We start from the raw sequence: 144,179 nt of genomic DNA, 5'->3' as shown, positions 1-144,179 counted from the left end.
CCAGAAATTATGTCATTAACAAATACTTATGCTATCAACATCTTGTCTCCATCAATCTTCAAATAAATGTTGTTGTCCTCATTGGTATGATGGAATCCAATCTTGATAAAATGTGCATGTAATCTCTCATACCATGCTCTTGGTGCCTTCTTAAGACCATATAGAGCTTTGTGCAATTTACACACCATGTCTTTATCATTAATCAAGGAAAATACATCTGGTTGTTCAATGTATACTTCTTCTTCTAGAATCTCATTCAGAAAGGCCGACTTGACATCCATTTGGTAGACTTTGAATCCCTTATATGCAAAAAATGCTAGTAGCATCCTTACACCTTCTAATCTAGCAACAGGTGAAAATGCTTCACCATAATCCTCACCTTCCTCTTGAGCATACCCTTTGCAGACTAACCTTGCCTTATTTCTTACAATCCTTCCTTCTTCATACAATTTATTCCTAAAGACCCATTTTGTTCCAATTACATTATTATCCTTCGGTCTAGGAACAAGTGACCATGTGTGATTCTTCTCAATTTGATCTAATTCTTCATTCATTGTCTTAACCCAATCATCATCCTTTAGTGTTTCCTTAACTATCTTGGGTTCAATTGCAGATATCAAACATGAGTTCTCTCAGATCTTTCTCCTAGTTTTCACACCTCCATTCTTATCACCAATTATCTATTCTTATGAATGATGCAATCTGACATATCTAAGTATTGCTTGTGTCGGTTCTTCATCTTCTTCATCAGGTTCTTCATCTTCTTCCTCACTATCATCTCTCATCGGTTCAACACCTAGCTCTGCATTTGTCGGTTCTTCATTATTCTTTGCTTTCAGTTCAATGATCACAAACTTTTCCTTGTTATCATCCTTTTCAGGTTCAAATCTGCTTGTACCTTCAAACTTATCAAATAAATCATCAACTTTTACATTAGCACTTTTAACAATTTTCTTAGTTCTCTTATTGTAACATTTATATGCTTTACTCTTAGAAGAGTAGCCAACAAAATTCCCTCATCAGATTTTGCATCAAACTTCTCAGTGTAGTTATATATCTTGATAAAACATTGACTTCCAAAGATTTTAAAATAACTAACACGGGGATTTTTTTCCATACCATAGCTCATAGGGTGTCTTATTGTTACCTATTTTTACCAATACCCAATTTAAAGTGTATACAATAGTACTGACCACTTCTCTCCAAAACATTTTGGATACATGACCCTATAATAACATGGTTCCTGCAGCTTCAACTATTGTTACGTTCATCCTTTCTGCTATGCCATTATGTTGTGGTGTCCTCAAAGCAGACATTTGTCTCTTTATACCCTTCTCATCACAATACTTAACAAATTCATCAAATGTGAATTCACCTCCTCGGTTTGATCTTAAACATTTCAAGTTCTTACCTGTTTCCTTCTGAACCAAAGCTTTAAATGATTTAAATTTATTAAATGCTTATGATTTCTCTCTCAAAAATGTTACCCACATCGTTTTAGAATAGTCATCGGTGAAGATCATGAAATACCTATCACCATTATAACTCTTTGTTATCATAGACCCATAGAGATCAGTATGTAACAAATCTAAAACATTTCATAAATACCATTCTTGCTCTTCAAATAAATAGAGGTCATCTTACCGATTTGACAATCTTTGCATATCACACTATCCAGTTTGACAAGTTGGGGTAATCCTCTTACAAAACTTGACTTGCTTATCTTAATCAAATTATCAAAGTTAACATGACAACATCTTCTATGCCATAACCAATTCTCTTCCATTCTTGCAACCAGACAATTATTAACATTATTATTCAAATGGAATAAGTTACCTCTAGTTTGCTTCCCGGTAGCAATAAGTTCACCATTCACTCCAAGAATTATGCAGACTCCACTCTTAAACTCAGGAAAATAACATTTATCATTGAGATGACCAACACTTAAAATATTATGCTCAAGACCATCAACCCATAATACATCATCAACATTACTCTTTCCAATTAGATAAATTGAACCTTTACCTTTCACTATGCAAGGAGAGTTGTTTCCAAATCTAACAACACCTCCAACAAATTCATTAAGGGTTGTGAACTTACTTTTGTCTCCATTCATGTGGTGTGAGAAGACACTATCTACAATCCATTCATCACTATTCTCCATATGAGATACTAATGCCTTTTTATCACACAGTTCCTCCTTCACAACTACAAACACAATTTCTTCATTGTCATCTTCTTCTTCCAACTCCTCATCGGTCACACCTTCATCTACTGCAACATAACAATGTTTCTTGCCCTTTCCTTTGAATCTTCTAAACTTTTCTTTCTTATCGGTGTTAGGGCAGTTAGCAGCAATATGACCAATTTTATTACAAGAGAAACGCTTTAAAGGTAGCTTTCCTTTATACATACTAGTGCCTCTTGGAAATATATTTTCTAACAATGCTTCAAGTTACATCACTTGATCTTCATTGTCTTCGTTTCCCTGGTTACTTCCATGACTTGTCCTGCACTCATTATTTTGACATATATCTTTTCCTTTTCTAGTAGATGAACCGGTAACAGAAGCTTTAAAGGTAGATTCAATAGATTTTGTCACACTATTGTCATAACTATTTAACTCAAAAGTTGTAAGCTTACCAATCAATGAATCAACAGTTACCTTATCCTTTGAAATAGATCTAAGTTCTTGGATTGTCGATACTCTTATACCATACTGAGGTTGAAGAGTTCTGAGCATTTTACTTACTACTGTATCATCTTCTTCTTTTCCTCTAGCACTCTTAATGTCGCCAACAACTTCTTTGATTCTCTGACCATACTATCCAATAGTCTCTCCTTCAAGAATTAGCATGTCATCAAAATTTCCTCTCAAGCTTTCTTCTTTGGCTCTTTGAACATGCTCATCTCCTCCATAGATTGTCTCTAACTTTTCCCAAACCTCACCTGCAATTTCCAATCCTTGAACATCAATATATTCTAAATCAGATAAAGTAATTACAATAGCTTCTAGGCCTTTCATGTTATCTTGTTGTTTTCTGAGTTCATCTGGTGTCAAGGGAGTGGTGGTAGGAGAAACATATGTTGTTTAAACTTGCTTCCAATATTGTGCACCAAGACCTTTGATGTAGATCTTCATACGGTCTTTCCAGATCTTGTAGTTATCCTTGTTGAACTTGGGACCCTCTTTCTTCATCATCTTGAATTCCTTAGAATCTTTTCCTCAAGCGGTTAGGCTTTCTACACACAAAGGACTAGATCTCTTATACCAATTGTTAATCCTATGAGGATCCAATTAATACTAAGAGGGGGGTGAATCAGTATTAACACCAATTCAAACTTTAAGTCAAAATCAAACTTATTTCAGATCTGAAATCATTTAACAAATATATCAACTTCTGTAATCAGATCTAATAACCTCTTTAGCAGATTTTCTTAACACATTAATCAAATTATTTACCAATACTTTCACCTCCAAAATAATCATATAACCTTGATCAAATACCAACTCATTATCCTTATCAATAAGATCAAATACTTTCTCAAACAACTTCTTATCAGTACCGGTAACCTCTGATAAACTTCTGATAAAATATCATAACCTGTTTCTCATAAATAATGCATGAAATGAAATATAAACAAGAACATCACATGCAAAACATTCCACACATGAACACCATAAGTTTTTGATGTGGAAACCCAAATAGGGAAAAAACCACGGTGGGAGTTGGCACCCACAAATATTTGTACTCTTTCGAAGTACACCATGTTAGGAGCTTACAATACGCCCAGTTAAGACCAGACCCTGTTAGGAGTCACCCGGTTAGAGGATTTGCCCAGCAACTCGATTAGGAGCTTGATGATCTATTAGGATCAACCTCATGAGAGTATTTAACACTCTTTTGAGAGTTGCCCTGTTAGGGGACTTAAATGTTTAAGGCATGTTACAACCTACCTGATCAAGGAATTTAATCTGCTGCAACTGCTAGGGAACAACAATCAGAAAATAATAGGTTTTCTTGCACTTCATTGCTTGCTTGATCAGATCCAGTTATGCACAACACTCTGCAACTCTTAGGCAGATTTCACACTTCACTTGTATGGCTTAACACATTCTCAAAATTACCAACACAATAAACATCAACTGTGGCAACCTAAATAGCCATCTCAACTAGGTCGACCACAAAACCTATTTACATCATGAATTTACAATTAGATCACAAAAGATCATCATAGATCGCTATCTAGATCATTAAAACAAATTACAATGCAATATCAACCATTGGTTGATCATAACCCATCATGGAAATCCGATTTGTATCCTCAAAACACTCTACTAAGCATTTTGTTGATTCCCAAGAAAATCTTCCTTGAACTACACTAAAACAGCTATTAAATCTTTCACGCAGGTTGTATCATGTTACCAACTTTATGTAGACTTGTCGTCTATCACCATTTTAACATAAATCATTATCGGTTTGATGATTTCTTCACCGGTCCTTAAACCCTACTAAAACCTCATTTGCCAGTAATGACAACACAAATAACTGATCATGTCATACATTCATAGAATCTCAATCTCTTCATCACAAATAGACTTCTATCCTTTATCGGTGCAGTCATCCAACTTTAGCTGCATCACCTGATCTGCATCAGTTATGTCAAATGCCAACAATCACCCATTTGGCATTTATGGCAACACTAATCAAATATACAATCACAATATCATCATCATTTGCAACTTGCTTGTCGATATCAAATCTTTGTCGATTCTCCTTTTGTCATCTTCCCCTTAGCCAATGCTTCACTCAAATATATGATCTTCAACTTGTCACATGTTTGCCATATATGATTTCTATTATTTTATTCTCCCCCTTTAACAATAATGCCAAAGATGTAAATGCATCACTTGTCTTTCATCATCTCTGCTACATAAACCAGAAAAATTATAATAGAGCATTAAATCAGAACATTACATCAGATTTTATCCCCAAAGGAGTAGCATGTACCCTCATCAATCCTTAGTGAAAAATAAACATGAAATCCACAGGATTGATGGATCTCCGTCATTTTAGTTCTTCCAGTGTAGCGGTCTAACCCCTAGTTAACCTCTAAGAAACTCAAAGGTAGCCTTCGGTAAGGGCTTAGTAAAGATATCATCCATCAACCCATGCATATTTCTAGTATCGTTAGTTGTGTTGTTCTAGTATTGTTTGCACATATGTTTTATGGCATCCTAGGTGGTCTTCAAACCAATCTACGAATCACCTATTAGTTAGAAACTAATAATAGAATGTATATAGGGAGGCATGTTCATTCAAATATTACATAAAGAGTAACATAATATTGTTTAATTAATTAAACAATTAGAAACTTGGAGAAATGTGTTACCAAATTAAATTTTACATGTTTCCATGTACTACTTTGATTAGCCAAATATACTTAGTAGGAAATTTGCTCAATTTTACTACTTGCACAATTATTATATAGTTTTGTATCTAGGTAGGTATCAAGGCAATGCATATGCACGCCAATGATGTTCTTATAACTCTTAAGCTCTTGAAAATTTTAAAATTCCCTCTCAATCATAGATTTTATTGAAATTTGGGTTTTTAATATATTTGGCATTCTTTTAACCTCAATTTTATCAAGGTATCAATGAGTTCAAAGTAATGATGGAAAAAATTGTTTTTACATTGGATTTTTTCATATTATTTTTTCGCTAGGTAATGTGCAACCAAGTTATGGAGATTATATTAATTTAAACAAAATTACATCAAGGATATGGAGCCATATTCTCAAAAGTTCCCCAAGAACCAGAAAGGCATAAGATGAATCAACCCAATTCCACCAACCATTACCCATAGAGATATTCTAGCAAACCTACAAACCCAGAAGACTCAAAGACAAATCAAAGGGATAGAACTAGCCATAAAGGAAGGACCTTAAAATTCTTATATTGGACACAAACCATCAAAAAAACTATAAACCAAACCAAAAGAGACCAAGTGTGTTGTCGAACTAAAATCCTCCACCAAATGACACGTAGGTAGAACAAGACGATGAAAAAAAGCTACAAAGCCCAAGCCACTACTCTCCATCATAGAATTCATCCGAGCTCACCACCCAAGTGTACCTCTACATCCATTGTTTGTTCCCTTCCACCTCAATGCCTACCAGTCTATGAAGAAAGTCCTTGCCCATAGACACCTAATTGAACTTGCAAGACTAAGGTGAACAACCTAAGGATAAGATACAAGGGACTTGCATTACTGAGATGCACAATCTCAAGGAAAGATACAAAGACTGTACAAGCTTCCAAAAGGACTCATTATCTTCTAGGAGATACAAGGAAATCATAAATTGAAATGAACAAGATCTCCTTATCATAAAATTGTCCTTGAACCATTATGTCAAGTGAGAAATATCATGGCAAACATCTCTAACTTCATTCACTATCTCAAAACACTATCATACTCAAGATATGATCATTAAATCTCATCACAAACTAAAATTCACACTTTTCCTTCTTCACGCATGCTTGCATGTTATTCACACCCAATTCACAAGAATACACAACTCAATTCAAAGTTTTGCACTTCCATTTATACAAGGTTATACATTGAAACACTCAACTAGATCAGCCATAAACTACATAAACATTAATTACATGAAGTTGACCACCTAGACTAAAATCACATAATGAGGTCTACTCTAGGAGATAAACAAGACCCAAAAACATCACAAAACATTTTCCTAAGTCAATTCCAACAAATAACATATACTAGTGCATCCTCCATAGTTGGAATTGAATGTAATGTGTAGAAAAGCAATGAAGCGCACAAAATAGTTGGCCCAAAATCATCACCCAATGAAAATAACTCAATGAAGATCTACACACACCATGGTAAGACCCATATCAGAAATATAACTCAACCTCAAATGTATATCTAGACTAAAATAGTATGATCCAAATAAGATAAATCAATTGAGTCAGCCAGAGACCAACACAACTGACAACACTGAACACAGAACAACATATCTTCACTTATCAATCAAACCAACACTATAAATTTGAACTATAATAGTACATGAACCATATGAACATATCCTCCAAGCCATAACAATTGAACCAATGCAATGAAGAAACTCAGAGAATTCTCTGGACTAGTCCCAACAGACAACCTCACTATCAACAAACCGCCACAACCAACTTCATCATTTGAGAAATTAAGGACCTAAAAGTATGATAGTACAACATCCATAGAACGTAGACACTATATCTATAACTAAAAGCCATCAACATAAATAACTAGAGAGATACATAGAATTCTTCCATAAGAACATTAAATACTCTTTCTTTCATATTATAACTTCCACTAGTATAGCCTTCTAGAAACACCTCATACTCACTTAACATCACCATAGGAAATCCTAACAATATTTGAACACTCATTTCCAAACCATATACTACATCCACACTTCAACTTCCTCTTCAATTATGTTACCTCAACACACAATCAATGAAAATACACCCAAAGTTTCCAACAAAGTCCTTACAAACTCATTAAAAATGACATGTTCCAACCCAAGGGTAGGGTAGTCCTTAAACAAAATTTATGTTCTCATACCAAAGCTCAAAGTTAGTGCCATCCATCTACCACCTCTAGGTTGTCTTCTTATGAGCCAATAGACCTAACCTCAATGCCATCCACTACCATTTTGGCCAAAGAGTCAACATCCACATTGTATTATTAGTAAGTGTGTGATAGTAAAGGCTTTGAGAAATCGAGAAGGGATACAACTTTGTCCAATATGCCACATAGTTTTCAGTTTGGACTACCCTTGGTTGTGACCATGTTTACCACTAAATTTGAGTCTCCATCCACCTCCATCTTTGAAATGGAAATATCCTTGCAAAACATTAAATAATGTTGCCATATTGTTGGTGTTTTTCTAGAGGAAAAGCCAAATGCCCCACGTACGAGCTATCCCAAAGTCTAACTATACAACAAGCCAACAATGGCCCCAAGTTACCCCTAGATGCACCATCAAAATTAAGATTAAACCAATGCCATTGTGGTGGTTTCCAAACAACTTGAGCTCTCAATGCCTCTTCACCCTTCCCACCAATCCCTACAAATGGTAGAACCTTAAACCCAACCATGCAAGCCTCATTTTCCTATCCTTGTTTGTGAATGAAGTGTGTTTCTTTATATGAAAACTAGGTGGCTACTAATAATCTCCACTAATTTTACGTCTAGTTTTTTTAAGAAAGAGGGAAGTTTCATTTCCTTTTCTTGGAAAATACTAATATTTCTTTCTTTCCATGGCTCCCAAACTACAGCAAAGGAGTTGCGACCCGTAAACAACCAAAGAGGGTCTACTTGTGAAGATAAGGCTATCCCTTGAATAGACTAAGAATGCAGTTGGGTAACGTCGTTACCCATCCCAACTTGGCAAAACTCCACTACCAACATTCTTGCTAGAAGGGGACTAATATTTCTTTCTTTCCATGGCTCCCAAACTATAGTGAAGGAGTTGCAACCCATAAACAACCAAAGAGGGTCAACTTGTGAAGATAAGGCTATCCCTTGAATGGACTAAGAATGCAGTTGGGTAACATCGTTACCCATCCCAATTTGGCAAAAATCCACTACCAACATTCTCGCTAGAAGGGGTAGCCTAAGAGTAAGTGATCCAACAATTCTTCATCCTTCCAACAAAGGACACATCTCAAGGGGACCTCATAGCCCAATCACCTGAATGTATTTGCAGTTATGATCTTCCCCTAAAGAGAATACCAAGAGAACATGTTGTCTTTAACCATACAATATTTACTCTAGCATAAATGAGTTGGAATCGTAGATCTTACCATCACCCCTAAGCTAGCTGCAACCTTACATCCTTCTTTGGTATTATATTGTTCATTGTTGGACCTGGCCTAGATTAGCCTATCTCTACCTACTAGAACACTAGAGATCTTTGGGAAAGAATGGACTTAATCCTATTTACTTCTTCAAATAGAAGACAATCAAACTCGATACCCTTCCAAAACCAACCAAGTGAGTAATCATTGTTGACAATTACCACATAATTTTTATGAATAATCCTCACCTTTTTTTCAACAATGCTTTGATTTCCTCGGCCAAAGAGATGCTAACAATACTTGGATATCCTCCCCATGAGTCCTCTCAGAATAATTTTGAGCCACCATTTAAAATATCCTAGGAAAGATGATATGATATCACCATTTTACATTTTAGTAGAAAGTTTCACAACCTAGATCTTGAAGGAGGGTTAGATATTTTGAAGATGATTGTTGGATTCACTCCCTCCAAATATTTTATTTGGATTGCTCTTGCCCATTTTTTTCAGTTCTTTATATCTCTTCTAAACTCAAATTGCATCTAGTGCTTTTTTTTTCCATAGTTGATTACGCAATCCTACCCCTCTATGATCCCTTCCCTTACAAATTGTCTCCTAGGAGATCAGAGAAATATTCTTCATGTTTGTTAGGCCTTTCTTAAAAAATTACTCATCTTTTGGATCATCTACTAATTGAACCCAACAAACAATGATAAGAAGGATAGTAAATAAATTTGAGATGGAAGAGAACGCAAATTTGAGCATTATGATTCTCGCAGCCCAAGAAAGCCACCTTCCTTTCCATGAAGTCATCCTCTTCTCCAATTTATCTCCGAAGGGATCCCACAATTTGGTTGACCTCAAACCCTTATCTAGGGGAAGGGCAAGGTATATACATGGTAGGTGACCTATCTTCAACCCTAGGGTTCTAGCAATTTTTGCCATCTTATCAAGAGGGATAAAGAAGAAGAAAATCCTAGACTTATCTAGACTAACATCTTGGATAGAAGCCTTTGAATAGGACTCCAAGATCCTTTTCATATTTAAAGATTCTCTCTTCTTTATGGTCCCAAAAAATATAGTATCATCAGTGAATTGGTAATGTGTGACAACCGGTATTGCACTGGTTATCTCAATCTCTGCTAACAAACCATGAACTTGATATAATTTGAAGGTTATACCCAATGCCTCGACCATAATGATGAATATAAATGGTAATAGAGGATTTCCCTACCACAAGTCCCTTAAAGATTCAAACAACCCTTCTGGATACACATTAACCAGGAATAAGAACCTTGGGCTCAAGACACAACTAAAGTGTTGCAGATGTGATTGTTGTGGATAAGATGATGTTGTTAAGTATTTTTCATGTTTGACTTTGATGTCAATATATTGGTTGGCATTGATATTTATATTATTCCTTATTCAGAATGTGTATTCCCAAAATCTTTGGTGCTCCGGAAGAGGTGTTGGTAGTCTGGATATTTTAGGTTATTGGATATGGTGTTGATCATTGGTATTAGTGTGTATCTTGGTCCTATTCTTATTCTTGTTGCTTTGGGAAATAGTTTTTGGGTCCGGATTAAGTCCGGAATTCGAGGATGTACAATGATTTGTGATGTAGCATGTGTATCATAATTTTTTAGATTTGGAATTCGTAATGAGTGTAGCATGTTGATTGATATGGTGTGGTCTACTACTCATTCCTTTCCACCACTAAAATGTTTAGTATTCACCTATTTTAGGTCTCTATCTTGGACGACTTGGAAGACCATGCTTACCAGAAGACAACGTATATATGAGGATGATCAAATTGTGTTAGATATAGAAAATGTGTGACATTATTTTGAAGATATGCGAGATTGGAAAGGAAATATCTGACTATTGGTGATATGTATGAGTGTGTTGGTATCGAGGGACTGAAAACATTCTAACTTGCAGATTGTGTTGCAATTTGTGTTTCAATGGTGGATTCTTTATTTCTTTCTCTCTTTCTTTAGTAGTGAGCCATTTTTTGGGCAGTGAGACCACCTACAATGAGAATTCTAGCAATGAGCCACTCTTTGTAAAAATCACCTTAACCGACATTTTATTAAGAACTAACATTCTCTGTGGTTTTTCCTTTCTTGAGTTTTCCACATCATATATGTTGTTCATTGTGTGATCTACTGCATGTTTATGTTTTTCATGCTATATCTGTGTTAACTAATTCTATTAGTTAGGATCTAGAGGTGAAAAGAATAAAATTAATCGTTCTAGGCAATCAACTAATTCACCCCCCCCCCCTCTCAGTTGCTTGGATATTCAATAATTGGTACAAAAAATTTGGTTCCTTGGAGAAGAGCTTAACCGCTTTAGGTAGATCTTGATCCGATGGCACATAAATTGACTATTCCTATCTTTGAGGGATCTGACTATAGTTTTTGGAAAGTGAATGTGAGAGGCTATCTAATATCCTTAGGATACAATACATAGAAAGCAATGGAAACCAATTATGTTCAACCGACAAATGGTTTTACCACTCCATATGAGATTCAAGCTTATGAAGAGAATGAAAAGTCAAGGTATGCTATCTTTAGTGCTCTATATAAGACTGAATTGACAGTTATTTCATTGAATACTACAAATGAGGTTTGGAAAAAGTTGAGAGACATCTATGAAGGAATTAATAGAGTGAAATTATCAAAGAAGCTAACAGCAAAGTGCAGATATGAAATTTTAAAAATGGAAGAAGGAAAGGACATAACTAGCTATTTTTAGAAGGTTGATAGTGCGGTAAATGAGATCATAGAGCTTGGAACTTTGTTAGATGAAGATATAACTGAGAAGATCTTGATGTCCTTACTGGTAAGCTATAGAGACAAGATATCGGCTATTGAAGAAACATATGATCCAAAGAAGTTCACTAGAGAGCAGTTGTATATAACTTTATTAGCGTTTGAGATAAAGAAGTTTGGAAAAGACAAGCCTAAGACTGGATCTGCATTTAAAGCATCTGAGGATGATCCTAAAGATGTAAATTCAGATGAGATGAAAATGAACTTCATAAGGAAAGTGAAGAAAGGCATTGACAAGTATAAAGGTATGTTACCTCTTAACTATTTTAGATGTGGAAAGATTGATCATATTGCACCTACAAGGTGTCCGAAAAATAATTCAAGAGAAAAGTTTAGAGAAAATAAAGGATAATTCAATAAGAGGGACTATTATATCAAAGATGATGTTGGCATGTCAGATGATGAATCAAATTATGAAGATGGTGATTTCTTATTTTTTGGTAGAAAGGGATGTTCCTAAAATTGATATCCCTAGGAGTATTGCTACTACTTTACATGCTAGAATAGATATAAATGATTGGTTGATTGATAGTGGATGTTCAAATCATATGACTAGTGACAAGAGTAAGTTTATGAAACTTGATAAGTATGATGGTGGCACAGTTATGTTTAGAGATGATCAGACAACACAAATTGTGGGAATTGGTTCTATTTATTTTGATGGAAAGGATAATACTAACAATTTTTACTATGTGAAGGGCTTGCATCATAATCTTCTAAGTCTTGGATAAATGCACAAAAATGCTTACAATGTTGTCTTTTAGGATGATGGTTGTGAGATCTAGAAAGGATCTGAAATTATTATTGCAGCGAGAAAAAGGACTGGCAGGAACATGTATCTACTAGAAGGAGCTACAAAGCATTTCTTTCTATCTCATATCAGTGATAGATGGCTTTGGCTCTAGAGAATTTGTCATATCAATTTTGACAACCTAGTGAAGATTAGTTCATCAAGTGCAATAAGATATTTACAGAAGTTTACCAAACTGGAGAACATGTGCAAAGAATGTCAAGTTGGAAAACAAACAAGAGAAACCTATAGAGGAAAGGACCATTCATCCACTGGATTGTTGGATTTAGTGCATACAGACCTATGTGGTCTGACCAGAACAAGGAGCATACAAGGTGAGAGGTATTTCATGTTATTGATTGATGATTACTCTAGAATGTCATGGGTTGCATTTTTGAGAGAAAGGTCAAAAGCTTTAGAGAAATTCAAAATATTAAAGGCTAAGGTTGAAAATGAATTTCATAGAAAAGTTAAGTGTTTGAAGTTTGACAGAGGAATAAAATTCATTTTTCATCAGTTTAACAATTTCTGTAAGAAACATGGTATTAAAGGACAGTTATCTGCCCTAAGAACACCTCAGCAAAATAGTGTAGTAGAAAAGATGAACTAGACAATTCAAGAAGCAGCTAGAACAATGATCATGTTGGCCATTTGGTGGAATTGATTATGTGTTGCATTGATTTTTTGTCATTGATGTCAACACTATCTATTTGGATGCTTTACCAACACCCTTCTGGTCCTGGTAGGATAAGTGGTTTTTGGTTAACTTGGATCCGGCATGATCCGGTAGCCTCCAGTATAATCTAGTGATGGAATTGGCTTTTTCATGATACTTATACTCATATTTGGTCAGTTGGTTTTGGTCAGGAGATTGGATTCTATCCTCCTTGCTTAGAAGATTGGTTTATGGTTCCAGCAAGGGTTTCACCGGAAGAGATTTTGGTGGAGATCTTTGATGAATTGCATAAGTGGTGTTGGTGCAGCTTCTGATGGAGTTTCAGGATGTTGTTGGTCATCATGTTCGATACTTGGCATTTGGAAATCATTGCTGAAGCATGTGGACTTGGTCCCGGTTGATCTAGGTTATGGACCGGCTTTAATGTAACGTGTGGATAGGACCTATTGATGTATTTCTGGGATGTCTTATGAGTCGATATTACTTGTTTGGTATAAGGCCGACATGGTTTTGTAATTATGTAATTGGTTTATTGTTTGGTGGCTGACCTGATTGTTTGTGGTTGAGGGTTTGTATAAATAGATGTAAGATCTCATTGTAGATCATCATGGTTAATGTAAGAGGTCATGGTCAAGGAATGTAATGTGCGAATAATGTAATATCATTGAGGCAGAGTAGTTGGTCGATCATTGGATATTGAATTGGGTTTATGTAAGAGGATTTATTCCTTCGATATTGAGCTTAACCGGAATTGTACTTTGGCATAGGAGATGCTATCTTTTGCAGTTCAACACTTCTTCAGATTGTTGTCTAGATTTATATATAGTCAGTGAGGATCCTTTTGTTATGAGCAGTGTGCTCTAGGTTGTTGGCCTTCCTACAAGTAGAAGCCCCTTCATTATAATTCACATACTTAATGCAAAAATATTATCTGACTGTGGGTAGGCTTCCCACCATGGTTTTTTCCTTTACCGGGTTTTCCACATACAAATTTTGGTGTTGTGTGGATGGCTTTTATTTTGTGATTATTGTTTATGCTTAATTGGATTAACTATTATTCTGGAATTATTGTTGTGGGTTCCAGTATTAAAGTTTTAATTATTGAATGTTCTTGTAATCTGTGACAACTGATTCACCCCCCCCCCTCTCAGTTCTCTTCTGGTTATCTAAACTGTGTAAAAATTGGTATCAGAGCTTCGACCCTCTCAGCAGAAATTTTAACCGCTTGAGGAAGATCCTATGGTGACTAAAAGTTAAAGTTCATCCAGTTCTTCTAGAGCTATCTTTCGAAGGGATATTCCAAGGTTTGATGGAACAAATTACATAGTATGGAAGATTCAGATGGACACTCATCTGAGATGTCTTGGCAAGGAGATTTCAGAGATCACACATAATGTTGTCACCCTTTAATATGGGATATGGCAATCCTCCTCTGACAAACCTAGACAAGGAGCTTGAGAATGATTGTAGAGAAAGAGAAGCCCTCTTGTGTGCACTTTATGATCAGAAAATAATTTGATTAACAGACAAATCATCTAGAAAGGCTATATAGGATAAGTTGGAGACTCTTAATGAAGGTGACCGTACAGTGAAGATTGCTAAACTTGATGGTTACCGGGTGAGATATGAAAACCTGAAGATGGAAGAAGATGAAAGGATTACTGCATTCATGGAAAGGGTAAATGAGATTGTTATGGGAATTCAATATTGTGATGGAACTCTAAGAGAAGATGAAATTGTTTCTACAGTCCTGAGAGCCCTACCACTGGCTTACAAAATGAAGGCTATTACTATTAATGAGTTGAGAGAAATGGATAATACATTTGTCAACAAAGATACTTTGGTTGGGAAACTATCTGATTTTGAGCTTGAGGAATTTGGACCTTCTGGAGTTGTGAAGACTGAACCTATTTTTAATGCATCCACATCTGCAACCGGTAAGCAAGACTGGAAATCTTTATATGCAAAGGATTTAGAAGATATGAAGAGCGAAGATGATGAGTTTGAGAAACTTGAAGCACTATTTGCTAGAAGAGTACCTAAAGGACTGGTAGGAAGTAAGTATGAAGGAAAAGCACCTTTTAAAAGTTTTGCATGTAATAAGATGGGTCATTTTGCATCTAGATGTCCTGAAAGGAATTTAAGATTTGAAGAAAGAGTTAAAATATCATTTAAGCCTAACACTGGATATCAGAACAAGTACAAAGACAAGAAAAACATAGATAAATCATGCTACATAGCGGATGAGGAAGGCATTATTGATTCAGATGATAAACTGGCCTAAAGACTCTGCTAGTGGATCCAGCAATGGGGAGGAATGGGTGTTCCTGGCTATCAAGCAAGATGATCCAGCACTGGAAGAGAATGTACTTGAGGAAAAGGGACTTGCTGCTAAAATTGATGACAAGGATGAATGGGTAATTGATAGTGGTTGTTCACATCACATGACTAGAGATAAAGGGAATTTTTTGTCTTTGCAAGAATTTGATGGTGGACTAGTTAGATTTGGAGATGATAAGGCATGTATGATTAAAGGAAAAGGAACTATATCATTGGATGGTAAGAACAATACTGACAATGTTTATTATGTTGAAGGTTTGAAGCATAATATTTTTTGTGTAGGACAATTGGTAGATAAGGGATTTCAATTACAATTCAAGGATGGAAAATGCAAAATCATTAACAGATCTGGCTTGGAGATTGCAATCGGTACATAGACAAAAGGTAACATATTTCATTTGAACTCCGATGAGAAGACATTTGGCTATGGCATAAAAGGTTGTGTCATGTTAATTTTGATTGCATTGTGAAGATCAGTTCAACTAAGGCAGTTAGGGATATACCTAAGATTATAAAGCCCTATAATCCGGTATGTAAAGAATGTCAAATGGGTAAACATGTCATAACCTCTTTTAGGAGTATACAATATAAATCAAATGATATTCTTGATCTTATCCATATGGATTATTGTGGCCCTACTAGAGTTAAAAGTTTTCATGGTGATAGATATTTCATGCTAATCATTGATGATTATTCTAGAATGATGTGGGTTACTTTTTTGAGAGAGAAATTTCAAGTATTTGAAAAGTTTAAAATCTTTAAGGCTAAAGTGGAAACTGAGATAGAATTGAAGATTAAATTTTTAAGATTGGATCATGGTGGAGAATTCACATCCGGTGAGTTTAGTAACTTTTGTGACAAGCATGGTATAAGAAGACAATTTTTTGCTCCCCGAACACCTCAGTAGAATGGAGTTGTGGAAAGGAAAAATAGAACTATCTTGGATGTTGCTAGAACAATTATGATGGAAGCTAATATACCTCATATCTACTAGAGAGAAGTAGTGAGTACAACGGTTTATACATTCAACAGAGTACATATCAAAGGAGAAACCGGTAAGAGACCTTATGAATTATGGTTTCGCAATACACCTACAGTTAAGTATTTCAAAAAAATTGGTAGTAAATGTTATATCAGGAGAGATGATACTATTGGTAAATTTGATCCTAGATGTGATGAAGGAATATATCTTGGTTATTCTAATGAAAGAAAAGCATATAGATGTTATAACAAGAGATTACAGAGAATTGTGGAGAGTGCTAAAGTCAAAGTAGATGAGTTGAACAGAAGTCAAATTAGAGTTTATGAGAAGGAACCAGTAGTGAAAATGATTATATCTGAACTGATAGCACCTTTACCAGAACAGAGAGTTGAACTAGTTACTCCGACAACATCAGAGAATTATACAGTAACTGAAGAACAAGGAAGAGGAACAGAGAGTCAGAAGACTCTTAGGTATGTGAGACTGAATCATTCTGAAGATCAAATCATTGGGGATAAGAGCAATGGAGTGATGCAAGAAGGAGACTAACAACTAATGAGGCACATTTAATTTCACAAGTTGAACCAGTATCAGTAATTGAGGCATGTAAAGATGAACATTGGTTAAAAGCTATGGAAGAAGAATTAGACTAGATTGAGAAAAATAACACATGGACTTTGGTTCCCTGGCCTAAAAATATAAATGTTATTGGAACTAAATGGGTTTTTAGGAATAAATTGAATGAGAATGGTCAAGTTATAAGGAATAAGGCTACATTGGTTTGTAAATGATATTCTCAGAAGGAAGGAATTGATTATGGAGATACTTTTGCACCTGTAGCTAGGATTAAAGTTGCAATATTATTTCTTGCCTATGTTGCTTATAAAAACTACAAGGTTTATCAGATGGATGTTAAATGTACATTTTAAATGGGGATCTTGATGAGGAAGTGTATATTGAGAAACCTGATGGTTTTTCACTATCAAATGATACAGATATGGTTTGTAGGTTATGGAAAGCTTTATATGGATTAAAACAAGCACCCAGAGCTTGGTTTGCAAGGTTGGATAAATATCTTTTGAAGCTTGGTTTTACTAAGGGAAGTGCTGACAGTAATTTATATTATAAAATCACTGATGATGATATACTGATTGTTGAATTATTTATTGATGACATTATTTTTGGAGGTGGAGATAAGTTATACATAGAATTTTTTAATAATATGGAGAAAGAATTTGAGATGTCTATGATTGGTGAGATTAAATTTTTCTTAGGTTTGCAAATTACTCAAACTGACAAAGGTATTTTTATCTGTCAAATTAAATATGCTAAGGAATTGTTGAAAAAATTTGGTATGGGAGATTCTAAACCAGTAAGTATTCCTATGGTTACAAGTGAGAAATTGACAAGAAAAGATGTTTATGCACCGGTAAATCCTACAAGATACAAATCTATGATTGGAGGTTTGCTTTGTTTAACTCAGACTAGGCCTGGTATTATGAATGTTGTTTGTATTGTTTCAAGATTTCAGAGTGATCCTAGAGAAAATCATGGCATGGTGGTGAAAAGGATTTTTAGATACTTGCAAGGTACATCAAAATATGGCTTATGGTACCCCAAGAATGATAACTTTACTTTATGTGCATATACAGATGTTGATTGGGATGGAGATGTTGATGACGGGAAAAGTACTTCTGATGGAGCTTTCTTTCTTGGAAAGAAGTTTGTTTCATGGATCAGCAAGAAACAGTCATGTACTTCTCTATCTACTGTTGAAGCTGAGTATGTTGTTGCCGCTACTAACTGTACACAAGTTTTATGGATGAAGCAAATGTTGAAGGATATAAAGGTGGATTGTGATGCACTAGTAGTTATTCACTGTGATAAATCGGTTGCTATTGATATATCAAAGAATCTGGTATTTCATTCTAAGACAAAGCACATATCTATCAAGTATAACTTTTTGAAGGAGAAGGTGGAAGCAAATCAAGTTAGACTAGTTTATGTGAATACTAAAGAACAGATTGCAGATATTTTCACTAAACCTTTATCCAAGGAAGCATTTGAGTACCTGAGAGACAAATTGGGAGTTTTTGCCCCTTTGGTAGAGACTTGATTGATGCAATTTGGAATCAGTCTGGCATGCATTATCTGAGATACTATTCATTTTGGCACTGATGTGGGATGCTACTACTCAGGGGGAGTAGTCAGCTTTGAGATTCATAGGCTTATGTTTGTGCTTTGATATTTCTATCAAATTTCTTGCATTGATGTCAAAGGGGGAGTGATATTTATGTGAAAAAGTAAATGTCAAAGGGGGAGAGATATTGATATTCAGAGCTATATGCGGGTGATTGTTGGATGTCTTCCACGAGGAGAGACTTGTTTGGCATTTTTTTGGTACTTAGATGTTTTTCACATCTAGTGTTTCCATTAATGCCAAAGGGGGAGATTGTTGGCCATTTGGTGGAATTGATTATGTGTTCTATTGGTGTTTTGTCATTGATGTCAACACTAGTTGTTTGGATGCTTTACCGACACCCTTCTGGTCCCGGTAGGATGAGTGGTTTTTGGTTAACTTGGATCCGACATGATCCAGTAGGCTTTGGTATAATTTGGTGATGGAATTGGCTTCTTCATAATACTTATACTCATATTTGGTCAGTTGGTTTTGGTCAGGAGATTGGATGCTATCCTGCTTGCTTAGAAGATTGGTTTCTAGTTTTGGCAAGGGTTTCACCGAAAGAGCTTTTGGTGGAGATATTTGATGAATTGCATAAGTGGTGTTGGTGCAACTTCTGATGGAGTTTCAAGATGTTGTTGGTGATCATGTTCGAGACTTGGCATTTGGAGATCATTGCTGAAGCGTGTGGACCTATAGTTGGTCTCGGATGATCTAGGTTATGGACCGAATTTAATGTAACGTGTGGATAGGACCTACTGATGTATTTTTGGGATGTATTATGTGTTGATATTACTTGTTTGGTCTAAAGCTGACATGGTTTTGTAATTATGTAATCGGTTTATTGTCTGGTGGCCGGCCTGATTGTTTATGGTTGAGGGTTTGTATAAATAGATGTAAGATCTCATTGTAGATCATCATGGTTAATGTAAGAGGTCATAGTCAAGGAATGTAATGTGTGACTAATGTAATATCATTTAGGTAGAAGAGTTGATCGATCATTGGAGATCGAATTGGGTTTATGTAAGAGGATTTAGCCCTCTAGTATTGAGCTTAACTAGAACTGTACACTGGTATAGGAGATGTTATCTTTTGCAGTTCAACACTTCTTTAGATTGTTGTCTGGATTTCTATATAGTCAGTGAGGCTCCTTTTTTATGAGCAGTGTGCTCTAGGTTGTTGGCCTTCCTGCAAGTGCAGGCCCCTTCATTGTAATTCACATACTTACTGCAGAAGTATTGTCTAACTGTGGGTAGGCTTCCCACCGTGGTTTTTCCCTTTACCGAGTTTTCCACGTACAAATCTTGGTGTTGTGTGAATAGATTTTATTCTATGATTATTGTTTATGCTTAATTGGATTAACTACTATTCTGGTATTATTGTTGTGGGTTTCGGTATTAAATTTTTAATTGTTGAATATTCCTATAATCTATGACAACTGATTCACCCCCCCCCCCTCTCAGTTGTCTTCTGGTTATCTGAACTTTCTAACAAATCAAAGGAGTAGAAATCCCAGAAATGTATTGGAGAGAAGCAATTCGTACTATAGTCTATTCTCTTAACAAAATTCTATACCGAAAAAGACATGGAAGACATCATATGAGACATGGCATGGTATAACTCCAACAATGAAATATTTCAAGATATTTAGAAGCAAGTGCTACATCCAGAGAGATGAGGATAATCTTGGAAATTTTGACAGTAGAGATGATGAAGGCATATTTCTAGGATATTATACAAGAAGCAAGGTATATTGGTGTTATAACTAAAGGCTAAACAAGATTGTTGAAAGTGCAAATGTGAAGGTTGATGAAACAACTTCTAAATAGTTTGACAAATTGGCAAGATATGAATTGGATTAAAGGAAAAGAGAAGAGAAGATCAGAGAAGAAGAAAAGGAAGCTCAGGAAGCTCCAACATCAACATCTAAGACCCCAAGATATTTTTAGAAGAATCACTCAGTGGATCGGATTATTGGAGACAAGAACAAAGGAATCATCACAAGAAATAAATTAGCTCAAGAACAAGTTCTATTATGTTTACTTTCGAATAATGAACCAAAAACATTAGAAGAAACTTGCAATGATCAAAATTGGATGAAGGAAATGAAAGAAGAACTGGATCAAATTCAGAAGATTCAGACATGGGAATTAGTTTGTTGGTTGAAAATTTTGTACACCTGGGGGATGTGCAAAATTGTGGTTTCAGCCACAGTGTGTGAGTATGATACTCTCCTAATTTAGGGAAGGCTCCCCCTATCTACAAACTAAACTAATCTAATATGGATGGGACGACAATCTTTCTTCTTCTTTCAAGAAAAACTATACACTTTTCTCTTCACAGAAAAGTAATAGCAATTGGAAATAAATAACAGCAAATACAGAAATGAGATTTTTTTGTAAAATTTTTGGAACACAAATGGAAGCAAAGTTTCCATGAAAGCACAAAGACCTCTACCACTTCCCCGGGATGGGAAAACAGAAAGAAATCTCAAAGTCTTCAACTATCTATTCTCCTATCAACCTTTTTAGATGATTTTCTGCTAACCAAGTATAGTATTTAGTAGCTCAAAGTCTAACTACATGATGCACTTCACCTTACATGCACAAGTCTTAAAAATAGAAGCAACACAAAGTCTACAAGCTATCTTCCCACTTGATCTTTCCACACTAGTTTCAGATATGATAAGCAACTCAAAGTCTGCAAAACCAAATCTGAAAACGAAACATATAACTTTAAATACAATTAGCAGCTCAAAGTCTACAAGATTGAATTTAAATCCCTCTTTCACAATAGAACAAAACTCATAATCAACTCTAGAAAATATCATCACATAACAACTTGAATTGGCACAAAGTCTCAACACAAATTGCCTCTTTTATTGAAAGCAGTATGATTTACATATAAGCTCAAAGTCTTAGAGTGCACATACAAACTGGCGGAATTTTGTTGCATTGCCAAAAGATAAAAATTACAGTAGACCCCCTCAAGTATTTATAGAAGAGGAGCCTTGAGAAAAAGGTGGGAGGATCCCAACTAACTTGATAAATTCTCTCAACCACCATGACTTATTCCAACTACAGTCCTAATTGAACTCAACTTGTAGTTGCTTTACATGTAATTACAAAAGTGCAAGTGATGAGTTAACTTGCAATTACAAAGTTATTTTTTTACATGTAACTTGTCAAAACAAAATTACAAATGCATAATTAAAACTATTCTATGTGTCCAAAGACACGACTCTAACTGCTTCATCCTTTGTCTATCATGATCTTCATGCTGCTTCAGGATGATAGACCTTGAAGTATTATGGATCAGTGAAGACATCTTGAACTGGAACGGGAATTTGCATCCTTAATGATCTTTGTATCCTTGGCCAACGAACTTCAACCTTATCTTCTTGTTTGGGGTAGTACTGGATTTTCAAGAGGGAAAGGGTTGCCCTCCTCTTTTCATGTCATGACCATCTTTGTCTTGAAATCATTCTATGCTCTCAACCATGAATTGTTGTTGTATCTCTTCTTTGTATCATCCTCCAAACTTGAAATTTGCTTGCAAAATAAGGCCCATGCCTTAATCCATTGATTCGGTAGATCATGTGTGCAAACCGAACTAACAAGGGAAGGGATAAACTAATGCAAAAATGGGCTCACAAGTGAATTTCAGGTTTTGGAAGCTGCATTACATGTGTGGGAAAAACAAGAGTATTAACTTGCAACTGTGGAGAACAAACATGCAACTTCATATGTGTAATGGGTAAATAGAAGTTTGCACTTGTAATTGGACCTTTACAACTCATTTTCAAGTGTTTGTTGAGTGCATTTTGGACCAATTTCGGGTTCTGGATGGCTGACTGCAAGTAGACTTTAAATGGGAAAAATGAATGAAGGTGTCAAATGAGTGGATGAAATAGTGGGAATGGTATGGATGGATGATGGCAATGAATATGAGTGAAAATGAAAAGATTTTTGGAAGATCATCTTTATGAAAATAGGAATAATTTTCAACTTGTAATCAAGTTTTAAAAACCCGATTTTGAAAGGATGATTTTTTTCCAACTTAGAAACTTGGAAATTCACCAAAAGATTATTAAGGTTTTTCAACCAAAGGGGTAGATCAATTATTTTCATCTTGCATGCAATCGAGTTTTTAAATCCTTAATGCAAGCAAAGAGGGAAAATGGGGAAAGACAATACAATTTGCAAATTACTTTTCAAACTTGGAACAAAGGGGAAAATCTCTCACAAAACCAATTTTAGGCAAGAGCAAAAAAAAACTAACATATACAAATTGACCAAGGAAACTCAAACAAACAAGAAATGAAAACAAAGAAGAAAGAAAAAGAACATACCTTGATCAAAAAAATGACCTTCCAAGAACAAGAAACAATCCTTGAAAGAAGAGATAGAATCTCTTAAATAAACAACAAACTAAACTCCAAACCCTAGCCATGTTTTTGAAAAAATGTCATATGGATAAAAACACCTATCAAATGCATGAGGAATCGGTCAAGAAAGACATCCAACCTCCATGCCTAGGCAAGACAAGCAAAAACGATTTGGAAGAAGGAAGATTTGTAGCATTTGCATAAAGAAAATCATGGCATTCTACAAACACGTGTTTTTTGTTTCAAGGCCACAAAACCAACAATAATGTCTTCCAAATGGCACAAAAAGAGTTGAAAGATGCATGAAAATAGGAGGAAATCCAAAACACCTTCTCCCTCCTTAAATCAATCCATAAAAATCAGTGGAAATCTTCAACAAAATCCTTCAACGATGTTGGTTGAGTTCTTGGGAAAGAACAACAAGTTCAAAAATGCACGCAACAAAAGAAATCAGGTTTGTGAGAGAAAACTACAAGTTTAAAATGCATGTAATAGGGAAATAAAACTCCCTTTACAAGTTTTAAACAACTCAACGAAATACTAGTAAAGGGAAAATAAAATTCCTTTTACAAGTCACAAAAATAACTTAAAAATAAAACTTGTAATAGGGAAATAAAATCCCTATTACAACTTAAAGTGACTTTATAAAGATTGTAATGGAGGAGAAAAACCCCTACCATAACTTAAAATCACTTAAGTGAAACTTTTTAAATGAATTACAAGTTTTATTTAAACTTTATAATTTAAAGTTCACTTGTAATATGCCCAAAAAGTTCCTACAATGACTTAAAAGTCAAAAAACAACAAGGGGGAAATAAAAAGTAAATTACAAGTTCTAATTTCATAAAGTGCACTTGTGATTAACTAAAAATTTACCTACAACACTAAAACAAAGGGAAAATTAAAATTGCAACTTAAGGAAAATTTCTCACCTACAATCAAGGAGAAAAAACCCGAAATTGAAGGAAAAACATAGCAAACAAACCCAGAATGCGATGAAATTTGAAATATGATGAAATTTTTGAATGGAGAATTGAAATAAGAAGTCTATATTGAATAGCTGGAAGGATTCAAGCTAAAAGATTATCTAAACATTGTTTGTAGATTAAAGAAGAAGGCCCTGTATGGACTAAAACAAGCTCCTAGAGCTTGGTATGGAAGGCTAGATAAGTACCTAACTAATCAAGGTTTTCAGAAGGGATCGGGTGACAACAATTTATACTTCAAAATTGATTTAGGTAAAATATTAATTTTTGTAGTGTATGTTGATGATATAATCTTCGGATGCAATGAAGGGATGTGTAGAAGATTTGCTAATGAGGTGCAAAAGGAATTTGAGATGTCCATGATTTGTAAGTTAAACTTATTCTTTGGTTTGCAAGTTAATCAAAATGATAAAGGAATTTTCATTTCTCAATCTAAATACATCAAGGAATTCTTAAAGTTTGGGTTAGAGAACTCCAAACCGGTGTGTACACCTATGACCACTGGATGTAAGCTAACAAAAGATGATAAGTCCCCTCAAGAAGATGCAATTTAGTACAAATTAATTATTGGAGGACTGTTATATTTGATTTCTACTAAATTGAATATCATGTATATAATCTGTTTGGCAACCAAATTTCAACAAGAACCGAAAGAGTCTCATGTTTTGGCAGTGAAAAGAATCTTTAGATATCTAAAAGGAATGAAGGAATTTGGTTTATGGTACCCTAGGAGTTCAAATTTTACTCTGATAGCTTATACTGGTGCAGATTGGTTTAGAAGTGTTGATGATAGGAAAAGTACAAGTGGTGGAGCATTATTTCTAGGCTCACGGTTAGTGGCTTGGTCAAGTAAGAAGCAAGATTTTGTCTCTTTATCTACAGTTGAAGCAAAATACATTGCAACATTTTCATGTTGCACATAGATTAAATGGATGAAGCGGAATTTGAGGGATATTGGTGTAATATTCAATGAGCCTATCTCTATTATGTGTGATAACACCGGTGTAATAAACATTTCTAGAAATTTGGTACAACATTCCAGAACAAATCATATATCCATTCGGTATCACTTCTTGAGGGAAAAGGTGTTGGATAATGAGGTAAAACTTGAGTATGTACCTACAAAAGAGAAGATTACAGATATCTTCATGAAGGCATTATGCAAGGATACTTTTGAGTATCTCCGACAAAAGTTAGGGGTATTAACCCTTTCCAGTTTGAACTAATGCACTTTTGGATGTGCATTGGTCTAGTGATTGAATTGCATATTTTTATCTGGACTAATGCTTGGGTGCTTCCTCTCGGGGGGAGAAGGAGTGAGTTTCTCAGGGGGATTTATACTTGCCTTTGTCATTGTTGTCAAAGGGGGAGAGATATTGAGAGTTTCAAATGTCTATCTTAATGTGTAAAGATTGTTTTTTTTTTTTTGTTGGTGGATGTTGTCATCAATGACAAAGGGGTAGATTGAACTACATATGTGATTGATGTGGATAAGATGATGTTGTTAAGTAGTTGTCATGGTTGTCATTGATGTCAACACATTGGTTGGCATTGATGTTTATGTTGTTCCTGATCTAGAATGTGTGTTCCTAGAATCTTTTGTGCTCTGGAAGATGTGTTGGTGGTTCAGATATTTCAGGTTATCAGATATGGTGTTGATCGTTGGTATTAGTATGTATCTTGGTCCTATTATTATTCTTGTTGCTTTGGGAAATGGTGTTTGGGTTCGGATTAAGTCCAGAATTTGAGGATGTATAGTGGCTTGTGATGTAGCATGTGTATCATGATTTTTTAGATCCAGAATTTGTAATGTGTGTAGCATGTTGATTGATGTGGTGTTTTCTATTACTCGTTCATTTCTACCATCGGAATGTTTAGCATTGACCTATTTTAGATCTCATTGTGTTAGATATAGAAAATGTGTGACATTATTTTGAAGATATGTGAGATTGGAAAGGACAAATCTAACTATTGGTGATATGTGTGAGTGTGTTGGTATTGAGGGATCAAAAGAAATCCGACTTATAGATTGTGTTGCAGTTTATGTTTTAGTGGTGGATTATTTCTTTCTTTCTCTCTTTCTTTGGCAGTGAGCCTTTTCATGGGTAGTGAGCCCACCTGCAGTGAGCATTCTGGCAGTGAGCCACTCTTTGTAAAAATCACCTTAACCAATGTTTTATTAAGAACTAACATTCTCTGTGGTTTTTCTCTTCTTGGGTTTTCCACATCATATCTGGTGTTCATTGTGTGATCTATTGCATGTTTCTTTTTTCCATGCTATATATGTGTTAACTAATTTTGTTAGTTAAGATCCAGAGGTGAAAAGAATAAATGTAATCATTCTAGGTAATCAACTAATTCACCCCCTCCCCTCTCAGTTTCCCGAATATTCAACATAAAGACCCAATCTATCCACTACCTATTGAAGCAAGAGGCTTCCAAAACTTTGCACAGGAAGCGCTAGTCCACTTTATCATATGATTTTTTTATATCTATTTTGATTAGTATATTTGGCCTTTTATTATGATTCCTAAGCAATTATGATCCCATCTAAAATGGACCTACCTATAAAAAACCCTATTTTATCATCAAAAATAATATTTGGGAATATTTTCTTGAGCCTATTAGACATTACTTTAACCATAATCTTCTAAATAGAGTTTTCGAGGGATATAGGTAAAAAATCCTCCCATGCAGTGGCCTTCTCCTTCTTTGGTATCAAATTAGTTTAAGTGTTGTTGATAGCCCTCAATATTCTACCTAATCTTCTAGATGCCTCAAGAGATTCCACTAACTCTTTGCCCACTATATGCCAATACTTCTAGAGAAAACTGATAAGGAATCCATTAGGTCCCAGTGCCTTGTCAAGGTGCAGTTGTTTAAAAGCCACAAGTTACCTCACCATTGGTGGATCAATCATTGAACACCCTAGTATGCTCCTCACTAACTTATTTGAAGATGTGTCCAGTGAAAGAAAGTTGTGCCAAAAGATATAACCCCTCCTTGTTATTCAATAAATTTTGGAAAAAAGAAAGTGCTTCTTATGCTTCCTTCGAATCATCAGTAACTGATCCATCTGGCTTTTTTAGTTTTTAGATCCTACTATGATCTCTTCGTTTCCTTGTCACATTATGAAATTTTTTGAGTTCTTATCTCCCTCATCAATCCAGTTTTCTCTTCATAATATTTGAGAAGCTCCTTCTCCTTTAAGAAGTTGTTTTGGTCAATTCCCTATTTCAACACCACTTCATTTAATTCTGCCATTTTTTCTTCCAACTCCAGTTTAGTTTCAAAAATATTCTTGAAGGGCTCCTTATTCCAATGTTGCAACTTCATTTGGATTGATCTTAGATTTGAGACAAAACAAATATCTTTGACCCAAAGAAGTGATTGTCACCCCACCATTATGCTATCAAGTCAAAGAAGGTCAAGTCCTTAATCCACATATTTTCAAATTTGAATGGACTTCTACATGACTTTTTGTCTCTCATGATTTTCAACTGAATAAGATAGTAGTCTAAACCTAAACAAGGGAGGATTGATGCTTCCATCCAAAAGGAAAGGAGGCCAGATCACCGTAGAAGAGAAACATTTCCATCTTCTCCACAATGTTACTAAATTCTAACCTCTTATTATTCCAAGTGTAAGCCTCATTCCCTAAACCAATCTCCAAGAGGTCGTTCTCAGCAACCCAGTCACTAAAGTCTTCGTGAGACTGATTGAACTTTTGATTAATTTCCCTCTTGTCCTGAATACGGAGGTTGGCATTAAAATATCCACCAAAGATACAATGTGAGAGAGGGTAAGTAGGGATGAACCCATCCAAATCTACCCATTTTTTTGTCTTCTTCATACAAGAAATGGGCCCATAGGCATTCACAATTATGAATTGTAGACAAGAGGAGAAGCTCTTAAACCTACACCCCAACCAATGTTTTCCCTTCACCAACATCTCCATGACTACTAAGGAGGGGTTCCAGAGGATAGCCAAGCCACCCAACGCCCCTTCAAACTGAACTACCTCCACTTTTATATTCCTTAATTTCTTAGAGGATATCTCCATCTCTACATTGGTCAATTTGGATTCTTGTAGGAGTGTTAGATCTGCCTTCTAAAAATCCACTCTATGCTTAACCAAGCATTGTTTGTTAGGGGCATTCAAGCCCCTAATGTTCCATGATAGGAGCTTCATGGCCCCTAGGGAAGGGGCCCACCCTTCCTTGATCTTAGCCACATTATTATTTTGATTTGACCCTCTGCTTCACCATCCTTACATCTCAATTCTTGCAACGTTTACCAACCTTTTCCTTTAGCTTTCCCACAATTTAAGACAGATTTATTTGAAGGAGTCTATTTAATACCCAGCTTTATCTGAGAGCCCTACTCCCCATCTTCTGCATCTTGCTCCAAGAGATTGCCAAACATCAAATTTTTCTCCTCTTCTACTAAGTTTCCTTCTTCCAAAATATCCTCCCCTATCGCTGGATATTTTAGAAGATCTTTCTATAAAGAAGCCAAGACTAATTCCAGGTTAGAGGGATTCTATTGGTTACAAGCAATCTGCATTAACTGATCATTTCTATCCTATGAAGGGAACCTAAATTCCTCTTGTCTATCCAACCCTTCTTTAATTAGTTGAGCATTAGTGGGTGTGGTAGATGGAATTCTCATGACTTCTAAAGGGGTCTTCTCAATAGGGGGTTTATCCCCTTCTGTCTGCAGGGGTATTCTCAGGGAGTTCGAACTCTGGTCAAGTAGGGAGAAGAATTTTCACTTTTTATAAACCTTCAAGTTGTCATCCTCCATTGCAGTTCCCTTTCCTTTCCCATTATCCTACTCTATAAGGCCAACTATCGACACTTTCAAAATTCTCGAGGACTGGTTAGAGATCTTCTGAACTGTGGGTTCCACATGCCCTTACCTCTCTATCTTCGCTTCAAACCTTTTCCTTGAGAGGCACCATCCTTCGAACTGACCCCTTTCCACCATAATCTTCTCAAACTATCTCTCGATCTTAGAAATAATCTCTAATTCTTCCAAAATAATAATGTCTAGATCAAAATCAATAAATAATTTAGCCATTGATCTCGTCTTTCTGTATCAGAAATATCCCTCTACCCTCAAAAATAATCCTAGGGCATCGCCTATTTTGATTAGGGTCTTCAATGTTCCAATATTTTGTGAGGATTCTGATCAAACTAATCCATCTAGGGATTTTCCTAATTTTATATGTCAAAGGATCAAAGTTGGGGATCCAGTCTACACAGTGGAAGCTAAAGCCCTCACAAAATAGTGGTCTCCCATTCAAGATTCTTTGTTTTAAAGATGTGTCAATGCATTCAATCAAAAATAAATCATTCGGAATTGATCTGATAAGTTTACACTACCCTTGAAGTTGCTTAACCACCATTTCATGATTCTATTGCTAGAGAAACCTTCTCCACACCATTTAATGAACATTACCTAATCTCTTAACCTTTTCATGGTCGTTTTCAAGAACTTTGATTAAATGACAAAGGTCTTGTTGTTAATCAACTTCGAAGATTTATCTTCCCTACTACCTATTGTTGGGGCAGTGTCTTTATGCATAAACCCCCCATTTCAACTATTTCCTATCTTAGTCATCATATGTGGTTGTCATGAAGTGAATGACTTAGGCTTGAATGATTGAAGGAATTTTAATGGCGTCCATGAGACCCAACGGCCTAAGGGACCAAGATGAAACAATTTAACCCATTTTCAAGTTCTTTTCCATGTTGGCTCTCTTGATATGAATCTTGATTAAGAAACTCACTATTTTGTGAAGTCTTGTCTCTTCAAAAGCTCATTCAAACTGTCCACCTTTAATTCATTAGAAAACTGATTATGGATATCACCATATGTTTCACACTCTTTGATGAAATGTCATTTTGTTTCCACACCCTCTTACTACAAAAGATGCACATTCTTTCTTCCCAGTCTTCTTTGGGAACCTTCCATCTACTAGTTTTGCATCTCAAAAGATGAGATCCCGTTATTAACTATGCAATTAGAATTTTGGCCTTTCTATTGATCAGGGATCTTAAATACACTTTTTCATCGTGTTCCCAGGTTGGGTTAAGCTCTTTGATATAGTATGTTTTTTTCCTGCCTAGTTGTTTTGCCCACATAGCATTCCTAAATTTTTCTAACACCCACTTTTTTATCTCTTCTTTAGTGTTAGGAAAGTCATGAAGATTTATGTTCCACTTGCTATTTTGATTTTTCTAGTTCTTTTTCCTACAAGTTAGCTCCTCCTCTTCCGTGATCATTTGGGGCCAGTGGTGCTTATCCATATTTTCAACCTTCTTTAAGTAACATAACAATTGAATGATCGTTGATGCCTCAATTGGAAACATACCAACTTCGGCTAGAAGAATATCATAAGGTATTGTTGATTTGACTTTAAGGTTGCCGATAATTAGATGCTTTTGAATTCTTTATAGTTGATGCCATTTGTGATTTGACATCCTATTCCAGTAGACTTCACATCCATAAAGAATAATTGACATCACTAACAAACCATAAAGGGTTTTCTTATTCTTCCAATCCCACAACTCTTCTTTTCTTCATATGTTTTGAAGAAGGTATAAATCTCTTTGTCCTCCTTGTATCCTCTTTGATCTACATGTCTCCCAAGTAAGCCTATTGTGAAAATCAATTCTTAGATATTTGTATTCTGCAACAACCTCCAAGGGGTTGACCTCGAAGATAAAATTGACTTGTTGTTTCTTCTTTTTCAAAGAGAAGATCGCGACTTTGGTCTTGTTACTATTCACTTGCATCCCAATCTCTTGACAAAAGAGCTCGAGAGACTTCAAATTCTCTCCCAAACCTTGTGCAGATTTAGCAATAAGAATAAGATCATATGCGTATAAAAGCAACTTCACCAGGTTTCCCGCTAGTTGAATACCTTCTCCATTAGTATTTTTTAACCACTCTTCAAGTTTATCAATATATAAACCGAACAAAGTGGGAGATAGAGGACATCCCTGCTTGACCCTGATGTCACTACCGAAGCACTCTAACATCCCCTCTTTAGTTTTGATATTAGATCTAACCTACTCATAGATTTTGTATACAACAACTCTAAACTCCTTTGGAACCCCATGTTCTTCCATTTTGTGCCAAAGCTTTTCCCTAGGAACAATGTCAAAAGCTTTTGTGAAATCAAAAAAGTCGCAAAAGGCTTCTTCTCCTTCATTGTCCCAAATTTTTCAATGAAATTCCTTAGAGTGATGCAATGGTCAATGGTGGAATGTAGGTCGAAAACCAACCTGCCCTCTAGCCCTTTTTGCCTCTTTTTCTACCCATTTATTGATTCTACGCTCTATCATGCTTCCAAACAGCTTTCCAAAGAGATGATTGACCATAATAGTATGATAATTAGAGGGGTTATTGATGTCTCCACTTTTATGTAGAGTTATAAAAATTCTAGTTGTTAATTCAACTAGAAAGATGTTTTGAGTAACCCCGTTAAAAAATTTCTTGATATATGGAGCTAGGAGATCAACTCCCCATTTTAAAAAATTTGCTTGTAAACCATCAATATCTCATGCTTTACCACTTGCCAAATTCATTAACCTTGTTTGATGTCTATCACTGAAAAAAGCTCAATCAAAGTGTCAATTATGGGTGGCTTGAACACCTTGATTTGAGTGGGATGATATTAGCCCCCATGGTGAAAGTCAAGATGTCTAACAAAATGTTACCCCCTATGTCTATGTTCCTCTATCCACCTTTGGTTTTATGCAACCCTAGCCAAATATTCACATCTTTGCACCTTTGCGCCATACCTATAGGGATTCTTCATATTATTAAGGCAAAAAGGTAAATTTTAGGGTGTTTTTACAAGGGTTTAGTAAAATATTTGAATAAAAATAATTTATCCTAAATTATTTGCTTGGGATATTAGTGGTATTAGAGTTTGTTTTCCAATTGGCTTGTGAATCTTGGGATCATTTTTCAAATTTTTTTTATAGTGGAATGATCTCTTTAGAAGCTAATGGTAATGAAGAAAGAGGCTAGGTCAAAGAGGAAATAGGTTTTGGATTCAAAAATATTCACTCCAACCTTGGTGCCCAAACTTGAGAATGAAATATCACATGAAATGCCACAAATGAAGGAGTAATAAGAGACAATTGTTGCCTCCTTCCAAACACCTACTTGGAGAAGCCCAACAGTCATCTTTTTATCCTTTTCACTTGTCTTTTACCATCTCATTCTATGCATCTACATCTGAGAAAAAATCTATTAAATATTTATGTGCACAAGTTATCTTTACCACTACTAATGTAACCTTACATCCCTTATGAATGTACTACAAAAAATGGTGAGAATAAAATATTGCAATTTTTTTTTTCTAACACGCCCTAAGTGCCTAGGGACACAATCCAAGGATGTTGCAACCATGCAATATGACATAAGATTTACAAGGTATATGGTACCTTAATCCTAACAATATGGGGTACAAAAAATTTCAACACCCTACCACAACAAATATATATCCCACTCAAATCCATTGAATATGTGGAATAGCTTGACATTTCATCATTATAGACTTATTGAGTTTGTTTATTATAGGGTTTAGTTTAAGTTACGCAACGATCTACAAAGCTTGTAAACATTGTAAACATGGATTATTGGGAGGATTATGAAAAAATCTTTGTTGAAGTAACTAGACTAAGTTATTGAGGCTATTAACCTTGTTCTTTCCAAGCCTATTGCTATGGGTGACTAAGAGGTTTCCATTTTTAGCTTGATATATGTTGATTATATAGTTGCAATTTATTTCATTGTGACATTGGTCACTATCCTCCCTATTAGTCCTCCCTAATTTCCTTAGAATTTCAATTCGAAAGTAGCCCTTTGATGTTTATTTTCCCTTTTTGGTCTTGTATTTTCTCCCTTTGAACTCAAGTCATTGAACCTTTCCTTAGTTCAAAGTTCAAGTTCAAAGCGCACTTTAAAGATAGTTGTCTTCGCGGCTTTGTTTCATGGTAAAGGTGAGTGCTTTGTTGAAATTTGTATTGAATTTGAACCTTTGAACCTTTTTGGTTCAAGGTTCAAGGTTCAAAGTTGTTCCTGTGTCAGTTGTGTCTTTGCTCATTCATTGTCCTTTGTTTTGTCGTGGAGACTGTTTTATGTTTTGTTATGTGTTCTTTCTCAATATTGAACTTGAACCTTTGAACCTTTCAGTTCTTGGTTCAAGGTTCAAAGTTTGAATTCTTACTCTGAGGTTTCCTGTAGAAGTGGTGCATGTATCATGGAGGGAAAATGGTGGCGAGAAAAGGGAATATTTCGGGCAGTTCGAAATGTTAGTTTCTAATTATGACAAAAAATCATGGTAATTTGTGTGTCATGTGATGGAATGACCCGAAATTAAATGCATGTCAGTTATCCATCAAATCAGGTGTCAATCCACATGAGATTACTTAATTAGTACATCTTGCTACGATTTGAGTGTGATTTTGTCCATTTTTTTTGCAAAAAGCTAGCAATATTTCTAGCACCTTCTTAGTAGCCATGAAAGTGAGGGAAGTCGAAGGTATCGTATCTACATTCAAGAGGTTTTCGAGAATTTGTTGTCGGGTTCAGGTTAGTTTCAATTGTTTCTTCTTCTGATGTATTTACTTGTTCAGAAGCTAGTTGTTGTTCGATCCCTTTTGTTGTGTAGAAGAATTTATTTCATTCCTGAAATTATTTGATAAATATGAGAGGGGCCATCATGAGGCCAACTCTGCCAAAATCGAGGCGCACTTCCTGTTTGGTTAGCTCGCTTCCAGAGATGAGTGACACTTCATTAGCACAAGAAGACCTCTCTGATTTTCTTGAGAGAGTTAAGAACCCAGCCCAAAATTCTATGATGGAGAAAATTGTAAGGAGTGGTCTGGTTGAGGCTGTTGCATTTCCCGTCGTTGCACCATGCCCGAAGCTAGTTTTAGAATGTATGAACCAGTATGATGTAGAACACAGGTGTATTAGGGTCATTAATGGTGAGGTGTTGTTGAAGACAGACAGGGAAACAGTAATGGCAGCTATGGGCATTCCTCATAAGAAACCGTATGAAGATTGGACCATTAGCACTTCATACTCCTTTTCTGAGAAGAAGAGCACTTACAGAAGTGTGATTGCCAGGAATTGGTTATTGAAAATTCAAAAAGGAGGTTCCAGGTTACCAAGGCCACTCACTAGAGAGCATTTCATAACAGAGGTACGGGACATTGTTGTTCTGTTGAATAGATTAAAAGGAAATGCCCATGCCTTTTACTGGGAAGACTGGATGTATTTCTACATCCAAGTCATGTTGAATGGAAGTGCCTACCTGGATTGGGGACAAGTAGTTGCAGAGAGATTTCATAAGAGTTTAAACAAATTTGTGGGGATGAGCGATTTCTATATGTCTTCATACCTATTTTATATGCTTGCTGGCACCCGAGATTGGAACGGCTTACACCATGAACCCTGGATTGATGGAATAAGGGTATGTGAATATTATCCTCACCTGCAGGAGTAAAGATATGCAGAAAACTTCATGAGATGGAATGACATTTTTGTTGGAAGATTAATTCATGAGTTGCAGGGTAATACAAATAGGAGATTGTCGACAGAAGCAATGGAATTTATTGGTATTTATGGTATTTTCTTTATCCAGTTTGCTCAATTTACCTATATTAGAGTTGGCGGCTTTCAGGGTGAACCTTTCAGGTTACCCAGGTATGCTCTGGATAGCTATATTTTAATTGAATTCAGTCGACAGCTAGCTTATATTGATAAAAGAAGTTTCCAGTAGAGTTGGGATACTATAGATGTAGATCAGTTTCAAATGCCTTGAACCTTGAACTTGAATTCAAGAAGTTCAATTTGCAGTTATTTGTTGCTAGACATAAATTTGATAGCTGGAGGTTTGCTATAGAGAACTTAAATGTTGATGATGGTTTTGTCATGAACCTCAGCTAGAAGATTACTGGGAGAATTGCGATGATGAATTTGAAGTCAGAAGAAGATTGTGGTCGAGGTTCACATTTCAACAAATTGTGACAATGTGTTTGTCCATGAATATCTCTGATGTACAAGAAGATGAAGGCGAGGAAGTTGTTGATCCTGAGTTCAACAGGAAGATACAGTGACAGCCTATCCCAAAAGTTGATTGGGATAGGAAAGGGGATGACAACATTCAAGCTAGAACCTTCAATGTGATCAGACGGACAGAAAGATGGCTGAAAGATTGTCGTTTTGAACAACAACCCATATCTACACCTAAGAGTAGAAAAGTTGGTCGAACTCGTGCAACTTCTCAAGCATCTCTTTCTCCTTCTGACATTGCTATTGATATTGTAGGTAATGAGAAACAGAGGACGGAGAAAACCAAAATTAAAAATTTAGGAGAATCTCCTTTGGGTTCCGCCCCTGCTTGTGTCACCAGATCTCGTAGTAGGAAAAGCAGTCAGAAACTCCTTACAAGTTCACTTGAAGTATATTTGGATTCTGAAGAAGAAATTCAAGGGGCAATGGATGCTCAGATGTAGAACAATCTCATTACAGGTGTTGCTGATAAGGGAAAGGAAATCCAAGAACCTGAGGATTTTGTGAACACCATGGTCGTTGTCACTACTAACCAGCAATCACCACCACCCAGGGAAACATCTACCATTCCCAAATGGTTAAGTGCTTCGCTTATCAAGAAAAGGAATGTAATTCCCATCTCAATCCCAATGGAGGACATGGTCAGTAAACATCTGGGAAGAACATCAAAGTCTAAGAGACTTAAGGCTGAAGAGATGATTGATGTGGATGACCAAACATGACATTGGATTGCAGAGGTGGCCAGACCACCAACAGATAAAGATGCAGAGAATATCACTGAGAAGGACTTCTTCATTGAAAAGATTGACTTAGGGGTGACCTCTCAAGTTGCGAATGCTAAGCACTTGGAGACTTCCACTAAAAGAATTCTCACCAGAACTTGGAAAGATGAAAAGGATAAAAATGAAATGAAGCAGATTATAATGCAAATGGCCCAATACATCAATTCTATACAGGATCCTAATCCTCAACCACTTTCTCAAGTTCCTTTGTCATTTGATCCAAGATCCCCAATGAACCAGAGATTGCTTGATCAGGTTCAAAGAAGCCAAATGGTTGTAGATGTCTTCAGTGAATGGCTAGAATCAATTGCCTAGCAAGGTACTAGCTACATTTCCAATCTGGTCAAGGTGTTTGAAAATGCAGAGACTGTAGGTAAGGAGTTGGAAACAGAAATAGTTTCTTGGGAAAAAGAGAAAAACAAGTGGGTGGGTGTATTGAAACAAATGAGGGATACACGGAGGTATGGAGTAATGAATTTCCTAGCAGAAAAGTTGGTACATGTTCTTGATGACAATGTACTTTTTGTATGCAAAGAAAATATTGAGTGGAGAAATTCAATTATTGAACAAGGACACGAGGAATCCATTAAGATTTTGAAGGAGTTAAAAGAACAGACTAATACTATGCAGAAAGACATGAAATGCATAGATCTTCAACTCCTAAAAGAAGATAAGCTGACGCTTGAGGACTCATCTGATATGATTCAAGCTTTCAAAGATCGAGTGCAACAAATCCAGGAAGCAAAATCCTTGACAATAGAAGATTTCTCAAAAATTGCAAGAATTGAATCCATGTTTGTGGTTTGCTTCGATCATCTTGAGACACATAAGGGTAAGGTTGTGCAGGTGAGCAAAAAGAAAGAAGTATGGAAGTAGCGAATTCTACATATCGGTCTTCCACATTATCATCTTCTCAACTTCTCCTCATCTCACTTGGAATGGCGAAATATTCGAAGCACCCCTTCGTCGCAGGACAAATAGGTGGAGGCCACGTCATCTGCAGGATCCTGATTGCATCACTGTTGCTCGAGGCTTATGTCGCTTTTCCTGTTTAGTTGTTGTTTTTTTCAGTTTTAGGGATAAAGTTCTTTAACTCTCATGAAGAGTTAATCTTTTTACTCTGGTTCAATTGTAACAAACTAGCATAGCCTAGCGGCTATATATACTTGATTAAAAGCCTTGTAAAAGGTCTGAGAATTTTTGGGTTAAGATAGAACAAAAAGCTTTATCTTGTTCTTTGCAATACTATGTACTCTGAAAAGGAAAGGCAATTTTGTCTGTGAATGAAGTTGCAGCATTTTCCATCTTATAAATATGTGTGTTTATGAATTGAAATGTGAATCTCTATGAGGATTTGATTCAATTGCAAAATTTGTTATCTTTCTAATGCAGTGTATATGAATGTTTGAAAGGAAAACTTTTGAAATTGTCTATCTTGCCGATTAGAAGAATGAAAGTTTGTGAGCTTTAAGAAGAAATATGTACTTGAAAATATTGCAGTGTTCATTTTGTGTTGACATATGAATGCTTAAATGCCTTTAATACTTTCTGGTAAAAAGTGTGCATGAGAATTGTCGTAGTTTAAGCTTATTGAAAATCATTCTTAGGAAGTTGTAAACGTATACAGAGGTTAACTGTTTAAGCATTTATCCAACTGTTGGTGTGAATTTGTCTTTTGTTTATGGGCATACAGAAGTCAAAGAATTAGAATGTGTAAAAGGCAAATCTATTAACCAACACTCCCTAAGGCAACTATATGTATAGAGGAGGTGAAGGGGCATACATTTGATTAGTCCGATAAGAATAAAAAATAATTGTTGGTCATTAAACATATATTGATATTGAAGCCTTTGTTGCCATGGAGGCAATGGCCTCCATTGATGAGTGAAATAGTTTTGATCTCCTTATTCTTGGCTTTGATCATGAGTTGTTTTCATATAATTCACAAATTTCACCATATTTGAGTGCAAAATATCTCCTCGTAAGAAGATTGTTGTTACAAACCATAGAACCTCTTCATCAAGACCTTCCCTTGCTTCTCTCGAGAATGGAGGAAAAAAAATGACTATCACAACTTCCTTGTTTTGGTTGAGCTAATTGCACTATCTATTTAACAAGCAACTGGTTTTTTTTATGATTTCTACAATATGATGGGTTACTTTTTGGTAAGTCAAAATAAGAGAACGCGTTTTGATAAGTATATTTAAATTTCATTGTTCTTGCTTGGATTTTTTCTTTCGTTTAACTGTAGATCCAAGTTAGTTAATTTTGTAAGAAATTTGTCCCCTATAATCTTCCTACAACTCTACATATAATTATTATATTTTGACAACTAATCACTCATAATGATGCAAAACAAATGTTAAGAACACTCACTATCATTTTGAATTAGGCAAGTTTGCTTTTTTACCAAGTGTCCATGAAATATATGCAATACCACAAATTGTTTCATAAATCTAAGAGTCCTATATCAAATGAAAATTTGATCTAATTTGAGGATCTCATAAAGATTGGAAGAAAGGATGAGATCAAAGGAAACACTATATCGAGTTGTAAACCAAAGGAAAATTGCTACAAACTAACCAAAAAAAAAATTATAATAAGATGGAAATCAAATCAAAACAATGATAAAAATCTTTCATTAACTATTCAATCTAAATACAAAAATATAAGTAAATAACACAGAAACATAAAATAAACCTACTAAACAACTCATAAACAACCTAAAATAGTAATGTCACATTTACCTAGGATACAAACAACTCATAAACAACCTAATAACAATTTGTTATAATAGATTTGTCATTTATCTAGTTCATACAATTCTCCTTCCAAGCAACTACCAAACAAACATTTGACCCGTGCAACATGCATGACTTCCTTGGAGCATTGTTGTTATGGACATGTAGATCTTGTGCAACATACTACTGAACAAAAAAATAACATTTGTATAGTAGGTTTGTTGCCTCACAAACAGTTTGATCTTGTGCAACAAAAATGTTGGCTTGCACAAGGCTGTACGCCTCTTGCATTACAAGTTTGACAAATTTGCATATCAAGGTGTTCGCTTGCAAAGCAAAGACAACATCTTGCACAAAACAAACTTCCATAACTTCATGTGTGTATTGAACCAAACTCCAAAACCTTGAAAAACACAAAAAGAAACTTCAACATCTTCACTAATCCAGTATCAAATAATTAGTTCGTTATACCATTTCCTACTTAAAAACAATCAATTTCTCTATAGTGAATCTAATATAAAAGAAAACTCACTTCAAAAAGCTATATTTATATGGAACAGATAGAAACGAGTTGGTTAAATGGATGTTCCAAATACAAAAGCATATTTAAGGATTAGAAAAAGATGTTCAATAGTATACATTTATAACTCCCATTAGTTGGAACCCTAATGGACCAGCCTTACAACTCTGAGCGCAAAATAAAAAATAGCAAGCGTGGACTTGGGATAATGTCACAATCAAATAAAAAGAAAACAGATTTTCTTTTAAGCTCTGTGATTTTAATGTTTTCACATTCCAGCATGATTTCCAATGAATCAATGGTTATCATTAAATTCAACAACCAAACACACAAATCAACAAACTGTCTGCCAAGTTGACTCACAGCAGCTATTGAAGTGGTCAGCAATGTGTATATTTATATTTTGAATTTTAAAAATTCAAGGTTCAAATCTGTGGGTGTAGGAGTGACCTGCGTTAAGCACTGTAGATCTGATCTAGGCTGATGAATGAGGGATCTAGGGTTCAAGATCAAATATTTTGGAATTAGTGATAAAGGGGATCATGATATGGTTATGTCATGAGCTGGATTCATGCAAGAATATGCCACTTATAAGCTGGTTATTGCATTTAAGACACTCTAATCAAAGTGGGGCCAAAATATAAGGGAAAAGGGCACAGGTATGCAATTTTCACCATTATACAAACTTATAATGCAGTTATCCACAAGTATTGAGAAAATATTAACATACGTTTTCATATGTAAAACTTCTAAGAAAAAACTGTTCACATCAAATAGCAAATTTTGCATGGTAACCCTATAGGATTACATTCTTTCCTATACAGCAGATCTGATTGTTAGCCGCTCACAACTATATATCCAATAAGTACTAAATTATTTATATTGGAGCAGGGTTCTTTGTAATAGGAAGAGATCCATCATATGAACAAGTTGGCATGTCAACTTTCTTTATTAAACGTGGTCCAGTAGGTGGACCATCCTTCCGTGGTCTTATATCCTGCATGTAAAGGCAAATGTCAATGAGCTGATAAACATGACATTGAAAGAAATAAGAGGACAATAAAGAGTTGAACAACAATGAAGAAGCAGCTTGTAATTTTTTATTCCACTACAAGGAATCTGAATTCTCATTATTAGTTTAAGTTTTTATTCCACTACAAGGAATCTCAAATTCTCATTATTAGTTCTTTTATAGAAGTTCCTTCTAGTTTCCTTGCAGATTGCATAGCTAGTTTTATTTGCTTGTTGTTACAGACACCTAAGCAGATTAAGAAAATAATTATAGAGACATTCATGCTGGTTGAGGCAATAACACAAACTGGTTTGTGTCCCTTATGATAATGTACATTCAAGCCTCCATTCAGAAAGGAAGAAATAACATTATTCTCAAATAACGTAGAGTGTGAAAGTTAAAATTAATAGGAAAAATTGGACATCTAAAGAAAAATACAACAACTAAAACTTAAGTATCAAAAACTATGAGGTGAAAGAAAAAGAATCAAACAAGAGTAGGATAAACCCAAACAACAAACAATTATATATAAAATTCATCTAATACAACACATTAGCATTGTAAAGCTTAGTTGGCTGAATTGTAGATTCAAAACCATGGGATCAAAAAGTAGCATAATGTAGGATAGAGAAAAACCTGATCAAAAATTGCAGTAGGAAGAGCGAGTGTCACAACAGCATTTGGAACATCAACAATTCCCGACAGTCTGACTTCACAAGGACAACAAGATAAGAGCAAATAACTCTGCCAGGGAAAAAAATTCAGTGTCAGAAAACATAACCATAATGGACCATTTCATTGTTGATTTTCTTAAATGCCTATAACAATTTTTGATAGATAAACAGACCTGTTCTTTGGAATATCCAAACTTGAAAAGATAATCAATAGCATTCAGAGCGGCTCTTTTGAATGCAATGCTTGCATCAAGGTAATGCTGACGACCACTTTCATCCACACTGATACCTTCAAATACCAACCATTCAGAGAATCTTGGTTCTACAGGACCAATCTCAAAAATTGGGTTAACATGAAGTAATGTTGGCCCCATTGGAGTGAGATACTTCGCCATCCCACCTCTTATAATTTCACATCTACAAGATTCAAATGTATAAATCTTAACCCAAGTACATGGATACACTAAGAGGCATGCATGAATGTGCTGTCACAGATGTAAGTGAAGCACACGTTCAAATTGTTCACCAAAATAAAATAATGGTGACAAAATAAGAGAGTTCAATAATCAATTCTGAAATCAGAGTGCCACTAAGTTCATAATGGTTGGCAACTTTGTGAATTAAGCATAGGAGAAATTCAAAGAAGACACATAATACAAAAAATTATATGGGGGCATACATTAGATAAAATTTCAAAAGTTACTGAAAAACTATTATCAGAATTCATAGATTTAACATTTGCTAACATTTGAATACAAAACTTCAGCAACAATAGGGATCAAGAATCCCCTCAATAGTTCAGGCTATGAAGTTAGATCTTGAACTTCCTCAAAATCCATGAAACAGAAAGATATTATTAGTCGTTACATGGCTAATGCTATCCATTGCAGCATCTTTATCTTCATGCCGACTTGCAGGAAAATTTCATATATTTTTCATAACAAACTTCTAAAATGTGAAACTATTAGTTTGGTCTACAAGCCGAAATCTGAAAAAGTCATCACCATGCCCCAACTTATTCATATTCAAAAGATACAGCTGTAAGAAAACCCCCTAAAATTGATATCAAAATATGCATAGAGACATCTGTTGTTGCAACTAAATATGATAGGAAATCAAGGCAATACAACAATATATTGAATAGACAATGGTTTGCGAACACCTGTGATGAGAAATATCATGAAAACAGAGGTAGAAATGAACACTACAGGTCCTCACAGACCTGCTGTAGCAGATCCTGAGTGTAAACAGCCAGCAACAATTACCAAATCTGATATTTTAACCTCAATTGCAAGCCTCCAGCTGAAGTGATAGATTTAATGATCTGCTCCAAACACAAGGAAACTCTTCTAGGTTGCTCAGACTTTTGTACCAACCCTATCCAGCAAGAACATGCCACTCCAATGACTAAAATTGACTCATAATCACTGAAAAACCAAAGAGGAGAGCGGGTTATGCAGGGGCGATTGGCTCAAAAATTCAAATCTTTGGTTTTGACACCAAAATCACCAACACCTACTATCAATCCCACAGGTCAGGATGCCACTTTTGGAGGAATTTGCAGTCTCAAAACCACCCCATAATCTGACCCAAAACCTCACGTGCGAAGGAAAATTGGATGGCCTGCATAAAAGAGGACAGATCCTCTAGAAAATTAATCTCAGCAGCAACCCTCCATACAATGACCCAAATCTGATCGCCCAGCAATGAGAAATGCAATGGTGAAATGCCCAGAACTGCTAAATCAACTCTCTGCCTTCAGTCATAAAAAAAGAGGGTACGACCTATCCTAGGAAGTATACAGCCAGCAAGAATAAGCTGCAATTTCCTCCAAGTAAAACACCAGCAAAATCTATGAAAGTGATCACTAAACAAGCACTAAAAATCTTGCAATCAAAATACTTTAAAAATCTTCATTCTTCGAAACCTTGGTATGCAAACTTAATGAAAATCAATGTGATTCCTATATCAAACCACCAAACCAGCTAGAATGGATCTTTCACCATCAAAACAAATGAATATTGATGAGGGTTTTTGTCCTCAATCAACTCCTGGAAAGACTCAATGTTCAGTGCGACAACATCTCAGTATGTGTGCAGCTCTGAATAATCCAACTGAGAACCCCAATCCTCCTTTTATAGAGTTGGAGGGAATGAGGAATTTAAAATTCAATTTGATTCATTTCCCTCAAAAAGGCTTTTTTGCAATTTAAAATTGTCCAAGTCTTGTTTTCCCCTAGGCATCCAATTTGGGGGCACATAACATCACTTTATTAAATTCTAACACTAAAGTAAATATTATAAACCATATACATGAACACAATAAATTAAATATTCCAAACCACTTCGTGCAAAACACCACCAAGGCACCAAAAACTGAAATTAATCACATTGAGAAGGAATTGATGTTGAAGAATGATGTTGGGTGCCAAAATGAGTACTTACTAAAAATAGCCATGTTCTCCAAGATATGTGGAGAACAACATAGATGGCCAAAAACACTAAAAAGAGTGTCACCGCAATCCTGCATGCCAAGTGAACTCCAAACCATCACCAAATGCCAATAAAACCTAAAACTAAGCCCTCCAAGAACATTGGAGTTCTTCCAGCTCACCTAGAAACTTAGTAAAAACCCCAAAAACTAGCCAACACTCACAGAACCGAATGGTGTAAAAATGGGGACATTATAGTGGCATATCACAAATTCATTTTATCTTGATTTCTTTGTCTCCTTGACTAATGCATTAATGTTTGTCACATTAATATTTTATGAAAACTAATTTCCATATGTTTCTTATATGTAAATGTGTGCATTTGAGGCCTTATAATGTACATGGAGGCACTTCCAAATTCTCATTGAATTCTTTTCTTATGGATGGAATGATCCATGACTTTTTTGTTAACCATCCGTCATATAATAAATCGATTGACATATTTGTTGCAAGTTACTTCTTGTATTGCAAGTTTCAAGTTTATAATTAATATTAGAGCCAGCGATCATTGTTTAATTCATTTCCCATATTTATACTTCAGGATAGACAAACAACCTAATTATGTCCCATCTTCCTATGCTTAGGAGTCAAAAGGTTGGAGTCATTTCTTCCAATTGATGTTTTATTTGCAATACAAGTCTCTAGTTAAATTTTCCTTTTGTATGCTCTTTAGATTTTTGTTTGAATCTAATAAAAATTTGCCTTGACTGCAAGATATAATTGATTGTGGAAGGTGCATTGTACAAATCAGCCAGCATTTGACATAGGGATATTACACAAGAAGTCAAACAACTATAGGCAGGCCCCTTGAGTATCATGTGGCAACTTACTGATGGATATGCTTTAAGAAGAGGTCCACATGCATTCATCATGGTAATTTGGTAGTTAGATCATTAGCTACTTGGATATAGGAGTCTATGATCCAAAAGGCTTAACAACAAGGTCAAAAAACATAAAACGTAAACTAGTTTCATATTTTAGAGAAACAATTCTTGTATTTGTTTTCAACACATCTTGAAGGTTGTCCCTTGCACTCTATGGCTTGGATTTTACTCTTGCTTTATTGTTTTAATGTTTCTACCTTAGTCTCACATTTTTAGCTTCTAGGGTTCTTTCTACTTTAGTATTGTTCTATTCTAAGTGGATATGATTTTGACTCCTATTGACCTACTTTAGTAACTTGTCAAAATTTATATAATTTTCTTTTCTTTTTGCAAAGAAACATAGTAAAATAAATTTGAATAACAAAAGAATTTTTTTTTGTTGAGGGTAACTAGAAACATCACCAAGCCTAGACCAATTTTAATAGGAACAAACCCCAGTGTTGGATGTAAGCCTCCAATCTGGGGTCACTTTATTGTGGTTTTGTGATTTGAACTCGAGTCACTCTTTATGAATGCACGTTGTGACACACAACTCTTTGGACTAAACCAAATGCTAAAAATTTAAATCACATGCAATAGCTAAAAACAATTGTAGTCTATCTATTATTATGTGCCAATAATATCAGTTATCTAACTATTAATTAATTGTTCGTATTAAGTGTTTGTTGGCTTCAAATAGTTATAAGCATCAATTGGTTGACGGTTGTGTTCCTCTTGGAAACCATCAAGTCTTTTAAATAGATTGTGTATAGTCAAGGAAAGTAGTATGACCTAGCCAAATCAACTTTGGTCCTTGGCTAGCCATCTTTGATCTTCTTCAGTAGTAATTTCATGTGCGAATAAAGATATATTTTACTCCTATATTTGGTATGCATTGTCATCTCTATTATTAATTCATGTATTTATTTTATCAGATAGAGCAGTAAATGGCGTTGTTGCCTTAAAAGAAATTGGGTCAGAATTGAGCGATTCATGCCCTTAGATCCCAATAAATGAAAGAATATGCCACAAGGTGGCCAAGACCATAAGATCAAGCAATCTTCAAGAGTCATCAAGCAAAGGGAACGAAGAAGAAGATTACAAGAAACAGTCAAAAAAAATACAATTGAGCAATTCCCAAGTCGAAGCCCTTCTCGAGAATGTAGTCAAGTTGAAAAGTCAAGACAACCTTCTTTAGACGAGGGAAGTTGGGAGACAAAGTCATGTTCTTTCATCGAGAGTGAGAAAACCACCGGAACATCTTAACCAAAACTCCTAAGCAAGCAAATACTAGGCACTAGGTTTGCATCTAAATAAAACCATGCCAAGCCCTAATGGAGAAAAGCAAAAGTTGCCCAAGTTTACAGGCAATGGATAGGAGGATCCCATTAGGCACTATAAGACTTGTGAAACAATTTGGACAGAAAATGGGCAAGATGATAAAGCAATTTGGTTACGATCTTTTCCAGCCACCTTGTGAGGTGTAGTGATTGACTGGTATACAGAAATTGACCAAGCCTCCATAAATACATAGGAGACATTAAAGAAGGCCTTCAAAGAAGAGTTTAAGTTGCTTCGTGATGATAATGAAATAGTAGCAAAAATTTACAATACAAAATAGGTAAGCACAAAAAAGTACGAGCTTATAATCATAGACCTAAAGTATTGCTGGTAAAATTGGAAATAGAACCGGCTGACAGTCTAAAAAAGTGGTGGTTCATTGAAGGTTGACTTCCATCATCAAAAAAAAAATGAAGGTAGTATCACCCTCATCCTATTTCAAATCCTACAATTGGGTGATGGACATAGAAAGTGAAGATAAAATGTCCTCATCCAATAAAAGAAAAATAGAGGAAAACTAAATTTCAAATGACAATAGCGACGATGAGTCGAGAATAGTGCAAGCATTTTAAAATGACATGCTCCAATTGATGAAAGAATTGAAGACGATGAAAGAAACCAACAAAGAAAGTAACAAGCTATGGTATAATGAGTGCAAAATTGAGGGGCACACAAAAGGTAACTATCGTAGAAAGATATTTTGTGAGGTTTGTTAGGTTATTAGTAAACCAATAAAGGAGTGTCCATACAATTTGAAGAGTACGAGTACACAAGTACTCTTTACACAAAAAGAGCAGTCCATTCCACTAAATCCACAAAATGCATCTTGAGGTGTTGATCAAAATCAATGAGGATGAAATCAAATACAGTACTACTCCAAACGATGTCCTATCATACAATGTCGACAATGTAGTGAATGGGGACACTTTGCAAGAGAGTGCCAAAATTAGCAAGACAAAGTGCAATTTTTGTGCAAATGGTGTGGATTGGGTGACCATGAAGACATTGATTGCTTGAAGCAAAAGTGTATTAATATGTTGGACGTGGATAAACAAGATGAGGTAGTTCTAGCGATCACCAAAGCACAAACTAAGAAAGCCATATACCCAAATCCTCATATAGAGAAAGAACGACTCCAAGAGGCCAAAGTAGAAATAAAGCAAGCAATGGCAAAGGAACAAAAGGCCTCTAATGAAACTGTAAGTACTTCCTTGCAGTCAGAGTCAAAGAAGAACATAGTACAATAGGTGATATAGACAAGTATATTGATAAAGGTGATAGACTTTCTTCAACATATGCCACAACTGAGAGTGGCAATCACCAACATGATCGGTGATGATCAAAATTGGAGACAAGAAAGTACAAGTGTGAACATGATAATAAAACCGCCACCACAAGGATAACAAGTCATTGATCCAATGTTGTTAATGGTGAACATACGGAAGAAGCTGGTTGTTGTACAAATGTAGAACATGGGAAAGATTCTAATCAATACAATTGCTGATGGAGGTGTAATGTCCCCTTTCTAGACCACCTTATATTTTCCCCTAAATTCACAAATCCAAAATGAAACAAAGAATTTAATTTAGTTAGAGTTCTAATTCTCACCCAAGAATAAGATAGGATAAATCCTTTTTGGAAACCTGCAATCAAGTTAGATAAACATTGAAGATATAACTCATGAAGTAAATGCATTACTAGGGTTAAAGGGAACATATATTAATAAACATATGAAAAATCTAAACTATCATGTGGGGGTTCAATCATAACGGGGAATAAGTTCATGATAAGGTGCCCAAAATATCCCCTACTCTAGGCCCAAGAGAGAATACCTTGTCCCCCTTGGCCTCATGTGGCCTTTTTCCATCTCATATAAGGTGGTGTACCTAGTGAGGCCTCTATAGCCGTTTCCTTCATCATGCCATCCTTCTCACCCTCTTGTGATTGAAGGTCCCTTGAGTTTATCCCAACAATTAATCAATATAGGGTTCGTAGGGGAAATTGCAATAGGGTGCCCAAAATGACCCTCTACCCTAGGCCCAAGAGCGAATACCCTATCCCCCTTGGGCTCATGTGGTCTTTCTGCTATCCAGATGAGGTGGTGTGCTTAGTGAGGGACCCATAGTCGTTCCCCCTCCTTGCATTCCCTTCCTCACCTACCATGATCGATTATTGCAAATAGAAAATCATATAATTGCTCATAATATTATTCAATGCATAGACATATATGTTATATTAGCATCATATCTGCATACAACTGATATAGATATATAAATTCATATCTGCATACAACTGATATAGAAATATATTTATGTTCAATAACTACTTTTGCATACCACAAGAAACTAATATGTCACTGCTCAGATCAGGTCTGCTGCATATGAGAGTTTTATTTGTTCATCAATGCCTTTTCTGATTTGATCTTCCTTGTAGGTTAGTGTATTTGTACATAGGGGTTTCTGATCTGCTGTTTCTGCTATTTTTCTGATATGATCTTCTTCGGCTGTCCATGGGGATATATGTCGTTTGATTCCTCCACTCAACTTGTTTCTATAGCCCCAAACACTCCTTCGCCCAAAGGAGGTGACCCTCTCTTAAGAGGGACGGCCTTGCAACAAATTTTATTTTATTTTATCCTTTCCAAATGTGGTGCTCCACCTTGGCAGGTCAGCCAACACCAAGGGTGTTGTCTCTTCTTCCAAGAGACACTAGGGTCAGCATATTAAATGCAATTTTATTTATTATTATTATTATTTTATTTTTATTCCTAAGTGGGGTGTTTCCTCAAGGAGTTGGCCAAAAAATTGATTTGTTTTAGGTGGGGCATGACAGGAGGATAGAGACTAAACGTACTTTTGGAGGATACATGAAAATGACTTGAGAATCCAACCATCTGACCACCGACCCTCCATATAGTTGGCGCAGATCAACATGGAATCAAATTGTTGGGGACACTGACGGCACAAAAGGTAACAATTGGAACCCAACAGTTCTTGCTGAATTTTGTGGTCATTTTGTTGTAGAAGTAAACAATGCATTGTTGGGAAGGGGGTGGCTGATTGCAACCAAGGTGAATCACAATTGGAAATGGAACACTCTCTCGATAGAAAACAAAGGAAGTATGTCATCGACTTAAGAAACCAAATAGTGAGTGAAGAGATTGCTTCCTCTGATTCAAAGTCGAAAGGAGGAGAATTAGAAGAAGAAGAAGAAAGAAGGTCCATGGAATTGAATGATGAAGGAGTTCTTGATCTCCAACATTGCTCCGAGGATGAAACAAGCTACCTGAATAGACTATTTCAATAGCAAATGGAGGATTATGAAGTGTTTCCATCGACTAGCAATTTTCTCAAAGCTACAACCCTCAATGAAGAGCAATTGATGAAAGAATGTAATACTACCAATGGTACATCTCAGATTACTAAGAGCAATTACAAAAAAGAAAGAAAAAAAAATCAGGAAATAATATTGGAACAAAAAAGGAAAAAATTTAAATTTTAGTGAATTATGAGAGGGATGATTATAAAGTGCGACCACTTAATTATCAAGCCATATGCCCATGTATAGTAAAGTTGCATTTGGCAAAGGAAATAAATGGTAGCAAGATTCAAACAAATTCAATTATCTATTGCATTGTACGACTTCCATTTCATAGGACAAGATTAAATTATTCATTCATTTGATAAGCAAAAGTAAGTTTTAAAATAGTGAAAATTCATCAATTCATTCCCCTACAAGTCATATAGCACACTAGACAAATCGTCCGGTGGCATCGTGCAAGGGAATCCACACACATTGTATGGCATAATCATAGCGTACAACTAAGGCAACGTTTAAACGAACAAATCGTACGTCAAGGTATCTAGCAGCAAAGAATTCACATCACTGAACGACATGCCCATTTCATCATTTTTTGCAACGTACGATATCCTATTCTCATCATATGATGTTTGTTGGATATTCTTCTTGTCGTATGTCCATCCCTTTCATCCCCCAATGGTAGCATTGGCAAATTTTTCATTCCATCCAGCGACCAAGAGGACTTCACACTGTATGGCATCAATTCCAAAATAGCATACAAAGAACACAATCTCAGTGTTTTGTCATTTGGCACATAATACAACAACATTGGCATCCTTTTTCAGAATACGACTGAGTACTAGACAATGCATTGACACCATATGTTGGCTAAACACTCGAAGAACTCTATTTTTTGGCTTCGTCAATGTTGCTTTTTACCTTTTTTGGGAGTCTTTTTCGTTGTGAAGTTTGCAAATGAAATATTTTTTTTTTTAGAAAGTATTGAGAGGGAGAGGATTTCTCTTTCCTTTTGAGAAGAAAATTTGGAAGAGGGTTTCATTCGCGATTTTGTTGTTTGGATAAGTAGTGGAAAAGCTTGTGAAGGAGATTTCGAGGAAGGACTCTGAGACTCGTTCTTTTTCCTTCGTCGGTCTCCTAAGAAATCAAGCCTTTTCTATGCTATGCTTGTTATCTTATTTCTTTTATTTGTTATGTCTACTTTTGGAATGCAAGGATAGTCATGTTTTAATAAGTGTTCATGATGGGTAAGCTTGTTATAGTTAAGAAATGGAAAAATGAGATTGGTGTGCTTGTGTTTTTCTTAATTCATTATTACATGTTTTCTCAATCTAGAAATACACACCATTGTAATTAAACTCAGTATGAGTGTTTTCAATAGGTAGTTGAAGAAAGAGATATTTGAAATATTTGTAATGCATGGGGTTATTAATATATATGAGTATTTATATGAGCAGAGAAGTTATGGGTATGTAATTGTTCTTTGTTTTGGCAAGGGATGTCACATTGTAGTGCTAGGAACTCTAGAGAGACCAATGGGTCGAAGAATCCTAGTCAAAGAATTATTATATTCTTGTGAACTCTATAAGATGTGCATAGAAGGTAAACCTAAAACAAACTTATGATGGACTAAGGGTAGTGACTCTTTATTTCAGGTTGCAGTTGCAAAGGGGAAGTCCATACCATTAAGTATACGTTATTGCAAGTTCTTTTTATGCTTTTGGTCTTGATATTTATACTTAACAAACCCTAGGAAGAAAGTAATCTCCAAGTCGAGTAAGAGGTGAGTGAACAATGACTTTTATGAAAAATAAAACTTTGGCCAAAGTGTCATATTTGTCACTGCATACAACAAGTCAATTCACAAGTGTTGCCAGAACATAGATCATCTAGATTGATCATACTTAGTTAGAATATAGTCTATAGTAGTATAGTTGAAATGAGATATGTGGCACATGACACCAATACTTAGATGGCACAACATAGGTCCCCTTGTCTATACTCCTCGTGAAGGGTAGGGCCATTTCCAGTAGGAAGGTGTGTGGGAGACCGTTGGAATGTAGTTGGTGTAGTGCCCGGATGATGCTCTCCCTCTTGTAGTTGACTGACAGATACAATACTTTTCTAGTGGGTATATCTGGTAAATTTTATTTATGCCTTGTTTTGTATCATTAATTTCAATACAATGGAAAAAGAAAAGATTACCTAAGTATTTTAATTTGAAAATATACTTATGTTTTGAAAAAAACAGTTGTCGTGCTTTTATTGTCGTTATGAATTTATCTTGTGTAAAAGTAAAAATATTTATTTCCTATAAGTTTAGGATTCGGGGTCATTACAAAAGAAAGATGGTTGTCAAAACATATCTAGCATGTAGACCATAATTTTAATGCAAGATTAGATTCAAATGTAAGAGAGGGAATAATGGAAATACTTTAACTCAAGAAAGCCACTCATTTCAATGCCACCACAAAATGCTATCTCGCCGTCACCCTGAGAAAAATGCATGTCACCCATACTGAGATTTGCACCTTCCACAAAAACTGGAAAGTACACTTTACAGCCCTTGCTGAGATTTTTTATGTCACAATTTCCACCATTTTCTCGGCCAGGGAGAGTTCTTGCAGCTTCTGCTACAATCCTCTCCCATTTACTTGTTCCTTTCTCCAACTGCAATTTCAACATGCTTGCATTAAGATTCAAGAAATTGATAGCTGATGGAAAAAAAAGCAGAAAGCATGTTGGTACTTTTCTCTAAATCCACAATTTTGAAAATAAAGACAATGTCTTTATTACAATTTACAATGTTAACAAATATATAGAAGACAAAAGAAAAGAATCTAAAGTTTAAATTTCTTCATGGTAAATGTAATTAAGTTGAAATTTTGGAATTGGAACAGATCATATGAAGTAGTCAGAAGAAAGCAATATTAATCTCAGAAAAGGTAAAAGTTATGCTTGTTTAATTATCTTCATATGATAGCTTTAAACAAGTTCTAATTCGAAAAAAGTTACTAGTAGATTGGATAGGAACAAAAGTGGGATAAATATTAAGCAAATATTTTACACAAACATTCAAAGGTTTCCCCTGGTGTAGTAACACCCCTTACTTTTTTTTTTTAACTTGCTCAATGTTGTGACGTATTCACACATCGCCCCATTGCAAATGGGGACCCCTACTTTTTGCTTTCTAGGGTTAGTCTACCTGGTTTAGTTTTTTAGGTTCTTGGCTATTAGTCTTTGCATTGAAGGGTCGCCAGAGGGCTCATTACGATAAGGTGGTCTGCTTAGGTTCAAATTGGTCAGTCGGTGGTCCAGGTCGGGGTCTCTATTAAAAGTTTCCTCTTGGTTAGGCCTGGGAGCTTGTCAAATCTTGATTGGGAATGGAGGGATCTTTGTACCTTGCCATGAGTCTAAGTGAAAATCCAAAGGTGCCTTGCCTTTAAGACCTAGGGCATTTAGTCAAGGAAGTGATGAGGAATTTGAGCACAAATGAATTTCGCTCCTAACCCTTCCAAAGGGACAGGAGCGAATTTCCTTAGAATCCTCTTTTGCTCCCCAGTTTGGATCATGAACCTTCTTCCCATGGTTTGAGTGAGAATGTTAAGGCCTTGTGAGTGAGTTGCAATCGAGTGGGATAAAGTTCTATGAGGAATTTGATCCAAAAAGCAAATTTCGCTCCTGACCCTTCCAAAGGGTCCAAAGCGAAATCTTCCTTAGCTCCCTTTTGATTCCTATTTTGGACAAAACCTTCATCCTAAGGCATGGATTTGGGGGAAATAAGCTTGAGTTCACCCTTGGAGACGCCTTGGACAAACGTAGACATGGAAATTTGGAGAAAAGGTCAAATATTGGGCCTAAAACATCAATTTCGCTACTAACCCTTCCAAAGGGTCCAGAGCGAAATCCTTAGAAAGGCCTAATTTGTCATCAAAAGCATTGAGTTGACATCACCTTGAAGGAAAATGGACTTGATTAAGATGAAGGAAGGACCCAAAGGCCAAGTCTAAGAACAAAGTTGAAGGAAATGAGGAGAATTTGTGCAAAAAGAGAAATTTTGCTACTGACCCTTCCAAAGGGTCCAGAGCGAATTTCCTTATATCTCCCTTCTTGGTCCTAATTTGCCTCATAAACCTTATCCCTATGGTGTGATTGAAAGAGTATTGATGTGTGCAACAAAGTGAAGTGATGGAAAGTGAAGGATTTGAGCATAAATGCAAATTTCGCTCCTAAACCTTCCAAAGGGTCTAGAGCAAAAATTTTCTAAGCTCCTGACCCTTCCAAAGGGTCCAAAGCGAAATCCTCTAAATAACCTATTTCTTCACTAGGGACATCAAAAGGTGGACATACATGGCAAGGAAAGGTTTCAAAAAGACAAGTCTAAAGCAAGATGAGTGAAAAGAAGGAAGAATTGAGCCTAAAGGAGCAAATTCACTCCTGACCCTTCCAAAGTGTCTAGAGCGAATTTCTCAAAAGCATGTATTTTCCTCACAATTTTAAAGCAAATTGCCCTCAAGGTATTTTCCTAAGATGGTTTGAAGCTAAACAAGCAAGCTAGGAGAAAGCTTTATCAAGGACAAGCCCTATTTTCCAAATTTCGCTCCTGACCCTTCCAAAGGGTTTAAAGCGAAATTTTTCTAAGCTCCTAACCCTTCCAAAGGGTCCAGAGCGAAATCCTTAGGATAGCCTAATTTCTTGTCAAAAACATTGAGTAGACACCACTTTGAGAGAAAGTTGACTTGAGTATGATGAGGTAAGGGTGGAAAAGTCAAATCCAAGGCAAATTGAATGTGATTTGAGCCTACAATGCAAATTTCGCTCCTAACCCTTCCAAAGGGTCCAGAGCAAAATTCCTAGAAAGACTCTCAATTTCACCTAGTGCACTAAGGGAGCCTTGTTTTGATAGCAAATTGACTTGATCATGATGGGAGGAGGTTTGATAAGTTAGGTTCAAGGAAAAGAAAGGATGAATGGAGGATGAATTGAGCCTAGGAAGAATTTCGCTCCTGACCCTTCCAAAGGGTCCAGAGCGAATTCTCCTAAAAAACACATATTTCCTCCTTGTTCAAATCAATTTTTTTGTTCCTAGGACATGGTTGAGGGAGGATTGATATATTCTTTCCTTAAGAAGTGAATTGAGGTGAAGGCAATGATGAATTTGAGCCAAGAGGACAAATTTCGCTCCTGACCCTTCCAAAGGGTCCAAAGCAAATTTCTGAAGGAAGCCTTGTTCCTTGCCTAAGCCTTTGAACTAACCCATTCCCAAGTATTTTTGAAGGCAAAACACTTGTTTTTGATGAGGAAAGGTTGAAAATGAAGTTTTATGAAGGAAAATCAAGCAAAATGCAAATTTCGCTCCTGACCCTTTCAAAGGGTCTAGAGCGAAATTCCTAGGAGGTCTAATGTTTTGCCTAGGCCCTTGAGCGAAACCTATTCCTAGGCAATTTTGGAGGCGAATGATTTGATATTGGTAAGGTAATGTTGAAAATGAGGTCTAAATGAGCAACTTTGTCAATTTTAGGTCCTGACCCTTCCAAAGGGTCTAGAGCGAATTTCATTATAGGGCCTGTCCTTCCAAGGGGTCCAGAACGAATTTCATCCTAATGCCTTCTTGTTGATGATTTAAGGTAAGAAATGCTATGTTAGAATGAATATGTCATGTATTCTTAATCATGTTTTGTTTGTTTTGCAGGTCAACAAAATCAAGATGGAGAAAGATTAGGCCAAGACATGGGCAACCTCTTCAAGTTTCATCATCATCAAGGACACTTCAAATGTGTGAGGGAGGACTCAAGGTGCTTCGAAAGTGTTGGAAGACTTCAAGTGTTCAAGGAGTTGCAAGCTATCCTCAAGATCTTCATTCTACCACATTGAGAAACCACAAGATATCAGAAGAAAGATCTTATAAAACTTCAAAGCGATATGAGCTACCAAAGGAGGAGTGACTTGACCGGGAGAGAAGGTTAGTAGACAAAGATGGTACACAAAGTACATCATTGAAAGTATCATCATCAATGTCGATAGAACCCTTCCCACATACTGTCACAACAGTGTTGTTGCCCATCAAGATGTGTGGTGTAGGAGAAGCCTAAAAAAATGAGAAAATATCCTGAGAAGATGGCATATGGTGTGAAGCACCTGAATCCAGTAGCCATCGAGAAGAGGGTGTACTAGTGGTTGCACATGACGCATGACCCTTTCTATTGGACTGTCCATTTGTCTAGTATGAAGGAGAAGAAGAAGACCTATTAGAAGAAGGAACATTGCTCTTTGCAAGAAGAGCAGTCAAATCTGAAATCCGTTTCTCATATCTATCAAACTTCTTCCGATGGCATTGTGACTCATCATGCCATGGCTTATTGCAATAAGCACAAATAGGTTTTTCTTTCTTCAATGATTAGCACGAATAATTAATATTATTCGTAGACAAAGATGGTACACAAAGTACATCATTGAAAGTATCGTCATCAATGTCGATAGAATATCATGAAATGTGTACCATCTTTGAAAGTTTGACTGCGGGACAGTGGAAGCATTAGCACAAATAATTAATTAATATTAATTCATTAATTCAATACTGTTGATGCTAATGCTTCCACAGTTTCACGTTGGAGTGTTCTATGTATTCGGTACTTGTTCCTATGTACTAGGAGATGCAGCGCGGCCATTTACCCATGCATTTCGGTGAGATGGAACACTTATCATATCGACACTCTTGCATTCCTATTTCTAGAGGTTCTTTTTTCACCGTCATAGCAGTCTTCATACGACAGTGTTTGCAGCTTCTTCATGCTTCAATGTTTCTTCATGCTTGTCTTTTGTTTCTCTTTTGGAGAGGAGTTTTGTTCCCATTCAGGGTTTTCTCCTTTGCTCTGTTTTTGAGAAACTTCCATGTTTGTTCATGGGTACCTCATCAGGCTTTATGCCGAGACCCATCTTGCATTCATCTTTGCATGTTTTTTTCCTACATCTTTTTTGCCTCTCTCCCTAGTTGTGCATTCAAGGGGGGTGTTGGAATAAATAATTTATATATTAATTATTCACTTAATTGCATTAATTCACTAAATAATTTATTATTTAGTTAATTAATTAATTACGAATAATTAATTAATATTTATCTCCATGCATAATGCAAACTAGGAAAAGCAAACTATGTTTAGATTTTTGAGAGCTTCATGCATTAATTAGTCTATTATGCTATTTGTGCATACATGACTGATTCATGCATTGTGTTTCAAACTCTCAGTCTATCTTGCAAACTCCACTACTTAGGGTTTCTATCTTTAGAGTTAGATTTCTGCATAAGGATGTCATATCCTTCATTGTAACTCAAGCAATACAAGCAATTCAATCAATTTCATTGTTATTGTCTTCAATTATTTTGTTGTTCAATTTTCTCTTTATGTGTGACAAGTATTCTTGCAGAAGATAACTGGGCTTGTGGGATTCGCATTTCACGAATTCTAACAAGAATTCCACTTTAGATGTCCCTATGGGGAATTGAACTTGGGTCTCCACAATGAAAACCCAACATTTTTACCAATTAATAAGCTCAACCGCTTGGGCAATCAAAATAATTTTTAAAAAGCACCTTAGTGTTTGTTATAGCTCATTCAAAAGAGGATAAAAAGTTTTAAATCATGAACACATAATAAAGGACCTTGTATATAAAAAATTATCATTATTTTAATAGTACGATTTTTTGGAGGAAAGAGGAGTTTTTAATTTATAGTGATTTAAAATAAAAAGGATCTTCCAGAAAGTTTGATGTGAAAAATATATAAGGAGGTTTGGAGAGCTTACTTCTATTATGCATTTTATTCTATTTTGCTCTAGTGAAACCTTTTGTGGTTTTGTGGGATTGAACATGACTCATCTCAAACTTCTTGAAGATGGAAACCCTTTTAAAGAAGCTTACTCATGGTGTTGAAAGATCCTCCCTGGTTAATACGGTGTGGCTCATTCAATTTTACTGTTTGTGCTGAAAGATTTGTTGGAACAATTTGGAGTTGAAGGTTTTATCATTTGTACACAATTGCTCAATTTGCAAGTATAGTTTGATAAAGATTTTCAGGTCATTGATGAAATTATTTGTGTTGTGTATCAATGAAAAGAATAGAAATATATTAGTAATATGTGTGAATGGTGAAACTATCAGAAAGTGCAAGTGTTGTGCATGCAAGGTGAGATTTGGGTAAGTGCATTGTGTGTTATGGAAAAGTGAATTTAAAATATTATTTGATTTGTTGAGGCATTCCCAGCCAAACCTCCCATGCTCAGCTCAAAGGAGAGCAATAACATTCCTCATTCATTATGAAGCATGTTGTACACTTTATAGGAGGGAAATATATTTTTACAAAAATTTGGAGAACCAACAAACTTTCGCGCAGCCTCACAAAGTCATAAAGGAGTCAATGCTTGAGTCTAACAAGGAGCCGCCAACCTTCATAAGGCTGTCGTACAAGTTATGATGGGGTCATGTTGTAACCTTTTCACACATCGCCCCATTGCTAACGGGGACCCCCTCTTTTCTTGCTTTCTGCATTGTTAGGTTAGGGTTTTGGCTGCTTAGTGGGCAATTTTGTGTTTCCCGTGCCCGAGTCTCGGAGTTTTGATCATGCTTAGTGCCGTCTAGGGTTTTTGAGTTATAGGATCAAGTTGCAAACGTTGATATTTTAATGATCGTAAGTTTTTGTCTAAGCATTTGACCTTTTGAACATTAACATGTTTTTAAACACGCGCATCAGTGATTTTAAATTGCCAAGGTATTCCAAGACCTTTTGGAGTTGTTTTCTCGCTCCTAAGGTATTATTTAAATTGATTTCACACTTTATTTCAATAATTTCCTAGCGTTTTGCTCATTTTTTTGGAAAATTTGCCTAAGCCCAATCTAATTTTGAAGTTTCTAAGTGATTTTGAGTGGTTAAAATGATAAAATCCTAAGGGAAATCCATATTTGTTGGTTGAAAATTTTGTACACTTGGGGAAATATACAAAATTGTGGTTTCAACCACAGCGTGTGAGCAAAACTCTCCTAATTAAGGGAAGGCTCCCCCTATCTAACTACAACTTTGAAAATAAAATAGGATGGAACAACAATCTTTCTTCTTCTTTCAAGAAAGACAATATCCTTTTCTCTTCACAGAAAAGTGATAGCGATTTGATATAAAAAAACAGTAACAACTTTCGAAATGAAATGAGAGAAAGGAAATGAAGTTTCCTGAAAGCTCAAAGACTTTCGTCACTTCCTTCGGGACGGGACAGCAATATCAAGCTCAAAGACTTGATTATATGAAGTCCTATCTACCCTTTTCTATACCAATTCTATCAAGAACAAATCATAACAGCTCAAAGACTGGAATATCTTATTATTTTCTACTTAAAACAATGGGAAGTAGTATAAGCTCAAAGACTTACAACTATTTCTCACAAAATCTATTCCTAAATTCTCTTAAGAACAAGTGAAAGCACAAAGACTTGCAACTTCTCTCAACAAAATATTTATTTTAATTTATATTAACCTCAACTACTTGCAGCACAAAGACTGCAAATCAGATGTGATTAAGCTCTTTAAGAAACACTTGCAAGAAAGATAATATAGAACACAAACTCAAGTATGTAGCACAAAGACTCAAAGCTTGAGCAATTTCCTTCCATTCCTTTCAATTCTTGAATTCACACATGAAATCTCAAAGAGTTCTTTGCTGTAAATTTGGCAGAGTTTTTGCTTGCTTTCCAAAAGATAAAAATTACAATAGACCCCTCAAGTATTTATAGAAGAGGAGCCTTGAGAAAAAGGTGGGAGGATCCTAACTAACTTGAAAGATTCTCTCAACCACCAAGACTTATTCAATAACTAACTAAGACTTATTCCATCTACAGTCCTAATTGAACACAACTTGTAGTTGCCTTACATGTAATTACAAAAGTGCAAGTAATGAGTTAACTTGCATTTTACAAAAAGACTTTACATGTAGCTTGTCAAAAGAAAAACTACAATTAAAAATTACAAATATGGAAAAATACAACTAAGTGTTGAAAAACACTTAAGCTGTAGCAAGTGAAGACACGGATCCTTCAAACTTTTGAATGATCATTTGTAGTTCATCGAGATCCGGTTCATGGGTGCTCTTGGCAACAACCATGGTCTTCACAATAGTATCATGACATTGGAGGAGCGCAGAGCTGTTTTTATCCAGGATGGACTGGATTTCATGCAAAAAGATTTGGTGCTTCATCAACATTTGAATTGAAGCGGCCGAGAATTGTTCGCTCCTCCATTCATTATGTATCCTCATCTGTAAATCAACAAGAACTTCTTCTTCTGGAATCAGCTCTCCATCCTGACTTAGTATGTTGCAAGAGGCCTTTTCACAATGAGAGACAATATCTCGGAAAACTTCACCCCGTAATCTCATTGTATCACCAATCTCCTCAATGAGGGATTTAAGAACAAGGGCCTTATTTTCCAGAAGCTCTTCAAATTCCAAGTACATGACCCTGGAAGAGATGATGGCATGCTCCTGTAGAACGCTCAACTGTTGTTGGGGCATGGTATGCCAGATTGTCAAACTATCTTCAACACTTTCCAAATTCTTTTTGAAAGTATCAGAAGTCTGATCCAGTTTCTCTTCAACGGTTTCCAACTTAGACATCATCTGAAAAATGTCCTTCATTACTTGTGCACATTGATCATGGATCTGATCAACCCAGGAATCCAATGCTTGTACCTTTTGAGCAGCCCTTTCCACTCCACGAATTGATTCTTGGGAACCGGAAGAACCTATGGAGTTACTCCCTTCAGCAGCAGGTTTTGAGATTTTATGAAAAGCTGCCATAAGTTGTCGATTTTCCTCTTCTAGCTTATCTTTCTTTGCTAGAAATTCATCACATCGTTGTACCAGTGAAGCTACAGAAAATTGAGCATCATGTTTAATCACTTCATGCGTTTGCTTACTGTTGTGACGTTTTCACACATCGCCCCATTGCAAATGGGGACCCATGTTTTTTTGCTTTTTTAGGGTTTGTTTTTGGGCTTTTAGGGTTTTGTTAGTTAGCCTTTGCATTTTGAGTGTCGCCCAGGTGATCACATGGATAAGCAAGTCCAGCTTGAGTGATGTCTTGGTCCTGAAATTTGGCTAAGTCTGAGAGTCCTGATCCTGAATTTGACTAAGTCTGGAAACTGAAAAACCTCAAAAAACTAGATTTTGCAATATAACTCCTGGAGGTCTGAAACCACTCTCAAACATCCTTAAAGTATATATGGAATATAACTTAAAGTATAAGAAAGAAGAAACATAGAAGGAAATGTCACTTATACTTAAATGTTATATTCCATGAAAATTATCCTGATAGAGAGTTCGAAAAAGTCAAATTTCGCTCCTGTCCTTCACTGAGGGTCCAGAGCGAATTTCGCTCCTGTCCCTCTCCAAGGGTCCAAGGCGAATCACTCATGTCCCTCACCAAGGGTCCAGAGTGAAAAAGCTTAGTGGAGTCATTCCTGACCTCGTTTGGACAAATTGAGACATCAAAGGCATGATGGAGGACAAAATGAACGTGATAGAGCATCCAGACTTGATTAAGGACGATGAAATGATGGAGTATTTGTCTAGATAGGTAAATTCGCTCCTGTCCCTCACCAAGGGACCAGAGCGATTTTATTCATATACACATTTTTAGACCTTTGTTTGGACTCGAACTTTTATTCATGGCGTGTAAAGAGATGATATTTTCCTCAGCGAAGGAAATTTGAAGTGAAAAGTAAGAAGATTTGGCCCTGAGAGCAAAAATCGCTCCTGTCCCTCACTGAAGGACCGGAGCTTGAATTCCAATTTCGCGTTATCCTTGCAAGATTGAAGTGGTTTCGCGATTTGAGGAGGTCGAGGGAGGTACATTTTACTCATTGAATATAATTTGGTTGCACCTCGAAGGAGAAAATTGGCCCTAGAAGCAAAATCGCTCCTGTCCCTCTCCCAGGGACCAGGGCGAATTTCAATGATAGCTCCTGTCCCTCTCTCAAGGACCAGAGCGATTTTCCTTATAAGACAAGTTTTGGGCGAAGATCAAGTAAGTTTTAAGTTTGAGGTAAGGAAAAGGGGCGTAACGAATCCATTGAATATAATTTTGAAGATTGCAAGGTGCCAAGTAAGCCCATATTGTCCTAGGCGCTCCTGTCCCTCAGCCAGGGACCAGAGCAATTTCTTACTAAGGAGGATTTCTCACCAAGTTGAAATGAATTCCATCCTAAAGATAAGTGAAGGGGAACATAATGAATCCGTTGAAGACAAATTTGAAAGTTGGTAAAGCGCAAATGAGCTTATAAGTGCAAATTCGCTCCTGTCCTTCTGTCAAGGACCAGGGCGAAATATAGAATATCAAGTCTTTTCCTTCAAGATTGGGCAGATCCAAGACAAAATGCATGATGGAGATGATGTTTGGAACGCCTCGAAGAAGAGCAAAGTTGCAAGGACCATGAAAAATGATGAAATTACCCAAGTTCGCTCCTGTCCCTCTCCTAGGGACCAGAGCGAAATCTCTAAGTATGCTTAAATTTTGAAGGCCACGTCCGTTTCAAACGTTCAAGAAGGAATAAAGGACATTATTTTACACTTTGAAGGCAATTGGAAGTTCATACGATCAAATGTTTATACCAAAAGCAAAAGTTCGCTCCTGTCCTTCAGTCAAGGACCAGGGCGATATTCATTAAACTAGTCATTTCCTTCAAAAACTACGTCAAGGCGAGGTCGCACAAGGTCGAAAATGTCTTTGGGAAGATGATAAGCAAGGGGTTAACGTCAAAGGATGGCAATCTTAAGCTAAAATGTAAAGTTCGCTCCTGTCCCTCACCAAGGGACCAGGGCGATATTCACTTGAATGTCAAATTTGCCTTGTAAAGGACAAGTAAAGTACGCGTGGAATTAATGGATAAAATTGTTACTTGCCTTGTGATGCAAATTGGTGATTAAGGAGACAAAGACCAAGGAAGAAAAGAAAAATCGCTCCTGTCCCTCAGTTAGGGACCAGAGCGAAAATGGTCTAGGAGGCATTCATTTCAAAACATTGAATCAATCAAGCTCAAGGTTCCTATTTAAAATGCCAGTTTCAACGTAGAGGAAGTGACTTTGAACGTAAAAAGCGAGAAACTCAAGAACAAAATGCTAAGGCGCTCCTATCCCTCTCCCAGGGACCAGAGCGATGTGGTTTGTATCCCTTATATCTCCCATGTTTAGGCGCCTTTGCTAGAGGAGGATCACGTTGAAATCTTCCAAGCATCAAATTTTGCCTAGGCGAATTTCTTTGTTTTGCATTTTAGAGTTAAACTCTCAAGTGAGGTATGGCAAAGATCCCTTGTTTTAATTTTGAATTTTGATCGTCATTGCTTCAAATTTTGAATTTTGAAATTTTGAATTTCAAATAGCTCAATCGTTATTTAGGAAATGATAACTCAAGGACTTATCATGAAGTTTCCTAAATTCAATCTTTAATCTAATCTATGTTTATACATTGCAAAATCTATTACTTATTGTGAAATGTTGTGTAGGTATCAAGATGGCGACTCCAAGCTCGAAAGATCTACAAGTCGGAAGACTCTCCTCAAGGAAAATCAAGCCAGATCAAGGACGATCAAGCAAGGACAAGGGCGACCTTCTCCAGCCTAGCATCGACAAGGACGGCATTCTTTGGACTAAAGTCATCAAGGGCGACTTCTCCAATCCAATATTCCAAGGCGAGGTACAACAATCGTCCTGCACATCAAGGACACAAGAAGTTAGAACAAGGGTTCGTTGAAGAAGCAGATAGTACCAGATGAATTAATTAAAGCTAGCTTCTCAACAACATCAAATTGAATATCTACCAAGCTACAAGTGTCAGACGAGTTGGCATCCTAGTCATCACTCCTCCAGCCGGATTGGTCCACCTCAACAATGTCCAGATTCAATGTACCTAACTCATAAAAGGTGGCACAAACTTCAATGTACCTACCCGGGCTATCCATTGGTCGATTTTTTTCCAAAGAGGACATGTGTCCAAGCAATACAATTATTTCATTGGTCGAGCATTAAATATTGTGTAATGGTTGTAACAAACCCTAATTAGGGTTTTTATTGTTGAATCTCGGCCATTGATCTCGAATTGATCTTAGCCATCGAATTGTATTGAGGGCACTATATAAGCCCTGGCATTTCATTTTGTAAGGGGAATGAGCAATAGTTAGAGTAAGTTGGAAGCAGATAGAGAGTAGTTAGAACGTGATTAGAATAGCAATTAGAGTAGAGTAGAGAGAGAAGGCAAAGATTGTTGCCAAGATGTTGTTGTAAAAGACTTGTAACCTCATTGAAGAAATGGTGAAATTTATGGGTCGATTCGACAATTTGCATGGTCTTTATATTTCTCATATTTGATTTCATGTTATTAGATGAGTGGAAGAAATGTGCTTGATTGATGGTGGAATTCGTACATCCATACTACTAGCAGTTTGTTGATTGCAGACTTGCCTTGCGTAGTCAACTGGAATCATTCAGCTTAAGCTTAACTTCAATTATCGCTTCTTCATTGATATGCATCAACCTGATGGTGTCTATGCCTGCAGTGATGATTTGAACATCATAAAGCTTTCCTTCGAAGATCACACTAGCCTTGTGGAGATGGTCCAGCGATGTCAAAATAAGACTTAGTTAGAATTCCATCAAAGATCATTCATTGCTCCTACATTCTTAGTATTAGAATTAGATCCTTTCCTCGCCCTCATTTTTTTTTTCCTTTTTTTAAAGTCAAAGTTAGTAAAATCCTGTGTCCAGCAATATTCAAAGCAAATCAGAAGTTCAATCATCAAATGTAAGTCCCCTTGTGATTCCAGCAAATCATATCATACCACAGAGAGCTTATCCACACGTAGAGACCCTACATACAAGAACCTTGGAGTCATCCTGATTGATCCTTTTCTGCGATATCTTCAGCAATCAGAGGCTTTATTCAAGAGAGGATAAGGTACCCTTGGGTATTTTATTCTGTGTTAGGCAGTGTACAAAATACACGTCAACACTTACCCAATTCTATCCTTGTAACTTTGTAATCAGCAGCTAACATTTCTTCAAGTGGCTTATCTGCAATGGGCTCAACAATTTCAGCTACCTTCATCTTGTTGCTGTCAACAGTTACTTTGGAGATAGTCTTGGTCTTTTTAGCAACCTTGGATCTGGACTATTTTAGTTGCTGATAATCAAAGGCATCAGGTGAGATTTCTTGCTTCTTCCTCTTTGGAGTAAAAGAACTAAGCCATGGAGGTAAAATCATCAACTCTCCTTCTATAGCAGCTGTAGGCAAAGGAGAAGCAGTTTCTGTTTGAATAATTGTGGTCATCCTGAAAGGAATATTTGTTTGGATGGCGACCACGGTTTGCTCAGTAACCAATGGGCATGAAGATTGCCTCATGAATTCTTCAAAACCAGAAGTGGAGGTATCAATTTCTAACAGTTGGACACAAGCAGGAGTATCTTCAAGAACTTCCTGCACATTCACTTGTTGATGATCAGGAGGTGGCTCGTATGCCGAAATAGGAATGGCATTCTGAGGAGATTCATCAGTTAGCAAGTCAGGAGGAGAAAGAGGCGTCTCAATGGAAACTGGAGGAATAATCTCATGAGGCGAATCGCATGTTGGAGACTTGGGAGCATCATCAGATTGCTGCCCTTCTTCTGGATTATCCAGATCGATCACCTGAACATGAAATCGTGATTTTTCCTTTCCATGAACTGTCGCCTCCTCAGGAGGAAGCACTACTGCCCGATTAACTCGCAATTTGATCCTTGTGCCTGAAGATGATGTGCCTTCCTTGTTGTCAACCCGAATCTCAGACTTACGTCCAAGAGGCCCCGTAGAATCATCTTCTTTTCCAATCTTGATTTTTATGAGTCTAACAGCATTGCTTTTCAGCCAAGCGTTGGTGTTAGCCAAGATAGGCTGAAATCTCTCAAGAATGGATATGCACTCCTTGTGTGACCATTGGATTAAAGGAAGTGGAGCTTCCTCAACCCTTCGTGAAATATATTCAGGATCAAGTACGTGCCCATCGTCAATCATCCCTTGTGGAATATCCACCAAGTTCAAATCAACAACCTGCTCAACAGTGAGCCTGTAGTAATCCATCTTCAGAACCTCGACCTCTGTGCGGAGATCTACCCAGATATCCTCAATGCGATGCACGTGCACAAAGGATTTTTTGATCTTCTCCTTCATACCCCGGTAATCAAAATCAACTCTGGACTTAAACCCTTTGAGCTTAATTTCCTGCATTTCAGTTTCCATGGCCTTGGCTTTAACGGATGTGACAAGAGAATACCGGCCAATTTTTAGTGGGTTTGTTGTAGAGATCCCCATTCCAACCTTGTGTCTGGCAGACTGATGAGTGTGGACAGCCACAATTTGTCTTCCCAACTCCATAAGAATGATCTTATCAGTTGGGTATCTAGGAAGCATGTATGGCTGCCCACTATAGCATCCGATTCTCATATAGGTGAAGGTCGGGAACTGTAGAAACAAACATCCATACTCACTCACTCTTTCCCATGCCTTATCTGATACCTTTTTGTTCTTCAGAGTTCTGTCAAACTGACACATGAAGTAACCGTAGAATGCATCCTAGACTCTTCTGAAATGCAATCTGTTGGGTCTCAGAGGTAACTGATCATAATATTCCCAAACTGGTATAAGCGAGCGATCACCCTTGGTAGAAAGACCTGGAAAATGTCTAAGTGATGCTATCAAGTATACCAAATATGAGTTCATGTAGAAAGTCATGGTGGAAGGGACTGTTGCAAGTTGTTCACACAAGGCATCGCTGATGACTTCTCCCCATGATATATGATGGGACTGTCTTATGAACATGATGAACTGGTACATCCAGGGCTCAAAAACATTAGAGTTTTCAAGGCCCATTATCTTGCTGAGGAGGGTTATGATGTCTCCTATTTCCCATTTGAAGTCACAGCGGTACAACTTAGCCCACCTTGAGAAGGCGGCTCGTGGCTCTTGGATCCACCTATTGATATGTCGTTTACAATCTTTTTCCCTTTTTACATAATACTCAGCTGCACTCTCTTTGGAGATTTCCATGTAAACAGGTGCGGGAGGTATTCTGAAGACCTTCTCAATTGTGTCTGCATCAAGGCAGATTATTGCTTCGCCATCATCATTTTTAATGATCCTTGCCTCCTTGTCAAAGTGATGGGCACAAGCGAGAACAAATTTAGGTTCTAGGGCAGCCACCGGGAAAGAAGATGCATGATGGATATGGTTGTCCAACAGCCGCTGCATATCGCTATCTTGTGGATCCTCAACCCTCTTGACAAATTCTGACATGTCTACATGCCCTATCTCTGTATCTCTGATACGATCCAAAGGAGAGGAAACTTGGGAAGGTGCAACTTCGTTTTGGTACTTGTCATATTTGTACTTCATCTTTTTTGGAATTGGAGATGACGGCAAATCTGACATTGATTGAAAACCTGGAATAATGTGATGAAGACTTAAAAGTGTTAAGGCAACATCATATTCAGTTGCAAATAACATTCTTCCTTCTTCAAATGGGAAAAACTTCGACTCTTGCTCTCTCTCTCTCTCTCTCTCTCTCAACTTCACGATTTTGTGAGAGAAAGAGGGGAAATATATGGAAATGGGGGAATCTTGACTTTGACCAATTTCGGATCTTGGGAAAATTTTTGCAAGTATACAAGTTGGAAAGAGCATACATGCAATCGGATTTTTAAAACCCGAATGCAAGTACACTTGTAAATTTGCAAATGGAGAAATGGATGGAAAATGAGAATTAGACTTGTGGAAAATGACGAAAATGGAAAGTACGGATATGGGTGACATGAATGGATAAAAAATGGGAAAGTCCAGGAATATCATTTTCATGAAAATGGGAAGAACTTTTCAACATGTAATCGGGTTCTTAAAACCCGATTTTGAAAGGAAGGGTATTTCACACTTTTTCAACTTGGAATTTTAACCAAAAATGGTTAAATTCTTTAACCGTAAGGGAAGAACAAAGATTTTCAGCCAACTTGTAATCGGGATTTAAAATCCCGAACACAAGTAAAGAGGGAAAATGGTGAAGAACAATGCAATCCAAAAATTGCATGTCAAGGGGAAAATCTCTCTCACAAAACCGATTTTCGAGGGAAGAACAACATATTTACAAAATTACAACTAGAAAGGAAAACTAAGAAAACAAGAAAATAAGAAAAAGAAAGAAGGAAAGAAAAGAAAACATACCTTGCATAAAAGTGAAAATACCTCTCCAAAAGATGCAACAATTTTAGAATGAAGAAGACAATCCAATAAATAGAGACATTCCACAATGCAAACCCTTTCCACGTTTTTGCAAAAACGCCTTTTGTAAAAAAACGTTGCAGCAAATCCAAAAGAAATGGCGTGAAAAGTGAATGAATCTTCTTCTAACCTCAACGCCTTAGCATAAGATGCAAAAACGACTTGGGAGATTGCTGATTCGTGGCACCCTTGGAGGAGAAAAACGTGTTTTTTGCCAAAAACGTGTTTGCATTTTGACACCAAGAAACCAGCAATAAATCAAACTTCCAAAACCCTAGAATGGCATGAAAGATGTTTGAAAATGCACAAGAATAGGGAAGAATCCCAAACGCCTTCTTCCTCCAAAAATTCCTCCACAAAATCTGCTTGAAATCCTCAAAACCATTTTTTCCTTCCAATCGGGTTTTTGGAAAAGAAGTGCAAGTTTGATTTTGCATGCACTTGTGAAAAATCGGGTTTTTGGCAACAAATAACAAGTTTAAAATTTCACTTTTTCAACTATAAGGCAAAAATCAGGATTTTTAGACCAAATAGCAAATTTAAAATGTCAAAAATGCACTTTATAGGCAAAATCGGGTTTTTTTAGAACAAATAAGAAGTTTAAAATGTCACTTTATTCATTCCAAGGCAAAATCGGGTTTTGGAGAGAGATGTGCAAGGTTAAAATCACTTGTAAAGGGAAAATAAAATCCCTACAACAAGTTATAATTCACTTGCACACATGTAATAGGGGTTTAAAATCACTATTACATGTAAAAACCATTAAAGTAGGAGTTTTAGAAAAGAACTACAAGTTTACTTGTAACTTAACCAAAAAATCCCTATTTTAACTGAAAAAGCCAAAAAACAACAAAGGGGAAATAAAAAGCAAATTACAAGTTTTTATTTTCCAATAAAGTGCACATGTAATAAGCTAAAAATTTCCCTACAAAGACCAAAACAATGGAAATCATTAAAACTTGCAGTTCAAGGAAAATTCTCCACCTGCAGTCAGGGAGAAAAAACCCGAAATTGAAGGAAAGACATAGCAAACGAATCCAGAATGTGACGAAATTCGAAACCTAGTTCGAGGATGGACTAAGGATTAAGCCAGTCCAAGGATTAGTCGAAATTCTGCATCAGGAAGCGTGCCAAAGAGTAAAATTTTATTTTTTTTCACAAAAATTTTATGTAATGGTCCTTCATTTTTGAAAACAAAAATGAGGACAACAATATTCCAAGGGTTAGAGGGTTAAATTTCATGCTAGAGGTGCTTTTCCCCTCACATTCCAGATTACCCAACCCATTCCCCCACTCAAAATCCACACTACACATGGGTTTCCCTTTAAATCCATACTGGCTATTATTTTCCACCACTGTTTATCCATACCTGGATCGATTTTCCCCTGGAAGTGCTAAAATTTGGCTAAGTGTTTGGATTTATCCAGACTGCCATCAATTTTCCACCAGGAGTGCAGACTGGAGTGCGGACAAAGTTAAGGATGATTCCATGCTTGGGTCGATTTTCCACCAGGATGTTTTGTGACAAGAGAGTGCGGATTTTTGTCCGGATTTTCATCCAGACAGAGGTCAATTTTCCAACAAGGAGTATTTTTTGCAAGTAAAGTGAGTTTGGAGTATGGATTTTCAATCCAAACTACCATCGATTTTCCCCTGGGGAGTTTTGTGTGCATTTTTTATGAATTTGAGCATGGATTTTTATCCAAGCTAGGATCGATTTTCCCTTATGGGGAGATTTTTGACACTTTAATGATTTTTAAAGGGATTTTTCAATCCCAACCCAAGTCAATTTTCCCATGGAGGCTTAATTTGGATTTAAATTGCAATATTTTAATAAACAAGCCCCATTTTTAATTGCTTTTAAATTATGATTAATGATTATTTAAATTTTAAAAGCAAAATTAAATAACTTGCAATAATCATTTAATATTTTGAACCTTCTAGAAGCAAGTTAGTTTTTGCCAAGCAAGTATATATACAAGTGTTTTATTCCACATTGCTTGTGTGGTGAAAGTAAGAGGTAAAAGCAAGTATAAGAGAGGAGCCTTAGCATTATTTTATTATTAAATCTGCCAGGTGTCTCCATGAAAGCGATTTTTCTCCAAGTTGGGCAAATTTTAGCAAGGCGTTGAAGTGAAGTGTTGAATTGAGGATTCTTTCCTCTTCTACTTTTTTCCAACTTGCTGATCTATTCCCCTTGCTGCCATTAAAGACCATTTCCAGATTTTCGGTTTTCCAAGTTTGGCGATTTTTTGCAAATTTGGTGATTTTTTGGTGAAAAGTGGCGATTTTGTGTTTGGAGACTTGGGCGATATTTTCCTCCATTTTTTGCTTGTTGTTCTAGACCTCCATTGTTGCAGATCCGGGCTGCCATTAATGACATTTTCAGAATTTTAGAATGGCGCCATAGCTGGGAAAATTTCGATTTTAGTTTGGGAGTGATTTGGTGATCTTCATGCATGCTTGGTGGCTGCCATCATTTCCATCTCGCTGATTCGCTTCAAATCTGAGGTTTGCCTCAGATTTGACCTCCATTAATGGCTGCCCATTAATTTTCAGACTTAAGTTTTTGTTGCCCAGCCAATTCCAACTTAGGCGATTTGCATTTGGAGGTATTTTGTGGAGTTTTTTGTGCATTTTCAGACCATCTTATCGCTGTTGCAGGTCTGAAAACTCTATTGTTAGGTGGTTGTCTTCAAAAAATTTCATTTCCAGCCACCTAACCATTTTGGCGATTTTGCTTGGAGCTGATTCCTTGGCCATTTTTCATCATTTTCAAGGATTTTTAACTACTTTGCAAGGTGCTGGTGAGTTTGAAGTTATCAATTTTCAGATTTGTCCTCAGAAATTAATTTTTTACCAACCACACTTACATTCCTGAATATGATTGTTTTCATCATTAAAATTGATTTTTATCAAAGTTTATGCACATTTTTAAAGATTGCAACATGTTTTAAAAGTTTGATTTTCAGGTTGTCTTCAGAATTTTTGACCTCCATTGTTGATTGCGGAAGGTGTCTTCAGACATACCTTTGTGTGAAAACACAACCTTTCACACCTTTCCTTAGTCATCGTTGATCCGATATACTCCTTTGCATTTTAGCTTGCATATTTTCTAAGCATAAGGAGGTATTAATGAATTTTAGAGACGGTTTCCATGCCTTAGTGTTGTCACACTTTGAACTTAATTGCTAAAATTTACCAAGTCTATGGATTATTGCCTACCTTGCTGAGGATGCTATTGCAGAGGTGTTCGGAATTCCACGCGGAACAGACATGAAGGATGTGACCAAGGATGAATATGCAGAAAGATACACGAAGAAAATGGGTGTATGCAAGAATTTGATTAACAAAGAGTGGATGATTGAGCCTAGGTCTCATCATTCCAAGGCTCCCAAGACACTCATGTGCATAGATTTCAAGGAAGAGTATAGTGATTTGATATTCCTACTCAACAGAGTGATGGGGATGCCGCTGGGAGCAATATTCGATGGATGGATGTTCTACTTCATCCAGGATTGTCTTAGAGGAACATTAGTAAATTGATCTAAGATTATAAGTGACAATCTGGATATTCAGCTGAGGAATGTAGAGCGGTCCAAGTCATTCGCCATGACTTCTTACCTAGTATACCTGCTTGCACGGTTTGTTTCATACAGAGGATTAATATGCAAAGGTGAAATTGGGAATGGGCAAGGGCAATTCCGAAGTCATGAATGCTACACCCAGCTGAGCATGTATAGAATTGAAGACTATAAGAGAGTGAATGATGCATTCACTATGTAAATCACACGGATGCTGCAAGGCGGAATCCACAGAAGATTGTCCAAGGAGGCAACAAAGTTAATAGAGAAATATGGATCGTGGTATATTCAGTTTCCCACTTTCACATACCTTAGGATTCATGGGTTTCAATCTGAACCCTACAGACTTCCTAGGTATCCAACCGACAGAATGATCTTGTTGGAAGTGGTGAGACAGCTTCTAGAGTTCGATGTTATTCAAAGAGAGAAGCACAGTTAAGGCATGACATTCCCTATTTCAGTTGGGAAGACATCAGAGGTTTGCCAGTCCGCCATAGCCGCCAGCACTGCGAGTGAAGAGCTTGCATTCTATCGATTTGCTACATACACAAAAAGAGAAAGATTTGATCCAGACAAGAAAGTAGGAAGGATCAGGGGAGAGAAGTTCATTCACAAAGTTGACATAGAAGATTATTGGGCCAACCTAATGGATGAGCAAGCAATGAAGAGAAGAATGTGGTCCAGAATGTCAATGGATTTCATGAGGAAGTGTGGACTTTTCCTCGTTCTTGATCAAGTATTAGATGATAGAGATCATACGCATCCACAGTATGAGAATGAAATGAAGAAGGCAATTCTATTGCCAAATTGGTCAGAGTCAGAAGGGATTGACCTGAATATATTGATGAGAGAGGTCTTGAATTTCTCCCGTGCATGGGTGGATATACAGATGAATAAGTTAGTTGATATGGGTGTTCCCTTCACTTATGAAGGATGAAGCCGGAAGAGTCTATTTCCGAGGATGATTAGAGAACTATCAATGATGTCAGGATTCATGCAGACGAAGAGAGTTAAGCTCCCAAGAGAAGGAAGAACACGCCAGGAGAAGTCAAGGTCGGAGGGAAGAAGATTGAGGAGGTGAAGAAGAAACAGAAGACTATCACTCCGCCTATCATTCCTTCACCCCCTCTCAGTGTCTCATCAATCGAAGTGATTGAAGTAACAGAGCAGAACAAGAAGACTCAGCAGTGTTCCAACATGGTGATACTAATAGAGAATATTCAGGAGTTCCATGCCATGGCAACATCTGCACCTCCTAATGAGAATGATGATCAGCAGGGATCCCCTACTATCCTTTTAGAGTTAATTTGGGAAACGAGATATATGATTTAACCAGGAATAATCTTGATGATAATGATGATATTATCTTGGCATTGAGAGGACTTGATCGAGAAATGTGTCTCGATGATGGTATGGAGATGGCCGCTATTCCTGAATGGCTGATGAGAAGTATGGAGAAAAGTAAACAAATGATAGAGGTATAGTCTATTGATGATATTGATGACTACTTAGTTAGGAGTGCTAAGGAGAAGGAGCCCAAGAGAGTGGAGATTTTGTCGCATATAGCTAGAGATGGGACAGGAATGCGGATTGCGCAGATTGTTGTTCTCATTGCAGGAGTGACAGCAGACATTGCTACTCCTATGGATTTCCAAGATCACTTCAGTTGCCCTTGGTCGTACATCTAGAAAGCAAGAATTTTAGGAGGTTGGTGAAAACCTTAAGGCAATCGATGCAAGGTTAGACAGAGAGATTGCGGAGAAAGAAAGGTACAGAGAAGAGAATATCAGACTTAGAGAGTATATTGCAGGGATAAGGCGTGAAGATCCCACCCTTATTTCCCCTATTGCAGTTGACCGTGGAATGCATTCACACTATGAGGCAGCGAGAGGTACACTCTCGGAGGTGGAAAAGTGGATTGAGAATACAAGAAAGCAGGCAGATGATTTCCTTACTCAGTTTGTCCATGCATATGATAGGACAACATGGCTCGCATTCAGAATCCAGTATTTGGAGGGAGTTTGGGAAGAATTCCGACCTATTCAAGAGAAGACTATTCCACGCCTCCAAGCTTTGAAGAAGGTTCCTAATTCCACCTTGGTCAGCGAGAGCATTGTGCATAGTGGAGACAGATATGATTTCCATGGCTGGTATTGTTCATTGGCCGTGAAGAAATCAACTTATGAGAACGCCCAGTCGAGTTGTATGGAGATGGAAGGATTGATTCAGGACATTCAGATGAAGATCCTTGCCTCGATTGAGGAATTATTGGGTGTGGATGTTAGTGACGCTAGTGGTTTACGCTTAGCCGAATTAAGAGACAAGATGAAATTTATGTATTTTTGCCAGTTGGACTCTTTGAAGAAGAGTTAGATAGACGACTTGGTCTCTTTGTTGATTCATGTTCATAGTTCGCAGAAGCTCATGCTAGATTGGGAGAACACTTGGAATGCTTGCTCGGATTCACTGGACGTGATTGATTTACAACAGGATACCTTGCCTAGCATTTCCATGGAGGAGTTAGATTCAGTATTGGCCAAATTCTTGGAGTATGCTAGGAGAGAGAGAGATGTAGGGAGGAATCTTCTAGAAGATTCTCTATTTGATGACTAGGTATCTTTTCATTGGGCCATATGTTGGTGGCACCATTTTTTATGTAACCCTAATTAGGGCAATTTTAGGGTTTTGTTGGCATGATCTCGGTTGTTGATCTTAGATCAATCTTGGCCATCCATTTTGTAAGAGACTCTATATATGCCTCCTTGTCTCTCATTTGTAAGGGAGAGTTTTTGTAGAATTGTTGGTATATGCTGCAGCTATTTGAATCCTAATCATTGTTCAATTGTTGGTGATTTTTCTCTTCAAATGTTGTCTTTGCATTTATGGTTCTCAATTCCTCCAGGTTAGATTAGAATTTATTTTCATGTATGTTAGATTGAGTGGAAGATTTGTTGAATTCATTTGTGTGGAATCCTTAGTCCATACCACTAGCCTCTTGCCGCTGGTAAGTGCGCCTTGTGTGGTCAACTGGAATTTAAGTAAACTTAACTTCAACTATTACGCGTCCCTTGACAAGCATCAACTTGGATGGTGTCAACGTTTGATGGTGATAGCTTGAAAATTTTTAAGTATACCTTAGACGATTGCACTAAGCTTGTGTCAATACCTAATTGTGAGACCTTGCCTGGTTTGATTCCACTAGATCCATTCATCATTTCCTGCATTCCTAGGCTTAGAATAGATTTCCTGAACCCTATTCCTTTTGCCCATTTTTTTAGTAAGAAGTAAATCCATAGCCATATTGATAAATCTTAAGTTGTTAGCACACCCATTCCGCATCATTCATGATAATCCAAACATTTGCGTAAGTCCCCAAGTGAAACACAGCAATTCACATCGACCATTGAGTTACCCACTCGTCAAGACCTGACATGTAGAAACCTTGGAATCATTTTAGTTGATCCCATTCTTAGCATCTGAGGTGATTTTGTTCAAGAGAGGGTAAATTACCTTGGTACTTTATTCTGAAATGTTTTGTGCATAAAAAACACATCAACGGGTCAAACCTCTTCTAGAAACTTTTGTACACCTTTAGGGAAGCATTTTCTAGCTAGTTTGACTGTTGATGAAGCTGATGGGGATGGGGTACTTTCAAGAGGTCAGCAAACTTGATATTTGAATGTTGAAAAAATATTTATAGTCATTGCAGATGTCTGAAAATTTCTGTATGCACAATTTTGAATCAGAAATACAAGGAACATTAAATAAATTCTCTGAAAATAATATGATGCAGTAAATTTTGTGAAAATGATTGTTCTTGAATATTTATTTACCATTCCTTGTATGAATTTGATGAAGGGCTACTCCACCCAATACAACACCACAACAACAACACACAAATTGCAAGAGAAAATACTTGCTTCTTATTACTCAAATGAGAAAGGATATACAATATTCCAAGACTTACAAAATATTAGCCAAATTGGCTTTACAAATTTGGAAGCTAGAGCTACAAGCCTTGCTACTTAAGCTTTGCTTTGAAGCTGACTCAACTCTGAATGCTTAAACCTCTATCCCAAGCCCCTATTTATAGTGCTCTTATGCCTCTTGGAATTTCCACGCCCCATCTAGGATATCAACACATGGCATCCAAGAAATGCACCACATATCTCATCAAAGTCCCTAGAACTTCCCCCAAAAGGGTGCCCAAGGAGGTGACCTTTGAAATTCCCAATATGGGCGCCTAGACTTCCATTACCCCAAAACATGATTCTTCAACTTCCTTATTCACATGCCAAGATGGGTGTTCTCTTGATTTTACATTATGAATAAAAGGAAAATGTGTCCATTCTTGGAAATTACATTTGCCTTTACACATAGGCTACAAATATTAAATAATTTTAACCCCCTATGCCCCCTTGGACACTTTCCTAGGTACACGGAGACCCATAGTTGCTTGCATTTATCTTTAAACACCTAACCTTAATAGAAGATTAGAATAAAAATATTTTTGGTTGATGCAAGATTGCTCTATGCTCGTGGATGGTCCCGCATCGGACACCCCAAGTAAGAAGAAATGTTTCATGAGGGAAGCCCATGAACATTTGAAAACCATATGCTCATTTTGAATCCACCATTCTTTCTTGTCTGCTCAAACATTCTTTTTTGCCTTAGTCTACACTCTTATGTCTCTTCCCTCTTTCATTCTTCCTCTCTTTCTTGCCCTTTGAACATAATCTAGCTCCAACCAAGATGCACTATCAAACTCTAGGATGTCATAGGTATTCATTTTCTCTTCTTCAGCATGCATTACCTCTGTTATTGCTGCAACATCTTTTCCATCACCAATCTAAGCTACATAGTGTTCCGTGCCTTCAAAAAGACATGCTTCAGCTACAAACTTATTCTTCTCTAAATTCAAAACAATGTTAGCATAAAAATCATGGGATTCATCCTTTTCAATTTGCACCAGACTATTAGTCTTTCTTATCTCCCCTCATAATAGGAGATCTTCATATTTACTGATTTCTTTATCAAATAGGGAACCATCAGGGAACCCCACTTTCTCTCGTTCCTTCTTCCTCACTTCCAGTTGCACTCATCTTCCAAAGGATTCCTTGTCGTAATATCCTTCTCCGTCTTGTCATTCCCATCAAAATATTCACGGGAATCAAATTTTACTTCATTCTTTTTTGTTGGAACTTTTGCTCTTCTTGCTTTCAATGCAATCCATACCGCTGCAACTTTCATTAGTAGATCATCTTCTTCACCCTAATCCTCTTTCACCAGCTGTTTCATTCCATTAACCAAACAAATTTTGGTATTGCTACATACATTTTCTTCTTCCTCCTTTAGGGGCTTCAACTTGTGGTGAACTCCATCCTTTGTTAATGAATAGGTGTTTGCATATCCATCATGTATTGTGCTTCGATCAAATTGCCATGGCCTTCCCAATAACATGTGGCAAATATCCATAGGCATGATGTCACAGAGTACCTCATTATGGTAGTTCCTGTTAGAAAGTTGTCATTAATGTCACCATAAGGTAAGTAATTTATCTATAGCGATCAGACTTTATTAAGGATCAGATTATGTATGACAACAATCAGACTAATCAGGTTATGTAAGACAATGATCAGACTGATCAGATTATGTATGACAATCTGACCCTATTAGGATTTTCCACCTCTTCATACTCAAAGTACTCCATATCATTGATCCAATTGATCCACTCATCTGGAATTAGACTTCCTAAAAATGTGGAAACTTAAACCTTTCTTCCCACTCTTGGAGATGGCCCTCAGAAATCTATTCTCTTCAATATCTTGCAAAGACTTGTTCTTCTACAAACCGTCCTTCCTCATCAACTTCATCACCACTTTCATCTTGGCATATTCTTCCCATTCCACTACATAACTCCATTTGCAATACTTGCACTTTTCACTTGAGGATTCTAAAATCCTCTACTAGAACAGCAATCCTTCCACCAACATTTCTTCCACCGTGCATCACTCATGGAGGCATCTTGATCATGAGCCCACAACCACAAGTCCTAGTGCAAACTGCCTCATGTTCAATGCTTTGTCTCCACACTCAGGTACTCCCGCTTTGATACCACTTGATGAAGGGCTACTCCACCCAATACCAACAACACAACAACAACATAGAAATTACAAGAGAAAATACTTGCTTCTTATTACTCCAATGAGAAATAAAATACAATATTCCAAACCTCACAAAATATTAGCCAAATTGGCTTTACAAATCTGCAAGTTTGAGCTACAAGCCTTGCAACTTAAGCTTTGTATTGAAGGACTCAACTCTAAATGCTTAAACCTCTATCCCAAGCCCCTATTTATAATGCTCTTGTGCCTCTTGAAATTTACATGCTCCCTCTAGGAGATCAACATATGGCATCCAATAAATGTACCACATAGCTCATAGAAGTCCATAGAACTTCCCCAAAAGGGTGCCTAAGGAGGTGACCTTTGAAATTTACAATATGGGCCTATAGAAAGGTGACCCTTCCATTCACCCATAACATGACTCTTCACCTTCCTTATTCCCACACCAAGACGGGTGTTCTCTCGATTTTACATTGTGAATAATAGGAAAATGTGTCCACTCTTGGAAATTACATTTGCCTTTACACATAGGCTACAAATATTAAATAATTTTAACCCCTTATGTCCCCTTGGACACTTTCCTAGGTACATGGAGACCTATAGATGCTTGCATTAATTTTTAAGCACCTAACTTTAACAGAAGATTAAAATAACAATATTTTTGGTTGATGCAAGATTGCTCTACACCTGTGGATGCTCCTGCATTAGAATATCAATGATAATGAATGGTATATGAAAATCTTGAAAATTTTGCATCAAAAGTACTCAGAAATCACAAAACTCTTCATCAAAATATACATGCAAATTTTTTGACAAAAATGCTCAGTGGGTAAGGTGAAAAAAAATTGGTAAAAAATTGGTTTCAATTTGGTAGGAGACATTTCATAATCCTCCAATTCTTTCATCATTTTATCGGAGCATTGCATTAGGAAATAGTAGATAATAATAGATCATGATCATTATAGTTCACTGATTTTTCATGAAAGTCCACTTAGTTTCAAGACCTGTAACTATCTTCGATGGCTCTACCATAAATATACCTCAGAGTAGAAATGTACATGCAATTCAGTAACCACCCATTATAATTGTTTGTTGTCCAATTTAAATGACTCAAAAAATCTCTATAGAGAAACCAACCAATAATTTCAATAAATGTAATATGATAAAAATGAATTGGCAAACGTAACGTATTTAACACTAAAGAAGTATCAGAAGCATAAAGCAATCATTACCGTTCCAAGTAGGGCACCCTTTTTAGTTGGCAAATAGGCAAATGGTCGTTGATGCAAGACACTACACACTCCACTCAGTTCTGAACTATTATGAAATATGGATGCCTCCCTTTCATTCCATATATCAAGGAGTTCCTTGGACGGCGCCGTTCCAATAAGTCCAGGATGAATTAAACCTGGAAATCGGACACCTGAATAGCAAAAATTGTAGGAAAAAATAACAATAATTTCAGCATCTTGTTATGTATTTTTTCTTTCTCTTTCTGGCTAAATTTGAAAATTAACACATAGAGTTGATTGTCTTTATGTACTAGAATATATTTATCCAAACCTCAAATTATGAACAATGTACATAGTTAGGCCTGCAATTTCATCTTCCCCCTTTCAAGATCCTATTTCCACTTAAATAGTTACATTTTTCTTATTTGCAAAATAGTGTATGCACATTCAGCTCATAATATTATACAGTCCAAAATAGATCCAATTTGACATGAAAACCTACAGTTGTGCATCCTTTGATGTTCACTGTGATCACTTGTCAGAATAGGTCGTACTATTTTTTAGACTTCATCATCATGTGTGAATATTCATAATAAAATAAAAATTTATTGACAATGTTAGTCTCAACTTTTGAGAAGATTTACTAATCCATATGGGATCTACGAGAAAAGTTCATCATCAAATGAAGATACTGCAGTAAGTTTCAGATGCAGAAAATACAGTAAGAACTGGTTTACAAAACCATTAGATCTAGACAAGCAGTTTTGAAACCATCAGTTCTCAATAGGTGTTTGTTTTGAAACTGTTGGCTGATTAAAAGGGTGGCTTCGTGTTGACAACTTGACATGGATAAAATTTAAAAAATAATTTAAAGTGTTCAATTGATCTTGTCTTTTTAAATTCTGTGCAAAAAGACTTCTAACATGAATTTGAATACTTTCAACATTCTATTTGAAGACACCAATAGCCCAAAATAATGGAGAGAGAATAATTGAAGTTGTTGAATCCAAAAGTAAAAGAACAAGCCAAAAGTGAGAAAATAGGCTTGGTAGAGGTTGTATTTACATATGTACTTGTCTTATTTGAGTAATACATTCCAGCCAAACTAGCACTACATTTACACAGCAATTTGAAAGTGTAAATGGAATTCAATTACACATACTGAAAATGGAATAACACAAGCAAATTAGAAAACACCAAAATATTTATTACTACATTCTTTAAATTCTTTTGCTTCTATGACTCCAGCATAAAAGCACTTGCCACTGTTGTGACGTTTTCACACATCGCCCCATTGCAAATGGGGACCCCCTCTTTTTGCTCGTTTTTCGCTCGCTTTTCGTTTTGCTTTTTAGGGTTTTGTTAGTTTGTCAGTTGTCTGGATTAGGGTCAAGCCTTAGGGTTTTAATTACCGTCTTTTCAGGCCAGAATCCAGTCAGTTTTGAGAGCTTTTTGAGCCTCCTTTCGTAGGATGCAATTTTGAATGCAATGAATTCGCCAGAAAGGTCTATTTTCAATTAGAATTTTGAATGCAGAGTCTTAATTTGTCTAAGTGTTGATGATGAAATATGAATTTTTGTCCAATTGAGGAATTTTGACCAAATTTTGACTTTTTTGATTTTTGATCCCGGGCATTGGGAATGATTTGTTTTTGCCTCGTGAATTGATTAAACTTGTGAAATCATGTTATTTTGGCCTGTAGGAGCAAAATCGCTCCTGTCCCTCAGTGAAGGACCGGAGCTTGTTTTCAAATATCTTACTGTCTCTGCAGGGTCAAGATGAAGTTCGAATTGGAAGAGATAGAGAAAGGCGTAATCTTTCCGTTGAATATAAATTGAAGAATTTCACGAACACAGAAATGCCTCCAGGAGTCAAAATCGCTCCTGTCCCTCAGTGAAGGACCGGAGCTCAAAATCAAATGTTGCCTCGTCCTTGCAGGATTTTGACGACTTGACGATTTGAAGAGGTCCAAGGAGAGATGTTTTATCAAATGAATATAACTTGAAGTGCCGTCGTGAAGGAGAATGACCCAAAATGTAAAAAATCGCTCCTGTCCCTCAGTCAGGGACCAGGGCGAAATTCTTTGTAGCTCCCGTCCCTCTCCCAGGGACCAGAGCGAAATCCTTCATAGGGCATGTTCTGGACGAAGATCGAGCAAGTTTTAGGTTTGAAGGCAAGAAAGGAGGTGAGTTGAAACTATTGAAAGCAAATTGAAGATTACTAAATGTCAACAAGGGACCCAAATGCCCAAGTTCGCTCTTGTCCCTCAGGCAGGGACCAGAGCGATTTTTGTCTTAGATGATTTTCTTGCCAAATTTAAATAATTTCCAAGGCATGGATGAATGAAAAGGTACATTATGAATCCGTTGAAGATAATTTTTGAAGGTGAAAAGGAAAGATGAAGCCTACAGGACCAGGATCGCTCCTGTCCCTCTCCAAGGGACCAGGGCGATATGATGATTATGTTGCCTTTTCTTCAAGTTCAGGACATTCCAAGTTCGGATACATGGTGGTGAAGACATTTTAAGGCGTCTTAATCAAGCACAAAGTTACAAAGGTCGCCTGCGTTGAAGGAATTACACCAAGACCCCTAGTTCGCTTCTGTCCCTCAGGAAGGGACCAGAGCGAAATTCTTATAATGGTTTAGATTTCGAAAATTTGTCAAGTGTCAAGCGGCCAAGGGGATCAAGGGGACTTCATTTTACGCGTTGAAAGCAACTACAAGTTGAAGAAGACAAGGACAAACTCAAAATGTTGAAGTTCGCTCCTGTCCCTCAGGAAGGGACCAGAGCGATATTGAATATATTGGCCAATTCATGCAAAAATCACGTTAAGTCAATGTTTTGCAAGGTCATACAAGGTCTAAGGTGTCTTTTGAAGATGATATACAAGGGTTTTGAAAGTCAAAAGGTTATTATTTGAGCTAAAGAGATTATATCGCTCCTGTCCTTTGGACAAGGACCAAAGCGATTTTCATTAAAACACTCATGTTCCGTCAAAACCAAGACAAGGCAAGGATAGGCAAGGTCAAGGATGCTATTTGGAAGGCAATGAACAAAGAACAAAGATTGAAAGATGGCAAATTTAGACCAAGACATAGAGATCGCTCCTGTCCCTCTCCAAGGGACCAGGGCGATATTTGCCAAAACAATTGTTATCCTTTAAAGATCACGTTAAAACAAAGTTGCAAAGGGATTGAAGTGTTGTTTGAAAGGTAATAAAAGAGGAGTTGATATCAAGAACGGAGAATTTCAAGTGAAAAGATCTAGATCGCTCCTGTCCCTCCCCAAGGGACCAGGGCGATATCATATCTAAAGGACATTCATTTGCAAGAACAAGTCAATCAAGCTTGAAGGACCTAGCGAAAATGGCAATACCAACGTAAGGATGAAAACTTTAAACGTCAAAAACGCAAGGATCAAGACTAAGTTGATGGATCGCTCCTGTCCCTCAGTCAGGGACCAGGGCGATGAGGTTTGTACTCTTCCCAATTCTCCAATTTTGGCATTCAAGCAAGTTTTGAATTTATTTTAAATGCTAAGTCCGATAGGTCTTGAAAATTTAATTAAGTGGCATTTAAAAATAACGCATAACATTTATTAATTAATTTTTGCCTTTTAAAGGCATAAAGTTAATTAATTATAAAAATAAGTTGAGCGCTTGAGTTTATTTTATGAAGGTCGGCCCTTGTTATTTATTTAAAAATCATTTTAATTGCCTCATTTTGGCAAAGTCGGCCTAAAGGTGAATAAGGGGTTAAGCGCCTATAAAGGGGAAGGTGGTTTATTCATTTCAAATCATCGTTTAACATCCTTCATTAGCATGCGATTTGGAGAATACAAAGGAGGTGCGAAATTGTCATTCAAGAGGAGGGCGCAGACATCATCAAAGGAGTTCGAGTTTCAAGTTAGGCGAACTTGCCAAGGACATTGAAGATCACATCAAAGACCCCAAGGGTGACGAAGTTGATAGGAAGGACGTTCGCTTGAAGATCACGTGGAAAAGGCTTCAAACGTTAATTTTGCCTAGGCAAATTCCTCATTTTGCATTCTAGAGTTAGCTCTCAAGAGAGGTATGGCGATATTGATTTATTGTTTTGATTTTGAACGTTGATCATCATAGCTTAAATTTTAAATTTTGAAATTTTGAATTATAATAGCTCAATTGTTTTTTAGGAAATAATAACTCAAGGATTTATTATGAAGTTTCCTAAAAATTAATCTAATCCATGTTATATATTGCAAAATCATGTTGCTAATTTTGAAATGTTGTGTAGGCATCAAATGGAGATCTCATCAAGAAAAATCAAGCCAGATCAAGGACGGTCTTCGCCGGGACGATCAAGCCAGGACAGGGGCGACCTCTTTCAATCCAGCGTTCCAAGGCGAGGTACATCATCATCTTGCAAATCAAGGACAAAAGGAGTTAGAACAAGAGTTAATTAAAGATAGCCTCTCAACAACATCAAGTTGAATATCTACCAAGTTACAAGTGTCAAATGAGGTGGCGTCCTAGTCATCATTTCTCCAATCAGTGAGGTCCACCTCAGCATGTCCAGATTCAATGTACTTAACTCATGGAAGGTGGCACAAACTCCGATGTACCTACCCCGGCTATCCATTGGTCAATTTTTCTAGAAGGGACATGTGTCCAAGCAATACAATTTTATCATTGGTCAAGCATTAAATGTTATGTAATGGTTGTAACAAACCCTAATTAGGGTTTTCATCGTTGAATCTTGGCCATTGATCTTGAATTGATCTAAGCCATCAAATTGTATTGTGGGCACTATATAAGCCCAGGCATTTCATTTTGTAAAGGCTAATTAGCAATAGCTAGAGAGTTAGTAGATAGAGAGTAGTTAGAAGTTGATAGAATAGCAATTAGAGTAGAATAGGAGGACAAGGCAAGAAATTGTTGCCATTGATTGTAAACAAACTCCATTTTCATTGAAGTAATGGTGAAGTGTGTCGTTTCTTGCAATTTGCATGGTTTCTTGTTGAAGTCTTCAATCCTAGATGGTAGATGATTAGATGAATGGAGGAAATGTGATTGATTGATGATGGAATTCGTATATCCATACTACTAGCAGTTTGTTGATTGCAGACTTGCCTTGTGTAGTCAACTGGAATCATTCAGCTTAAGCTCAATTTCAATTTGTCGCTTCTTCATTGATATGCATCAACTTGATGGTGTCTATGCCTGCGGTGATGATTTGAACATCATAAAGCTTCCCTTAGAAGATCGCACTAGCCTTGTGTAGATGTTCCATTGATGTCAAAACAAGACCTAGTTAGAGTTTTGTCAAAGATCAATCATTGCTCCTACATTCTTAGTATTAGGATTAGATCTTCTCTTCGCCCTTATCCTTTTTCCATTTTTTTCAAATCTAAGTTAGTCAGAGCCTATGTTCCAGCAAAGCAGATCGGAAGTTCAATCATCAGATGTAAGTCCCCTTGTGATTCCAGCAAATCACATCACACCACGAAGAGCTTATCCACACGTAGAGACCCTACCAAAAGAACATTGGAGTCATCCTAACTGATCCTTCATGCGAATCTTCAGCAGTTAGAGACTTTATTCAAGAGAGGATAAGATGCCTTTGGGTATTTTATTCTGTGTATGATCGTGTACAAAATACACGTCAACAGCCACTACCAATCTAGATTCTTCACCCTTAATGGGGTTTTGCCAAGATAAATATTGTGTTGCGTTATTTTCTCAAGTCAGTCCTTCATTTTTGTGTATGGCACCAGTTTAATACGTCCACAATTCTCTGTCATTTGAAAACCCAAGTGGCACAGTAGCATTAAAATTTGATTTCATAGTTTTTGTGTATGATAGCAGTTTACTTCGTCCACATTTCACTGTCTTTGAAAACCAAGTGGCACAGTAGCATTAAGTTTTGATTTCATAGTTTCTGACTGGATTTCAATGGAAAATACAGATCAAATGGTATCAAAACCACAAGTCCCTTAGGCTTGTAAATGATTTTGGGTGACACAAAGTACTTTTTCATATAACACTCTTCTCAAGGTGTTGCAAGTTGTTTGGTGCAAGGTACAACCGTGACAAAATCTCAAGAAAAAGCTTGAAGATATCCAATAAAACCTAGAGCGAGTGTGGGGAAAGAAATGCACCATTTGAGGGAAAGAAAAGAGAAATTAGAAGCTGAGTAAAAGGACCAATCAAATTTCCTTATTGGAATCCCTGAGCAGATGCAACAGATGTTGATAGTGAAGGATGATATGCTGTCAAAAATCCAAGGAGAGCGAAGAGTTTATAGCAAAGAATAGACCTCTACTGGGAAACAATGAAGTATGGAGGTTTATTTAAACAAAAAAATCTACTGTTTCAGCACCTCAATCACCTATGTTTAGAATGCTTTTTCTTTGCTTTTCAATTACTAGTTAAAACTGATTTCCTTTGGTCTGAGAGCACATCTATTAACAGCTGTTTATTTTGTTTGGAAAGAATCATTTATCAATAGACAGGTATGCATCTTTAAATCACATCACACAAACTAATCAACACACAGTCGGCCTTTCTTTGTGGCACAAACTAATCAATTCAAATCTGGCAGCATGACACAAAGGTTTGTGCCCAGTAAGGATAAAGATGATCTTCAGTTTATTGATTAGTTTGTGTAATGTGATTTAAAGATTTAAAGATGCATTAAATCACATGTTTATCCTTACTGGGCACAAAACTTTGTGTCATGCTGTCATATATGAAGTGAAAACGATTCACTTTACCTTCATACCATTATGCAACAATGTTAAGCATGCATCCTTTTCATCTTCAAAATGCATTTCTCCCATTACTGGCACAAGCTTCATTTAGCGTTGCAGACTTTACCTTTGCAAAAAAAATTTCACCTTGTCTGCCGTAAACCACTTCACTGTCCTGCTACTTAAACTCAAATATTTAAAATTGCACTTATACTTGGGGGCATGCACTCTCTAATGGCCTTGTATGCTTTTGAGATTTGAAACAAATTCCCCTGTTTGTAGGCATGCACTGTTTCACTGCCACTACAGAATTCAACTTAAACTTTCCATTTTTTCTTGTGGTCTTGAAGATTTGTTTCTCTATGCTAAGGTGTGCTTCTACGTGTATCCTTGCAGATTTTGACTTGAAACTCTACTTTTATCATTGGTATGCACACAAGCATGAGCCTGCTGTTTCACACCATAGTAACTTTCCAGTTACTTCTTCATCAATATTCTTCCACTCTTTGCCATGATGAATGCATTTCATGAAAGCTCTGAACATTGACCCTGCAGACAGGAAAATTTAGTATAGGTACAACATAGAGTGAGTTTGTATATGGGACTTGAAGCCAAGAGTTATCCGTAGTCTTGTGAGATATATGAAAGTTGAATAAATAGGAAACAGAATGAAGGTTCTACCAATAAAATGGAAGTAATGTGCATTGATTATGAGAAGAAGATGAAGTTGTAATATTCACCCTGTAAGGAATAATGAAGATGAATTTTATGCTCCCAAATCTATACCACTTATTTTTCATCAACAGTTTGTTCTTTGTATGCTATTGGTCTGTTTCATCGATTATCTAGGGGTTGCAATGTAATTCTGCTGCCTCCCAAGCTTCATAACAAGGTATAAAAGCCATGCATTGTTGGACCTGTCCTTTCAAGCTTTGTATTTAGAGTTGACAATTCAAAAATCAATACTGTTTGTTGAAGGTTAAATATATTGTGTATTGGGGTCACTAAAGAGTTTTTAATAAAACCACTTTTACTTTCTCAAGGTCCTGGAAACACAGGCCAGAGTGAATATGTGCGTGTTCTTTCATTTATGATGAGAATAGAATTTTATAGACCAAACCAAAATAGGGTTACCAAAGATTTTGATTGAAGATGTGAGAACATTTATTTTGCAGACCAAGCATAAAGAGAAGAAGAGATGTGATGCTGCATAGTGCATACAAATTGGAAGAAACTGAATTTTAGAGATGAGATTTGTTCAAAGTTTATATTTTTTGCTGAGTATTACAGGGTTCTATACTAGCTTAAGTGACAGTAAGACCCCAGCCTGAGGAACAATTACGTCCTCTTGGAAAAGCTAAATATGTACCTAGCTAGAGGAAACAGTGAAAATGGAATTCTATTTAAACAGCTGCTAAATCTGATCAAAATAAACTAAATTTTGGTCAAACAGCAGTCACTACTTTGGTCAGCACAGATCAACTCACTAACGTCAGAGTCAACTATGCCAACATAATCAATAGCCTTTTCATAATTTATTTTTTTATTCTTTTCATGTTTGTTGGTCAAAGGATGAGGCTAGCTTGCATGTTGCTTTTTAAAAAGTAATTTAATGATACTTATATATATTTATGACCATTTACAATAGGAAAAAAACAGTCAAAGTGGTATACCTTCTTCTCAAGAACACAAGGATGCTACTGATTCTAGAGAAAGATTGGATAAATAGTTCCTGTCTTTCAATTTCTTGATGCTTATAAGACTCAGAGATGGATCATAGAAATGTGCAATAATGATTCAACATCAGTAACTGTACAATAAACAAGTTTTTTATACCTGGAATATGAGGAGAGTATGCAAAAATTCCTTCAAAGTACCAGATAGCTTTAGTAGCATTTGGAAAATGGTCAGTCAAAAATCCGCCACCATTTTCTCTATCCATTATTGCAGTATAACCCCATTCATCTCCTGAAAGTGCTCCCAAGTCACAAATTTCAACAACAAGAAGATCCCCAGGTTTTGCAGGATCACCTTTAGTGTCTTTAATCCTAACTGGACCACTGAGGTAGTGTGTCTGCAGTAGTTCATGTCCCCAAGTACTTAATGTTAGGTCCAAGATAAATCAATAATCATTCTCTAATTAACTAAAATAAGTAAGATTGTTTTAAAATATCATTCAAAAGGCTATTTTAATTAGAGAAGTTTCTGATACAAACAAAGTGTTCCTTTATATGGAAGAAAATCATATAAACAAATAGATTGCATATAGAATAGTACTGTGGTTCCCTCAACGAACTTGATATCCTCTGCAGAATTATTGTCCTGAATCATACCCCCAGAAAAATCAACTGTCTCAACTCGGAAAACCTCTCCTTCAGTAGCTTCTGCGACATGAGGAATCTCAGGATGCCATCTATTATGTAAAGGCTTCTCCTGCTCCCATGGCCTCTTCTTAAGATCCACAGTTATCAGAGGAATCGGTGTGTGTGGAGCCATGATAAACTAACCAAGCTTTTAGTGTGCCTGAGAAAATGAACAACCAAGCTATTGTGAGCATAGCCACATTGATCAATTTCACTAAACCTATAGATATACTAGGCTTAATATTGACAAAGAAAATTCTTCCACATTTGAAACCAAGGGCCTCTAGTAGTATCCTGCAAGGAAATGGACAGTAATTTGCCTTCGTTAAAGCTAATTCAATGTGTTCTGTCTTTTTATATCCAAACTTGACAAATGATTGACATTTAAGCTCCATTACAATTTTTTGGATGAAGAAAGCAACAATTTCTCGTCAGCTATGTCTTCTAGTATGATGGAATCAATTGCAAATACAGGCAATTACTATATTTAGTATTTGAATTATTAGGTTGGAAAGAAAATAGATTCCATCAAAAGGCAATGAGCTTTCTATCTTCTCTCAGCCAAAATGCCAAGGTTCAAAAGTTAGTAAACAATATTGGCCACTAGCTAGCACATAGTGGAACACCAGAAATAAAATTGGTTAGTGGACACACAGTAAAGGGTCCTTTTGGGTACAACCAAGGTATCACCTAGGTGCCCAAGTTCCTTGTATTCCTTGCATGTGTGTGTGTGTGTATAAATGGAACTTGGGCCTACCTAGGGACGAACCCACATGCCAACTTGGATGAAAATAGAAAGGAAGGACCAACAAGGAACTCAGGCACCAAGGCAATACCCTAGTCATACCTGGGGATGAACTTGCACCGAACCAGTACTAGGACTGAACTCACACACCAACCCGAGTTAAAATAGGACCCGATAACACAACTTTGGCAGGTTTTCCTAACTTGCTTTGAGATAGTTCGTTAGCTATCACATGACTTTTTCCTAGCCTTACAACAATCAAATATAGGTGAATGCAAAAACAAGAAAGAGTGTGATGGATAAATGATGGAAGACATCAACTTATAATTTACTTTCTTTAATTGGAGTGTGCTTGGAGCTAAAGAAGAGAAATTCCTTACAGGCGGAAAAACAAATGTTTAAAGTTGGTTTTTAAACTCATGTCACATTTCATTTTCCTTATTTGATTAGTTAACATTAATGGAGAATTGGCATCTCAACCAAAAAAAATCCAATTCTAATTCCATGTCATATTTTCATTTTACTAATTTGATTAGTTAACAACCATAGAAACAAGACTCAGACTCGGCGAAGGTGGCTCAAGTCGGGACTCGGGACTCAACAAAAAAACACGACGTAGACTCGGCAAATGAAAAACCTAAGAAATATAAAGATTTTTAAGGATTTAAAACTTGTTTCATGCACCCTTTATTGAGTAAACCTTAAAGACACAATAATATCATCAAATGGAAGCTAATTTGATCACATACACAAGTATACATCGATCACATAAGTAGAAATGAAAAATTGTAGTTGAAGGAAATAGCACACTAAAATATATAAATATTGTCAAATGTATACAAAACTCATGGAATATGAAATCCATGACATCAAATGTTCCAAGCAAATATCAAAACAATAACTAGAAGTCTATGGCTCAGAAGAGCCTGCATCCCTCCTGCGAAGGCATCTAAGGTAGGTCCTAGATGATGTAGCAGCCATAATATTTTTTTAACTATGAATATGCAGAGATTTATAACAAGGGAAATGTATTATGTAGATTTTTATGATCGTGATTCAGCATTAGCCTATTACTTGCTTAGACTTATAGTTTGATGGGGGTTTGGAGGCAACACCAAAACGAGGTTGAGGGTAGCACCCTTCACAAGGGTCTGAGGGTGAGAGAGAGAGAGAGAGGTAGAGAGGGGTGATAGAGGAAGAGTGATAAGGAGAGATAGGTCTGGAGTTCAAGGCAGATAAAGTGAGTGAGATAGAGAGAGAATGCTAATAGGAGCCTACTGATTACTGAAATTTGATTAAGTCTAAATCTGATACTTAAATGTTATATTTCATGTATATATTCTAATGAAGAGAATGAGACTGACTTGAAGACAAAGACGGGGAGTTACATGTTATATTTCATGTATATTCTGGGTGCACGTCATAAACCAAAAAGCATTTAAATTTTAAGATTTGAAAAAAAAATAATGGAGTTTGGCCAAGTCTTGGAGACGAGGTCAGACTCTACAAGTCTAGCAAGTCTCACCTACACTCAGCCGAGTTCGAATCCGAGCCCCTAGGACTCACCAAGTCCAAGCGAGTTCGGGTGAGTGTCAGAACTCTATTAACAACAATTTAGAATTGGCATCTCAACCAAAAAAAATCCAGTTTTTAGGTCCTTTAAACCCAAGTATGCTCAGCCAAGAAAACATAAGTTGCAAAAGTTATAAAGAAAAAATAATAGTCTTTTTAAATCAATAATTCAAAACCTACAGTTTTTAAATCAATAATCCAAAACCTACAGTCCATAATAAACTTAAATGTTGATTTTGATTCAGGGCAATAAAGTCAAAAAATTGAAGTCAATTAAGGCTAAGAGAGAGTACTCAATTGTTTTAAATCAAATTGGTGGTTTTCTGCTAAATCCATCCAACTCAGCACCAACGCAACTTTCATCAACTAAGCTCAACTAGTCAAAAGATGAGTCAAATCAATTGAAAAATGTATAAAAATGTTTATAGAAGGAATTATAACCCAAACGCAAAATCACAAAATCATTTTTTTCTGGAGCAGAGTCCCTAATCAAAATCCAAAATCAGGGAGGCTAGACAAGTAACCCAACTTTGAAGATTTTGAGACCATTCCAGCAAGTAAGTTTAAGATATGTACAAGGTATACACCCCACTCCTGAGAGTAGTACTTAGAATCTAACTGCTTGTAAAAGCATCATCTTTAACCAAAAGCTCAAAGAAGCAGACTGTAAAGAATCCCACAAACTAGCAGGCTTTGTTAAGAACCCCACTTTTAACGACTTGGAGACCCCCATTCAGAAAACAGATATATAAATACACACCACCAATGACTAGAATAAAACCCAAAATCAAATAATTGTAAAAATTTAACCCAAACCTCATACCATACAAGTTGACAAAAACCTTGCTTTTAAAGACTTGGAGTAATCTAGACAGTTGGTACTCGTACCACATCATTTAATCAATATATCTATATATAATATAGTCAAACTCTTATTTCTATACTTCCTTAATAACCATACCGATATCTCCGGATTACGATTTATATCTGTAGTTGATTACAGTAAAAGTCTAAGATCAAACAATGTTATTTTGTTATCTCATTTAAATTTAGCTGTATAGACTGACACAATCTGGCTTCCAACATTCATAGACATACAGATATAATTTAATTGCCATAATCTTCTAAACAGCCAGTCATCACAATATCAAATTTATTACAGAAAAGATTTCATAAAAAGCATCCCTGGATTCATAGCAAACATGGAATGATTAAAAATGCATGTAAGCAATGACCAGTTCTGAAATGAAAAGTAACATTACAAAGTAGTAACACAGAAAGAGAGCCTTAAAATTGGCTTTACCTTGGTGTTTTCTCTGGTTGTGCTAACATGAGCTGCAGGAAATCTATAAAAGTACAAACACAGACCAACTAAAAATATCATTTCAGTGAATTGAATGAGTTAAACAGTACTCAATTTTCATACCCATGAAAGGGACTGATCAAGATGGCAGGGACTGCTAAAGAGATTTCATCCGATGGAGTATAATTTATTAGCTAAGTGGGTCCAAAAAAGATAAAGAGTGCGCACGCGATACTATCATGATAGGATAAACAAAAGAAAAAAAAATTCAAAACGAGAGATACATTTGTGTCTGGTTCTGTGTAGAATAGTTGTCTTGGTGACATGATGTGCTTGATCATAATATATTTGATTCAATAAATTTTGAATTATTGTTATTTTCAAATTTATTTTAATTATATTTTTATAATATTAACTATAACTCTCACTTCAATAAAATAAGATTAATAATTATAATATAATATAAACATTATAGTGAAAATATACATTTTTCATAAGAATATAATCTTAATTTAATTATAAAATCTGTATAATTACATTTATAATAATAAAAATAATCTTAAACTTAATTATTAATTATTAGTTTAAGATAATATATTATTTTAAATATATTTACGTAATATTAAATATAATTGATCTTTAATAAAATAACTATTAATAATTATAAAATTATATAATATAAACAATCAAGTGAAAATAGGTATTTTTTAATGACTAATTGAAAAATATTTAAGCGAGTGTATGGAGATTGCTTGTGGACATTTGAGATTGCAAATAATGATTTATTGTGGTGTTTTTGGACCTCTAGTGATAGTCTTTGTGGTCCACAGATGTGATTCAATGAAGTATGACTATTTTGATGAATAGTTTGTCAGTCAAGTCTTTGGTCCGAATTGTAGTGGATATGTGTCAGATGATCATGCAGTTGTAGTATGATACTTATGAATATATATGCTCATCATATTACAGATTTCATATGCTCATATTTTTTATAGTTGAACATATTTAGGTTTGAGTTTTGGTTGGTTTAGTTACAGAGTAACAGTGTGCAGGAATATGTTGCATTCCTTTGACTTTAGTAGGTTAGAGTGATGTGGTTCATTATTTTGGATTCATTGATGTTTTATGTAGCTATTTTGTTCAATTGCAAGTATGTTTGGTGGTCTACATTGAAGATTGAATCAATTATGTTGGTGCATGTTAACAGAGTTATTATTTAGGGCCAACCTATGGTATTTTGGTTTATGCAGTAGTGTGTGGTTGCATACAAGCTATTTTGGAAGTGTATGGAAGGTGTGCCAACATGTGTGATCCCTCACATGTATTATTTGTATTTTGCATTGTCTTGGAGATTGGTTTTTGGTCTGACCATTTTGCATGTACATGTTACACTTGTTTTGGCCAACCTAGTTGATAATATTGTGATTGCAGATGATATATAAAGGATGGAATGATTAAGTAGATAAAAGAATGGATTGTGTATATTATGTGAAGCAAATGTGAAGTAGTACAGAGGTTTGTATGTATAACAGAGCAGTGATGAAGGCAGTTTGAGATGTGTTTGAACAGTGAATTATGATCAACATTTCAATGAATGCGGTTTTTCGTAGTTCAACCTCTTTGATGTTTTTATCAGAACTCGTGTATCTTGCCCTAATCTTTAATTTTTGCAAGTCCTTATTGTATTTTGTCCTAAGGTTGTGCACCTTAGTTTTACAAGTCCACTGAAGGGCAGTGGCCTCCGGTCTAAACATTGTAATCACTTTATTATATTGTGTGTGATTCTCGCCATGATTTTTCCCAATTTGGGTTTTCCATGTAAAAATCGATATCAGATAATCTATAAAATAGTAGTATAATAATATATTAGAAATAATATTATTAATTATGGGGATTTAAAGTGTCCAAACATAAAATCCTAAGGATAAGAATAAATACAAAATAAAAATATAATGATATGATAATATAATGATAACAATGAGTCTTAATAAAAAAAATTGTTTTGGTCAAGAGTTTAATTGAAATCTAATAATATAATAATAATAATAATTTGGTACTAAAATATTTTTTGCTTTTGTAAAGAATGTAATGGAAATATAATAATATAATAATATAATAACAATAAGAATATATTAAAACATGATAACACAATCATATTTTATTATAATTTAATATTAATTATAATTTAATAATTTAATAATTTGTTAAGTGGAATAATGAAAAAATATGATATCTTTGGCATACTTTACCTATATTCTTTTAAAGATGTGTATGCTAGTAGAAATGTTTGTTGTGTAATGCTTGTAATGAAATAGTTTAAGTATTAATTTAATTTTTTATTTTATTTATTTAAATGGTGTGAATCAAATCATTATACAATAGCTAAATGATTTTATTACCTATATTTTTTTTTAAAAAAAAATTATATATATTTATATATATTTATATAAAAAAATCACTTTATTTACAAGATTATCAATAATATATGAAAAAAGTTATTTAAAATGTACATTTATTTTTTAAATATAAAGAAATATTAAAAAAGTATAAAATCTATCATTCTTATAAATTTGCTCCTATAATACCAAATTTTTTCATCCAATCATATTGTAGATAAATAATTTCTAGTTTAAAAATATAAATCTCAACTTTATAAAAATCAAGTTTATTTTGAAAAACAAAATAATAATCACTTTTGAAATATGTTCAAACTAAAAGCCAACAACATTGTTTCTTACAAACACATAAAATCTAATTTGCATTTCCCATTGTAAAAGGACTTAACAATATATTTCTTGTTTAGGGATTCCTAACTCCTAGCATTCTAGCTTACATAATATAAACTCGTTTAGAAGGAGATGTAAAAACTTGCATCTTCTTATCAAAAGATTTTGGCATCTTTCCTTTACCTTATTACTTTTTTTTCATTCAGCCTCCTAGTTAGAAGGCTTCCTTTTCTTCTCTTGAAGATTTATCACCAATCTCCATCACGTCTACTAAAAAGTGGGGTTATCATGTTCTAGAACATTTTCTTTTGTCCTTTTGGAAACAAAATTGGGTCTTTTTGCATTTTTCATTCTCCACGACTCCATCTATTTTTGGCAACATATGATAGGGTTGAGGAACCTTATTAACCCCTTGGCCCTATGTTTTTATAGAGCCAATTGTTGAGAATTTTTCTTGACACATTCCTTAGGAGGATTAGAGGGAGCACTTATCCCCTCCTTACTCTACCTTTTAGCTAGAATAACTTTGTATTCTTCTTCCCCCACAAAAGAATATTTACAAATGTAAAAGGACTCTTGACTATCTTAAAGTTCATAGTTTATATTTCTATTTTTATTTTATTTATTATTTTCATTACACGTATTATTGTACGGAAAGATCTTATTAGAGTCCATTTCTATGTTATCCTTACCCTATTTAGCAAGGATTTTTGTGTTATTATTGATTTAAGCATCTAGGATTTTTTTGTATCTTTGGGCAATCTTTTCTTTGATAACATTTTTTCTTGTAAATGAAACATGCATTAAGACATCCAAGAAGTTCAATACTACAAGTGATAACCAAGTTTTACAATTGTTTTTTGTGTTAGAATTGATAGAAATATTGGGGAGTTTTTTGGACTCCTTTGGCAATCCTTTCTTTTATGTCCATTTTTATTGTAAAGGAAATTGGATTTAAGATGCCCTAAAAGCTTAATACAACAAGCGACAACTGATTTTTCAAATTGAACCTCCAAGGTTTCATGGATTTTCATGCTAGGTTTAAGGTACACAGTAATCCTAGCAAGTAGAGTAATGTAACCATAGTTTATTCTATTTGAAGAACTTGTCCTGAAATTTTTGGGAGTCATGGAATAAATTTCCATAATTGGGGAGCCAATTATTCCCACCCATCTTGGGTCCAAAAAGTCTATAATTTTGTTTGGTTTGGAATACAATGACTTGGGCAAAGCTTTGAACGCAAACTACCCAATATTTCAAAAATTATATCTTGAATTCTATGGTTCTTTGGAAAAAATCATTTTTGAATCATCCTACAAAAGTTCACATAGAGTAAGTTTTTTTCTTCGTGCTTTACTCAACCAATCATCAAAAAATTCTTTGAGGCAACCAAATTATTATCCAAATAAACCAAAAAAATTGCAATGTTGCTCGATCTATTATCTTCCTCCTTTAGTGTCTGTAACATATTGGAATTAAGAGAATTTGTATGAACATCATGAAGATAAGATATCTTATTATGTTCACCTTTGTATGAACATCATGAAGATAAGATATCTTATTATGTTCACCTTTGCAAGGTTGATCTCCTTCAAAGTTGATGTCACCTCCCATCCCTCTTCTTCCACCACTGCTATTGTTATTAATCACAACGAAGAAGGAAACATCACAAATTATTTTCTTTTTCCTATCTAGAACATATTTGTAGGATTTTTTTTTTCAATATTTCCCTCTTAAACAAGAATATTTCTCCAAAGTTACCAATACATACTATAACAGAAATACCAACATAGACTTTCCCATTTGCAAGCTCTAAATTAGCATCTTCATTTATTAGCAACTGAACCTCCATTACTCGTCCTTTATAGGTAGGCATGAGAGGATTTAAAACAAATACCTAATAAAAAAGGATATCAAAGCTTATGATAGGCACAAAACCCAAGAATACTAGGTACAACTCAACATAAATGCCAAAAAAATGCAAAACAACATGTCTACAGAGGTGAAAAACAACAACAACAACAACAACAACAACAACAACAACAACAACAGCAACAACCACCACCTAGAAATAATGACAATCATCAACACTTCAAAAAAATAGAAAGAATGAGAAAAGTCACAAGCATGAACGTTACCAAATTGAACTAGAGCTAGAGACACTAGAGAAAATTAAACAGATGAATGTTCTCTTTCTCTCTTCTCTTAGAACTCCATCCTCTTGCCTCCCAATCAATACCTTTTAACAATATTATAAAATATAGAATTATCATATTTCTTAATATCTAAATTTTATATCATCTTCCATATAATTAAATTTTTTAAGTATAATTAAATTACCTTTCTTTAATGAAAATTGAAAGTGATCATGAATTATATGCTTATTCTTTAAACTTATGAGGATCCTCTAATCTCCCCTTGACCTCACAACTCTATACATTTTCTACTAGAGTGTTATAGACTTTTTTGTCATTATTATTTTGCTGCATCTTATATTCCAAATCCATCTACTTCTCTTAAAACCTATTTTGTTTATTCTTCTAGCTAGAGCTTTTTGCTTGCCAATTATTTTCCAAACTTATTTCTTAGCAAGAAGAATATTTTCTCATCTACTAATGGTAGAACCATGGAATAGATGTTTGTTGATCAATCTCACTTTATAGATGCCTACTATTCTTATCATTTAGTAAGGAAGTGTTCAATTTAAATGATTGGCTCTTTCTACAATGATTAACATGATTACTATCTTAAATAGTAATCCAAGTTGTAGTGGGAGAATGATTAGACATAGTGGAGGGGTTTACTTGAATCGAGTATTCATCCACCTTCTCCTAAAACTCAAAAATATATTCATTGACGTAAAATTTGTTTTTTGACGTAGGTATGTTTTTTGGCCATAACTTAGGCATACATGCTCAAAAATGTGCAAACAAGATATCACCAGAAAGCTGGTTCTAGTGCCAATCCAATGGTGTAGATGGTTTTGTCAAAATTTTCTCCATTTTTTCATACTAAGCCATTGAAGTTAGACCTTCTTTTTTCCACTCCCAAGGCCATAACTTGTGCAAACAAGCTTCATTTTTCACAAATGAGTAGATGTTGAAAAGATTGTTCAATGCTCTATCTAGATTTGTTGTTATTGTTTCCATATTTTGCCCTAGGTATTTTTTATTCAATCTTTTGTTTTTCACTTTATGGTTGCTTACTTGGTCATTTTGGCTCATAGAGACTTTCTGTTTGTGTTGGATGACTTCCCTCGAGTTGTTCTACATGTATTTCCAACACTTTTCCCTATTTGGGCATTTTGAGAATCTTTTTCATACACTTCTTTGTTTGTAGATGCATTGAGATAAAGTGTCACTCTTGTGTGTGATTTTGGGGGATTTTTCACATTTTGTTTTGCCTTATTTTTTACATGCACGGTAGGGCTCAGCTACCTAGGCACAGATATCGGATGGGGCTATATTATTAAGTGTCATGGGGGGTTGTGTATTGCCTTTTGTTTTGCCATCACACCTTTATCTGGTGCGTGTCCCTCCACAACAACATTGAATCCTAGTGATTGTTGTCTTATGCATGTGTGTGTTGGTTGCATACCCTTTTTCAGTTGCAGTTTTCTTGCGCATGTTCAGATGTTTATTCTCCTTTGTACACTTTATGGTGACACACATTTTTAGTGGACTTGTTGTGCCTCTCCCTTGTCAGCATTATGGGAGGTGTCTATTTTTGGTGCTAATGCTTCCTTGGTTTTTCTTTGGAGTGGGCTAAGTATTCATTATTTGTTCCTGTGTACTAGCTAGATGCAGTGGCAGTATTTTGGTGAGATGGAGATTTTACCATATAGACACTCTTGCATTCCATTTATGTGAGGTGACTTATCCTCAGTTGATCAATACTTTAGACTCTTGGCACATGTACTTTTGACTAGTAGTTTATTCTTACATGGCTGAGTAGTGTCATCGAGGTCACTCGTGCAAATTCATGTGTCATTTGTATCTTCGATTGTCAAATGTTTTATCTTTGTTTGCCATCTAATTGTTTGATTGGTGTCGTTAGGGGCACTCATTGAGATTCTTGTCTTCTTGATCCTAATCATCATCATGGTTTTAGAGGAGGTTATTCATTCAACGCTATAACAATCCCTCATTTGACAGTTGTCTATGACTTCTTCTTGCTTCAAAAGATATTCTTCATGATCCTACTCTTTTAGGGAAAAAATTTGAATGCTTATTAGTCCTTCATTCTCTTTTTCTCTCTTTTGGAGAGGAGTTTTCTCCCACTAGAGTTTTATCCTTTCTTCAGCTGTGAGAGATATTTTTTGTACATGGGTACCTCATCAGGCCTTAGTTGTCGAGATCCATTCTTACATTTCATGCATTTATAGGTTTTTTACTTCTCCCTATGTTTCATTTAAGAGAGGGTGTTAGAGCATTTTAGCTAGAATTATGTTTTTTTATCTAGAAATGTGCTTTTCTCTTTAGAGTTAGGATTTTCTAGCTTAAGTTCACTTATTGATACTTTAGTTGAGATTTTAGTTGAACTTAATTTACCTCCTCGTGCTTTTTCTTTAGTTCACCTAATTATAGATTAGGGCATTTCTTGATTTCTATAAAGAAAGTCATTATTCATTGTAATGTTCATTCTATAATCTTTTATTTTGAGAAATATAGCAAATCTTTCTTGCTGCTCTTGTTTTGGGAAGGTGTTTGTTTTTGTTGTTTGATCTTGCAAGGCTTGTGTTGCAAATTCAACACTTTCTATTCCTTTTAGATAGAAAAACTTAATATTATTCTTTTGCCACAAGAGAAATTTTTCGACCAATATCAACAAACTCTTAACTATCCTGAACTTCACAATTTATACTAATATTTTTTTTATTTTCTCAACCACTTTCACTACTCAAATTATTGTAGTGACAAACATTTTCAAAGTCCATTTCTGTATTATCCTTATCCCATTCAATAGGGTTTTTGGTGTTATTATCGATAGGATCATCTTGTGTTTTTTTTGTATCCTTGGGAAATCCTTTCTTTAAGACCCATTTTCTTGTAGATGAAATAGATATTAAGACCCCCAATAAGCTCAATTCTACACGTGAAAACTGAGTTTTCCAATTGTTTTTATGTTATCATTGATAAAAGCATTTGGAAATTTTTCATATCCTCTACTAATCCTTTATTTGATGCTTGTTTTTATTGTAAAAGAAATAAGCATTAAGACCCCCCCAAAAGCTCAATACTATAAGTGACAACCAATTTTCTCATTAAGCCTCTAAGGATTCAAGGATTTTTGTTGTCACATGAAATTGCACCTTGTTGGAGCTAGTCCAACATTCCAATGGCATAATAGAATTGACCTCAAGGTTTGGGACATTGCAAAAGAAGTAAGATATCCAAAGATGGTTGGCTTCTTTTCTAACCTAGATGCAAAGTGTTTGTCCAACCCAACACTTGAAATCCTATAGCTAATCCTATTCTACTAACTTGTAGAGGGAAAGGGTGGTGATGCACCTAGACCATCCCTAGACTAGAATATTTTTCTTCCTACTTACTACAACAAAAGGATTTAATCAAACTACTAAAGGGAACTCACATAGTTTACGATTTCATGACTTCTAAATAAAAAATGAAGGTGAAAGGGTTTAACAAATACTAAAAGAGAAGAAAGCATCAATAAACAACCCTCATAAATAGATTTTATACAACATACATGCACACAAAATAGAAACAATCATACACTCATATAGGCAAGAAGATTTGCACAGTAAGAAAGCATGGGAGAAGCTGAAAAAAATCATTTATTTATAGGCATGGAGCCTATCACAACAGTAGAGTTGTAAAATGCATGTATTTATAGAGAACAAAAAAGAAAAACTTTTATAAATGATGTGTTAATAGCCTATATATATCTCTTAGAAAGAAGCATCAAAATTAGAGAAAAGTAGGTAAGTCAAGATGGAAACCATGGCCACTAGAAAAACTAATGAAATGTGAACATTTGTAAATTCTAATTTGATTTTGGAGACCAAGGAGGCATGATAAGACATACCTAGATCCTTCCCATACCCTAACATTGATGATTTTTGAGTTTGAATGCAAAAGAATGGTGATCACCCACAAAATCCAAGATCTAGGGATGAAACTGTAGTGTCAAAAATTGCATACCCCTTTGCAATTTCACCTATGCTTTTGCAACCTCTTTAGTGTCCATTCCCCTAGCATTTGGGTAGGCTCATTTCAGCCCTTGCATCAACCTTTTCCCTCTCAAGATTCTCAAGACCCCCTTTTTAGAAGCTCCCACGTGGCATCGATCTTGTTAGCCACATGTCTCCCTTGTCTCTTATTGTTTTTTAGCATGATTCATTTGGACACTAGCGCACCACGTGGACATCCACGTGTCGCGCATTCATCTTGCGACATCTTAACGTTCGAATAAAGTTCTGTTGGTAAACAGATTTGTCATTGCAGTCGTTTACCTGAAACTGACCCTATTTACCCGATGAGCAGTGACAAACGTCCCAATAGTTGGAGAGATCATTCTATGAAACACGATCTTCCTCTGCATTTGAGAGGGGCAGCTCCCTCGTGTGATAGGGGTATTTAGGATTTTGTGTACTTTTAACCTAAAAGTACATAAAGGAGAAAACATAAAACTAAAGAGAAATAAAGATAGAAACCCCAACAATAGACATACAACCATCGACTGAGGTTTCCCAGCATTAGCAACAAATTACATGGGGGGTTCATAAGGTAATATTCTTAGCCACGACATGACGATTGTTAGTTCCCCTTTAAATTTAAATTCAAAGGTGTTCTTTTAATGTTTGTTTTCCCCTTTGAACTTAAGTAATTGAACCTTGAAAAGTTCAAAGTTCAAGTTCATTACTCGTCTTTAGTTTTGCTTGTCCCCGTGGCTTTGTTTTATGATAGAGGTGAGCGCTCATGTTAGAAAGTTCTTGTTGAACTTGAACCTTTGAACCATTTTGGTTCAAGGTTCAAAGTTCGTTGTGCGTCAGTCCTGTCTTGCTTGTTCCTTGCTTTAAGACCATTGAGGCTGTTGTGTATTACAATTGTTTTCTTTCTCGTTGAACCTGAACCGTTGAACCTTTTCAAACTCAAAGTTCAAGGTTCAAGGTTCACAGTTCACCAGGTTCAGCAAGGTTCAAGGTTCACAATTCACCAGGTTCAGTGAGGTTCACCAGGTTCAAACAGTTCAATCAAGTACGAAGATGCAGGTTCAACAGTCAAGTTCAAAATATGAGCAACACATATGATTTTCAAATTCTTTTGTTCTGATGAATACAGAAAGGACAGTAAAATGGCCATAACATATGTTTCTGTCATCACAAAGGTTATGTAGTAATTGGGCAATATATAATTTGAATATTTCTATACAAAACGATGCTCGAATTGTGTGACGGAGTGTTTACACCAATAATGATGAACTCCAGCAGTTTGTGGGAAAAGATTTGTTTGAAGCATAGGCATTGTTCAGTTGATCTTTTCATCGCAGTTTTGATAATACTCAATTCTGTTAATCATAACTTTCGAACTAATCATTATTCTGTCAATCGCTCCGGTCAAAACGTGAAGAAATAGGTTTGCGAAAACATATCAAAAATTGAGCCGAATCCAACGGTGAAATTTTGATTTATGGCTCTCGTATTGAGACCCATTTTAACTGTCAATGGTTAATGCCCGATTTATGATGACATCCTCAGGTTGTGACAAAAGACATTATTTGGAACAGGTGATAGTGGGATCAAAGAGGGAAGATTAAACTTTATCTTTCATCTCCGCTATTAATATAGTTCTAATTATTAATTTGCTTTCATAATACTATGGGAAAATATTTATAAGCAACATTATAATGAAAGTAAATCTTCAAAAAGAGGGAGTTATCGGGAGAGAAAGGAAAGATTAAATAAAAAGGAGATTAATCAATGATATTTTCAAGAAACAGTTATGTAAACTGAAATGGAGTCTTTAAAAAGGAGATTTTCAGTGGTAAAGAGGGTTCTTCTTTTTTCGGAAATCTGTGTGCTGAAGGGAAGGAGGAAATATTTTATATGAATGTAGCGGGGATAGAGGAAAAGATTTGTTTTTCTTTTTTTAATTCTATATAGCTTGATTTTAGGTGCAGGGATAGAGTGATCAGTTGGTCACCTTTATTTATGTATTTGGAATAAGGATAAATATATTTTCAGATCTATTGGTATGGACATTTATTTTTTTTGATTGAGATTGATCTGTTGGTCGCTTCAATCACATTCCTTGTATTGTTCTGTTCTATCTTGTCAAGTATATGTGTGTATTGCAAAATCTGTAGGTTTTGTACATTCATATATGTAGAATGAAATGTTAAATTTTCCTTTGTTCCTGCACATATGAGAAGATCAAATAGATGGTCTGTGTGCTATTTTTTTGTTTCTCTCTTTGTTATTTAAATCCTGAATCGCATCCATGCCATGTTGATGGATAAGTGTTAACATGCCTTCGTGTCTTCTGGTCAAAGACATTCATATTTTTAATTCATTGTAAATATTTTAAGGAGGGAGGTGTACCTCTCGCTTCAGAGGAAGATTATCAATTCAATGATAATCTATCCAACTATTGATGCTCTTTGTCCTTTATCCTGGGCATTTGGAGTTAGTATGTGTATGTATTTGTTGAAGGACAAATCTGTTCACTAACAGATTTTTGTCGACTTTGCTGGGGAAATCGGAATCAAAGATTAGTGCATTTTCTTTCCTCAGATTTTTAGATTTATCTCAGTGTAGGAGATTGGTGACTCTGTATATAAACATCATGCTCAAAACAAGAGCGATGAGAAAAGGGAAAAGACCAGATCCTTCGATCTTGGAAATTATTGAAATAGATGATAAAGTACTGTATGACTTCTTGGAGCATTACAAAGAAAGTATTTCTCGTGTTGTTAGAAACAATATAAGTGTGGAAGATGATCATGCATCCACTTTTCTATGGATAAGTCTTTGAGTCAGATTTCACAAATTAAAAGAATTAAAAGAAAAGACAAGAGTTTTGCAAGTTTATGCAAGGAAAATATTGCAACTGGAAGAGGAGTTAAGGGATAATGATGATGAAGAAGCTCTTGTTGCCCAAAAGTCATTCCATTCACAAAATTGCACAGTCTTGAGCGATCAAGAAATCCAACCAAGAGAGCAATTGAGAAAGAAACCTACTATTGATGAAATAATGGCTGAAAATGACCCAATGTTGCAATACCTCTAGAATGCTTATAAGAAAAGTATCTATGAAGCTAAAAAGAGTAAAATAGATCCTGCTAAAGATCACAAATTTGCCTTGCTGCTAAAAAGTGTGTATCAGAGGTATCACAACCTCAAAAATCATGAGAAAAAGACTATATCTGCTGTAGAAAGATTAAAAGAAAAATCAGAAAATGAAGAGTCAATTTCTTATATCTTCTCAGCTTTTGGAGAAAGAGATCTTGAGCCAACCTTGGTCAAGACGTCAAAGGCTTGGAATCATGATCAACAGCAAAGAGAAAGGTTACGGCAAGATGAAAGTGAAAAGCATGAAATTTCTTTGTCAAGTATCCGTAACGGGGAAAACGAATCATCATGCACACTCGTTACAAAGCAAGATTTAGCAGACAAAGATGATCAAGAAAACAATAGAGAAGTTGTGAGCCTGGAAGGTGAAGATATGTTGGAATCTTTCTCTTCGCCAGAAATGGAGACTTTCAATTTTGAGGCCAGTGAAAGTGGACTTGTCCCAGAAAATTGTAAAGATGATGATTTTCAGATTAACTTGCAGCCAGAATATACAACTTTCAGTTTTGCACAAGAAAGCAGTAAGAATGATTCTTCACATTGAGAAGATCTGAATGAATGTATGTTAGAATCATTTCATTTTGATTTATTAGTTGAAGCTTGTAACGAAGATAAAGAAAGATCATGATTGGTTAAAGATTTGTCAAAATCTGAAAATGAAGGTATAACAAAAATATTTGATGTAAATGTGGGACAAAATGATGGTCAGATCGATAGAATATTGCAGCCTCAAGGATTGTTGAATGGTTTGGTTGACACTTCTTTTTGTGAAGAAGTCATAGATCAATTTTTATCCTCCCTTGAGCAAGAAGACTTCGTTGCAAAAGACTCAGGTATAAATTCTTGTTGTGCTTCTGTCCTGGATAGAGAGTTTTCAGATTTGATGAATTTTAAAAAGGATGAAGTCTTTCAAACTTATGTTGATCCTATGCTTGATGAAGTTTCCCTTTATACCAAAGGTGATGCAAATGTTGAAACTCCCTTTGAGTATGATGATTTTCACATTGAGAATAGTAAGAATAATGCAGCCATTTCTTTAGAAGTTTCTCAACATTTTAATGTACAATTAAAGGTGGAGCATTCCTTGAATAGTGCTATACAAGGTAGCCGAGAGAATTCAGAATTTTTTTATGAAAGGTGGCTTTTTGGCAATGAGCATTTGCACAGGTTATTCCTGCACACTATTGGTTTGACTGCTGAAAATTATTTTAAGAATGATGGTCTTAGCAGTGCAAATTTTAAAGAAGCTGCTCCCCTTTTTCTAGAAAATCTTGGCCATTTTTTTTATCAATTAGAAGGAGAAAATTGCTCGAGTAATAATATGCAAGGAGCTCAGGATGATTCAGCAATTTTTGATGATAAGTGGTTATTTGGATCTGAATACGCCTACATGTTATTACTGCACTCCATAAATCTGAGGTCCAACATTAAGAGAGTCGCAGAATGGCGGGTATCTCTACCTGCATCAAATGGCTACAATCCATTATTTCGGAAAGGTACCTTTTTCTCACAACCGATTAATGGATTTGCATGATTAGTCTTGTACATATTCTGATGAGGTCTTGTGACCATGTACATATTTAGTCTTTTTGTTGTGTCGTAGGCTTAGATGTTTTGGCTTGTGGGTTTGGCTTGCTCCCCTCCGCCCTCTGCAATTGTCTCTTTGTGCTCTTCTTTGTTTTGACTCTGTTGCCCAATTGCTAGGCACTAATCTCTCCCAGAGACATTCTGGATTCTCCTAGTCCTTTACAGTCCTGGTCCCCAGTCAGAGCCAATGTTAGTTCCCCTTTAAATTTAAATTCAAAGGTGTTCTTTTAATGTTTGTTTTCCCCTTTGAACTTAAGTAATTGAACCTTGAAAAGTTCAAAGTTCAAGTTCATTACTCGTCTTTAATTTTGCTTGTCCCCGCGGCTTTGTTTTATGATAGAGGTGAGCGCTCATGTTAGAAAGTTCTTGTTGAACTTGAACCTTTGAACCATTTTGGTTCAAGGTTCAAGATTCGTTGTGCGTCAGTCTTGTCTTGCTTGTTCCCTGCTTTAAGACCATTTGAGGCTGTTGTGTATTACAATTGTTTTCTTTCTCGTTGAACCTAGACCGTTGAACCTTTTCAAACTCAGATTTCAAGGTTCAAGGTTCACAGTTCACCAGGTTCAGTGAGGTTCACCAAGTTCAAACAGTTCAATCAGGTACAAAGATGCAGGTTCAACAGTCAAGTTCAAAATATGAGCAGCACATATGATTTTCAAATTCTTTTGTTCTGATGAATACAGAAAGGACAGTAAAATGGCCATAACATATGTTTCTGTCATCACAGAGGTTATGTAGCAATTGGGCAGTATATAATTTGAATATTTCTATACAAAACGATGCTCGAATTGTGTGACGGAGTGTTTACACCAATAATGACGAACTCCAGCAGTTTGTGGGAAAAGATTTGTTTGAAGCATAGGCATTGTTCAGTTGATCTTTTCATCGCAGTTTTGATAATACTCAATTTTTTTAATCATAACTTTCGAAATAATCATTATTCTGTCAATCGCTCCGGTCAAAACGTGAAGAACTAGGTTTTCAAAAACATATCAAAAATTGAGCCGAATCCAACGGTGAAATTGTGAGTTATGGCTCTCGTATTGAGACCCATTTTAACTGTCAATGGTTAATGCCCGATTTATGATGACATCCTCAGGTTGTGACAAAAGACATTATTTGGAACAGGTGATAGTGGGCTCAAAGAGGTAAGATTAAACTTTATCTTTCATCTCCGCTATTCATATAGTTCTAATTATTAATTTGCTTTCATAATACTATGGGAAAATATTTATAAGCAACATTATAATGAAAGTAAATCTTCAAAAAGAGGGAGTTATCGGGAGAGAAAGGAAAGATTAAATAAAAAGGAGATTAATCAATGATATTTTCAAGAAACGGTTATGTAAATCGAAACGGAGTCTTTAAAAAGGAGATTTTCAGTGGTAAAGAGGGTTCTTCTTTTTCCGGAAATCTATGTGCTGAAGGGAAGGAGGAAATATTATATATGAATATAGCGGGGATAGAGGAAAAGATTTGTTTTTCTTTTTTTAATTCTGTATAGCTTGATTTTAGGTGCAGGGATAGAGTGATCAGTTGGTCACCTTTATTTATGTATTTGGAATAAGGATAAATATATTTTCAGATCTATTGGTATGGACATTTATTTTTCTGATTGAGATTGATCTGTTGGTCGCTTCAATCACATTCCTTGTATTGTTTCGTTCTATCTTGTCAAGTATATGTGTGTATTGCAAAATCTGTAGGTTTTGTACATTCATATATGTAGAATGAAATGTTAAATTTTCCTTTGTTCCTGCGCATATGAGAAGATCAAATAGATGGTCTGTGTGCTATTTATTTGTTTCTCTCTTTGTTATTTAAATCCTGAATCGCATCCATGCCATGTTGATGGATAAGTGTTAACATGCCTTCGTGCCTTCTGGTCAAAGACATTCATATTTTTAATTCATTGTAAATATTTTAAGGAGGGAGGTGTACCTCTTGCTTCAGAGGAAGATTATCAATTCAGTGATAATCTATCTAGCTATTGGTGCTCTTTGTCCTTTATCCCGGGCATTTGGAGTTAGTATGTGTATGTATTTGTTGAAGGACAAATCTATTCACTAACAACGATAAAGAAGAGTGACAAATCTCAACATACGGAGAGATAAGATACTTCAACACATTCAAACTGAGATATCAAAGGTTGCTTGTGCATCATCACATCAATCGTACATATCACATATGCATAAAAAGACTACCAATTTGACATACGAGAAATCGGCAATAATAACACATGAATACATTTAGAACATACGAACTAAGACGTATTCTTCATTATCCTTTTGGAAATACACAAGTCCAAAATCCTTTCTATACATAGTGCAAATCAAAATCTCATTACAAGTGTGTAGGGGAAAAAGCAGGACTAGGCGAACATGCCCTAATCCTACCTTTTGACACACACTGTGGAATATGAAAGAGCCTAGAGGTATCACACAATTGGCTACTTCTTTTTGTGGAAGAGAGAGCCACGGGCTACCTATTAGGGTTTCTATTCCTTTGTTGTAATTGAAAGATAAAATGATGCAAGTTCAATTCCTAACCCCAAAGTGCAAGTATGAACTAATAACAAGATTGCAGAATTGAGATTAAACAATGGAAAGTTGTAAACACAAGGACAAGACAAGAATGCAGATGCGTACCCGGGGTTGAAATCTGAGTGAAAATGTTCGAGACGGGGGCGCAGGCGCCACTATCCTGATTCTGCTCCTGAAACTGTTGTTTTGCAACGTGAAAAAGCTATCCGAACTGCTGAAAACTTACTGTCTGACAGAGGGACCAGGGCACCTAGCACCCCTATCCCAGGGACCAGAGCGCCTAGCACCCCTGTCCTGGTAGGACCAAGGCGCCCCATGCCCCTGTCCTGGTCTTTTGCTCTGAAATTTGGTGTGTTGCTCAGTTTCCGTCTGCTTCTGTCGGATCTGCAACTTGCGGCGTCGTCCGAATCCCGAAATCTGCACTTATATCTGAAAAGGTATGGCGGGCGGCTATATAGGGTTTTGCCTTAGTCAAACCCCCGCTTTGGTGATTTCCACCTCCACGAATAGCCAAGTTGTATCGTAAAAGTAGTGTGTGTGCAGACCTTGTGTGTGTGCAAGATCCTAAAATGCAAGTAAGCAAACTAGAGCAACCTAGAAAGTAAACCCTAATTGCTTGTAAATGATAATGTAAATGCTCCAAATCAAGATGCAAAGTGATCTAAAGCGTGAATACAAATGATATAATGAGGCTTATGCAAAGACATGAAAACAACATGAAATCATACCCAACCCCAAGGGAGGGGTACAAGCCAATTTTCAGTCGGTGATCCCCTATTGCTCTTCAATGTCTTCAAAGCCCTAAATGGTTGAATGAAATTGATGAATGCTTGATGGATGGATGTTGAATGTTGTTGAAGTCTTCAAAGATTTGCTCTTTCGCTGCATAGAAGGTCCCTGAAACCAAAATTTGGATCCTTTCAAATGAAGAAAGAGAGCTCTTATATATGAAACCCTAGGTCTTAATTTTAACTTTTGGCCAACCTAGAGATTGAATCTCCCACCAATTTCTTGGGGTTAAGCTTTATTTTATGATTGGATCGCGCTCCTAAAATTTTGGGAAAAATGTCCGAGACCGTGTGCACTCCAGGCGCCATGGTCCCAACAACTTTTCACCAAATTTTCAGGGCCGTCGGATATGATAATTTTAGAGAGAATCCCAAAGTTACAGGTGATTTCGAGATGTTTTGGCCCCCGAAATCAAGCCCCCAGGTTCAAAATAGGACCTAATTAGGGTTTTTGATTAAATGATGTATTGGAAGAATAAAATGAAAGGGGCACACTTTAATGAAAAGGGCCCAACTTTATGATATGGGAGATGATAAGATAGAACCTTAGACCTAATTAATTTGATTAATTAAGTGCTAAAGGGAAAATGCGATGCAAAGTGCAAAATGCGCCAAGGCAGGTGCTAAACTAGGTGTGAAATTGTACCACCCTAGCAAGTGCGTACAATTTACGACGCTACAACAAGTTTCTCCTAGAATTCCAGCAGAGTTTTCCCCTGTGTCAAAAGTCTCCCCCCAACATTACAAATAGCCTTGTATTTATAGGCTTCCTAGAATAACTAATTAGTAACTAACTTTAATCCTGGGTTAATAACTAACTCTTTTCTGCATTAATTTCAAAGAGTTAATAACTTACACACTTATGCGTAGAAAAAGTCAATTTCCTAACCTTTGGTTACAATAAGTGACATAAGTCACTTTTTACCAAAAAAAAATATCAAACCTATTACATTGAAGAAATAACTCATTGTTGCTTTTGTCGAGGTGGCCTCCATCTTCATTTTCTTCATTTGATCTTGTAATCATCTCACCATCTGAATTCATGTTCAGAAAAGTTGAATTCCATGTTCCTTGATTTAATGCATTGACACCATTACTATAACATATGTATCATCAACATCAGAGCATCCTTGTGAGTTTCACATATTCTCTCCTCAATAGGATATTTGAACCTTTACGTTGAACAAGTAGGTGCTAAATTTCTCAAATTTATGGCACATATGATATACCAACTCTCCAGTATGTTCTCATTCTTAAAGGGTTGTGATTGCATTCAATTTCAATTTTGCACTTCAATCATCAGAAGGTGTTTGAGGGTGCTTCATTAATTCAAATCAAGAACTTCCTTGCAAAATCCATGTCATACACATTCTACAATTATTCCATGGGATGACATTCTCTTCAAGCATTTTGTCGAACAGTTTCGGCACTTGTCTAAGCTTCCACATTCACATCATGGAGGGTGTGAAAAAGATAGCAAATTCATCTTTGTGCTCGCATGTACATTTTCAACTATAATATCTGACAATAATTTACTCCATGATAGGTCTTGATGGGTATCCATTTGCTATTTTTGGATATGCGATATAACTTGTACATTGTTATAGTATTTCAATTCTACTTTTCATATTGTTTATACCTGAAAAACATATCCATACAACCGCCACTGGTCTAAATAGCATAATAAAATAATTGAATTGCATTTGCTCGAAAGTTTCTAAATGTTCATTCTATGCGTATCCTGAGATCATCGTATTCCATGGATGACATCGTTTGAGGTATCCTGCTGAATAAGGAATGTGTGGCGTAGATGTTTTAATGGGTGTCAATACCCCCATTCAAAGTCCATTTTGTGGATATCTTGCAATTATCGCATTTCATGAGACCACATTTCTGCGAGGCATTTTGCAATGAGATGACATTTCTTCAAAGCATTCTGTCAGACTTTCAGCGTGCCTTGTCTACGCTTCCATGATGCAGGCATATCGACCCAACAACTTCCATAACCATCCTTCCATCCGGGTTCATCGAGACTCATTTCACCACTATCCCGCAGCGGCAATTCAACTAACATCCGCACAATGTTGCAATGCACAAACCAACATGCTGGTTGCATTTTCTTCGAAACCAATATCTTTGGAGTCGCCACTTTAATCTACGAATGTATTCAATGTTAAATTCCTAGAGGTCCCTAAGTCCTTTCAATAAATCGTTTTCCTGCGGAGCTTGGGATCATTGCCTTTTATCTTTTTATTGATATCTCTTTGAGGCAATCAGTCAAATAGTTTAGGGTGCACTGTTTAGGATTCCACATTTTAAAACATGTCTATGGAGCATTTCCAACTGCAATATCTGATAAAACACTTTCACAATAAAACTTGAATAGACATCGAAATGCAATTTCGATGTTTCACTGATTTGGGCGTTGGCAAAGTGATTTGCTGCTATATTGGGTTTTTGTGCCAACCATATGCATTCACTTGAAAGATTCTAAAGCCTCTTCAACAAATTCCGATTTCTGAATACCATGCATTCATGAGATTATATTTCCTTGTGAATCTCAATCTGAAGGTTAGAATATTTGCACACGTATCTATTAAAGTATTTCCAACTATAATATCTGACAACAATCCCTCTCAACTATGCTTCGATGAATTTGCATACCTTGTTGCGAGCTTTCCATGGTGACACATGTAGGAGGATGTTGGATTTGCAGCAAACAATTGCATTTTTTTTTTTGAAGGTTTTTAAAGCCTTTCAAAAGAATCAATATTTTGCATTTTTTTTGCAATCATAGCCCACCGTGAGATGGCATCTCCTTGAGATTCACTGTCAAACTCTTCACTAACCATGTGATTCTTCAATGTTCTGAATCCAAGCTCAGGAAGTTTGTTGCAACTACTACATCTGACAACGTACTGGCAAGTAGGATGATGGCAAAAGTGGTGAATTTTGTTTTTCCACTGTCAATTTCATTTGCTCGAGAGTTTCTGAAGCCTTTTTAACAAATCTATCTTGCACATATCCGTCATTACTGCAGTGTGTGGCCTCATTTCTTTGAGCATTTTGTCAAACCATTCATGTGCGCTGTCTATTCTTCCATCATTGCGCACCCTTGCCACAAATGTGGCATTCGCTGGAGTATTCTGCCAATCAGTTCATGTGCGTTGCCTATGCTCATTCTCTTTTTGAGTCATTTTATCAAACAAGTCTCATGCCTTGTCTTGCCTTCCACATCTGTCATACGAATCAAGCAAAACATTTCCAGCTATAATATGTGACCAAAAATCTCCCTTTTACAACACTTTGATAGCTATCAATAATCTGTACTTCTCACAGCTGTGTTGTTTTTTTTTTTTAACTCTTATGGAGGAGGTTAAGAATGCTCATTTTTTCAGCATTTTTAACCTCTTGACAAAGTGGGACCTGCAAGGTTAAGAAATGAGGTTAGAGATGCTCAATTTTTGAGCATTCCTAACCTTTTTGTGATAGGTTAGAAAAATGGGTTAGAAATGCTAAAAAAGTGAGCATTTCTAACCTTTTTTGACAAAAGGTTGAAAAATGAGGTTAAGAATGCTCAAAAAGTGAGCATTTCTAACCTCCCGCTTCAACGAACAATCGAGTACATCTTGGAAACCATTGGCCACTGAGAGGGATCAAGGAAGAATGCAATCAATATTTTTAAACAACTTTTTATCGCAAATGACCAGACATATTAAAATAATTTAAAATATTAAATTATTATTTGAAAAATAATTTAAATATTTTAAATTTATTGCTTTGGCTGGGAAAAATGGCATAACTTTAAAACGGTAAGGAGTTAGGTCCTAAAATTTGAAACATGCATCAATGGTAGAGAAATAGATCCACACAATTATTCACGCCTCATGATGAAACCTTAAATGAGATATTTTAATCATTTGGGGACAACAGACACCAAAAATTGAAAGTTTAAAATATGACAAAGTGTAAACTGGGTTCAGGTGAAAGTTGGCCACACGATATAAAATGATGTTTGGATCCTGACTGTCAAGTGATTTCCCTCAATTTGTGATAATTTTCAAAATTCTTTCATTTTTCATATTCTGACTTGTAAGGACCTTGGATTGTGTGTTCACTGTTTACGCAAAAATAGCTATTGGATCTTTACTCGACACTGAGACTGATTTAAAGTTCAAATTTTATGTAGGCCAAATATGGGGGCAACAGGTTCTCAGCGCACCTTTCGACTTGTCGCTTGCGCATGTCGGTGGAAACGGCCCCAAATATTTCAAACGGCTCGCAACCCTCTTTTCCCTCCTCTTCTCTCATTTTAAAACCCATCCTCTCTCTTCATTCAAGCTCTCTAGATTATGGACACAATCTCTCTTATTATTTGGGCTCTCACGGCTTTCTCTTGCTCTCTCTCTCTCGCTTGCTACAACAATCTCTAGTTTTCTACAACACTCTCAAGTTTTCACAGTATCGTTTTGCAACTCTCTTGGCTTTCTCAAGCCTCTTTGGTAATCTTTATCTATCTTGTCTTTGAGAATCTTGGGATTTATCACATCCCTCTTCTATCATTTATCGTTTATCATTTATCATTTATCTTATCTTGCATTTATTTTATTTATCTGTCTATCTATCTGGATGTCTATGGAGGTGGAAACACCAAAACAGGGATTTGACTGAGGCAAGTCCCCAAGCAGCCCCAAATATTTTTCCTTTCTGGCTTGTGTGCAGGTTGCATTAGAGAAGATTTATTTGGCTCGAGGCTTCATAGCATGGACCTATTGTTTGTCTATTTTCTCCCCTTTTCTCTTATTCCACTTTATTTCCTAGTTGTCTATATTTTTATATTATCGTACTTCTTTCATTTATCTATACGACTGTCAGTCCCTTCTCTATATGGTTCTTTGTTTCTGTCCATATAGGACGTTAGCGCACTGCGTTGGAGTCCTAGTTTCGTGTGTTTTTCTCGATCATAGAGAGATACCAGAACTGTCTAGAAGGCATGTTTGTCTTGTATTAGCTTAGTTCTATGTCTCGTATCCCCTGGCTCACCCTTAGCACCAGTTTCAATGAGGTAGCGGTGGATCAATTTGTCCTCTGAGATTCATGATCTCGGAGGTGACAAATCCCCTCCTCTACAGAAACTATGACAAAATGGGCACCGATAGGAAATAAATGAGGTATGGGCATTGTTTTCCTTCTTCAATCCATGCCCAAAGCATTTAAGACACCTCATATAGCTTCATGACCTAAGATTGGGCAGTTGAGACAATCATTGTAGCTAACATTTTTCGCTTGTTATTTTGCAGGATTCTAACAATTTTATTGTAGATAGGAGCTTAGTCTTAAGATTATTAAAATAGTTAGAGTTTTTACTAACTTAGTTAAGTTAGTTTAAAATTTGAACTTCTTTCTCTTAAAATTAAACTCACTTTATTTTTGGGCTATAAAAAGAACCACAATCAGAAATTTTCTTGCTTTCATAGGAGAAAAACTTTATTTTGGGCTCTAAAAAGAACAATACAAACTTTCCTTTTTGCAAAAGTAGCTTTAAAAAGAACCTCACCATCCTTTGGTGTATAAAATGATTCATTTTAAATTTTTGCAAAGGAAAGAACCACACTTAAAAGTTTTTGTTACAATCAAAGAGGGACGTTATTCCCCTTTTTACCAATTTCCTTTTGTTGTCCAAATCGAAGTTTTGCTTTGTTGACTCGGTTCTTTTCCTAGATTAAATAATCACTGATTTGGGGAAATAAAATAAACACCATTTTTTTTTGGAGCAACATCTCCAAATAGAAGTTAGCAAATCATTGTCTTGAAGGTTAAAAAGAAGATTGTTTGCCTTGTCTCGAAAGTGGAAGGTATATGCTCTCCCCTTAACTGGGTGATCAAAAAGCCAAACCACTCATAAGCTTTCTGTACTTTAAGCATTATACAACCTTTAGCAGGCCTGCCTTCCCGAGGAGTTGGAATCAACTCTTAAAGCCATTTTTGGCCGGTGTGAAGGGAACGACCTAAGTGGGAAACGGCTTTGACACCAAGTATTCCAACCCACTATAATCAAAAGTGGAAAATGATGAAAGTCATTTTCAATGGTTGCACACAGCGATTAGCCTTCCCCCAGTATCCTTGAGATACGTAAAGCCTTTGTTCTAAAGGTTGGGAAGCCTGCTGAGGGAGTTTATCACTAACGGCCGAATAGGAAGCCTGATTACGAACCATAGAAATAGAAACCTTGAGCCGAGTCAGTAACCAGACATTTATAATATCATAGTGCAAGGGTGGGGAAGAATCCGCCCCCAAGATCGCTCACCATATATCTCCCAAGATAACTACTCAATTGTGAAGCAATTCACTTTGAGTTAATTTCTAGCAAAAGGCAAAAAAATGGGCGCCCTCTAGGAGGTGACACGGCTGTTTGAGCTGACGGAGTATCGAGACTAGTGGGCTATGATGTTATTTATGACCTTTGAATAAAGAGTCTTCTTGAAGTGTATTATTTGTATCCAAACCTGTTAAAATATTGAGGATTTGAACACATCCTCGCAGAACATACACTTTTTGTTAGATTAAGCAAAATGGTTGTCTCTTTGGTGCTATGCTTGCATTTACTACTTCAGAAAATCATCCATCACAACTGAAAAACTTACAACAAAAATCCAAAAATTGCAAAAACCAACCAAAGGAAAATATCAAGGCAGTCTAGCGCGTGAGAGCAACTTCTTAGCGCGTGTGGTACATTTGTTAGCGCATCAAGGCATCCAGTTAGCACTTCCAGTTAAAATAGTAGCATTCTATGTAAAATTTTCAAAGCAACATTAAACAGTCAGTGCGTTCGAAAAACAGCCTAGCGCATTGGAGTATCAGCCTAGCATGTAGGAGTCAAACAATAGCGCATAAGGTTTAGTAGTTAGCGCATAGCAGACTCATATTAGCGCATAGCTTTTTTGAGCAAAACAGAAAACAAATTTTAGCAGTCTAAACAATTAGTGTGTGGCTGGAGGCAACTTAGCGCGTGTTGTCTTTTATTTAGCGCGTGAAGAAATTTCGGTAGTGCATCTTGTCTCTGTTTTAGCGCGTGACCAAACCCAGAAAAATAGGGGGCAAAACAGTGAGGAATTTTGAAAATTTAGAAAACATTTTTGGAAACCTCTTTCCATCAGCATCATTTTTCATCAAAATAGAGTATCAAAAACAGAGCTTTAAAAACTATTTCTTGAGCAAAATTTGTGTCAAACAAACGTTGTAAAAATCCAAAACTGGTCGCGTGATAAAACATATCTATCCTATCAAAATCAGGAAATATCATCACAAGTGACAAAGGGGTCCCTTATCATCTCACGGATTTCATCTCAAAAACACTTGTTTAAAACCTCAAGTTGTCAAATCAAGTTTCCATATCAGGAGACTTTATCCATATCATTTGACACATTTTGTCGTGAAGAGGCATCTAAACCTTCACTTTGATAAAGTAAAACTTGAGTTTTCAAAGCAAGATCAACTGAATTCAAAACCATTCAAAGGAAACCATTGATCACTTATGCATGACTAATCCCCATATTTTGAGAAGAAAGAATATTTATCATAACACCACGTTGAAGAAACAACCACCAAGTTTTTCCAAATTTATCAAAAGAAACAAATTTTTATACATCAATCGTCAACTCTTCAAATCTCATCGAACATTCCTTCATCACATTAAACTTTATACCCAAAACAAATCCAACGAATTTGACAAAGAACCTTTAAAAACTAGGGCATATTGTCAAAAATCCGCATTTAATCAAATCATAAACCGTGGAGGAAGGATCAATCCGGCATTCTTGCCCGACGAGTGCATCACTTACAACACACCCCGACTTGAACCACCAACTCCCGAGCAACATATCAAAGAGGATTTTGTCCCCTTCATCACAGAAAGTTTCTACTAAAATGCCTTTTACTCACTCTCAAAACAAACAAAGCGAGGCACAAGCAGAATCCAATATGAATCGAAGATTATCAAATCCTTTTGAAGGTCCACACCTAGAGGATACTGAAATTTCTGAAGAACTTCTTCAGGAATGCCAAGAAAGTGCTTCATTCCAAAAACTTGTAGAAAGACTCATGGAAAATGACAAGGAAAAATACTTGCTCATGCTAACAAGAAAAGGAGTCAAACTCCCTGAAGACTTTGACGCAGATGTGTTTAGAACGAGACCTCAACATTACGAATATCAAGAATGACAACGAGAAGGGGAAGCACGCAACCCTAAACAAGATATCTCCGAGCAAAACATACCGGAACAACATACCCCAAGACAAAACATCCCCAAACAAAACATACCGTTCCATACACTGTTTCAACCCAGGATCAATGCAAGGGAAGAGCTCTTCCCTCAACAAAACAATGCGCCTTTGGTTGCCCTTACTCAACAAATGCAAATGTTACAAAGACAAATGCAAGAGATGCAACAAGGGATGACAGTGCGGTACTCATTAAACGAAATCTATCCTTATCCCTTTGAAATAAAATTGCACATGATCCATTTTCCTCCAAACTCAGACATACCTAAATTTGACAAGTACGATGGAAAAAGTGATCCCCGTGACCATGTCAGAGAATTCTGTACCATGAGTCTCGAATTTGCTCATGATGACACCTATCTGATGAGGATATTCCCAAGAAGCTTGGGAGGACAAACAATGGAATGGTTATCCAAAATTACACCTCCTGTCAGATCATTTGATGAATTGGTTAACAAGTTCATAACACAATATTCTTATAACATTCAACATGCTATAACCATGCTAGACATCTGCAACACCAAACAAAAAAACAATGAAACATTTATGATATTCCTTCAACGTTGGCGACGTATGGTTTCATGATATCCTCGAGACATTCTTGAAAAGGAGAAAATGGAAATTTTCATCGACAACTTGAATGGTGAGATGAGTTACAGGCTCAAACTCCAATGCATAGCGTCTTTCGCTAAATTGATTGAAAACAACATTCAAGTAGAAGAGGCATGTGTCAAAAAGGGAACGCTCAAATTCTTCAAAGAAGGAACAAATTCATCAAACTACAATAACCTAAAGAACAGCAACTTAGACAAGTTTGGATTCTGGACTCGAAACAAAAACGAAGGCAGCAATGAATCGCATGATCCAAAATCTAAGCAACCAGTGCTCGCATTATCTGAAAATCCTCAAGCTACAAAAGTTCCTAAAGGTGCTAACCCAAACACTAACACATACACACCAAATACCAATCAAGGTCAACCCAACACAAACAACATGAACGATACTCAAAACAAAACCACGAATCAAGGACCTAATAACAATTCGTGCGACAGCACCAACAATTTCGAAAAACGTGTCTTCACACCACTGGGACAATCACTAGAGTCAGCATTCAGAGAGCTCCTGGCAAACAAGATTATCTCTTTGCCTGCAACCAGCAACTACGAACCCCAAATCAAACCACCTTGGTGGAATGATTCACACTTTTGTAATTTTCATCGTAACAAAGGTCATCAAATGAACGATTGCATGAGATTGAAAAACATTGTTCAGGACATGATTGATCGAGGTGATTTAACGGTAGATGGTCTCAAAACAAATGGTGACCACGGAGCCTTTAAAAATCCTCTTCCAAACTACAACAAAGATGGAGCTTCAACCTCAAACGATACACGTGGATCTCGTATCAACCACATCTACAATAACACCATCAATCACATATCAATTGAAGACCATCATGTGAATGTCATCACAAGCCGAGACCAGCATGCTCATGAATCTATCAATGTAACAACTAGAGCTCAGAAATATGTCTTGAAGGGACATACATCGCCTACAACCACCACCAAAAATCCAATATGATTTAGTCAGCCAACTACGCAAAACTCCTGCTCAAATATCTATACTAGAATTGTTGAAAATGTCACCAAAACACAAAGACATATTGGAACAAGCGCAGAAACCAATGTACCTCAAGATCTGGATGCGGATAGATTTCAAGCCATGGTCGCTCATATGACAAGGCCTCATAATCTCACCTTCTCAGAGCATGATAATACTTCCTTAAGTCATTCGCATAACACTCCCCTCCATATTGAAGTCATCGTTTATAAACACCGAGTAAAAAGAGTATTGATAGATGGAGGAGCTGGACTTAATATATGTACCTTAAAACTTATCCATGCAGTAGGCTTCTCAGAGGAGTCTATTGATCCATGTAAAAAGATTACCATAAAGGCATATGATGATGAGGAAAGGTCATCTAAAGGAACTATGATGTTACCCATACAAGTTGGACCAGTGCAAAAGGATACTATGTGTCAGGTCTTAGACATAGACCTCACCTACAATATTTTATTAGGTCGACCCTGGATACATGAAATGCAAGCAGTGCCTTCTACGTATCACCAGTGTGTCAAATTTCCCTATAACGGACAAGAGGTCTCTATATCTGTTGATCACAATCCATTTCAACATTGTAATGCAATGGGAGCAACCCAGGACAGTTTGGTTCCCCATAATAGGGAAAAACAGAAATCCTCAACATCAAATCTACAGAAGGCAAAGCTCGAATCACTACCTGGAGATTTCAAGCAGAAAATGCAAATCAGAGAACAAGGTATGGGCGAATACTCTTTGGAACCCATGTGTTTGGCCAACTTACCAACATCACCCAGATCTCATGGATTACCCACAACATCAACGCATCAGGTAACTCAGCCCGTCACCAAATTTGATGGTACCTTCATCCAACTAGGCACTCTAGCACATGAATCAGAAGAGAATGACATTCTTAGCTGGTTATACAAAGATGAGGAAGAAGATAACAAAGCAGCTGCTCTGGATATAGTTCTACCAACACACCTATATGGAAAGGGCTACTTAATCATGCAACAAATGGGATATGATGGTAAAGGACCTATTGGAAAACGCAAAGAAGGAGTCATTGAACCCATAGACCTTCCTTCACAGCTCAGTAGAGACAAAATAGGATTGGGTTGTAAACTCACTTTCCTATTAAGAAAGACACCACACATAACTCCAAAACCTCAATGGAAAGCAAAGAAGAAGTACAAAGAAGAATCCTGGCAAGAATCACTATTTGAGTCAGCAGAAACAATCCATAAGGCACGTGAACGTCAAGAACAGAAGCAACATCAGGAAAAGCTCCTCATTAATACAAAGGTCATATCTATAGCAGTAGCTCATATTCAAACACCAATATCTCAAAAACCAACAGAATCATCTCCTAATACCGTTATTCCTCCCCAAGGAGGCACAATCTATGAACAAATACAAAAAGTAGAAGCATGATTCAACACCGAATCAACAAAAACTGTCAAACTGGTATCCATCATCAAAGATCTATTTTCACCATATAACATACCTGTTTACAGCACGGATAAAATCTGGGATGATAACTCAGACACTGATTCCAATGAATATGAATGGGGTAGCTGCTCAAACGCTACTGGAGATATCATTGACAATACTGGCTCCATATCCCTTTCTCAAGAAGAGCATAATGCAGAAGATAGACTACCTGAACCTGAATTTGGACCGCAGAATATCTATGACACCAAGGAAAGCGAATAGAAACATTATGAACAAGTCTATAAGGAAGATAATACCATTGAAGACCTCGATGAAATCCTTGACTTCTTTAAAACCAAATCCAATCATGATGAAACCTCTGTCTTGACACTTACAATAGCAGAACTTGATCCACCAAATGATTCCTTGCCACTTGTCTTTCGCGACCTTATTGACTGGGACGAACCCGAAATACATGGTATACCAATTTTCCCAAATGATGAATCTATTATCCACTACCTCTGTACCATTAACCTACAAACAGGCTTTACCAGTGAACGAAGTAACTATATCTACAGACCAGGGAGTGCCAAGTCTCTTAGTCGCAAAAATGAACCAAATAAAAGATCTGATGTTGAAAACCAGTCAATGGCAGCTCCAGATCACAAAAAAGTAAAAATAAAGGACGCATCTGAGGGTGGAAACCTTTTTAAGGCACCTAAGGATGGGAGATTTGACACTCTTCCTGAACATTTTCATGAGCGATCACCCATATTGATTGAGCCCACTCAATCAATCAACATTGGTACTACAGAAGCAGCCAAGAACATACACCTAGCAGAATCTCTAACAGAGGAGGAAAGATCAACATTTCTCATCTTTTTTAAAGAAAAGCAAATTAACTTTGCTTGGTCATATACAGATATGCCGAGAATTGATCCACACCTGATCATGCATCACTTGTCCATCTCTCCAGGAGTTAAGCCAGTCAAGCAAAAACTATGAAAGATGAATCCACAAGTGGCACTCATGGTCAAAGCTGAACTGAAGAAACTATTAGATGTTGGATTCATCCGACCCATCGACTATGCAGAATGGATGTCCAACATAGTGCCAGTATCAAAACCAGACGACAGTATCAGGATCTACATTGATTTCAGACATGTCAACAAAGCTTGTCCAAAGGACGACTTTCCTCTACCCAGTATCGACATAATTGTAGACCTCACCGCGGGCCATGCAATGCTCTCACTAATGGATGATTTTTCAAGCTATAATCAAATAAAAATAGCCCCAGAGGATCAAGATAAAATAGCATTCACCTGTCCATGGGGAACATATTGTTGGAACGTTATGCCTTTTGGCTTAAAGAATGCAGGAGCTACTTATCAACGAGCAATGACAACAATCTTTCATGACATGATGCATACCTTCATGGAAGACTATGTGGATGATTTACTAGCTAAATCCTTCACCAGAGCAGAACACCTCAGCATCCTGACAAAGATCTTTGACCAATTTGGAGAAATTCCAAGTTAGGCTCAACCCTAAGAAGTGTGTCTTCAGGGTTACATCAGGCAAGTTACTAGGTTACATTGTCTGAGCTAAAGGTGTTGAAGTGGATCCAGCAAAGGTACAAGCCATTATGGAGATGCCACCACCAAAGAATATCAGTCAACTCAGATCTCTACAAGGACGACTCCAATCAATCAGGTGATTCATTGCTCAACTAGCTGATAAAAGTCTACCATTCAATCATTTGCTCCATAAGAATGTACCTTTCAGATGGGAAGCCAAGTGTGTAGAATCTTTTTATCAAATCAAACAGTATCTGATGAACCCACCAGTTCTAGTACCATCGGTCGCAGGAAAGCCCCTTATTCTATATATTTCAAGGACAGATATATCACTGGGGGCACTGTTGGCACAAGAAGATCAACAAGGAAAGGAACGAGCCATATACTACATCAACAGGACATTGAATGGCTATGAACTCAACTATACATTCATTGAGAAGGCTTGTCTAACAGTCGTCTTCGCATCTCAAAAGTTCTGACATTATATGCTAGCACACACAATTAAGCTAGTAGCAAAAATTGATCCTCTCAAATATCTACTCAGCAAGGCAGCTCTTACCGACCGGTTGGCTAAATGGATCATGATTCTCAGTGAATTTGACATCCACTACACAGAACGAAGAGCTATCAAAGGACAAGCAATTGCAAATCAACTACCTGAAGCACCGCTACCAGGAAAACAAACTATGGAGATTGAATTTTCAGACAAGGACGTTCTTTCTATTTCTACCACACAATGGACCCTATACTTTGACAGATCCTACACACAACATGGTTCAGGTGTTGGCATTCTATTCATCACTCTTGAAGGGCATACTATACCAAGATCATATCGGCTTATGTTCCCATGCACAAATAATGTGGCTGAATATGAGGCATTGGTTATAGGCATCAAAATGGTCGTAGAATGGAAAATCACAGAGTTAATGGTCTATGGAGATTCACAACTAGTCGTCAATCAAATCAACAACGACTATCAGACAAAGGATGACAAGCTACTACCCTACAAGCGAATGGTGGATGACTTCAAACAATATTTTGTACACATCACCATCGAGCAAATACCAAGGTTGAACAACAAAGCAGCTGATGCCATGGCTACTATCGCTTCATTATTACAAATTCTAGAGTAACAGAGTCTTTACGAGTTTTTGGTAGAGCAACTATTCTCCCCAGCCTATGACCACTCTAAATCCCATGTTATCTATGCCTTAACCGGTGCGGATTCTCCTTTGTATGGACCAATATATGATTATCTGAAGAACAACATCCTGCCCATTGACTTGTCCCATAACCAAAAACGTAATTTTATCCGACAAGCCGCCCGTTATACCCTTACCGCTGATACTTTGTATCGTCGAGGTCTAGATGGTACTCTTCTTTGTTGCCTTGATCGAAATGAATCTGATTCCACTTTACACGAGCTTCACGAAGGTATTTGTGGCACACATTCAAGTGGGACTACTCTTGCTAAAAAGCTTCTAAGGATGGGATACTACTGGCCTACAATGGAAAAAGATTCTTACCACTTCGCCAAGAAGTGTCCTAAGTGCCAGATCCATGGCAATTTGATACATGCACCAACACAGGAACTGCAACCATTTACAACGTCCTGGCCCTTTTGTCAGTGGGGACTAGACTTGGTCGGCAAAATTCATCCTTCATCTTCAAATGGACACAAGTTCATTATAACTGCAACAGAATACTTTACCAAGTGGATAGAAGCAATCCCCATGACCACAGTAACTGGAAAACAAATTGTGTCTTTTATCCTGAACTATCTAATCTACAGATATGGTATTCCAAGTTCCATCATCACCGATAATGGACGATCGTTCAAAAACCAAGATGTCCAAGAACTATGTGAACAATTCAAAATACAACATCGGTTCTCTACGCCATACTACCCCCATGGGAATGGTGAAGCAGAAGCATCCAATAAAACAATACTGAAAATCCTCAAGAAAACAGTAAATGATGCAGGCAAAGATTAGCATATACAACTCAATCCAACACTTTGGGCATACAAAACTAGCATCCGTACACCTACAAGAGCCACACCTTTCTCATTGGTCTATGGATCTGAAGCTATTTTATCGCTGGAGGTAGAAATTTTGTCTCTCAGAGTCTCTCTAAAAGGCTTAATTCCAGATGAAGAGTATTGAGTCAACCGACTGCAAGAACTGGAACTATTAGATGAAAGACATCAGCATGCTTACACTCATCTCAAAGCATATCAGCAACGCATGTACAGAAGCTACAATCACAAGGTCATCCCTCGCAACTTCAAAATTGGTGACCTAGTCCTTAAAGAAAATCCAAGAAATCAACAAGATCGAGAAAAGAAAGGGAAATTTGAACCTAACTGGTTGGGTCCCTATGTCATCATATCAGTCTATGGATCAGGTGCTTATCAACTTACAAATTCAGAAGGAGATGTGCTCGACGAACCAACTAACAACATTCATCTGAAGAAATACTACACTTGAGTAGTCTAATGCACGGAAAAGTCAAAATCAAAAAAATCAAAAAATCAAGAAAAAGCAAAATAAAAAGGTACAATAAAAACAATTGGTGAAAACCTAGTAACAGGCGCTATTGTGAAAGGACAGCTCCTTTATCTATATCCACATCCTTATCTCTGCAGTACAACACTATCGGCCATCGCCCGACACTTAGCAAATATCCATTCAGGACATACTTAGCGTAGTCACTATCCTAGTTTATCCATGTATCCTCTCACCACATCTCATCATGGCTTGGTAATCACTGTACATGTCCACATCAAGAGGCACACTCAGCTAGGGGCAATAAATCATCAAAAATTGCAACACATTCAAGACATCAAGACTATTTGCAAAACTCAGAAACACCACATCCAGCAACCAACAACTTACTCCATCGCAGAACAAAACATTGGATCACTAAAACAAGAATCACAAAAACACTATGATGGATGATTTTCTGAAGTACTAAATGTTGCATTATTGCATAAAGTCTTGACTATTTTTGCATTTGAACATTTTAAATTATTGGATTCTCTGCATTTTCTCAACAATGCTTCAAAGCTAGAGATCATGGGAAAAATCCAAAATTTTCTTAGTCTTCTGTCTGGGAGGCGATCACTTGTACTGTGTAAATACTTGTCTCGAGACGTGATACAACAAATATCACTGAAGACATGATTCCACTTTACGCATACAAATGGTTTAATCTTGTCTGTTTATACGCAATCCGCACTCTGGTCATCCTGGTTCAATTATATCTTGACGCTTGTGCTATCTTGCAAAATCAAACATCATATAAATTTTTCTCAGGACATTATGGTTCAATTATACCATTATGCTTGTATAAATTTTCAACAAATCCCAAACAAATCAATGCTCAATGATGATACCTATATCAAAAGCAAATAACATATGGTTATATCGGGATGACAAATGCAGAATGAGGATGCTCCAAAAACAAATAGTTGCATATCATTTTAAATCTTTCATTTAGTTGCACATCATTATCATTATCATACATCTCATTTTCATGATACATCTCACAGCATATCAAATCATACATCTCATTTTCAAGATACATCTCACAGCATATCAAATCATGCATCATATCATCTATCTAAGTATAGCATCATCATTAAGAAAAGAAAGAGTATATAGAACATGCATCCATAACACATCACATGATCAAAGAAAATGGTGTCATCTATATATATATATATATCAAAAATGATCAAAATGTACAAATATCTGTCATGTTTGTGCCCCGTACAACAAAACAATGATCCAAAATACAATAGAGACATCGTCTCTCAAGTATGACTATCTCCTGAGGCGGATGGTCCCACCGTTGATGTCCTAGCTCCTGGATCTCCAGGAGGATCTTGTCTCGAGGGCCCCATCACGCCTCTGCTCTCTGACTAGGACCCAGTCTCTTGAGATCAACTCGATCTTGCCTGCGTGAAGCTCTGCACTCTGTGCTCCCTGGGCACTGCATCCTCATAATGGCGTCAATAGTACTCCACCTCCCTCACTCTTAAGGACAACTCTCTCATGATGTCCCTCATCAGACCACCTGCTACTGCTCTCTGCATACTCCCTGCTAGCTCCTTCGCTCGACCGTGCCGCTCTATCTCCGTATCACACTCTAGGGTCAGTTGGATAATCTAACACTGCTGCGTCAATAGCTATGCCTGCAGCTGTTGTACTGTCAATTATGGGGTCCTGATCTGGGCATCCTCCACATGCGTCGGGATCCTGACCCTTAGGGGCACCTGTGAAGGGGTACCCCCTATCCCTTTGCCTGTCCTCGGTGCTGGTGGAGGTAACTCATCAGTCCTCCTCTGCGTTGGCCGTCTCCACTCACTAGTCCCTCCCACTGCTGCTATCACCTCTCCCACTCTCCCCTCCTCCCCTGCTCCGATCGCCAACCCTCCTCTCCCTTTGTCCATCACAGCTCGTCGAACTGCTCTCTCCACTCGCCCCTCCCCATCTCTACCTTTGTCTCCTCTCCTCCCCTAATATCCTCTCCCCCATTGTCCTCCTCCACCTCCATCATCTCCATCATCACCATCTTCCCCTACCTCATCCTCGTCGTTATTAAAGGTAGGCCGCATCTCCTCAAGATTTGATATCCTGGTCACAACACGAGCTGCAAACAAACCAGCAAACTCATGTGTCATCCCCGCATCTAGTATCTCAGGAGCATAGTCCCATATCTGACCCGCTAAGCTGGAGAACTCCTCTACAGCCGCTCCACTATCAATAGTAGGGCCCCAATTTGGTATAGCATGTCTCCGGTGTGCATACAAACAGGTCCCCTGTGTTATCCCCTGCTGCCGACCATACTGCCGCAAAACCCTGCCAACCTGGAATCTCTCAATCATAAAGGGCGTCCGCCCTATCACAAACCGACTCATGAAAACGTAAGGCATCTCTAGCCCATCCTTGGCCCAGACCTCGCAATCTGTATAAGGTCGCCAGACAACCGTATCGATATCATCCAACACCCTCCTCCAATGCTCAAGTTTGCCCAGCTTACGCTGGACAACTAGCCCCCTGTAACCATATGCATATGCCCACCTAGCAAGCTTGTCTCTATCCACCAGTGGCCTCGCTGCAGGAATGTGCTCCTAGCACCATACCTGTAAGAGTGTCACGCCAGCTGACAAACTCCCGTAACCCAGATACACAACCTCATGTAAATCCCTATATAAGTGAGCTAACATGGTCGATCTCCAAGCAAACCTTTCGGCCTTGGGTCACCATCTCCTTGAGCACCAATCCCCAACCCACATAAAATCCCTTCGACCTACGGTCGGGACAAAGGAATCCACCTATGAAACCTGCTAGTATGGACGGAAGAGGTGCATAATCCAGATCCGAGAACTCCTACCAAGGGATCTCATACCCACACACTGTCTCATCATGAAATATGCGCCACAGTGCCTCAGTCCCACCCTCTTCGGTCTGCTCATACGACAATAATGCACCTGCTATAGGAATCTGCAATATCCTGTAATAGTCCTCTGGAGTAACCGTCATCTCACTAGTAGCAAAGTGAAAGGTGTTCATATCACTATGCCATCTCTCGGCGAGCGCTGTAAGTAAACCCCGGTTCACAATGAACCGAGGCATATCCAACAAAGATGACAAGCCGCATCTCTCAATGACATCTAGGTCAGCTTGTACCAACTGTGGTATCAATGCCCATGGTCTGGGGAACTGCTCGCACGACTGAACCACTCCCAATCGCTCCTGTCAAAAAGCAAAACAAGTCCAATATCAATTTCCACATCAAAACAAAGATATCAAAATCAAAATCACATCAAAAACATAAAACAATTTGCAAATCTAATCAGGTTCCACATCATATCATTCCATATCAACTTGTAACATAACTCAAGTTTTCAAAAACCATATCAAAACTTGTAAAACAACTCAAGTCTCCACATCACATAAACTTGTAAAACAATTCAAGTTTCCCACCCATATCAGCTTGTAAAACAACTAAAGTTTCCAACCCATATCAACTTGTAACACAACTCAAGTTTCACATTCATATCAGCTTGTAACACAAATCAGGCTCCACACATAAGAACTTGAAATGGTGCAAATCAAATCATGGTTCGATCAAAAACACATTAATATCTACATCAATAACTTGAACAATCGCAAATTAAACCAAGTTATATCAATACTCATATTGGACAAATTATCAAAAACACGACAACCGACACAGCAAATGACAAAAATCCACCTCCCCGGGCAAAAACTAACCTTATCCTATGTAATTTTCTACATTCAAAAATCGCCAAATCTTGCAAAACCCGATCCATGCACTAATTAAATTTGGCTATGCGCTAGACTAACTCTATGCGCTACCCTATTTTCTCCACGAGCTATCCTATCTACCCTATGCGCTAGACTAACTCTACGCGCTACCCTTTTTTCTCCATGCGTCAACCAATTTACCATAAGCGCTAAAACCGACCCATGCGCTAACCTATCCCATGCTTGCGCCACCTATTTAACCTTATGCACTAGGTCTAACCTACGCGCTACATCCCCCTGCCCATGCGACCCCCTGTGGCCCCTATGCGCTAGGTTTAGCCTATGCGCTACCCTTTTGACCCAAAGCGCTACCCTATGTCCATCATGTGCTAACCTAAGGCCATGCGCTAACCTAAAAATTTCATGCGCTAACCTATAAATTTTCGGACGCTACCCTAAATTGCAACCCTATGCACTACTAAATTTTTTCGTATGCGCTAAACTAAGACTTCTATGCGCTAAAACATAAAAATTGAATTTCCAAAATCAAAAACTGACCAAAAATGATCAAATTAAAAATCCAAAAGGGGTCAAAAGGGTTGACTTACCAGTGGTCCATACGCGACAGGCCTCCGATACCTCCGAACGCGCTCAAATCGATGCGTAGAATAGGGAATAGGTATTTTGTCTTCTCTCCAAAAGTCTCTTTCTCCAAAGTCAACAAGCACAAATGAGACAAAACAATGCACTTTTTCCCTTTTATAGGGTAAAATGAAATTAGGGTTAGGAAAATGAGCATGTAATTTACTCGCAGAATCCCTCATACCCTCACACACATCAATTATCGGGAGATGAATCAATTTAAACATTTCACCTAGCCAAAATTTTGCACCGCAAACGCAATTATCAAATCAAATCAAATTTTCCAAAATTTTGATTCATCTCCCGAGGGGGCATTGTCTGCATTATCACCATCGTTTATTCAATCTGGGGCATCACACATCAAATCTGGGGCACGACATGAAAATTTATAAAAATGACATTGATCATAAAATCGCAACGACACATCATTTTCTTTGAAATAACATGTGCACACACGTCACTTCAAAGGGGCAAAATGTAAGCGTATAAAAATGACCATATTCCTAAATGAATACTTTATGTTCATTTCTCTATTTAATTAAATCCAATTTAATTAAATTACTTGTATTCCTCTATTTAATTAAGTAAATTACTCAATTAAATTCACTATACCCATTTAATAGAATAAATTCATTTTATTCAATTAAAGCCCCTATCCACTTTTTAATTAAATTCAAATTTAATTAAAATAGTTATCCTAAATTAAATAAATCTAATTTATTTAATTGCAACAAAATTGAATTAAATTCAATTAAAACCCATTATCCCTTCATCCACTTGCAAAATCCTACACCTCCCACTTGTATCCTAACCCTCTTCCTAATTTCTTCTAGAATCCATCTAATCCTAATTAATTAACCCAAACCCATCCATTATCCCTTTTTCCTAAATTTGAGGAGGTCACTTCTCAAATTTGGAGTAAAGTCTTCTAAAGGCATTAAAGCCTTTATCCATTCAACAAGCTAACTTGTTGAATACCCCCAAATTTGGAAGGACTCTTACAAATTTGTCCCCATAGTCTTCATAACCATTAATGGTTAACTCAACCCTTTAGCATGGTTAAAGAATTTCCATAAACTCAACCTCCATGTGACCCAAGGGTCTCATCAAGCATTTATTGCTTTGACCATGGTTATCCTTAATCCTTTGCACAAGAATTTATCCTTTGGATAAAAGCTTTATCCAATGGGTAATCTCAACTTAACCTTAACCCTTAACCCCTAGGGTAACCATGAGGTCTTCTCAAGCATTTAATGCTTCTTACATGTCCTCTCAACCAACCTTATGTTGACAATTGTCACCATTTCATTTGTGCCAATTGCAAACATGGATTCCCAACTTTCAAACTCAACCCTTGATTGCCTCTTTCAATCCTGACCATCCATTGCCCTATTTTTTCTATAAATAGAGCTCTCATCCCTCCATTTTTCATCATCCAAGTCTTTAGCATCACATTTATACTAAAATCCATTCAAGCTTTCATATATCATTTATGTTCATCATTTAGCCTCTCTTTTAAATAGGAATTAATCTAAATATGCAAATTTAGAGTATGTTTCTTATCATTTAGCTTAATCATAGACTAATATAGCATGCTAGGATAGTCTTGTTTGCTAATCTTGTCATCTTATAACTAGTTTATTGCATTTATAGGATCATGCATAGCTTAGGATGCATTTCATCTTAAAATCAACAAAAGCATCCCTCGTTCTTGCATTTGTCATCCCTAAACCACTTTGCTCAGTGATCTGAGAGCAAAAACATTGGTTTGAGGGACCGTGTAAGATAGAGAACCATGGAACCAACCTTGGGAAGCTGAGCCATACTTCATGACTCCATAGCTTGCACCAAGAAGTCTTGTGGGTGTGTGAGCAAGGCTCCCTAGAGCTCCGTTTTTCACATTTCGAGTTCTATCGACCCGCTTTTCCCGCATACAATATTAATAAAATTAAATATATTAAAAATTATACTATTTGGAAAGCTTATAATAAGGACTAAATAATTTTAAAAATAAAACTGCTAAATTAATTCACTTGACCCCCCAAAAGCTAATGTAAAAGTGGTTTTCTATCAGCATTTTGATAGGTGCGAAGGAGACTCCATTGCAGGTATGATTTAGAAGTAGAAAGGTTCTATCCAAGAAATTTTGATCTAAGTTCATTTGATCTGACTCTCCTAAATTAATCATTTCAAATGGGTCCTCTTAAATCTTAAATCAGTATATTTTCAAAAAAATGTATGATTTTAGCAAAATCAAAATGTACCAAAAAGTGTAACCTAGTATTGTGGGATCATGAAATGTTTTCAACATGCTATGTTTTAAGGAAATAAGAACCCATGAAAGTGGGGCAATGCAACCTTAGTTTCATTAGTTTCCTAAGGATTTCAAGATTCATGAAATAAATTTCCACAATTGGGGAGACAACTTTTTAATTTCCACCCATCTTGTGGCCTAAAAGTCCTCCAAACTTTTACTTGGTTTGGAATTTAGCACTAGGGCTTGAATATGTGGACACAAATTATACAATATTCCATAAATTCTTATCTTGCATGCTACAATTCTTCAAGAAAATGACAAACAACCCTTTTAAAACCATTTTGCAAAAGTTCACATAGAGCCTAAGTTTTTTTCCCCACACTTTACCTAACCAATCATCAAAATATTTATTTGAGGGGAGAAAATTATATCTAAATAGAATAAAAAAATTACAATGCTTATGAATCTACTCTCTTCCTTCTTCAATGCTTTGACATATATGGATTAAGGGAGATTATAAGGACACCAAGAAAAGAGGATATCTTACAATGTTCTCCTTTGTAGAGTTGCACTCCTTCAAAGTCTTTGTCACAAGTCTCATTCATTTTCTTCCACCATCACCATTATGGTGTACTCATGATGTAGGGATAAGCCCAATAACATATCCACAACTAATATTCAACACAATTACACATAACACAATTAGAGGTCCAAGAAACTATCAACAAGAACGTATAAAAATTGCAACCACATGAGTACAATGTTCAACACCATACACAATAACAATTATAGGAGCACAAACATGTTGAATCTATGTTGGATATTGTTGCTGCTACGATATATTCTTGTGCTTTGGTGCTCCAGTGATTTCAGGAAGTCGATCTAGTTGGTTATCTATTTGGGATGCTGAATCAACTAGAGATACTTCATTCTTTATTGGTTTCAGTCATTCAGAAGTTTACTTGATCATATCATTTGATCTGGATTGATGTTTGGTTTTTATGTTCAGTAGTTAGTAAGGTCTGGTATTTGATCTATTATGCTCCGGTATGATCTGATCTTGTGTTGCAGATTTGGGTGAGTGTTTGGGATGTTCATGTGTATCTTCATTTCATATGGTTCGTGATTTTGGTCATTTCAAATGGTTTTTGGTTTGGTACTACGTAAGTTATCTTTATTGTCCCAGTTGTTGTTGTTAAGTGTTCTTGAGTGTTAGCGTGTTGATCGATGAAGGTTTGAATAAGTGGTGTTGGTGCAACTATTGCGGATGGTTCTAACATGCTTGTTGGTGTTTCCTGATCGTGTCCTATTTGTTTTGGTGGATTGAAGATCTTATGGGTCCGATGATATTCTTCATGTTATGTGGTATTTTCGATGGTGTAGCGTGTTGCGGTTGATCTTGGCAAGATTTTTGGTGGTGTTGCATGTTTGAGGATTTGACTTGGGTCCATGCTATGTCATCTATGGAATTGTATTGGTTTGATGGTTGATTTATGTATCGTGTGATGTAATTTTGTAATTAGGTCTTGAGGGTTTAGCCGACCTTGTAGTTAAGGTTGATGATTTGTATAAATACATGTTATATTCATGTAATCCGATCATGGTGGTTGTGTCTACATTATTAGAGAGTGATGTATGTGTGAATAAGTGAATTCATCTTTTGGTGTAGTGAATTAGACTGAGAGTGTTGCAAGAAGACAAATGAGCTTAACCGGAACTGTCATCAGGCATTAGGAGATGCTAACCTTTCAGTTCATCAAAACTAGATTGTAGTCTAAATGTTAATGTAAGGTAGTGAACCTTCCCTGAGGGTTGGGGCCTTTTGGGTCATTATATTTTGAGCAGTGAGCTCTAGGTAGTGTGTATGAATGCACATGCATTCCCCATTGTAATATTTACACATACTACTACAGAGTATCATCTTATTGTGGGTAGATTCCCACCGTGGTTTTTCCCTTAACCGGGTTTTCCACATCAAAATGTTGGTGTTATGTGTGTTGTTGTTATTATTTTTATCTTTATTCTTGTTGTAGTTGATCAGATCTAAGATTGTGCTTAAAGCTTGACCACTTGAGGAGATCCGAGATGGAAACCTATGTGTTCGAGAAGGAGACTTTGAGATTTGATGGAAATAACTACACTTGATGGAAGGACCGAATGGAAGTTCATTTGAAATTTCTTGGAGATGATTATTGGAAGATTACAAAGAATACCTACAATGTTCCTCAGAATGGACCGGTTACTGCTGCTGAAATTAAGGATGTTGAACATAGCATAAGAGCTAAGGAAGCATTGTTGAGTGCCCTAACTGATTCAGAGATGACTACTGTGATGGGTTTGTAGACTACACATAAGATCTGGAAGAAGTTAGAGACCTTGTATGAAGGAGATAAACATGTCAAAGTTGCTAAGCTACAGAGTTTAAAAGGAAAGTATGAGATGCTGAAGATGGGAGAAGATGAGAACATATATACCTTTATGGCTAAGGTGAATGAACTTGCGCTAGGTATAAAATGTGTCGGTGGAACTCTTGAAGAAGATGAGATTGTTGCTAAAGTGTTGAGATCTTTTCCTCCTACTTACAAGCCTAAAGTAGTTGCTATTGATGAGATTTGAAGGGTGACTACTGTGACTAGGGACATGTTGGTCGACAAGCTTGTTGCTTTTGAGTTGAGCAAGTTTGGAGAATCACATGGAAAATATGAGACTGCATTCAGAACCTCTGTATCTGAGAAGCAGAAGTATGATCCGAGAGAGAGTTCATGTTGTGTTTCCAAATATAAAAGAGAAAAGAGAGAGATGGAAGAGAAAGAAAGAGAGTTGGATGAGCTTGAAGCACTTATTACTAGAATATGGCCTAAGGGAGCTGGTAAGTGTGATGGAAATTTGCCTTTGAAATGTTTCTCTTGTAATAAGATAGGACATTTTGCTTCTAGGTGTCCTAAAAGAATGTCTAGGTATGATAAACATGATAAATATGATAGATCTGATAAGAATGATAAATATGAGAAGCATGATAAGTATGATAAGCCCTATAAGCCTAACCAAAATGTTAAATATCAAAAGAGATGTTATTATGTTGTTGATGAAGGTGTGACAAATAAAGAATCTGAGAATGGGAATTCAGAAGATGAATTTGTATTTATTGCTATCAAGGAAGATGATCCGGTACCAATGAATCCTACAAGTTGCATTGTTGAGGAGAAAGCTTTGGCTGCTAATATTGAAGAGAAAGATGAATGGGTAATTGACAATGGTTGTTCACATCATATGACAGGTGATAAAAATAAATTTGTGAATATGGAGAGGTATGGTGGTGGTATAGTGATATTTGGAGATAATAAAGCTTGTGTGATCCGTGGTAGAGGTTCAATTTCTTTTGATGGTAAGCATAATACTGATTATGTATTGTATGTTGAAGGTTTAAAGCATAATATTTTGAGTGTTGGACATATGGTTGACAAGGGATATGATTTACAATTCAAGAATGGTAAATGCAAGATTCTAAATGCCTCCAGTATAGAGATTGCATCAGGCACTAAGACTAAAGGTAATATCTTTCATTTGAATGTTGGTGAGAAAAGTTGTTTGATTGCTCAGATAGATGAAAGTTGGTTGTGGCATAGAAGGACATGTCATGTTAATTTTGACTACATGATAAGGATACGCTCTACTCAAGCTATTAGATATTTGCCTAAGATTGTGAAGCCATCTAATCCGATATGTAAAGAATGTTAGTTGGGAAAGCAAACAAGAACTTCATTCAAGAGTAAGATGTATACTTCTAATGGTTTATTGGATCTTGTGCATACTGATTTGCGTGGTCCTACAAGAGTGAGAAGCATGCAGGGTCACAAATATTTCATGTTGTTGATTGATGATTATTCTAGGATGATGTGGGTTACTTTTCTAAGGGAGAAATTAGAAGCACTAGAGAAATTCAAGATATTCAAAGCTAAGGTGGAGACTGAGACAGGGTTGAAGGTGAAGTGTTTGAGTTCTAATAGAGGAGGAGAATTTACATCTGGTGAGTTTGATTCATTTTGTGAGAGGAATGGAATTAGAAGACAATTATCTGCTCCTAGAACCCCTCAGCAGAATGGAGTTGTTGAAAGGAATAACATAACCATTTTGGATGCTGCTAGGACTATGTTGATTGAAGGAAATGTTGCACAGACCTTTTGGATAGAAGTTGTTAGCAATGTTGTTTACACATTCAATCGGGTGCATATAAAAGGTGATTTTGGTAAGACTCCTTATGAGCTATGGTTTGGTCATGTTCCTATAGTTAGATATTTTAGAGTTTTAGGAAGCAAATATTATATCAAGAGAGATGAGGATATAGGAAAGTTTGATGCAAGATGTGATGAAGGAATCTTCTTGGGTTATTCTACTAAAATCAAGGCCTACCGGTGTTACAAAAAGATATTGAAGAAGATAGTGGAGAGTGCAAATGTGAAGGTTGATGAATTTCATGAAAAGAATATCAGAGCATGCAGATATGAGTTTGATGATCAAGATGTTGTTTCAAAGCCTGTGCAGACTGAGATCTTAAAGCAAAATGCTCTGGTAGAGATAGTTAATCTGGATATTGTTGCTGTCAGTGAAGAAGTTCAAGAGCCTAAGAATCAAAATGATCAAAAGACTCTGAGGTATGTAAGATTGAATCATTCAGAAAATTAGATTATTGGTGATAAAAATAAAGGTGTGATAACTAGAAGAAGGATTGTTGCTGAAGAGATATGTTTGATTTCAAAGATTGAACCTAAAGATGTTGCAGAAGCATGTAAAGATGAGAATTGGATTAAATCTATGGAAGAAGAGTTGAATCAGATTGAGAAGAATAACACATGGGAGCTTGTTCTAAGACCTAAAGACAAGAATGTGATTGACACTAAATGGGTGTTCCAGAATAAACTAAATGAAGTCGATGAAGTGGTGAGAAACATTTGCAAGACTGGTATGTAAAGGGTGTTCATAGATGGAAGGAATAGATTATGAGGAGACTTTTGCTTCGGTAGCTAGAATTGAAGTCGTTCGATTACTACTTGCATATGCTGCTTACAAGAATTTCAAGGTATATGATGCAAAGCCCCAAGGAACAAAGGCTTCTCACACAAACTCAATCCACTAGATCCTCAACTAAGGTCTCAACATTCACATGGATTCTTGGAAAACCCTGACAAAAACATAGAAGGCCTCCTCTACACTCCCCTTTTCTCAATGGGACCCCACTATATCCATGAACAACTCATGGAGATACAACTTCTCACATCAAGACTATTCTTGACACCAACTCTCTTGTAGCCACCTATGGCGAACTTGGATTATAACATATCCACCATTGAAAAATAGGTATGCACCCTATAGAACCTTTTTTCTAACCCTAGGAACATTTATTACAACCCAAACAATATCCTTGTGTTTGTACAGATGCAATCAAGATGACTACCTTCTACAAGGCGCCTACTCCTAATACCCCTATTTTGAAATTTTGAGGCAGAACTCAGAAATACTCCTAATGATACCATAGAGAATTGACACTTTTTGATGCCTCCATTGATGACACAAAACTCTTCCAAAACTTAGAGCCCAACTCTTGCATTGACTAGGTCAAACATTGCTGCTACAGGAAGGCTAAAAGGGCTTTTAGGCCACTTTTACAAAGCAACCATAATCCAAAGGTCTGATCCAAAGACACAAATGGATGAAAAAGGTTTGCACACATTTCAAAAAATCAAATCCACAGTCATATAGGGTCTATCACACTTAGTTTTACCTCTGCACAATTTTTAGTAGTCAAAACAAGCTAGTCACATGAGGATGCCTAGCCTAGGCCTTGATCCCAAACTCCACCAGTTCAACAGCCCAATCATAAACTTCAATAATATTAAATTAAATTGTCTCCCCTCCCATTCCTCATAATTTGAGTCAATTTGGCCAAAGGAATGTGGGGTTAAGAAGACATTTCCTTAGAAAGCCTGGGTTTGGAGGGTTTTCAGATCGCCTATCACTAAAATGCAGATATCTCACCTATTACACAGTCTTTTCCTACAAAATCAAATCCTAATGATCATCAGCATGTATTCCTACTTAAATAAATTATTTATATTTCACATCGGGTTCGTACTATGGTTGTACAAAGTACCGTTACAACATATTTATGGAATTTTTTGAGTGTTTATTGAATCTGATCACAATCTTACATCCAAACTTCATCATCATCATTATTCTCAACCTTCAAGTCTTTAAAAAAGGTTTCTCCAACCTCCTCAACTGACTCAAACTGATATTTGAATTAGATAGCCATTGGAGGGAGATTAGTTACAAAGTGACAACAAATTGACAACAAAAGTTGTCATCCAACTTGACAACTTTGCATAAACTTGACAACTTATGACTTCTGCCTATGTTACCTATTAGGACAAATCATAAAACTTACAAATAGGCTGAATAGAATCCAAAATACTTTTCTTGCCTCATTTAGGTATGTTGGATGTCATTTGACCATGGTTGACCAAATAGGTCCTAGGAAGCTCATACTACAAAAATGGCATTGAAGCCTTACATGGCTGATCAAAACAAATTGAACGGTCTTGAAAGAACTTATTACAACTAAAAAATTCAAAGAACCTACAAACACTTCTAAGAGCCTTCATTGCTCAAATGGTTTTCAAATCCTGCAAGGTGCTCCTGTACCATATTCCCAGGGAGCATAGAAAACTCAAGTCTCTTGAGGAATGAGGTTTGCAACAGAATGTCCATGCTTTTGAATATCATCTTATATCATACACATGGCATGTTCATTAGGCAAACCACTCCACTTTACAAGGTATTCCTTATAAGTCTTCTTTTTAGTCTTTTTAACCACCTTAGTGTCCAAGATGTTGTCCAACTTCAATGGTTGGCTGGGTGTTAGATCCTTGACCCAACCTTCATCTCCTTCTAATTGCAAACCTGCATCTGAACCTACAACATCACCTTTGTAAGGAAACAAATCTAAAACATTAAAATGGGTGATATTCCTAAGCCTTGAGGAAGTTCAATCTCATAGGCATTAGGACCAAACTTATGCACAATCCTACAAGGACCAATCTTCTTCATAAGTAACTTAGTCGGTTGCCCCTTTGGAAGTCTCTCTTTCTTCAAGTGTGTCATCACCAAATCTCCCACCTTATACTTCACATCCCTCTTCTTTTCATTGGCCTTCTCTTTGTACTTCTCGGTGTTCTTTTGGAGAGTTTCTCTTGCTCTATCATGAATATCTTTCATAGCCACTGCAAAGTCTTCTCCCTGAGCACTTCTCCTCTCCAATCCTTGTAGATATCTTAGTTCTAGAATGCCTCTTAGATAAACCCCATAAACAACCTCAAAAGGACTTATTCATGTGCTTCTATTAACAGAATCATTATAAGCAAATTTAGCTTGAGGGATGATCATATCCCAAGTTTCTCCATGCTCCGTTATGAGACGTTGATGCAGGAGCATCCCCAATTCATAACAATCTTGCATCAACCAAAAATATTTCCTTTCTATTTTTCTTTCTCTGTGTCCTAGATTTAGCTCACTGGAACCTATGGAGTTGGATTTTACTTGAAGACTTGATCATCTTCCTTATTCCCAAATCGTGGAGCATTTGGATTATTTTCTGACAAGTTATCACTACCAGTTTCTGAGATAGTTTACTATTACCAGTTTCCTGGACCTATTTATTTGCATTGGTGATCTACCAAATCCCCTTCCGTAGCTTGCAGAGCCCATAGCGTTGATTTTGATTTTACTTGGCATGTGGCCGACCTTTTCCCATGATCTACACTTTATCCTTTGAATTTTCTAGAGGAATTTCTTTGGCGGAGGCCGACCTTGTTGGTTTTACACGTTAGGTCTTGTTCTTCAGGTTTTGATCCCTTTTTGGACCGACCGGATCCCCTTGGATCACATAAATCATTGTAATAGAGCATTATAATGTAACCAAGAAGTTATACTAAGCATAGAAGATAGATCTTAAGATTTGAGGTCCTGGTTGTGACCTGTTATGTATTTTGAGCATGTTTTAGTAGGCCTGTGAGTCGGTTTCTGTAACTTGGTTGTTATTGATTGGTTGTTATCGATTGGTTGTAATTAGTTTTCATGTTATAATTCAATCTATTCTGCATTGCCTTCATCACGTCCTTGTGTTTCCATTGTGTTTACTCTTGTTGACCGGTCTAGATTGATCTCTTTGAGGTCCTTCCTAGCGGGGGACTGCTTCAGACGTCTAAGAAAATTTTCCAATGATCTCTTCACTACCTCAGTTTGGCCATCAATCTGAGGGTGATAGGTTGATGCGAAGGAAAATTGAGTCCCCAACATCTTCCACGATGTACACCAAAAGTGTCCCACAAACTTAGAGTCCCTGTCAGTCATAATGTTTAGAGGCAAACCATGGATCTTAACAATTTCTTTGAAGAGCAAGCCAACAATGTGGGAAACATCATTAGTACATTTACATGGCAAAAAGTGAGCCATCTTACTAAATCTGTCTACTACAACAAAAAATTTGTCAAGACCTCTTTGAGTCCTAGGAAGACCCAAAACAAAATACATGCTGACACTTATCCATGGCCTATTAGGAATAGGGAGTGGTTGATATAAACCTGTATTTGATTATGTTCCCTTAGCCCTTTGGCATATGTTTCAACTTTCAAAAAACTTTCTGACATCTGATTGCAACTTTGACCAAAAATAATACCTCTTCACCTGTTCCAAGGTTTTATCAAGCCCAAAGTGAGCTCCCAAATTGCCACAATGTTTCCCTTTGAACAACAACCCCTGCTGCAAAAAAAACTCAGAAAAATCAAAATGGTAAGAATCTGAAAATTGAGTGCAAACTTCATATATCTCACTAAAATTTTCATCATCCTTGTACATTTGCTTGAGGGAATCAATTCCCACACTTTGCAACTGAATTTCTTGTACCATGCACCCTTCTACTCAATGCATCTGCCACCTTATCGGTCTGCCCCAAGTTCTTCTATTTGATGGTAAATGTGTATGTTTGAAGGTGTTCAACCCACTTCATATGCTTGTGACTAAGTTTCTTTTGTCCATTCAGAAAACTAAGAGCATGATTGTCAGTGTAAACAATGAATTATTTAGGTAAAATATAATGCCACCATTTCTTCAAGGCTTGTACCATTGCATACAACTCAAAATCAAATGTAGAATACTTCCTTTTTGCATCATTGAGTTTCTCACTAAAGAAAGCCACCGGTCTTCTCTCTTGACTCAAGACAACCCTTATGGCAAGATTACTAGCATCACACTCCACTGTGAACAACTTGTTAAAATTAGGCAAAACAAGAATAGGCTTTGTGCTACTCTCTTTTTCAGATATGCAAAAGATTCATTTACTTCATTTTTCCAAGAAAACTTACATTTTTTACCTCCCTTGATTGTGTCTAGGAAAGGTGCACATATATGACTGAAATTTTTTATGAACTTTTTATAAAATGTTGCCAATCCATGGAAACTCCTCACATCACCTACTATCTTAGGTATTGGCCATGTCAAGATAGCCTCCACCTTTTCTGGATCCATCTTCAAATCCCCCTTGGAGATTACAAAACCAAGGTAGACAAGCTCCTCCTTCATGAAGACACTCTTCTCCAAGTTGATGATCAACTTTTCATCATGCAACTTCTTCAAAACCAAGTTCAAGTGCTCCAAATGCTCCTCCTTTGTTCTGCTAAACACAAGAATATCATCAAGGTAAATAAAAATAAATTTACCAATGAAATCTTTCAATGCCTCTTATGAGGCACATAAAGGTGCTTGGGGCATTGGATAGCCCAAAAGGCATCACCATCCACTCATAAAGACCTTCATTTTTTTTGAAGGCTATCTTCCATTCATCTCCCTGCCTTATTTTGATTTGATGATACCCACTCTCGAGATCAATTTTGGAGTAGTAACGAGCCCCTCCCAAAAAGTCCATTAAGTATTCAATTCTAGGCATAGGAAACCTATGTCTTATGGTAATCCTATTGATGGCCTTGGAATCAGTACATAGTCTCCATTTACCATCCTTTTTAGGTGCTAGGACTGTTGGGATAGCACATGGATTGAGACTCTTTCTCACCAACCCCTTATCCAACAATTCTTGCACTTGCTTGGTAATCTCCTCATTGTGAGATGGAGTCATCTTATAGGTTGGCTTGTTTGGAAAAGTAGATATGAATTCAATCTAATGGCTTATTTTCCTAATGGGTGGTAAAGTGTTAGGCATTTCCTCCACAATTTTGTTCTTATACATGTCCAACAATTGCTGCACCTCCTTGGGAACTTCTTCCCTACCGTTGCTAGATACATTAGGACTATTTTTGGGCTTCAAAATCAGAGCATACTCAGGGGTTCCTTCTTCCTTTAGGATGTCTAGAAACCATTTTCCACTCACTAACATGACACTTGACCCAATGTTCTTATCTACAGCCTCATCCGATAAAGGATCCATCTTGAATTTTCTCTCATTTTTGGTTATGAGAAAGGAGTTTGTTTTCCCATCATGTTGGGATTGCACATCATACTGCCATGGACATCCTAACAACAGATGGAAAGCATCCATGGGGGTCACATCACACAATATTTTGTCATTATACTCTCCTATCTCAAAATTGACCCAAGATTGTTCATCTACTAAGACCTACTGCCCCTTATTCAGCCATGACACCTTATAAGGGTTAGCATGGGGTAATGTTTTCAACTTCAATTTGTCTACCATTTCTATGGAAACCAAATCTTCAGTAGAACCTGAATCAACAATTACCTTACATATCTTACCATAGGCCTTGCAAATGGTTCTGAATAGCGTCTTCCTCTGAGGGGGTTCTTTCACTTGAGGTACCTTCAAAATGGTTATCCTCATCATCGAGATTTCTCCATCATGGGTTGGGGCTGCACTTCCAATTGGGGAATTGACACTTTGGTAATCTTCCTCTTGAATCAACTAGTTCCTTCTCTCTCCTCCATGAGAGTTTGAGGCTTTTGGTGTAGGAGCACCTAGGACTTAGGAAAATTAGCTTTCATAATTTTGGCTTGTACCGAACCATGCCAAGTCAGTAGTGAATAAGGACTCCATGAGGGTCCAAGAGTTAGTATTTTGTGTCAATGTAGGCCTAGGTTGAGTTCATTCTTCTTAGGTTTGCATTTTTGTGTAAATAGTGAGTTTGAGTAGCCAATTGAGCTTTTTGTTGGTCAAAAGTGTCAAAAATTGGTATAGGCATTAGGGAGGGTTAAATTGGTATTAGGAAATTTTTAAAAGTCATTTGTGATGACTTGGAATATGTCTTGTAGGTTGGAAAGACCAAAAGTGCAAAGTTGCAAAAAGTTGTCATGACAACTTTTGTCCTGAATTGGTTAGTGTTGGAGTTAGGGATTGTTTAATGCACTAGGATGACTCCACACATGGGAAACCTATATATACCCTCTCTTTCATGTTTACCAAGGTTGGAGAAGTGTGTTATGTAAGTTCAACAACTGAAACTACTCATTTTCAGTCTTGTTGGCAACTTTTTGGCTTGATTTTACTGTTTTTGCAATTGAATATGGATTGAATCCATTGATCTAGAAATGGATTGAGTTACTCATGTGTGTTATTGTGTTGTTGGTTCAATTTAGAGTCTTTTAAATACTGTTCATTGGTGTTTTCTTGTTCAAGTTTGCAAACAGTTAGTTTTGGCTTGTATATAGTGGTTTTCTTGTAAATATGGTTGCCTCATGAGTTCCACACGTGCTACCATCATGAACAGTTGGGAAATGGTAGGAAACCACCTTTACATTGTACATATGTAGGTTCAAGTTCTAGAGAGGAATTTAAGTAGGACTGTCACCTTATTCTAGGCCAGTCCAGGAGCAACCCGACTAGAGGAAATAAGGTGAAAATGAAGTGCTAAGTGCAGGGGTGTGTGGCAAATCACCTTTTTAGAGTTTGGAGGGTTCCATGGAGTTGGGGAAGATTTTTATATGCAGGGAGAAGCTTTGAAAAATCCTTTTGATACCAAAACCCCAACTTATTCATTCACTGTAGGTTAAAGGCCTAATAAACCCTTCAAAACCCTCATTTTGGGTTCATACATTGTACGGTGAAACCAGGGGCCAAAACCACAAAAATACTTTAGGGATAGGTGTATCTTTGAAGAAAATCCAAACTTATTTGGGGGTCCTTTGAATCATTTTCCTTCAAGCCCTAGAAAACCGGATTTGGAGGTCTAATTAGGGCTAATTCCTTGTAGCCCTTTTTAAGGCAAGATTTTGAAATCGATTAGAAACCTAATGATTGCAAGCCACTAATGGACCCAAAATGCATAAAAAAAATGTTAGTAGACACCTCCACACCTCTGCAATATCTCACAAAGATAGGAGGTCATTTTGACAACTTGAAGCCAAGAAGCAGTAATTGAGCACTTGAGAAGCACTGTGAATTGGTAGGGTTCCTAGCCAAAAACACTTGAAGCAAACACCTTAGAGAGATCAAGAATCAAGGCCTAGAAGAGATTGAGAAGTAATAAAAGGTATAGAGAGAAACTAGGCCTAGTGAGTTGGTGCAATTGAGCAACACCAGCTAGGTGAAGTGTTGAGCAAACTAGGTAAACCCCATCAGCTTTCTCAGGACACTTGCTTGTAGTGTGCCCTACTTGGTTGCAATTGAATCATATTCCTATGAAGACACTAGGACCTCTCCCTGGTCCACCAAATCTATCCCTTCCAATGGGTCTTCTTCCTCTAAAGCCTCCTCTTGAACCCAAGTTTCCACTTTGTTCTTACTAGCTAGACTCACCTTGAGGTTTCTGAGATTGTCTTCCCCCAAAATTTCCTTTTCCTCTATAATTCTTGCCTCCTCTTCTCCTACCGTGTTGTTCACTTTTCCTTCTCAACTTACCTTCCACCCTTAGAGCCATTTGAAAGCACTCATCTACTATTTTAGGAGTCATCAAACTCATCTCATGTTGAATGTTCAACTTGAGCCCATTCAAGTACCTAGCAACCTTCTCCTTTTCATCTTCACAGTGCCCTGATCTCAAACTCAATTTGTGGAATTCCTCTGTGTAGGAAGCCACATCCAAGTCCTTTTGCTTTATATTTTGCATTCTCCTATATAATTGCACTTCATAATCAGTAGACATGAATTGGGCCTTGAGTTTGGACACCATCCAGTCCCAAGAATGAATCATACTCTTGCCCATCTTCACCCTTTCACCTTGAGTGTAGTTCCACCAGGTTAAGGCAAAACCCTTTAGTTTGTTCTTTGCAAACTTCACCTTCTTCTCCTCAACCACTCTCTTGTACTCAAAATAATTATTTAGGGCATTTATCTAATCTACAAGTTAGTCAACATTCATTTTCCCACTATAGGTAGGAATCTCCATCTTGGCCTCAGAAGAGTCTTTGCCTATTGTTTTGAGGGCTTCAAGGAATGGTCTCTTCTTAGCAGGTATCTCAGGCTCTTTCCTTTGGGGTTCATCTTCATCCTCTTGTTCCCCTTCTTCATTAGTCTCCTCACTTGGCCCTTTTCCTTTCTTCATTACCTTTAGTTCAGCCTTGAGTGCCTCTTTGACCCCGGTCTTGATCATCTCTTCCATCTCTTGGAATTTCTTAGCCACCTCTGCGAACATTCCCTTTGGAGACATTATGATAGCCTCTGATTGGCTCTCTTCTACTAACATACACCAAAATTTGTCCTCCCAATTATCAGACTTGCTCTGATACCAATATCATGCAGAGCTGCAAGGAACAAAGGCTTCTCACACAAACTCAATCCACTAGATCCTCAGCTAAGGTCTCAGCATTCACATGATTATTGGACAACCTTGATAGCAACACGAAAGGACTCCTCTAAACTCCCCTTTTCTCAATGGGACCCCACTATATCCATGAACAAATCATGGAGATACAACTCTCACATCAAGACTATTCTTGACACCAACTCTCCTGTAGCCACCTATGGCTAACTTGGATTACAACATATCCACCATTGGACAATAGGTATGGACCCTATAGAACCTTTTGGCTAACCTTGGGAACATTGATTACAACCCAAACGACACCCTTTTGTTTGTACAAATGCAATCAATATGACTGCCCTCTACAAGGTGCCTACTCCTAGTAGCCCTATTTTGAACTTTTGAGGTAGAAATAGAAAATCCTCCTAATGATACCGCAAAATCTTGAAACTTTTTGATTCCTCCATTGATGACACAAAAATCTTCAAAAACTTAGAACCCAACTCTTGCATTG

At 36.6% G+C, this 144,179-nt stretch overlaps 1 protein-coding gene across 1 annotated transcript; it reads right to left on the bottom strand.

Moving 5' to 3' along the window:
* Window positions 1-39,838: 39,838 nt before the first annotated feature.
* On the bottom strand, window positions 39,839-91,039 carry LOC131049101 (uncharacterized). Its single transcript, XM_057983121.2, has 8 exons — window positions 90,885-91,039; window positions 87,179-87,424; window positions 86,738-86,975; window positions 78,171-78,361; window positions 51,331-51,566; window positions 41,057-41,300; window positions 40,846-40,953; window positions 39,839-40,194 (listed from the first exon to the last, which is right to left on the bottom strand). The coding sequence occupies exons 2-8, from the start codon at window positions 87,395-87,397 to the stop codon at window positions 40,075-40,077; spliced, it is 1,356 nt and encodes a 451-aa protein (XP_057839104.1). The 5' UTR covers window positions 87,398-87,424; window positions 90,885-91,039; the 3' UTR covers window positions 39,839-40,074.
* Between the last annotated feature and the right edge of the window lie 53,140 nt (window positions 91,040-144,179).

This window comes from Cryptomeria japonica, chromosome 3, assembly GCF_030272615.1.
Source record: "Cryptomeria japonica chromosome 3, Sugi_1.0, whole genome shotgun sequence".
Classification (NCBI taxonomy): Eukaryota; Viridiplantae; Streptophyta; class Pinopsida; order Cupressales; family Cupressaceae; genus Cryptomeria; species Cryptomeria japonica.
This window is presented reverse-complemented; position numbering and strand designations above follow the sequence as displayed.

Bases quoted from the DNA above. Each gene is read 5' to 3' on its own strand.
- LOC131049101 (XM_057983121.2), bottom strand. From the start codon at position 87,397: ATGGCTCCACACACACCGATTCCTCTGATAACTGTGGATCTTAAGAAG. The intron at 78,362-86,737 runs GTATAAAAAACT...TTTGCTATTCAG, and splicing joins ATACTCTCCTCATATTCCAG to GTGTCCGATTTCCAGGTTTA. The intron at 51,567-78,170 runs GTAATGATTGCT...TTGAAATTGCAG, and splicing joins AGGGTGCCCTACTTGGAACG to TTGGAGAAAGGAACAAGTAA.